Source organism: Medicago truncatula, chromosome 3, assembly GCF_003473485.1.
Source record: "Medicago truncatula cultivar Jemalong A17 chromosome 3, MtrunA17r5.0-ANR, whole genome shotgun sequence".
Classification (NCBI taxonomy): Eukaryota; Viridiplantae; Streptophyta; class Magnoliopsida; order Fabales; family Fabaceae; genus Medicago; species Medicago truncatula.
Window position 1 is genome coordinate 49,878,984 of NC_053044.1, and position 140,830 is coordinate 50,019,813.

General features: G+C 32.8%; 18 protein-coding genes, 1 non-coding gene and 3 pseudogenes across 20 annotated transcripts; 16 read left to right on the forward strand and 6 right to left on the reverse strand.

The window, feature by feature from the left end:
• Positions 1-3,447: 3,447 nt before the first annotated feature.
• LOC11420887 (proline--tRNA ligase, chloroplastic/mitochondrial) lies at positions 3,448-9,293 on the reverse strand. Its single transcript, XM_003602916.4, has 11 exons — positions 8,907-9,293; positions 8,768-8,824; positions 7,858-7,968; positions 7,615-7,701; positions 7,401-7,514; positions 7,106-7,312; positions 6,108-6,245; positions 4,780-4,941; positions 4,449-4,648; positions 3,953-4,036; positions 3,448-3,832 (listed from the first exon to the last, which is right to left on the reverse strand). Exons 1-11 carry the CDS (start codon positions 9,231-9,233, stop codon positions 3,691-3,693), a joined length of 1,629 nt encoding a protein of 542 aa, XP_003602964.2. The 5' UTR covers positions 9,234-9,293; the 3' UTR covers positions 3,448-3,690.
• Positions 9,294-10,690: 1,397 nt separating this feature from the next.
• On the reverse strand, positions 10,691-16,533 carry LOC112420268 (DNA-directed RNA polymerase I subunit RPA12). The gene is made up of 4 exons (XM_024779038.2): positions 16,474-16,533; positions 11,397-11,456; positions 11,259-11,315; positions 10,691-11,165 (listed from the first exon to the last, which is right to left on the reverse strand). The coding sequence occupies exons 1-4, from the start codon at positions 16,531-16,533 to the stop codon at positions 11,091-11,093; spliced, it is 252 nt and encodes an 83-aa protein (XP_024634806.2). The 3' UTR covers positions 10,691-11,090.
• A 3,548-nt stretch (positions 16,534-20,081) lies between these two features.
• On the forward strand, positions 20,082-20,198 carry LOC112420600 (U5 spliceosomal RNA). The gene has a single exon (XR_003010771.1). It is a non-coding gene; the product is annotated as a U5 spliceosomal RNA (small nuclear RNA).
• A 1,052-nt stretch (positions 20,199-21,250) lies between these two features.
• LOC11432293 (transmembrane protein 147) lies at positions 21,251-24,628 on the forward strand. The gene is made up of 7 exons (XM_003602917.4): positions 21,251-21,445; positions 21,576-21,645; positions 21,756-21,815; positions 22,994-23,108; positions 23,280-23,395; positions 23,729-23,853; positions 24,184-24,628. Exons 1-7 carry the CDS (start codon positions 21,369-21,371, stop codon positions 24,305-24,307), a joined length of 687 nt encoding a protein of 228 aa, XP_003602965.1. The 5' UTR covers positions 21,251-21,368; the 3' UTR covers positions 24,308-24,628.
• Positions 24,629-28,162: 3,534 nt separating this feature from the next.
• On the forward strand, positions 28,163-30,412 carry LOC11420888 (pollen-specific leucine-rich repeat extensin-like protein 3). Its single transcript, XM_003602918.4, has one exon. The coding sequence runs from the start codon at positions 28,274-28,276 to the stop codon at positions 30,329-30,331; it is 2,058 nt and encodes a 685-aa protein (XP_003602966.1). The 5' UTR covers positions 28,163-28,273; the 3' UTR covers positions 30,332-30,412.
• A 2,596-nt stretch (positions 30,413-33,008) lies between these two features.
• On the forward strand, positions 33,009-35,633 carry LOC11431369 (thylakoidal processing peptidase 1, chloroplastic). Its single transcript, XM_003602919.4, has 6 exons — positions 33,009-34,120; positions 34,209-34,277; positions 34,384-34,452; positions 34,560-34,646; positions 34,745-34,812; positions 35,041-35,633. Exons 1-6 carry the CDS (start codon positions 33,413-33,415, stop codon positions 35,165-35,167), a joined length of 1,128 nt encoding a protein of 375 aa, XP_003602967.1. The 5' UTR covers positions 33,009-33,412; the 3' UTR covers positions 35,168-35,633.
• A 1,991-nt stretch (positions 35,634-37,624) lies between these two features.
• On the reverse strand, positions 37,625-40,393 carry LOC11431370 (protein NRT1/ PTR FAMILY 4.5). Its single transcript, XM_003602922.4, has 6 exons — positions 40,240-40,393; positions 40,088-40,166; positions 39,777-39,994; positions 38,894-39,340; positions 38,685-38,809; positions 37,625-38,556 (listed from the first exon to the last, which is right to left on the reverse strand). The coding sequence occupies exons 1-6, from the start codon at positions 40,240-40,242 to the stop codon at positions 37,722-37,724; spliced, it is 1,707 nt and encodes a 568-aa protein (XP_003602970.1). The 5' UTR covers positions 40,243-40,393; the 3' UTR covers positions 37,625-37,721.
• A 3,041-nt stretch (positions 40,394-43,434) lies between these two features.
• On the forward strand, positions 43,435-48,343 carry LOC25489908 (serpin-ZX). The gene is made up of 2 exons (XM_039831774.1): positions 43,435-43,845; positions 47,540-48,343. Exons 1-2 carry the CDS (start codon positions 43,458-43,460, stop codon positions 48,310-48,312), a joined length of 1,161 nt encoding a protein of 386 aa, XP_039687708.1. The 5' UTR covers positions 43,435-43,457; the 3' UTR covers positions 48,313-48,343.
• LOC112420409 (ATP-dependent DNA helicase PIF1) lies at positions 44,571-46,196 on the forward strand. The gene is made up of 2 exons (XM_024779578.2): positions 44,571-45,662; positions 45,781-46,196. Exon 1 carries the CDS (start codon positions 44,778-44,780, stop codon positions 45,657-45,659), a length of 882 nt encoding a protein of 293 aa, XP_024635346.1. The 5' UTR covers positions 44,571-44,777; the 3' UTR covers positions 45,660-45,662; positions 45,781-46,196.
• Positions 48,344-51,879: 3,536 nt separating the features above from the next.
• LOC11432294 (serpin-ZX) lies at positions 51,880-54,419 on the forward strand. The gene is made up of 2 exons (XM_003602925.4): positions 51,880-52,445; positions 53,401-54,419. The coding sequence occupies exons 1-2, from the start codon at positions 52,059-52,061 to the stop codon at positions 54,181-54,183; spliced, it is 1,170 nt and encodes a 389-aa protein (XP_003602973.1). The 5' UTR covers positions 51,880-52,058; the 3' UTR covers positions 54,184-54,419.
• A 1,087-nt stretch (positions 54,420-55,506) lies between these two features.
• Positions 55,507-58,430, forward strand: LOC11423218 (serpin-ZX). The gene is made up of 3 exons (XM_024779039.2): positions 55,507-55,561; positions 57,810-58,217; positions 58,264-58,430. Exons 1-3 carry the CDS (start codon positions 55,507-55,509, stop codon positions 58,428-58,430), a joined length of 630 nt encoding a protein of 209 aa, XP_024634807.1.
• A 5,292-nt stretch (positions 58,431-63,722) lies between these two features.
• Positions 63,723-65,205, forward strand: LOC11425722 (serpin-ZX-like; annotated as a pseudogene).
• Positions 65,206-69,906: 4,701 nt separating this feature from the next.
• On the forward strand, positions 69,907-72,552 carry LOC11435180 (serpin-ZX). Its single transcript, XM_039832103.1, has 3 exons — positions 69,907-70,026; positions 71,004-71,411; positions 71,557-72,552. Exons 1-3 carry the CDS (start codon positions 69,907-69,909, stop codon positions 72,337-72,339), a joined length of 1,311 nt encoding a protein of 436 aa, XP_039688037.1. The 3' UTR covers positions 72,340-72,552.
• A 2,976-nt stretch (positions 72,553-75,528) lies between these two features.
• Positions 75,529-77,314, forward strand: LOC112419987 (putative F-box protein At3g16210). Its single transcript, XM_024778454.2, has 2 exons — positions 75,529-75,585; positions 75,785-77,314. Exon 2 carries the CDS (start codon positions 75,791-75,793, stop codon positions 76,988-76,990), a length of 1,200 nt encoding a protein of 399 aa, XP_024634222.1. The 5' UTR covers positions 75,529-75,585; positions 75,785-75,790; the 3' UTR covers positions 76,991-77,314.
• Positions 77,315-90,581: 13,267 nt separating this feature from the next.
• LOC120579456 (histone acetyltransferase HAC12) lies at positions 90,582-98,623 on the forward strand. The gene is made up of 15 exons (XM_039831775.1): positions 90,582-92,238; positions 92,337-92,409; positions 92,696-92,975; positions 93,094-94,436; positions 94,725-95,000; positions 95,088-95,369; positions 95,579-95,707; positions 95,848-96,048; positions 96,153-96,298; positions 96,387-96,690; positions 96,899-97,038; positions 97,176-97,233; positions 97,321-97,746; positions 97,834-98,060; positions 98,214-98,623. The coding sequence occupies exons 1-15, from the start codon at positions 92,051-92,053 to the stop codon at positions 98,308-98,310; spliced, it is 4,170 nt and encodes a 1,389-aa protein (XP_039687709.1). The 5' UTR covers positions 90,582-92,050; the 3' UTR covers positions 98,311-98,623.
• A 1,306-nt stretch (positions 98,624-99,929) lies between these two features.
• LOC11432295 (serpin-ZX) lies at positions 99,930-101,783 on the reverse strand. Its single transcript, XM_039832104.1, has 3 exons — positions 101,580-101,783; positions 100,537-100,658; positions 99,930-100,458 (listed from the first exon to the last, which is right to left on the reverse strand). Exons 1-3 carry the CDS (start codon positions 101,781-101,783, stop codon positions 99,930-99,932), a joined length of 855 nt encoding a protein of 284 aa, XP_039688038.1.
• A 3,176-nt stretch (positions 101,784-104,959) lies between these two features.
• On the forward strand, positions 104,960-106,405 carry LOC11434241 (serpin-ZX). The gene is made up of 2 exons (XM_003602936.2): positions 104,960-105,428; positions 105,526-106,405. Exons 1-2 carry the CDS (start codon positions 105,033-105,035, stop codon positions 106,303-106,305), a joined length of 1,176 nt encoding a protein of 391 aa, XP_003602984.1. The 5' UTR covers positions 104,960-105,032; the 3' UTR covers positions 106,306-106,405.
• A 4,995-nt stretch (positions 106,406-111,400) lies between these two features.
• Positions 111,401-113,398, forward strand: LOC11431803 (serpin-ZX-like; annotated as a pseudogene).
• Positions 113,399-116,812: 3,414 nt separating this feature from the next.
• Positions 116,813-119,010, forward strand: LOC11432296 (serpin-ZX). The gene is made up of 2 exons (XM_003602941.3): positions 116,813-117,265; positions 118,064-119,010. Exons 1-2 carry the CDS (start codon positions 116,870-116,872, stop codon positions 118,868-118,870), a joined length of 1,203 nt encoding a protein of 400 aa, XP_003602989.1. The 5' UTR covers positions 116,813-116,869; the 3' UTR covers positions 118,871-119,010.
• A 3,387-nt stretch (positions 119,011-122,397) lies between these two features.
• Positions 122,398-124,429, reverse strand: LOC11420890 (serpin-ZX-like; annotated as a pseudogene).
• A 3,078-nt stretch (positions 124,430-127,507) lies between these two features.
• LOC11425723 (serpin-ZX) lies at positions 127,508-128,890 on the reverse strand. The gene is given in 3 exon segments (XM_024777732.2): positions 127,508-128,418; positions 128,512-128,638; positions 128,640-128,890. Coding segments are annotated over 3 exon segments (1,155 nt in total). The 3' UTR covers positions 127,508-127,641.
• Positions 128,891-133,169: 4,279 nt separating this feature from the next.
• On the forward strand, positions 133,170-139,302 carry LOC11423220 (mitogen-activated protein kinase kinase kinase 5). 2 transcript variants are annotated; one of them, XM_003602944.4, is made up of 12 exons: positions 133,171-133,612; positions 134,125-134,261; positions 134,786-135,326; positions 135,419-135,506; positions 136,225-136,287; positions 136,383-136,546; positions 137,133-137,208; positions 137,439-137,498; positions 137,580-137,705; positions 138,113-138,364; positions 138,471-138,577; positions 138,671-139,302. In XM_003602944.4, the coding sequence occupies exons 1-12, from the start codon at positions 133,311-133,313 to the stop codon at positions 138,855-138,857; spliced, it is 2,103 nt and encodes a 700-aa protein (XP_003602992.1). In that variant the 5' UTR covers positions 133,171-133,310; the 3' UTR covers positions 138,858-139,302. The 2 variants fall into 2 exon arrangements, with proteins under 2 accessions (XP_024635105.1, XP_003602992.1); XM_024779337.2 differs by lacking the exon at positions 138,671-139,302 and having other exon boundaries at positions 133,170-133,612; positions 138,459-138,577.
• Positions 139,303-140,830: the final 1,528 nt, after the last annotated feature.

A 140,830-nucleotide genomic window follows, 5' to 3' on the forward strand; every position in this document is an offset into this window, starting at 1 on the left:
TTTTCAGCAATGTTGGGAACCGTTGCTGATTCCCTTTTTAAATTTGCCAACCAGGTTTGGGTAAATCCTTCTTTTATCTCTTTTATTAATAATACTTTGCTTGTAATGATTACAAAATTAGATAAACCTAAATTTGTTTAACAATTTAGGCCTATTTCCCTTTGTAATGTTATCTATAAAATAATTTCTAAGGTGATTGTTAACAGGATTAAGCCTTTGCTTGATAGAATTATTTTTCCATACCAGTCTAGTTTTATTCCAGGTCGAAGCATTCACCACAATATTATTGTGGCTAAAGAGATGGTGCACGCCATGTCTAAAATGAAAGGGCAAAAGGGCTTCATGTCTATCAAAATTGATTTGGAAAAAGCTTATGATCGTCTGAACTGGAACTTTGTGAAGAATTGTTTGGAGGAGTGTAAATTTCCTCCGCAAATCATCCAAATAATTCATCATTGCATTTCCTCTCCGTCGTACAAAATAATGTGGAACGGTGAAAAAACTGCCACTTTTTATCCTTCTAGAGGAATTAGGCAAGGGGACCCTCTTTCCCCGTATCTTTTTGTTATTTGTATGGATAAATTGTCTCACATTATAGTTGATCAGGTTAAAGCTAATTACTGGCTTCCTATGCGCGCAGGTAGGTATGGTTCTAAAATCTCTCATTTACTTTTTGCTGATAATCTTCTTCTTTTTGCAGAAGCTTCTATTGAACAGGCTCATTGCGTCTTACACTGCCTGGATACTTTTTGTCAAGCTTCTGGTCAAAAGATTAATAGGAATAAAACCCATGTGTATTTTTCCAAAAATGTTGGTACCCAACTTCGCGCTGAAATTTTATAACACACGGGTTTTGATCAGGTAAATAGTTTAGGTAGGTACCTTGGAGCTAACCTTGCTACAGGGAGGAATTCCAGAGGACATTTTAATCATATTGTTAACAAAATTCAGAGTAAGTTGAGTGGCTGGAAACATCAATGTTCAAGTTTTGCAGGTAGGATCACTCTCACTAAGTCTATCCTAAACACAATTCCTTACTACATATGCAATATGCTAAGATCCCTAAGACCATTTGTGACGAGGTTGATAAAATTCAGCGTGGTTTCGTGTGGGGTGATTCTGATCATGGTAGGAAAGCTCATCTGATTAGCTGGGATGTTTGTTGTCTACCTAAAATTGATGGAGGTCTTGGACTTCGACAAGCTCGTAATATGAATGAGGCTTTTCTCATGAAGATTCTATGGAACCTGATTAACAATCCGGACAACCTTTGGGGTAAAGTCCTTCATAGCAAATACGGGCGTGGGAAAGATCTCACTGCCAATATTAGTGTGCAGCCTTATGATTCACCCCTTTGGAAAGCTTTAGCAGACATTTGGGATGATTTTAAGCGTCATGTGGTTTGGAAAATTGGAGATGGTCGTAGTACTAACTTTTGGTTAGATAAATGGTCTCCTAATAATGGATCACTTCTATCCATAAACAATCAGGACTACATAGATACTACTCTTACTGTTAGAGATGTTCTTACTCCTTCAGGAGATTGGGATATTGATTTCTTTATGAACAACTTGCCAGATTACATTGTTAGTAGGGTTCTTGCTCTCCCGGCTCCTACAAATGAGGATGGTCCTGATACTATTGGGTGGAGTGGAACCAATACCCACCAGTTCAAAGTTCAAAGTGCTTATTCTCTGCAGCATCAGAATTGTCCAACGGTGGAAGGTGACTGGAAGATTCTTTGGAAGTGGCACGACCCACATCACGTTCAAACTTTTATTTGGTTGGCTATTCATGGGTGAATCCTTACTAATTTGCGAAGAAGTAGATGGGGTGTTGGGATTTCTCCGACTTGCCCATGTTGTGGGAATGATGATTAAACTGTCCTTCATGTGCTTCGTGATTGCATTCATGCAACTCAGGTATGGCTTCATATTGTTCCTTCCGACTTTATAACTAACTTCTTTTCCTTTGATTGTGGGGATTGGTTTTCCAATAACCTTAAGAGAAAAATGGTTGGGACAAACACATCTAGATGGCAGACCACCTTTATGACTATGTGTTGGTATTTGTGGAAATGGAGGAACAAGACTATCTTTGAAGCGGATTTCCAAAGGCCGAATAATCCAAATATACTAATCCAAACATTCGTTAGAGATATTGAAGACTACAACTTGGAGCACTTTCATAGAGGGCCTAAGGTGACAGACACTATCTACATAGGATGGAAACGACCTCAGGAAGGTTGAATCAAGCTCAACAGCGACGGTGCCTGCAAGGATATGGGTCATATTTCCGGTTGTGGTGGTATTTTTCGTGATGCAGATGGTAAATGGATTAAAGGCTACACTAAGAAGATTGGAGCTTGTGATGCCTTACATGTTGAGATGTGGGGGTTGTATTTGGGTATAGAGATGGCTTGCAGGGAGCATTTTGATCATCTTATTGTGGAAAGTGACTCGAAGATATTGATCGACATGATTTCTGACAAGTTCAAGTTTAATGGGAATATGCCTATTTTAGTTCATCGTATCAGGAAGCTGCTGAGAATGGATTGGCATGTGCAAATCAACCATACTTGGCATGAAGGAAATAGAAGTGCCGATTGGCTTGCTAATTTTAGCATTTATGTGAATCATTTGAATTTGATTATTTTGGAGACTCCTCCTATTGAGCTTCGAAAGCTCATGTTTGATGATATTTCCGAGGCTTGCATGCCTAGGAATGTCCGTTTAATTTCGTAGTTTCTTTTCTCTTGGGCTTTGCCCTCTTTTGTACCAAAAAAAAAAAAAAACATATTTTTTAAATGGTTTACTATGGTTCTTGACTAAATTAACTATGATATCCTCAAATTTATAATTTTCGTAAGGTCTGATGTAACAAAAAAAAAATAACTTAAGTTAAGAATCATATAAAAAACATCTAAGAAAACACACCTACATTTCGTTTTATCACATACTTAAAAATTATTTAAAATAAAAATAACATGGAAGTAGAAGTAGAATTTCAGTCTTCTTTATCCTTAGCAATGAGATAAAGACCTACATTGATGTTGGTTTGACAAAAATAAGAACAAAATAAAATTGTTTTTTTTTACCAATAATAATGATCAGATCAAAGGATGTTTTCTCTTATTTTTACCTAACTAACATGCTCATATTTACGTAGTGTCATTAAATTTTAATACTCCGTAGCCTACAACATGAAGAAATATTTACTAAATATAGTTAAATTTGTATCAAAACAAATTGATGATACTTTCGTTCCTTTGCTCTTAGAGTGTGTTTGGATGGGGGAATGTTTTGAGGGAATTCAACTACTTTAAGGTGAATTCTATTGTTTGAATCCACCTCAAAATAATTGAATTCCTTCAAAACATTACATTACCTCAAAATATTCCCTCATCCAAACACACTCTAAGGGTTCAAGCAATACTGCTAAATAAGATGATAATATAATGCACATATAAATTACAGTGACAGCATCAAACTCTCAATAATCTTTACACAATGACAGCAGACAAAGAATAGAAGTTACAGAATAAATATATCACCCTTTTACAACTTTTGCCTAAGTGGTAACAAGAAATTAATTTCTCAGAATAGCACGAATGCAACGAAAAAAGTACAAATTCCAGCCCATAAATCATATTATTAGAAAGTTACAAAAAAAATAAACAAACTTGCAGAGTTAGTAAGATTTGGCAAAAATAGCCACTTCTTCAGCGGGATCTCCTGTCATCAAACATCTTTTAATCCCTTGTGGCTGTTCAAATGGAAAACACCTGATAGTTGCTCCAGTTTCCTCTTTCACTTTTAACTCATCTTCATCGCTGCGACATTGCAAATTTTGACGTTAGAGTTGTTAATCATGGTCTTTATGGTTACATGTTAGTTATTTGTCACCAGTATAACATTTATATAAAAATAAAGGATAGAATTAGAAACACAACCTAGCAGACCAAGGGCCCCTTGCCCATTTGCCTTGTGATATTGCAGATTTAAGATCTTCGTATGAGCTCACATCTACAATATTACTGCAAAAAAAAAAATGTACATCAGTGCATGTCAATTTGCCTGTTTGCTGGGGATGGCATGAACATGTGTGCAATGGGAAGTGCACAACTTGATGACCACAAGGAACTCATTCCAATTGATTTCCTTTCTAATAGAGATTGGAATTACTTTTATCACCGCTAAATCATTAGAGACAGTTCTCAGTCACATTTAGTGTATTGCATTATTTCGAAGAGTGAACTTGGTTTGGTCAGAACAGTGAGTATCTCAAAACTATTTAACTAGGCTAAACTCTAGAAGACTAGAATATATCATTCAGAAGTTATATTCACAACTAAAATTAATAAAAAAATTAGGTCCTGAACCAACAGTCAGATCAGTGGAAGATCCAAATGTCTATCACAAGGAAAAAGCATCAGAAAAGGAACAAACCTATCTCGAAATGCAATTGCCCTCTCCAAAAGAGAAGACTGTATCTCGTCCAACTTGTCTTTAACATACGCCTCCAAAATTGAAGGCTCCATAGAGATTCCAAACACTTTCCCTTGCTTCCCAGGAATATCTCTCCTGGATATCACCACACTTCCACTAGACACGTCACGGGGACCAATTTCAATTCTAAGAGGAACTCCCTGAAATAGGAAGATAAAAATAATGTAAAAATATTCAGATAGTCAAATATGGAAACATCCGGCAGCATAAACAGAATCAATGTGTATGATTTGGTCCCAAAAATGAAATCTATCCAAGTTTAAATCCAAACCTTCATTTCCCAGAAATTGAATTTCCATCCAGGGGTTCTCTGATCTGAGTCATCAAGTTTAACTTTAACGCCAGAGCTTTGAAGAGCTTCTTTTACAGACAATGCTGCATTAAGAACTTCCATTTTTTCATCATCTTTCTTCCAAATTGGTACAATTACCACCTAAACCAGGCAATGCACAGCATGATCTTGTCAAAAATGGAAGATTTATTTTATAATAAATTACAATAAGAAGAACATGTGCTGAAAACTATCCTATATTTGGATGTAGTAGAAGTTTGGAGTGGAAAAAAGAGATTTTGTTTCATTTCAAGTAAGCATTCCCTTCAAATGAGAATCATATAAAATGAGAGGAATGAAATGAAAGAGTATCATGTAACCTGCTAAGCATTCCTAATAATTTTGTAAAGATTAATAATTCTCTAAATTTAGAATTCAAAAAAATGCCTTCATCTCCTCCATTCAAATATACTCTAATTGAAGTTCAGTTATCCGATGCACGAATACATCCAGTGAGATTTTACACTAAGAATCAAGTCACATGTATAAATAAACAAATACCTATAAATTATAAGTTACAGGCAAAATGATTTCATGGAAGAAAATGAATTGAGAACTAAAAACATGACACTTAAAGAGACAGCTTACACTGTGTAGATATCAGACAGTATATCACAATATCGAGATCAGATTTTGAATTTAGTTGAGTCTTATCGGATGTTATGTATGAAATCATTCAGCAAAAGTAGCAAACTTTACATTAGAATAACAACCAAGCCTTATCCCACTAAGTGGGGTTGGCGACATGGATCAAACGACGCCTCAATGTTCCATCATATATAATATCTCTATCCAACTCATTAATCTCTAGATCTTTTTTAATAGTTTCTCTTATAGTTTTTCTAGTTCTCTGCCTCTAGTGATTTGAGTATCCTCCATCTTATCTACTCTCCTTACTACAGAATCTACAGATCCTCTCTACATGCCCAAACCACCTAAGCCGAGTTTCCATTGTCTTTTCTACAAGAAGCGCTACCCCAAGTCTATCTGATGTAGTCATTTCTAACCCTATCCTGTCTAGTCTTACCACACATCCAATGCAACATCCCCATCTCCTCCATGCTTATTTTATTCTTGTATTAGTTGTTTACCGCCCAACACTCTGTTCCATACACTTTGTCCCATATTATTGTGTAGCAAAGCTTACATTATTAACTATATTTGTCTGATTAAGGTGCAAAGTATTCAGACCTCTAAAGATCTGCATTTAACCTAACAAAGATGTCTAAACATGATTTCAACACCAATAGCATAGCATCCAACCATACCTGTATCGGTGCAATCTTTGGAGGAAGCATTAGGCCAGCATCATCTCCATGTACCATGATGATGCCTCCAACAAAACGAGTACTAACTGCCCATGATGTCTGCCAAATATATTCCCTTTGTCCATTTTCATCTGTGAACTGCACAAGCATACATTTTGAGCAGCTGCATCCTCATTGAAAGGATGTAATAAATACTTAAAAAAAAAAAACAGTAACAGCTGGAAGAAGACCCCATAAAAGAAAATGGATAATATATCACATAAATGAATAAAAACAGAAATGGGGAAAACAGAATCTGGATGCTGCAGATACGAAAAGGTTTGCTTTAGTCTTTCAGTAACCACTCATGCTTTATAGCTTGATATTTAGTAAAAATGTTGAGTTATATGATATGGCACAATCAGTATGGCTTGGATTTATCATAAGTATTAGTAGCTTACGAATTTTTGTATAAAATCATAAGTTTCAATTTAAATTGGAAAAATATAAAATGTTACGACTAATTTGGCTCAAATTAGTGTTTTTTGTACAAGTGATAGTAGGACTAGTTGGATTTCCTATTTTAGAAAGGATTGTTGTATAATTGTGAACAGAGTAATTGCAATTTGCAATAATTTTCACTTTCCTAATCCTACCTCCTCTTATTTACAGAAAAACAGCCTCCTTAATCCTACATTAGCTGTAACCGGTGAAAAAATATCATATTACTGAACTTTTGAGTTGATGGCGTAAATTTAACAGTAACAAATAAGAAGTCATGGTTGCACACCATAACTCACAGAAGGAAAAAAAATAATGAAGTATTTAAAGAGACTGAGATAACTGGAAAAATCGAGATTGCTGCTTAAAGTTCAAGGGCCTAAATAAATAACTCAAAAAACATAGCATCTCATTGGCAACTTTATTATATTGAGCCATATATGATTCTAAAAGATAAACTGAAGAAAAAAAATACTCCACAGGAATGAAGTATTTTGTGTTCTGTAACAACATCAGACCTGTGTTTCAAAGGCACGGGAAAAGTTTTGCCCAAGGTTGTGGCTGGTTCCTGCTTGCAATGCTTTTTTGTCACCCATCATTGCCTCAATCGTGTAGGTCTTACAAGCACCAGCAAATGTTTCCACTTTAGATTTTCGACCCGTAATAACAGGTATGGCAGCTTGTTCAAAAGCAAATCTGGTATAGATGTCAATCATTTGTTTAGCCTGCAATAGAGCAGAATATCGTAATCAGTTTATGCTGTCATACAAACTTCTGAATACACTATAATCTTGACGAATAGAATATGTGGACCTCATTTTCTGCCTCTTCTGGAGTTGCGTGAGCAGTATGACCTTCTTGCCAAAGAAATTCAAGAGTTCTAACAAATGGTTTAGTGCGCATCTCCCATCTTGTGACATTTGCCCACTGAAGCACGTTCATTCAACAGGTAAAAGAACAGGTTAGATTGTCAAATCATAGAAGAAAGAAAGTTTTTGCGTACAAACGAAACCAGGTCATCGCTTACCTGATTAATCAAGAGAGGAAGATCACGGTAGCTATGGATCCACTGCGTAAACATGTGATTCACAATGGTTTCACTTGTAGGTCGGACCTGCCACAGCCTCAAGAAATGGAAAAATCAAAGACAAAACCTTAGGTCACAGCTTTTCAACGAATATTGTAGATGACTAATTTCTTCAATTTAGCTTAACACCAAACAATATGTGAACGGAAACTGTCATAACAAAAGGTTGAAGAGCATGCATACCACGAGCTTCTCTTCAAGTTCCTTTCCACCCCCAATTGTCACTACTGCTAACTCCGGACTGAAACCCTCAACATGACTTGCTTCTTTCTCTATAAACGAGTAAGGAATAAACTACAGAACAGATTTGTGAGAAATCATCAAACAAATGATGGGTAATGAAAGTTGATGTTATGGCGATAATCATATACCGCATTATCAAGATATCACTTTGTACAACCCTCATTTTCTTGCACTACAAACCGTACAAAATATAAGCACGGGCTAGCTAGAAAGCACAAATACAAAAACATGACAAGCATACAATACAATATGATCGCACTAACCCAAGTACAAGCAAAATTTAAAATTTAAAGGATTCAATAAAATTATAAAACATCATATAAGATCAACAGAAACAACATAATCTTAAGTAAAAAGGAAGAATTAATACTTAGAAATAAGCATGAATCATAGTAGACATAGTAAAATGCTAAAATTTATTTAACAATACACGTCGAAAAAATTAAGCTAGGAATATCTGATCTGACACTATGGGCTGGCTTGGACTGACTTATTCGAGCTCATTTACTAGCATAAGCAATTGTGACACTGTTTGGGAGAACTTACGAAAACAGATTAAGTTATGACGTGTTCATAAACTGTTTTCAGCTTATTTCCCTAGTTCACTAGGATAGCTTATAAGTTATACAAAAATAGTTGAGTTTATTTTATTTTGTGTTATAGAAATGGCTTATAAGTTGACTTTGTTGTGCCTATATAAGCTGCAAAATAAGTTGTTTATCCAAACAAGGCCATATAATTGATTTAATAAAACTACTATCAAAATCATTAAAGTAAAACAGGTGCCTCCTATGCAAACAGATTGCAGAGATATATATAAAATTAATTAAGTATGATAATTAATCCTTACCTGTGGAAAATACATGTTACTATGTCCAGTCTCCTTGAATTTCACATTCAAATAATCCTACACAAACAAAAATAAATAAATTAAAAAGATAAGAATTGAAACAAAAAATAAACGCGAGTGAAGAGAAAAAAGAATGAACCTGAATGGCTTCCCAAATTGCGTAACCATAGGGACGAATAACCATTGTACCGCGAACCGGACCGTAATCGGCTAATTCAGCATTGGCTATGATATCGAGATACCACGCATTGAAGTCTTGTGACCTAGGTGTGATGACTCGGTCAGGGACTCGATTCTTCGAGTTGTCGACTCGGTCTTTGGTCTCTGCTGCAGTGGTTTTGGCGGAGAAGGTGGCGGTGAAAGGCTGGTGACGGCGGCGGAGAATGATTGAGGAACGGTGAGAGATTGCGGTTGTTGAGGGAGAGGAGAAGAGGTGAGTGAAAGAAGATAGCTTGAGAGACACCATTTGTGTGGTTTTTGGAGAAGAGAGTGAAAGAGGAAGTAGAGAGTGGGATGAGGTTTTGTTTTGACTAGCTTCTGTTATTTTTTATTTATTTTAAGTAAATAACATTTTTTTTCCAAGTTCAATTACTAATATTTTATAAAAAAAATTTCAAATATTGCACATGTTATACAAATTCATTTCAATACTTCTTTTATGATATTAATGAACTAATAAGAAGATATAAATTATTACTCTAATTATATATACTCTCTGTGTCCTTTAATGTAGCCACCAAATGTAAACCTTTTTTCAAATTACAAGATGCATTTATTTTTTTTCTTCTAAATATGCCCTTAATTAATACTACTAACTTGTCTTTGAAATTTGAAAAGTCAAATTTAATACATACAAACAAAGGACAATTTGGTAATATTAACACACAAAACAGACACATTAATTACACTGACAACTTTTCTTAAGAAATGTGAAAAAAGCAAAGGGGGTTTACATATTGGGACGGAGGGAGTAATACTTTAGATAAGATACAATGATATGATTTATCAAACTAAGAAAATCAAGAGAGAAGGAAGTATGATTATATGTTTAGATTTTTCAAAAATGGTGTTTTCACATAAACTAAAGTGCGGTATTTATACTACTAAATTTTTCACTATTACATGTATGAAATTATTTGTTTTACTGTTCTAAGTTGACATTTAGATAGATAATTGACTCTTACTATTATAAGTTGACATTATGGATAGATATTTCAACCTAAATAGTGAGATATCTATAATTCTAGGATAATTTAGGATTTTATTATTTCTTACAACAAATTCATTACAATGATATTTTTAGTTCTTTTCAATTGAGTATCTTCGCATGTAACTATATAGAATATTCTTTGCATTTTTAAAACTAGATTTGATTATAAGGAATATGGTTAAGTTGAAAGATTAAAAGATCATTTATCATCTCATTCAAGTGTTTTTAGAGCATATATTTCACACAAAAAGGTTAAAAACATATTATAGGATTAATCAATTCATTATAATAATGAGTAGAATAAAAAATATGTACACAAACAAAGTTTATGTCCATCTTAGGGTGCAATTCACTTTCAACTGTAAATTGAGTGGTAATATCGATTATCTCGCAAATCACGTAGTCTTAATTGGCTCCGTCAAAAAAAGTCTTAATTGATATAATATAAACTATCAAAGATTTAATTGACTAAGTTGCACATTTTAACATTAAAAAAAACATAAAATTAAAGGACTCTATTTTGGTTCAGTCCTTTCAAAACCAAATGTCACTAAGTGCACCTTTTAATTAAAATGAGGGACGAACATACTGTTTTATAAAGACTGGCAACAATCTTGAATCAAACATGCCTTCGGCCACCGTGTTCAAATTTAACAGATGGGAAATTAAGAGAAAATTTTATAGTAATTGCAAAAATCATCTAAGAAAATAAATTCAGCAGAACACTAACATGTCATAAAAGGAACCACGTACTATTCGCCCAAAAAGGCAAGGAACTAAGTACTACAAACACAGTTCTAGATAAATTAGCACACTAGGAAACACCAGGCCACAATACCTGAGTAATGCATGAAAATAAATCAAAATTTGATAGGGAAAAAAATAGTAAAAAGGTGGTTTCTGTGAATTTAGCAACAAATAGCCAGAAGCCACATGTTACTTCATATTTAACACCAAAACAACTTTTCTATGTCGATTTCAGTATACAATTTTCAGGCATTGTACAAGCTACATAGGATCAAAACTTCCAATTGCACAGACTCTCCAAATTAATGTTTGGTAGAAAATTGGAGCAGATTTCAGCCAAGTAATCTGTTCGTAGAGGGTTCAAATTTAATTCTCCTGAAACTGATGACCACAGCGAGTGCATGTGTAAAAAGTAGTCTGCCCTTCATCCGCCGATCTCATCTGAAATTAGGTAAGATTTAGATACATAAATTTTGAGTACTAAACTAGCTTCAAATTAAATTGGCAAAGCTTCATTGTGAAGTCTCATAATACCTGTCTGGTATAAAAGGCAGCTTCACCATGACCACATTTTTCACATGTCTTGTTGACCTGTAAAGAAACATAACACTAAAACATGTAAACATCCGCTTAAAGATCGATCATGTCATTTCATACTGCAGGATGCATTACCTTAGACAATTGCACCTTCTGTTCCTCAATTAGATCGATTCCAAGTTCTCTTCTGATATCCTGCCAACCACAAAGTACACAAGGATCATTTGCCAATAATCGATAATATGTGAATTTGTACGTGCTTAAAATCAAGACACAAATTTTTCTATATTGATATCAAAATCCTAACCTAGATTGATATTTCAAAAAGCCAAATTATTCATTCATACTTCTAAAACAGTGATCTTTTCACTATATCCCACCACGACAAAGTAAATCAAGGTATCGTTTACTTGGCTGGGAGCTTAGATCAGGGAAAAATGCACTATGGTGTAAAGTGATGAAAGGTAAATATAACAGAGCTAATATGGAGGAGGATATAGTAATAGCAACAACAGCTGGTTCTGCATTGTGGAAGACTATAGTGAGGGCGTGGCCGAATTTCGCTCAATATGAGTATCGTTCTGTTGGTAATGGAATGATTACAATGGCTTGGAATCTGATAGGTGTGTGTGTGAATTGATGAATAACACAGTGACAATTGATATGAGAAATAAACTGTAATTGTATTACTGGAAGAACAATTACAATTGCTGTAATATGGATAAGACAAAATAACAAACTGATAGTGTTAGCTATCAGTCCCAAGCACGCAGTGCTCCCCAAGAAATCACTAAGAAGTGACCCCACACAAATAACAGAAAATGATAGGATCCTTATTCTCTCTGACACCTTCCACTTAAGTAGGCACATTCTCATGCACCTCTTGTAGCCACGTCATGCTTCTTTCTTTTCCTTGTGTATACTTTCCAAGTCTTATGATTTAGCCCATAATCAAGGCCCACAACTTCAGTAGTCTCATTGTTAGCACCTCTTCTATCAATACCTCCTTCCTTCAAAACATCCTTGTCCTCAAGGATAAATTCTGGAAACTGGCCACGCAAGACATCATCATCTTCCCAAGTCACATCATCTACAGACTTATGCTTCCACTGAATCAAACTTTGTGGAACTGTTACCCCTTCCCTCACAGTTACTCTAGAACCCAGCACTCTTTCAGGATAGTGATCATCTTCTGCAGCCAACTCTAATTCCTTAGGAAGATCTCCCTGCACATCAAAATCTCCCACAGCCTTCTTGAGCAAAGATACGTGAAAAACTGGGTGTATCTTTGATTGATCAGGCAACTTCAATTTGTAGGCCACCTCTCCTACTTTTGCAATTATCTGAAAAGGACCATAGAAGCGAGCAGCAAGCTTCTGGTTGATTCTCTTAATCACAGAATGTTGTCTATGTGGTCTCAACTTGAGGAAAACCCATTCTCCAACTTCAAACTTAACATCCCTTCTCTTCATGTCAGCATATTTCTTCATCTGTTGTTGAGCTCTTAACAAATGCTCTTTCAGTTGTGACAAAGCTTCGTCTCTTTCATTTAGTTCTAAAGCAACAGCTGCTACTTTAGTTTCATTGCTCAAAAACCTCAGCATATTAGGAGCTTGTCGCCCATAGACCACCTCAAAAGGAGTTCTTCCAATGGAGATGTGATAGGTGGTATTATACCAGAATTCTGCCCAGGGTATCCAATGTGACCAAGACTTTGGCTGTTCAGAAGCAAAGCACCTCAAATAGCTTTCTAAACACCGATTGAGGACCTCAGTTTGTCCATCTGACTCCGGATGATAAGAAGAGCTCATATTCAGCTTAGTACCTTGTAGCTTGAACAACTCTCTCCAAAAATGGCTGATAAAAATAGGATCTCTATCACTGATGATAGATTGTGGAATTCCATTCAACCTCTATTTCTTCATCGCTTTCAGCTCCTTCCACTTCCAGCGCTACAATCTCTCCTTCTTCGTTCAAGGTTTCTCCCTCTCCCAAGATCAACACTCGCATCGCACGTTCAGGACACTTATGGAGGGTGGGATGATACTTACCCCCACATCTGAAGCACAACCCTTTTTCTCGCCTCTCAGCCATCTCTTTGTTGTGGATGCTTCGAATTCCCTTCCATTTCTCTGTAGATCCAGAATTTTCACCCTTCTTTGCAGTAGAAAACACAGAGGCCGTTGAATTTGAGTTAGATCCCGTCAAACCCGTTTTCTGAACCGGGTTGGCCCGACTCCCATTTCCAGATCGGGTCGTGTTCTGGTAAATTGACCCGCTCCGATCCCTCATCTGTGACCCAGCCCAATCATTACGGCCCACTCTCTCATTCGCTCCTTTCCTTCCATAGGATTTGTCATCGTCGTCTTCCTCCTTCAACTCATCTTCAACGTCCTTCGCCATACGCATCATTTGCATCCTGCTCTGAGGATTTAATGTACGCACCCTTCTCCGGATCTGGGGTTGTAACCCACTCATGAAGTATCCCAAATACTGTTCTTCAGGAAGCTTCCCCACCTGAGAAGAGAGTAACTCAAACGCTTCCACATACTCTTCCACGCCTCTTTTCTGACGTAAGGTGGACAATTCTTCGAACGGATTCTCTAATTGACGACCACCATAACGAGCGATCAGCGCTTTCTTCAATTTCTCCCAAGATAATTCATCCTCTGTTTCCATCAACAGATTAAACCAATGAATTGTTGTTCCTTCCATGCTAAGGCGTGCGAGTTTTACGCGCATCTCCTCCGACGTCTTCTGTACGTCAAAGTAGATCTCAGCTCTAGTAATCCATCCTACAGGATCGTCTCCTTCAAACACCGGCAACTTAACCTTCTTTCCGGAAAGTCGCGATTCCTGAAATTGGTTGGCGGAAGATTCACTCGTCTGAGTAAACTCCGGTGATGGTCGCTTCTCTAGCTGTTTGCTTAATTCACTCAACACAGCGCTCTGTTGTTGCATTGTAACACTCTGTTGTTGCATCTGTTGCGAGAGTACCAACAACGCTGACTTCATCTCACCCATCTCTGCTTCTAGGGCGTCAACTCTTTCTCCCATCTTAGGCTTTGGTGGCATCTACAATTCCGGTACGGTGGTGATTTTGATCCGGTAGGTCGGACCAATTGATAGGTGTGTGTGTGAATTGATGAATAACACAGTGACAATTGATATGAGAAATAAACTGTAATTGTATTACTGGAAGAACAATTACAATTGCTGTAATATGGATAAGACAAAATAACAAACTGATAGTGTTAGCTATCAGTCCCAAGCACGCAGTGCTCCCCAAGAAATCACTAAGAAGTGACCCCACACAAATAACAGAAAATGATAGGATCCTTATTCTCTCTGACACCTTCCACTTAAGTAGGCACATTCTCATGCACCTCTTGTAGCCACGTCATGCTTCTTTCTTTTCCTTGTGTATACTTTCCAAGTCTTATGATTTAGCCCATAATCAAGGCCCACAACTTCAGTAGTCTCATTGTTAGCACCTCTTCTATCAGAATCATAGTTGGATTGCCGTGGATTATAAAATTGCTGATATAGATATACCCCCAAATCTGCAGCAAGTTTCAGTGGCAGCAGGATTGGTGGATGAAGTGGAAATCGGAATGACCAAATGATTGATTGGTTGCCTAGTGAAATTCAAATCAAGATTAAATATATTCTGCCTCCACACCAGGAGTTAGGGGCTGATATGAATTTATGTCCGGGAGATGTGTTTGGCAATTTCACAGTTGCCAGTACTTATTCTCTATTATGTGATCATGCTTCTATGGACAGAAATGACAACTGGAAAAGAATTTGGAGGCTGGGGGTACCTGAGAGAGTTAAGAGCTTTTTGTGGCTTGTCCTTCATGGGAGCCTAATAACTAAAGAGAGAAAGAACAAAATACATTTGAGAACTCCGTATTGTATCCATTGTAGAGAGCAAATTGAAACAAAACAACATGTGTTGATAGATTGTTCTCAAGCACTTGCCATTTGGCTGAATGTGGTTCCTACAAGCATGAGGAGATTTTTTTATTTTTTTTTATAGCATTCTCTTTGACGGGGTGGGTTTAAACGTGAATTGCACAGTTGAATGGGAAAGTAATTTGCAGTGGAGAGACTATTGGGCTTTAGCTTGTCATCATGTTTGGAGTTGGAGAAATAAAGAGATACACAATGAGAATTTTTCTAGACCAATTAACACATGGAGAGAAGCACTTACCAAATTGAAGGAGTATTATATGGCTCAGGGATATTTCAAAAAAAAAATATGGCTCAGAGGGCTGAAGCTGTGATCAATGGCAGCATGCACAACAGGTTCAGATCAGTTGGAAACCTCCTTTGACGGGTTGGGTAAAATTGAATAAGGATGGAGCCAGCATAGGCGAGCTTTGGGGAGTTTTGCTTGGGCTTCAGATGGTGATTGATCGAGGATTCAAGGCGGTGGAGACTGGAGTTGTGTATTGATTCCCAAGCAGTTATCATGATTCATGAGTATTAAGAAAGGGTGTGTTAGTGCCAATGGTTGGAGACCAGTGCAGAAAATTCGGCAACTAATGGAGCGTGAGCGGGAAATAACGATAAGTCATTCTTATCGGGAAGCGAACATGTGTGCAGATGGACTTGCTAATATTGGATGTCGTAGTAGCACAAATTTAATAGTTTATGATGATTGTCCTAATCAGATTAGGCAGGTGTATCTTGATGATGTAGAGGGAGTTCCCACTCCTCTTTTAGTTTAACGGTAGTTTCTTTTTCTTTCTTTCTTTTTTCTGGGCTTAGCCCTCTTGTATCCAAAAAAAAAAAAAAAACAGTTTATCGTAGATCTGTGAATTATATGTGCCTAAGTCATAGCAGAGGTGGACATAATCAATTTCATCTAAACACACTAGCATTGAACATGGATGATATATGATAAGAGTGGTATTGTGACTCTGTTCAAGAAGAGCCAGTCTCCAGAAAATAGAGAAGAAATCTAGAATTAGAAGAAAGAAGTTTGGAGCAATTTTTCTCTGCTAGTTCATTCATCACTCGTCAATATAGTGATGATCCTTTGCAAAGTGTGCAGTGGTTTCAATATACTCTCTATCCAAACACCTAGTCACTCAGCCGTAGGAACTATAAGCCAGTTATAGAACATAGTAATATAATCATAGGATAGGGGATGGATATAACATGCTTAAATTGGTCAATAAAACTAAGATCTGCAAAAACATACCTCAGCAGAAATTGTGTAACTTATTTCCTTTCCTTTAATATCTGAAGAAGACAAGGACATTCAGTTAGGACTTATAATGGGTTTTTTAAACACAAAAAATATTAGTTCACTTGCGCACAATATGCACAACAAATTGTTTACTGCATATGCAAGGACAGTAATGATCTAAAACACACATTCTTACATCCAGAAGCACCATAGAAGCCTATTCTGACTGATGAATCATAAAATAGCTTACATATACAGTGTCTTCATTTGTAATCAGTTGAGGGAACCGTGAGCATTGTTCCACACAAGTGACAGAACAAAAAATCGCGACCACGTGAATACATTGGCACTGTTTTAGGGTTACCTCGCCGGAGAAAGGGTTGCGTCGTCGGAGACGTGGTCCGGCACAGGGAGAAGTTGCGCACAGAGATGAAGTATTGCCGCCACAGGAGAGAGAGTGGGAGGTTCGCGGCGGCGGTGCCGCTGGTCTGGGTGGCTGAGTTTCTTCTTCTCTTTTTCAGTTGTTGAGTTTTTTGGCGAGAATAAAAGGTAAGGGAATGGGTGAAAAGTATATAACAACTAAGGGGTAGAGAGATGAGGTTTTCCACTTTTGCCCTTGTCAACAAAAACGAAAATTGCTCTGTTTACCACAAATCACAGCCAGGCTTTCATGACAATTCATAACAATCAACCACCGCCGTAGTCATCACACTAGATCAGGTGGACTTGCATATTTGGAAGACTTGCGATGTGTTTTTGTTCAATGTTTTTTGATTAATTAAGATGCTAAAGATAAAAGAAGGATAATACCTTAGCGGTGGTGCTGGATAAAAGCAAATAGATTTTCTTGCACATGCTGTAAAATGCTAATTATGATGAATAAAATATACAATAGTCTCAGTTTTATCAAAGATTGTAAAAAATAAAAAATATCATTAAAAGGTAAACTCGTTGCCTCTCCCTCTTATTTTTATTTTGACGTCATTGCCTCTCTCTTTTGATCCCATTTATATTTATTTTTTTTATTATATTTATATATAATAAAATCAAATTATTGTAAATTTAATGAGTTATTTTAACGACTAAATTAAAATATTTCAAATATTTAATCAAGCAAGTAAATATAATAATTTAATTGTGTTTGAAAAATGTATTTTAATTTCTTAATGAAGTAAAATTAAAATTAAACTACATTAACTTCATTACAAAATTAAACAATTATAATAAAATTGTATAGTATTAACTTTCTTAGTATAAGGATATTTTGGTCTTTTTCAAAATTAAACACACTTCTCTCTTCTCTATTTCTCTCCTTTCTCTCTCGTAACAAACAACCTATTAAATCTACTCTATTTCTCTCTTATTTCTCTCTTCTCATACTCTCTCTTACCTATTTCTCTCTTCACAATTTCTCTTCTTAACCAAACGACCCTTTAAAAACTAATGAATAGTACATAAAACTTATTTATTTATATAAGTTCAAACGGACTTCAAGCAGTAAACTCATTTGCCCAATAATGACTTGAATGACACTTAGTAGTCAATGATTAAATAAGGTGATTTTTATTTTGTTAAATACATGAAATAACAATAGCTACTTGAAAAAGTGAAGGAGTCGGAGTTTGTAGCCCGATCATATCGTTCAGCTTAACAATTGCATCATTTTTTCCGTTTGAGTTGTCACTTATGGATAATGTGATTGTGTAATAATAACAACAGTGTCCATCAGTCACAGTTCCGTTGCCCCAATATCACCCTCCATATATTTCTTTTCTTTTCTTTTTATGGGCATTGACATACAACAACTAACCACATTAACTAATAAACCAACAACTATTTGAAATTTAATGGCAAATTGTGAAGTTTTCTGCATCTTGCAAGCCATCACCTATAATGGTATTTACCGATCTTTCTCTCTTGTGAGTTGTTAATGTTAAAGTGAGATAACTTAACTCTTGCATGTTTTTATAGTTGTTGAATGAAATCTTGTATCTTGGACTCTTCCCCAAATTTACTATTTGATGTTTATCATGTGAAATTAGAAATTGTGGGTTATTTGCCTAAACAAGATGAAATTATCATAAGAAATAAAAAATAGCCTTAATTTGACTCATAAGTAACTTTAATTAACTTGCCTATCAATATAGCCTATAGGTATGCATGTTTTCTTTTTCTTTATTTTATCCCTTATTTGTGATCAAACCGTACTTTTTGACAGCAAAGATGAACATTCATATTTAAATTGAATAAAGGTCATTACAAATGATAGAATCAATAGGGTTTGGGACAGTTCCCACCCAACTAGAACCTACATTACTAGAGATGCAAGCCAAGCCAAGCCAAGCCATGAGCTGCTTCATTCTTACATTTACTAATCTGAACTGCAATAAAATTGTTTATCAAAGAAAGTACAGTAAATCTAAACCGTCAAGGATTGCAATATCAATAATATCTGCCACTTGCAAGAAATCATGGACACATTTCAAGCATGTATATAGAATGGAACATATTCAAAGATATACTGTATTTCATCTGCCGTTTTTCTGTATATGTAATATGTTGAATAAGAGTATCCGTAAGATAGAAATGTAAAATTAGCAAGTTGATGATTTTCTTATTACCTCTACTTTTTAGTTTTGTGCATCACTGTTTCATCACCATTGAGAATGATTTTAGTGTTAAGAGATAGGTGACCATCACCCCGGTAATCTGTATAAACCTGCTTGTCTGCTTTGAAGTTTTTTGTTGAGTGACTTATTAGCTATGTAGCAAATGACACTTCAAATTAAATGTGTGTTGGAGGATCCAACATGTGTCGGTGTCCGACACTAATAGGTGTAGTACATTCGAACACTTTCATTTATCAAATTTTACCAGTATATGTCAGGGTGATATCCAATGGTTGTGTCTCGTCTCTATAAGTGCATTTATAACTTACGTTAGCCACTTAATTTTTGTAGGCTACATGGTCTATATAAATGGTAATATAAAACCCTCATAAATTTTTTTATAAAAAATAAAATGAAATTGGAAGGAAAGATGAGAAATTGAGCGATACTTAGTACTTCTGCAAGTTTCTCAGGCATGGTAAGAAACAGTCACTTGTACTACTGTTGCAGATAGGAAAAATGATTAGAGAATATTCCAGAAAAATGAAAGGTTATGAAAGATATCATACTAAGGAAGAAGGAGGATTCTACAGCTTTAGAAGAAAGAAGTGTTTTAACGTGATTTCAAATAGGAAGCAATGTTAGCAGTATTTGAAGCTTAAGTTTCGTGGAGTTATGCAATACTCCATATATATCTTGCTTTCTTTCTGTAGAAGTAGAGCTTCGATGACATGTTTAATCTTCTACCTTTGAGATATTGAAGAAATCTAAAATGATTGTAAACGTATGAGATTGAAGAGCAAAGATTTAACATGCCAAGTAGGTGTGTGGATGACTGAATAGGAGAAGATTTATGACAACAGGTTACCCTTTGTTGAGGGTGGAAAGAAAGGAGAGGGGTCAAGTGAGTGGATGTCTGTATTCTACTAATGTCCCACATCGTCTAATGTAAAAGCGAAGCTGAGCTGCTTGCATATAAAATGAAAGGAACTCTTCTCTTGTTAAGCATGGAGCCTTGTGATGATGACATAGCGAACTATTCTTTCGCCTTTTACTAAAGAATACCGTGTCAGCGTTACTATTTTTGGCATACGCTAGTTTTTGGAAGAGTCTTCTTAATTGAAGGCTCTACAATATTAGTTTGAATATTTTGTTAGGCTTAATACATGCTTTGGTCTCTTAATTTATTTTCGAATTTTATTTTGGTGCCTTAATTATAAAGTGTCTCAATTCGGTCCCTTATGTCTTTTGTTGTTATCTCTTTTGGTCCTATCCGTTACATTTTAACTGTTTGATCTATTTTTCAAATAGAAATTGTTGGATCATGTAGGTTTATTGTACAGTTTGATCTATTTTTCAAATAGAAACTGTTGGATTGTTTATTGTAGCGGTGAATGATTAACATCTGATTTTTTTGAAGCCAAAAATATAATATTCCAGATTTTTTTATAAAATCATTTCGAAATGAAAGAAATTGAAAAAATAAAATAAAATTTACGAAATTTTTAAAAAAGGTCAGATTTTTTTTTTCGAAAAAAAAAGGTTTATACAAAATTCTGGAAAATATTTTTTTTCAAATTTTAATAAAAAATCTGGAATATATTTTTTCGAAAAAAAAAAATCTGACCTTTTAAAAAAATATTTTAATACAAATAATTATATAGCAAGAAATATGTAGTCCTTTTAATACAAAGTTTTTTCTTAAAAATGATTTTAATGATGTAAAAAATGAGAGAAAAAAGTTTTAAAAATATTTTTTACTATTATAAGAAAACACAAATGAAATCTCAGTTGCATAAAATTATTTTAAAATGATCTTTAAATTATTTATATAATGACATCTTTTATTTTAATTTTAAAGAAAATGTCGTGATTAACCGATCTATATCAAACTTCAGACTTTTCAAGGTCTTATTTTCGAATTCTCTCAATGTTAATTTATGTGAGTTATTTCATTCAAACTTTTGTTGCTCTGATTTTTTTTATCCAATGCTCTGATTTTAAATTGGTCCAAATTAATTGGTTATTTGATTAAATTTCAAGTTAAAAAAAAAGTTGTTACTAAATTACTAAGCTAAAAAAAGAGAGTATATAAGGTTAAACTACATATTCGTTGGTTAATTAATTAATCCGAGTAAAACAATATAGCGAGATAAAAGAATTTGATTAGCGAAGAAGCGTAAGAAAACACATTATAAGAGCGATTTGAGTTGAGAAAGAGAAAGAGAAAGAGAAAGAGAAAGGTGAAGTGGAACTGGGCTTGTTGTGGTGTTTGTCGTCTCAAAAGATCAGAATCAGATGACGGTGTTTCACTTCTTCAACTGTGCAATTCTCACCTTCGGTCCTCACGCCGTCTACTATTCCGCCACACCTTTGTAAGTACTTTTTCATTCAACAAAATCAGATCTATTTTTTACACTCTCTTACGAAATTCGATTTCAATTTCTGTTCCCCCAATTTCGTATCATGAAAACTAAATATAATAATAGTTTGAATTTGATTCAGATCTGAGTATGATACACTCGGTACTTCTATCAAAGCCGCAGTTGTTTATCTCGCCACAGCATTAGTAAAGGTTGCTTGCTGCTAATTACACCTCTCTACTCTTTTTACATCTCCAAACCTAATTAACTCTCTAACTATATATCTATTTTTTTTTTTGTTTTGTTTTCCTTTCTCTATCAGCTTATTTGTTTGGCTACTTTTCTTAAGGTATCTGAAAGTGATAGCTTTGATCCGTACCAGGTGTGTATTATGTATATTTCTCTAAATTGATTTCTTAATGTGTGAATTATTGATTTTTTTCGTATTTTTTCCTAAATTATAATGTGTAAGGAATATGGGTAGTGAAATTGACAGCTTCCAATGAAGCTCTGATTCCTTCCTTCCATTATGGAGGGATGGGGTTCTTGTCTGTATAGGATCTGAAATGAATGACCATTTCATGCTTCACTCCTGCATAATAGAGACATGAATAGAATATGATCATCCTGCATACTACATATCCCCTACAATTGAGCTTGTGAAGTACTACTCTCGACTAAATTATTAGCATAAAAGTGCCTGTATTTGTTGGGATTAAATATAAGCAAATTTCAATTAATTTAACCACATTTAATGTTGTTACTATAATTAGGTGTAAGTTAGTAAATGTAATTCATTTTTAACATGAAATCAAAAAAATTAAATGTACAACAGCTATCCTTAATAAGCGTAAAAGTAAGTATTCTCGCTTATAGTTGAGTACTGAGAGAGCAGATGGCAATGACAGATACCCTCCAATTATTAGATCATTTGTGATGATAAATAAAGTGGCAGGAAGGGGGCTGAAGAGATGAGATACAAGAGAATATTTGTGGATGATTTTCTTATAACTATTTATAGGAGCGAGGAAGGTATATATTTCCTGCCAGAGATAATGATTTAAAGAAGGGATAGGGAGAGAAAAAATGTAGCCAATCATTTTGAGTAAGGAATTTGGGCCACAGGATGGGAGGAAGTAAATCCCTTGAAGATTCTGCAGTATCTCTACCCGTGCTATTTTTTGTTTATTTAGAGATATAACATAATCACTCACATGTAGCTTAAGCTTTTGGTATATTTTGATCCTTGCCATTCCTATTTATTATGATAAAAACTTAAATTTCAGCATAAGTAGGCGGTTATGTGCATTATCAATGCATAAAGCCCAAAGGGATCTTGTGTCATTGAGCATATTAGATATAAAATAATAGTGTCATTTCACCTAAAAGCTTAAGCTTTTGGGATAGATGGTTCATGGCAATTCTCTTTGTTTTGTGTCTGTTTTTGAGAAATTACAATGGTCTTCGTCTGCTCTTAGGAGTCAATTTTCATATATTATAGAATTCCGTATTTTATTATGTTTGCCGTCTTGAATATTAACAAATGGCTTTGTTTTTCAGGAATTTTTGAAGGCCTTAATAGGTTTTATTGATGTTGCTGGCCTTTATTTTGCCTTAACCCAGTTGACTCACAGAAATATCTCTCAAAATCATAAGTTTCAAGCAGTTGGACTTGGTATGTATATGATACACTATTTCATCTGAAGCAAAATTTAGTTTTAAATTTATGTGCATCTTGGAAATTAGAAGTGATGTTCTCCTTCCTTTATTTCATCAGCCTCTGGCGTTTCTTGTACTATTCTGCTTCTCCAATCTTCATTTGTTGGTGTCATTTCTCTTGTGGCAGGTTGGGCGTTTGCGGATTCTGTACTGCATAGGCTGGCTCCTCTTTGGGTGGGTGCTAGAGGATTAGAATTTACTTGGGAGTACATTTTGCAGGGCCTAGAGGCTAATGCAAATTTGGTACGTTCTTTAGCTACAAGCCATTTTTTTCTCTCAGATAATATTTTGTGACTGCGCAGATTCAAACTAGAGTTTTGAATTTTTTATAATCCAACATTAATTGGAATAATGCAGCAGTTTGTCAATGTTGTTTTATAATCCAACATTAATTGGAATAATGTAGCAGTTTGTCAATGTTGTTTTTATAATCCAACATTAATTGGAATAATGCAGCAGTTTGTCAATGTTGTTATGTGGTATAGGTGTAAAGACTTAACAAATAACAATTTGTGTGCAGTTTGTCTTGTATGGTATTATCTATAATATTAAAGTTTCTGCACTTAATTTGTACAGGTTTTGAGCATATCTCTCGCTGGACTGGGATCTTTGATGTGGCTCCGAAAGAATAAACCCAAGACGCTCATTCCTATTATATACTTGTGTGCTGGGATTGTAGCTACCATGCCATCTATCACAAGGTCTTTACTGAACGACTCATTACACTTACTGTTAAGTTGTTGATGTGAAAATGCACTGATGTCATTTTAATTTGAGGAATGCTAGCAACACTCACTTTTGAACACTCTCTAGCACTCACTCTTTTATTAGATGGAATCAATGTATGTCCCACCACTTTTGTGTGGGTTCTATTTGCAAAGTGTAGACCCACAATGATTTAAACCAATAAGAGAGTGAGTATTAGAGAGAGTGTTAAAATAGAGCGTTGCTAGCACTACTCTTTTCATTACACGGACTTTTTATGTGCCATTTACTGTAGTGTAGTGTTTGCTAAACTGTGTCTTCTGCAGCTATTTGAGACGTGGATTGGGGTGGCATCTTCCCAAAGTGGTCGGTTTTGAGCTCTTCACATCCTTGGTGATGGCTTTTATAAGTTGGCAACTGTTTGCTGCATGTCAGAGACCTTCAGCGTGAGAAAGCTGCTACTTAATATGATAGAATCCTACATAAGATTTGTGCTCCAGTGTCTGCTTCTTTTGGCAGCAGCCATGCAGTTTATTTAAAATTCATAAAGTTCAATGTTTTATCAATTGCAATTTTTCAATATTCTGATTTAGTTTAACACGCCTATTAATTTTTTTTGTCGTAGAATGTTGGCTGCAATTCATTACAAAATTTAGTCATCAGAGTATTTTCTATCCATTCCATATCTTTGGTTTATCTTAGCATTTTACTTTTGTTTCAAAACAATTGGTGTATTAGAAATTCAAGATATAGTTAACATTTGTTTTCTAATTGTATCATTGGATATAATTAAGATGACTGTTCTTGTAAAAAAAAAAAAAACTAAGATGACTGTTTTAGCGAGGTTGTTTATAGTAGATTATTTATACTCTTCAGATTAAAAAAATTAGAATTGTAAAACAACTAATAATAAAATCCAGGGTGTTTTGGTGTTTTTTGAAGCAGTTAATGTTAGTATGTTAACTGTAAATTTTGGTAGTATTTACTGAAGGAAGAAATCAAACTGGAGATCACCTTTATTACTCCACTCATCAACTCTTATAGGGTTTTGATGTTAATACTTAATATACATCAATTAAATCCTTATTTATTAATTTTGATACGTCTGCAACAATTTAAATTAATTTTTTTCCGCTCATTTCCTTTAAGTTTGCAATTATTTAACCTAACAAATTCTATCTAAAAAAATGCATCATATTAATTTCATTCCTATCCTCTTGTCTTTTTTTTTGAAGAAAATATTTTCTACACTTATCCTTATTTATTAATTTTGTTACGTCTCCAACAATTTAACCTAATTTTTTCTTATTTATTAATTTTGTTATCTAATTTTTCCCCGCTCATTTGCTTTATTAGATTTGCAATTATTTAACCTAACAAATTTCATCTAAAAAAAATGCATCGCACCAATTTCATTCCTATCCTCTTACCCTTTTTTTTTTTTTTTTTAAGAAAATATTTTCTATACTTATCCTTATTTATTAATTTTGTTACGTCTGCAGTAATTTAACCTAATTTTTTCCCGTTCATTTGCTTTATTAGGTTTGCAATTATTTAACCTAACAAATTCCATCTAAAATAATGCATCGCACCAATTTCATTCCTATCCTCTTACCTTTTTTTTTGAAGAAAATATTTTCTACACTTAGGCCATGTTTGGATAAACAGCTTATATAGATGCTTATGGCATTAGGGCTTATAACATCAGAGCTTACATCATAAGCTCTTATACTTGATAAGCTATTTATGTTTGGATATGTACACTAAAAAGTACTTACATAAATTGAAGTGTTTGGATCTGACATTACATAAGCAATTATCGAAATTTTAAATATTTTTAATTTAACAAAAAAATTAAAGAATCGAACCACAAAAATGAAAGATAATAGCGTACAGTTTGTTACAAAAAAAAGACAAGTTAAGTTTGTTTTATTTATTCAGTTTCATTTTGTTACGTAACAAAAAAATAATAAAAAATTTTCTTCAAAAAAAAAAAAATCTTAGTTATGTGTGTTATTTTGGTAAGATAAGTATATAACAATTTTGTTACTCATGCACGGTCAAAGATAACTAACATTATAATTAAAATATATGTTTATTTCTAAAAACAAAAAAAAAAAAAATTAAAATATATGTTTTGAAAAAGTGGATCTAGAGAGAATCGAAGGAGGTTACATAAATTCATAAGCTCCTTGTTAAGCCGGAGGGTGAGCTGAAAATTTAGGCTTATTAAAATATGGCATAAGCAACTTATGAAACTATGATAAACTATTTTTATTTATTTACCCAAACACCTTTAAAAAGGCTTATGGGAGTAGATAAGCCCATATAAGCTCAACTTAAGCCAATCCAAACGGGGCCTGATTTGCACGTTTGTTTCAGAAACTATGAGCATATCAATGATCACGTTTGATGCCTTCTATTTTATACTTTTTTTTCGGCTACCCTAATTTCTATGTAAACTTGGTTATATATACCCGACTTATTGATAGGATTACTGAATTTTCTTTTATAATATTTTCAGATTTCATACATTTTATGAAGTGTTTTATTTTGTCTACTATGTATTATCACGTGTTATTTTTTCACCATTACCGATTATATATTGCATTTTATTATTCGTATATCAATCCCTTTAAAATAAACCTTGAATGGAGCACGGTCAAAAATCTTAACCCGCCAAATTATAGAGTGGAGGGTGTATATTCTAGCTTGTATTTTTGGAATGATTTGTAGCAAAAATGCACATTATTAGAAATTACAGGATTCATCTTATCTTATAGGTAAAATAAACATGATAGCTTGATAGAGATAAATAAAAACTCATTATGGTTCATATTGATTAATTGTTGTAAATTATGTACGTAGTTTTCCTTTTGGCATAAATACTTTTTTATCGTTAAGTATTTGTTTGATACTATCACTTTGGTCCCTTAAGTAATAAAAGGTCCGTTTTGATCCCTTAACTTTATTTAAAGTAACAGTTTGGTCCCTTCTGTTAATTTAATTAAAAATACGTTAAATTTTGGTCTCTTAACTTATTTAATTAGTATTAGTTTGGTCCCTTAACTTATTTAATTAGTATTAGTTTGGTCCCTAAACTTAACGTTTTTTTGAATTAAATTAACATAAAGGACTAAACCGATACTTTAAATAAAGTTAAGGGACCTAAACGGACTTTTTATTACTTATGAGACCAAAACAATACCAAATAAATATTTAAGGGACCAAATGAGCATTTAAGCCTTTCTTTTTATAAAACTCGATTGTACTTGTATTGAAAACTAATTTCTAACCATACTAACCAATTAACTACGTGCAACAATTTCTATTTCTAATACATCCTTATGGACGTATACTTCTAGATGAAAAAAAAAAGTGTTTTTGTCTTGTCTTGATGTGTGAGGTATATATATATTTTTTTGGTAATTATGTGAGAAGTATACCTGTGAAGTGAATTTGGAGGTGGAAAAATAGGCTCCCTATTCGTAAAGAGAAATTATACTATGACATCAAAATTTTGATGTCAAATGTGAAAAAACTTGTGAAAGATAGTTTGTTCAAAGTTCCTTCAATTATTTCTTATGATTAGATATAAAAATATCAATTCTACAACCTTTTATTTCTAAACAGTGACACAACAAAATACTCCATTGAGAATGAATGATAATACAAAATGATAGTTAAAAAATTGACGCATGTAAACTAAATTTAACGACATAAATTGATTTTTTCAACAACTATTTTTTCTTTTATTTCATTTCGGAGGAAGTAATCATTATCAAAGAATAATTGCTAGTTCCAATGAGATCGACAAAATACATTCAGCAAAACAAAGACATACTTGCAAAATACAATTTCTCAAGGAAAATGAACGACCACCAGACTATTAGAAAGAAAGTCAACGGTGAAATGGAAGTGTTTGTGGACCACTCTTTCAAATATAGAAAATTAAAACTTCATGTAAATGATTATGATAATGAAACGACTAGAATAATCAAAGGTTTATTTTCCTCGTGGATATTAACCACTAACCAAACATGGTTGTTAACATTAGCGATATTGCATTGCATGAGTCGCAAATTTAGGCAAAGGAACCATTACATGCTAAATTAAGCCAAGTAAAACTATGGTTGAAAGTTGAAACCACCCTCTAAAATTAGAGACACGACAACGCGCAAAGGGTTGAGAACTTGTGACCAAAAAAAAACACCTTCTAATTTTATGTCACCAACATTCTGTATAAAAAAGGTTGTTTCCATTGTGGATTCAGAAATATTTGCATAGCTTCTCATAAATGGCTTAAAACACAATTTCCTTTCTGTCTCTATAGATAATTATAACCTTTTTCTCTTCCCCTTCTTTACCACTTTATAAGCAACCTTGAAGGATATACCAAGGTGGCGTTTTAACAAAATGCAAGTCCAGGGCTGGTTTCTCTTGTTCTCATTTTTCCTCTTTTCACCAACATCATTTTTCTCTCATGCAATTTCCAATGAAGAAGCCGCTTCCATTGCTCGTCGTCAAATGTTACATCTTCAAGAAAATGAGGATTTACCCGAAAACTATGTAGATACCTATAAAACAGATTTAAAATTTCCTAATCCTAATCTCAAAAGTGCTTACATAGCACTACAAGCATGGAAAAAAGCAATTTATTCAGACCCAACCAACTTCACATCAAATTGGGAGGGCCCTAATGTTTGTTCTTACAATGGAATTTTTTGTGCAGCTTCTCTTAATGATTCAAAAATTCAAGTTGTAGCTGGGATTGATCTTAATCAAGCAGACATTGCAGGATACATTCCTGCTGAGTTTGGTTTGTTAGCTGATATTGCTCTTTTGCATATAAACTCAAATAGGTTTTGTGGGGTTCTCCCAAAAAGTTTTTCAAAGTTAAAGCTTTTGCACGAGTTGGATATTAGTAACAACCGTTTTGTTGGAAAATTCCCTTGTCATGTTCTTTCAATTCCAGATATAAAATTCATTGATATCAGGTTCAATGAATTTGAAGGAGAAATTCCTCCAGAGCTTTTTAACAAAACACTCGACGCTATATTTATAAACAACAACAGATTCACATCAACAATACCAGAAAATATGGGAAATTCTCCAGCATCAGTCATTGTTTTTGCCAACAACGGTATTAGTGGTTGTATTCCTTCAAGCATTGGCCAAATGAAAAATTTGAATGAGTTTGTTGTAATCGGTAATAACCTTACTGGTTGTTTGCCTGAGGATATTGGAAAGCTTCAACAGTTAGCCGTTTTTGACGTGAGTGAGAACTTATTTGTTGGTGCCTTGCCAAAGACATTGCAGGGACTGAGTGAGGTTGAAGTAATCTCTATTGCACATAACAAGCTTACAGGTTCTGTTCCAAAAAGTATCTGTAGTTTGCCTAATTTGGCGAACTTTACATTCTCCTATAACTATTTTAACGTCGAGGAAGAAGGTTGTGTGCCTCCTGGAAAAGAAATTGAGTTGGAAGACATGGATAATTGTATACCTAATAGGCCAAAACAAAAGACAACAAATGATTGCAATGTGGTTATAAGCAAACCTGTGGATTGCACCAAGGGATTATGTAGTAGTAAACCATCTCAATCCAATTCTCCTTCAAATCCTCCAACTGAGAAACCAACACCTTCAGTGCCTAAGCCACAACCGCAACCTACACCTTCGCAAACCCCAACACCATCGACACCAAAGCCAACACCAAGTCCACAACCTAAACCAACACCATCCAGTCCACCACCAACCCCTTCTACACCTGAAGCAGAACCACCAATTGAGGATGATCCTCATAATGAAGCACCCAAAAGAAGAACACGATCACCGCCGCCACCAGTTCAATCCTCACCACCTCCTGTGCATTCTCCTTCACCACCAGTTCATTCACCACCTCCACCGGTTCACTCACCTCCTCCACCAGTACATTCACCACCACCACCAGTGCACTCTCCACCACCTCCCGTTCACTCACCTCCTCCACCAGTTCACTCCCCACCACCACCAGTTCATTCTCCACCACCACCTGTTCACTCACCTCCTCCGCCACCAGTACACTCTCCACCACCACCAGTTCATTCACCTCCTCCACCAGTACATTCTCCACCACCACCGGTTCATTCCCCTCCTCCTCCACCAGTACATTCTCCACCACCACCGGTTCATTCACCTCCTCCACCAGTACATTCTCCACCACCACCGGTTCATTCCCCTCCTCCACCAGTACATTCTCCACCACCACCAGTTCATTCACCTCCTCCACCAGTACACTCTCCACCACCACCCGTTCACTCACCTCCTCCACCCGTTTTCTCACCACCACCACCTGTCCACTCTCCACCTCCACCAACTGCATCACCTCCTCCTCCTGTTAATGCACCACCTCCAGAAGATGATATCATTTTACCCCCTCACTTTGGCTCTTCATATGCTTCACCTCCTCCACCAATCATTGCTGGTTACTAAATTTAAACAAGGCCCATAACTTACTTCCACCTTTATTAGATCATAGTCTCAAAGTTGAGGCATGATGACGCGACAAGATCTTTATTTATATTCTGAAATATTTTGAATTGGCTTCAATAATTGAAAGAGCAAAATGAAGATGTATTCATAAACAATGTTTTAAAATTATGATTTACCAATTCTTTTTTGTTGTTGTTGTTGTATTACATTATAGTGTAAGAATTGATAATATCAACCATATATATAATATATTGTACGGATTCACACATGACATTATACATAGAGATAGAGGTTTCATCATATAATTGTATAGATGAGATTAAGTTTTCATGAAGTCATTTTTACTTATTTATGTTTAATCGTGAATGTTACTAACTCATGATACTTCCCATGTCTCGCACGCTCACTTTAGTGGTTCTATTATATCTCTGTGTGGGAGGTATATCGACTGACAAGTTAAAAGTATAACTTCCTTTCAAAAAAAAAAAAAAAAAAGTTAAAAGAATAACTTATCTAGACACTATTATTTGGTTTCAAATTTTTTACCAAATCGACAAAAATAATAAACAATTATGGTTTCAATGAATATACATGATGGAAACTATTTGTGAAATATATATGTATGCATGTATTTTTTTTGGTAGTGCTATATATGTATGTATAATATAAATATATATAATTGTGAGAAATGAAAATAATTTTTCTATTATATTATTAGTAATACATTACATCGAACAAGCTTGTGAGCTTTGGTTTATATAATGTTGCGAGAGTTGGCTTCATTGTCAAAATTGATTTTAACATGTTAGTTGTTTTAAAAAAATGTTTAGAATAATTTATTTTTGACTCTCTAAAATTGAAATCAATCATATCCTGACAAATTCTCATAGTGCAACTATCAACTGTAAAGCAATCCAGTTTATTAAAATGAAATTGCTCTGAAATTGAAATTTGATATTTAGAAGTTGAGGTGAAAACCAAATGAAAAAACCGTGAGAAAAACATAAGCAGATGTTTAACTTTGTAGAGGTGACGCACTTCAGCCTCAACCAAAATATACTATTATTAAATTACATCACTGTACACAGGAGGAACAAGCTTGTGAGCTTCGTACTTCTCTTTTTTAAGAAAGGTAGCTTCAATGTTAAGATTATAATTTAATTTCCTTATTTATAATGTTTGACTTGCTGAGTGACGCAGGCACTTACGTCGTTCATGACATTTGCAATATTTATTGGAAGGTAGTAGACGGCTATGCATCTACACGATGATGAATAACAATTCTTCGTGTCTACCTGCGTATCGTTGTTTTCCTTTTCCGTCTTACTCCAATGTTTGTTCCTTTTCCGTCATATTTAATGATGTGGTATATAATAAAAACCACATATAAGAATGTAAAATGTAAAATTTTGTTTATAATAGTGACCGGAGGATGTACAATTTTTTTTTTAATGATTTTTACATAAAAAAACATCAATATTCTAGATTATTGGATGTAATTGCAGACTTATATAATATTTTGTTTTGATTTATGCTACCAACATCAATATGAATTTGTTTAGACAAATTCATCATTTTTACTTTTAGGGAATTTTTTTTTTTTTTTGGTCAGTCTTTTAGTGAATTTCTATTGCATTAATATAGTATTATATTGATATTTTTAAATAGATGAAATGATAAAATTATAATAATTTATATGCAAAGTTTGAATCTCGATTATGATGTCTGATCTAACAACTTTAACATTTTTATCCATTAAATTAAGACTTATGAGACAATGTTATATTGATTTAAATAATTGAAGGAAAATGCTAACCGGTGTCTCCGGAGCACTAGTTAAGCATCTCAGAAGTAATTGATTACACAACTTTAAACGTAAATGTTACCCTTTTTGGATCATTATTTAAACATTTAATATAAATAAGGTAATGCTATCCAGTGTCTCGGGAGCACCGGTTAAAGAGCATTAAATAACAAATTTCACTTATTTTACTTTAATTAAAGTGATAAATAAGACAATTAATTAAAAGAAGAAAAATGTGTATTCAATACTCTTTCAAATTTCCTATTTTGTGATGCAAGTATGAAATTTTATTTTGTTTTGAAGAATATTTTATAATTTTTACACATTTGATGATTTTGTATTTGATATATTTTTTTGTGAGGTTGTATTTGATATTTTAATTAGTTATGTTTTATATTTGGAATTGTTAATTTATTTTAGATTTTATTTTAATTGAAAATGTTGCTAATTACGTATAGGCTTCCGTGAATTGGTTTGAAAAAAAAAATATGATCAACAAAAATTTACAGAAAAAAAAATTGGTTTGAGTAAAATTCGCGAGAAAAAAAAAATGAAAATGATATAGAAATGTAAATATAAAATTGAAAAGGAAATTTGACGGACTATTAAATACAACTTTTTATTTTATTTTAATTAGTTATCTTATTTGTCACTTTAATTAAAATAAAATAAGTAAAATATGTTCATTTATTGTTCCTTAACCGAATATTTCAGATATCAGTTAGCAACATCCATATAAATATTACACAATATTTGATTTCGTAAATAATGGTTAGCATGACCATAAATGAATCAAAAATATGTATGATAATCAACCACATACCAAAATGGGTTCATGGAGGCGATATCGTAAATATGGAAAGATACATGTCGGGTAATGAAAAGAGAAGGTGAGTAGTAAGTAACTACCTACCAGTCGCAGTCTTTCCTTTTTAAATCCTAAAAATCCATTTTTTCCTGTTTTCAACCATTCCCAATTCAATTCAAAAAAAATATACGTCCTCTCTCTTCTCTCTCTATCCCTCTCTTCTCAATTCATCAAAACGACGTAGCTTTCTCTATCCTCCTCCGATTACCGGAGGAGTTACATCACCGCCGGCGGCGCTTCTCTTCCCTGATTCCCTAACTACCCTTCAATTCAACCCTACCTTGATCCGTTCAACGAATTCTTCTCACAAAATGGCTTATCTCACTTGCTAGGGTTTCACCCTTCCCAAATCTTTCACTCCGAAACCACACTGTACCTTTTCTTAATCAACCTAATCCAATTCTTCGTTATGGCTATCCGAGTTACCTTCTCCTTTTCCGGCTATGTTGCCCAAAACTTAGTTTCCTCCGCCGGCGTTCGAGTCGCGAATTCTCGTTGTGTCCAAGAGTGTTGCATCCTTTCGCGCCTCTTTGGATCCAACCCGAAACCCGATCTCGAACGTTCCGGCGGCTTTCGCAATCGGAATCTCTATTCCGATTTCACAAAACCTAGAAACTCACCTGTTTCTGTTTATTCTACCCTCGCCGGAGAAATTCTCTCCGAAAGCTGCAACAATCCAATCATCTTAGGATTAATTTCAATGATGAAGTCAACGGCGATTTCTGGGTCAACATCGGCGGCTATGGGTGCTATGGGTATTTCACCATTCAAAACTTCTTCGATTATACCATTTTTGCAGGGTTCGAAGTGGCTTCCTTGTAATGAATCTGTTCCTACAGCTACAACTTGGGAGGTTGATAAAGGTGGAACGCGAATACAATCACAACCTGTTTCTGTTTCTTCTGACAAAGAATCGCGTTTGGATTTGAATCAGAAGGAGAATACTAATGGTTGGATTTCGAAATTGTTGAATGTTTGTTCTGAAGATGCTAAAGCTGTTTTCACTGCTGTTACTGTTAGTTTGTTGTTTAAATCGTTTTTGGCTGAACCCAAATCTATTCCTTCTGCTTCTATGTATCCAACTCTTGAAGTTGGTGATCGTGTTCTAACAGAAAAGGTTATTTTTATTTTTTTATTTTTTTCAATCATTTGTTTGTTTGTTTCTGGATGTTTTGAACTAACTAAGGTTATTGATTATGTAACAGTTTTCCTTCTTCTTTAGAAAGCCTGATGTGTCTGATATTGTGATCTTCAAAGCACCATCTTGGTTGAAGGTATATTTTACTGCCACAGTTGTTCAATTATTGCAAGTTTTTAATCATATTTTATGTTGAGGTGTTGATGAATTATGATGTTTATTGTTTGATTTGGCTTATGTAGGCATATGGTTTTAGTTCTTCTGATGTTTTTATAAAAAGGGTTGTAGCTAAAGCTGGTGATGTTGTTGAAGTAAGCTTTGATTGAGTACTTATTGGTTGTGTAATTAATTGATCACATTCGAATTGCTGTATCTTGATTTCTAGTATCTTATATTGTTGTTTTGGATTTTGTCGCAGGTTCGTGATGGGAAACTTCTGGTGAATGGTGTTGCTGAAGATGAGGAATTTGTTTTAGAGCCTCTTGCTTACGAGTTGGCTCCAATGGTAATGATATTTCTGTGGTAATGGTGCTTTGTTTATTGATTGTGAATACTTGGGAACATGATTAATAGTATTTGTTTTTGTACTTTTAATGTTTGCAGGTTGTTCCAAAAGGACATGTCTTTGTGATGGGAGACAACCGTAACAAGAGTTTTGATTCTCATAACTGGTAAATTTTATGTCCTTTCTTACTGACTTTTCTCTGTTGTTTCTATCGAAGAATGGAGAATATATTGCTTTAGGTGGGTGATGATACGTTTTGGCCTATTTGTTGATGCTGTTCTCCAAACTACCAGCTTATGTAAAACATGCTCTCGGATCTTAGAAGTTCATACTTAATTATATGCACTTAATTGTGATACCTGACTAACATCTTTGTTGTTTTTGTGTCATTCAGGGGTCCGCTTCCAATCGAGAACATTGTTGGTAGGTCCATGTTTCGCTACTGGCCTCCATCCAAAGTATCCGACACCGTCATGGTTCATAAATCCTCACCTGGAAATAAATCTGTGGCAGTTTCTTGACGCGGTTTCCACTACCTTCTGAGGGTGAAGAAAGATTTTTGATACATTCATTTATTCTGAATGAATCGCCACTCCAGTTTTGGACTAGGAGTGAGCTGTTATTCAACAATTCTCCAGGACAAATCTGCTGGTCCTGATTAAAGTTTGGGATGAACGTCTTATTCATTGATGCAAATTTGTCAATGACCTAATAATAATGTTCTTTAGTGCTATCCTGAGATGCATGACCCCTGGCAAAAGTCTGGGGAAAAGAAATATTTAAGAAACATGATGTATGATTTGTGTTGTATTCTTTCATGTTTTTTTTTCTTTTTTTGAATGCTAGAAACTTGAAGAAAGTTTCGACATGGAGCTATTTGACTCCTTGTAAGTAAGTTCCATAATAAAAAGCCTCCTCATTATCTGTGGTTAATATGGCCATTTTTTTATATGAATGAAATTATCTGGGCAAGGTTTTGGTTTTGAATTTCTGAATAACTTCCCATTTCACTGTATTTTTGTAATGCGCGCTGTTATGTCCATTTATATTAACTGGGTCAGACTTCTGAGTTCGATTAAGGTGCATCTTTGCTCCATTAAGAGAGCCTCCATTTATACCATTTCATTTCATGGATGTTTGACATGTGGCAAATATAAAATCAATGGCTGAGATTAAAAGTTTAGAAAAAGCATTTGTTTACTACAAAATAAACACGCGCCTCTCTACACTTCCTCTCATCATCTTTATGGCTGCCTCTACCTTTTCCTCTCGCCACCACCGTCGCCGCTCCTATATTTCCATGACCTTTCTATCTTCTTTCTCTCTCAAAGGCTTACCTCTAATTGAAATCTGGAATAAAATCTGGAATAACATCAAGAACAGGTTGCGCAAAGTATCCTTTGGAAATTTGTATTTTTTAAATCTGGAAAACATCAAGAATGTTGTGAGTTTGTAATTTGTCTTTTCGAATTAATCATTTGGTGGAGAATCTATCGTGCTTGATTTGTAAAATCGTGATTTGGAGTGCGATAACGTCAACGAACGGTAATGCTGGGAAGGGGGCAGCTGTGTGGGTGATGGAAGAAGCAACCATGATGAAGAAGATTAGAGGAAGAAGAAGAAGGATTCATCTGGAACCGTACCTCACCTCCACAAGAGGTGGTTCCAGAGAGGTGCAACGGCGCCGGCGTTGGAAGAGGCAGCGATGAGATAATGATTAGAGGAAGAAGGCGATGGGATAATTAGAGAAGAAACTGGAACGGTTTGTACCAGAGAAGAAGATACAATTTTCTCTTTTACCCTATTTTTATTAATCATGTGCTTATTGTTTCCCTTTTAATCTCAACCTTTAGATTTATTTTTGCCATGTGTCAGTCATCTATGTATTCAAAAGGAGTAAATGGAGGGTTGCTAAATGGAGCAAAGATGCACTCGGTGGGACATCATTGTAGTTTGTTCTAAAACCTTTTTTATAATAATAAATATACTTGACTTTTTTTGTTGTTGAAGTCAAACATGCATATTAAAAATATGGAAAATTTGGGGTTTGACCAACCAAGTTCTAGATGCAATTTCATTTGATATTCCAACTAAACTGAAATCATTTGCCTCCTGGTGTAAAAGCCAGAAGCATTATCAAGCTGATTTATAGCACCATATCACCACCACATTGACATAGTACTTCAGCCATGCTGCGATCATCCCCATCAGTATATCTTCCCAAGTGTATGTTTAGTTTCATTTCATTTCTAAAGGGACTAAAATTGATTCTGGATGTGTGGAACAAATTGATTCTGATATGTGTGGGTGCGTGTTAGTTATATTGGAGGAAAAATACAAAAGCCAAAACTATTAGCACTTCTTTAAATTACTCTGAAGCATTTTTAACAGATTGAAACTACTTTTGGGAATTGGAAATCTATCGACTCTTACTTGAAATGTATTGAACATCCAAGTTTACAACAAACAACTACTGTCTATATGGACGCGTATGCCCATCCAAAGATAAACTTTTTAAATATGCAAGTTTTGTAGGAAAAATGTGTCAATAAGAGCTTACATATAAAAAAGCAGGGTTTACCTTTTATGTCATGTTTGGATGAGTGGTATAGTGAAATGGAATCAAAATTAAAATAGTCTAGTTATATTTAAAAAAAATTACATGTTATCCTATTTCATTATACTCAACTTCATTCTACCCTATGCCACCAATTCAAACACAAATTTGTCAACAAAAATCCACAAAAAAATTTGATGTTTAACATTGTTATACATCTGGTTAAGTAGTTGAATAGATGACTAATTAATATAACAAGATGTCACAACTAACTCATTAATCATTCATTTAACGTAATTAGCCACAATTTTTCACATTATCTTTTTTTGACAAATGACACTCGTTATCTTATTCACTTGGTTTGTCCCGCCATTGCTACGGCAATAAGGTTTTGTATGAAATCATTATGAGTCTATTTATGTTTACCAAATCAAGTTTATTTATAATAAATTCTTTTTATACAAGAACATAAACATATACTAAATTACATGTAGATTCAATAGTCCTAGTAATCTAACTTAAACCTTAACCATGTCAACATCATTTGAATCACCTAGTTGTTTGTCTTCCACTGTTTTGTATCTATACCAAGAAGCACAAACCAAGTAAAATACAAAGTTTATAACACTTATGATTGACAATAACCAATAAAAGTAGTTAAGCTTGTCTCTATTCAAATTATTACTAGCCAACCAACCACCACTCACTTTGTTAACAACCTCAACAACCACTGAGCTTGTAAAATAACCAAATGCAACAGAACACCAAGAAATTGCTGTACTAAGTGATTTCATTCCAGCTGAACTTTCTGCATAGAAAAACTCTAGAAGTCCAATAAGTGTAAACATGTCTGCAGCTCCAAAAATAGCATATTGAAAACCCAACCAAAAAACACTCATTGGTAAAGGCTCCGTGCTATCTACCATATTATGTTCTATGGCTACAGATTTTCGACGTGTTTCGACAAAACCAGCAACTAACATTGATATAGCTGATAGAACCAATCCAATTCCAATTCTTTGAAGGTGTCGGATTCCGGTTGGGATTCCTGTGATTCTTCGAATAAGCGGGACGAAAACTCGGTCGTATAGAGGAATTAGGACAAACATGAACAATAGAGGGATTACTGGGAGGGAGGGTCCTGGCATTTTGAATCCCAAGATGTTTGTGTCCAAGGTTGTGCTTTGTTGTATGCTGAAAGTTTGAAGCTGTGCTAAACATGTGTTCATAAATATTGTGCTTAATATGATTGGTAGCATTCGGACTAGGATTTTTGTTTCTTCTACTTGTGTCACTGTGCAAAGATTCCATGATCCTGTACTGTTTCCCCCAACTGCTGCTCTGTCTAAGAATCTGAGAATCCATTATTTTATTTTTTTTCAATAAGAAAGTAACGAATAATTAGTAAATACAATGATCATGTTGCATTAAATTTATTTAGATGAATTAAAAATCAAATATGTTTCGTTATATATTATAACCTGAATTGATCAGTCCTCTTAAGGATTTCATAACTGTCTCCTCTTTCTTTTTCATGGATCTCATGCATTTCTTCTGCATTCTCAGGAATTTCGAGTTTTCTGTTTTTGAAGGCTGCCACAAACACCTGAAAGTTCAACAAATTTAAATATGCATCATAATTAAATTTCCCTATAAAGTACAATAACATTTTGAGGATAATGTTATTTACCTGTATGATTCTAATTAGAGGACTTCCCTTTGGAGTATTGTTTCTGTAGAATGACTTACCCATGCAAATAGACAGAATTGATAGAAAGACTGCTATAGTGCATACAGTAAAACTCCAATACCATCCTTGGTTAGAACTAATCCAATTAATGAAAGTAACACCAAATATTGCTCCTGTGGTAAGGCTAAGTAAGAACCAATTAAAAAAGCTTGAAAGTTGAGCTGCTTCTTTTGGATCTTTATCATCAAATTGGTCAGCTCCTAAGGCTGGTAAAGCTGCTTTAACACCACTTGTTCCTAATGCAAAAAGGTATAGTCCTGTATAAAGTATAGCTGCTTGGCTTCCATTAGCAGGCTCACATTGGTTCATATCAATTGGTGCTATATCTTTGCAAGGAATTGGTCTTAATTGTTGGAAACGTGCTTGAATTGTTAGGATACCATATCCCTGCAATTAAAAGACCATAGGATTAATCATAGGATTGACCACGTCGTGATGCTGAAAGGACATATATAATCATCATTATTGAGCTATGCTATGTTCACACTCATTTTTCTTACACCCTAGCTATCCCTACATTACCAACCACAGGACCCCTCTTCACCTTGTTTGTTGTACCGTGAAATGCAAGTAAAGATAATAAAAATGAGAGCACTAGTTATTAATCAGTTTTTAAAATTAACAAAGAATAACAAGTCACTTTGGTCGTCAAAACATCGCCAAATGTATATTTTGAATGTCAATTTGATCCTTCGACACGTCTTTCATTAGTTAATTTGATTCTCAAATGTGTTTTCAATTATACTACTAATAAAAGATACACTCTGATGATATTTTTGCATTATCGAAAAAATTGATAGCAAGAGAAATTGATTAAACTTACCAACAATTCCATGCTTGCAAACAGAACACAAGTCTTGAACCTAGACAAATATGTATCAGAAATTAATCCACCTAGGAGTGGTAGTAAAAAAGCAGTTCCCATTAAGTTGGTTAGGGTTGTTGCTGATTTTGTTAAGCTGAAGTTCATGGACCCAGTGAAATAAGTTATTAAGCTCACTGCATTGGCAACAAAAGCCATGTTCTCTAACCCTTCCATAGCTGCATCCAAAAATTGGAATTTCAATTTAATAAATACAAACAAAACATTTTTAGCATATAAAAGTTCATACATGGGATTTTCCAAGCTCTTACCATATACAAAAAGTGCAGCTCTTTTCCCTCCTAGTCTTCTTTGTATCCTTGGTTGTGTAGCCATACTTCTGCAGATTCCCTGGCAAGTAATCAAACAAGTTCAAAAGTGTTCTAATAAGTAAGTTAATAAATAGAAAGAAAGGATTAGTTACCATAGTTAGTGTCTTCTTTGATCTGAAGGTGAGAAATTGCTTCTTTAGATACTAGTGTAGTTCATTTGCCATGAACTTATATAGGTAAATGTGCCGCAAGTTGTGGATGAAGTAAGCAATAAGAAAATCATATATTGTCAAGTTGACATTATAAAAATAAATTTGGTTACATTTTTGTAAGGGAACCTATGTTTCTGTTTTTCTCCTCCCCGCCCCTATAATGTGCATGTTTTGAATTCATTAGTTGACTTAAATAATTTTTTATGACTAGAACATATTAAGTTAATGGTATTGATTGGCATGTCTGAACTACTTTTTTTAATTTTTTGATAAAATAGAGGGCCAAAGACCCCATGTTTGAACTACTATGTTCATGAATATAAATATATTTCATGTCACCTAATGATATTCATTGCTGCCGGCATTTGAAATTCAGTTTTGTGCAGTTTGTCAACAATGCATGTGTATGTTAGTTAGAATGTATTCTGAGAGAGATGTAGGGTGGATGACTAATTCTCAAGTTTTTGTGCCGATGACATATATAAATGTGCGTTGCTAGCATTCGTCGTACACATAATTTATGAAATATTGATCCTCAAAAATTGGTTACAACTGGATTACAACCCTTGTAATTTTATTTGATATAGTAAATACTCAACTCCGTCCTCTAATCATTGTTATAAGAAAAAAAAAAAACTCAAATCTTAATCATTTATAAGCCAAAGTAACAACTTTTGAACTACTTGATGTTTGTATCTCTTATAATATATCTTTCATTTAATTAGAAAAACATTTAACGCGGATAGTTAAATGAGTTTTTGCATTAAATATCGAGAAAGATACTTTAGTACGTTTTACATGAAATTCAGCAAAAAAATAAATTGGAATCAACTAATATTGGTGTTCCCTAATTGTGCTAAAAAACAAATTGGAGTATAGGAATATGTTTTATAACATATGGTGATTGACTGTGAAATAGTTTGGTGCTGATTGTACTAAGGAGCTGAATATGGTTGGTGGAATGAATCTGATCATGTACTGGTGCGTGGGACAAGCGACATATGGTCTCCATTTTGTGGTGTCTCTGCTAGCTGCAATCATTTGTTACTGTCCTTGATTGAGTGTACTAAGGATTTGACTTGAATATTAATTATGTTCATGCATAATTATTTGGTGTCCTTGATTTTTTTAGACTTTGATCCTCCTGAGTGTTGAAGATCGTGTGATGTCCAATGCTTGGAACACATGGTCTAGGTGTTGGCAAGGCATGGTCTTGGTCATCAGTGTTGGGCTGCAGCTTTTCAGTATGATGCTAGTGTACCTGTCCTAAGATTTTTTGTGCTCTGGACGAAAAAGTGGAGTATATTTTATTTAGATGTTTATGTGAAATAAGCCAAGAGGTGTCCAACCACATCAAATTTTATGTGTTTTCTTACTTCTTTATTTGTGGCGTGTTTTTATCTAAGGTTATTGAATAGTGCTCAAATTTTAGTATAATAAGTTTTCAAGTTCTTAAAAAAAAAAAGTTGTCGAGCATTAACGTCCAATCCCGCAACGCAATAAGAAAATACCAAATCAAGATTATATCTCCTCTCACTGAAAACAAATTGCTCACAGACCTCAAATTTCTTGACCTTGTAAGCTAAGCCACCTCAATCATTTCTTCAGGTTCAAGTTTCTTGTTGCAGCAACACCAAAACTCCCAACATGTAGTCAAAACAACAAGCTATTCCAACCAAGAATAGATCTGTATAGATGCAGTCAAAACAACAACCTACCAAACATATACAGTATATGCTTTAGTGGGACATCATATGTACCACATATTTATATCAATATTTCCTCAAAGCAAGACTATATTCAATTTAAACTTGATATGATAGTTTAAGTTTACAAAATAAGCCCGTACAATCCAAAATATGGATTCGAATTCAAATAAGTTAAAACCCATTTCAACCTTTCACATCAATATCCTAAGCATGACCTTCATAAAAAACAAGCAGTGTTAAGTGTAAAATGAGTTTGTTAAGTTATCTCTACGATTTAAAAATTTGTTTAATTGTTCAACGTTTACATCAGTACAACCACTACTGGCAGTGACTCCACTAGCATCCATCGAAGCACTTTCTAAACCTTCAACTTTGTCATTAAGTTTTTTTTTTTTTTTTTAAGGAACTTTGTCATTAAGTTATCAATCTCTATTTTATTTAGTCACGGGCCATAAATGTATATTAGAAAGTCTTTGTTATATTCTGAATTTATTAAGTTTATCTCTTAGCTACGGCAAAATAAAAGAAAGTTATGTTTATAAACCAACATGATAGATCAATTAGCAGTATTAAATAACGTGGAGTTTAATGGTTTCAAGTTTTAATGAGTTACATCTAAAAATAAATTGTTCGAGAGAAGTCGAATGTAATTACTAGGTGAAATATTTCTTATCTAAACTTTACTTAACATAAGAAAGTGACAAGTAACAAATTTTTTGGTACAGAGGGTTTTTTAGGCAAAAATGAAATGTGGAGTTCAAATCAACTAACTTAAAATAATTAAGAGCGACATTAATGAATAAACAATAAGGAACTTGAATGGATAAACGAAGTTATTTTTTCTGCCGGTCAAATAACCACATAATTTAGTAATCTATAATTCATCTAAGTAGTTTTTACTTCAACAATGGTTGTATATAAAGAACACAAATTTCCTTAAAAATAAAAAATAAAGAACACAAATTTGACCTCACATGTTTATATTTTTCATTCAAATTTTATATCAATTAATAATTTGATTAAAATACATAAAAATATTAATTATTAAAGTTGAAAAAAACTATTTTAATAAATTTTATCTCAAAAAGTTGTAATTTTTTTTAATAAATTTTTTATTTTATTTTTCCCGTGAGCTTAGCTCAGTTGGTAAGGACAATGCATAATATATTCAAGGTCGGGGTTCGAATCCCGGCCACCACAAAAAATAATATACTTTTGAGTTTTACTTTTCCCATCCTATGCCTTTCCTCGTGCACCCTATTTTTTTTTTCCAATTTTACCCCTGATTCGGATTTTGTTTTCCAGATTGTATTGTTAGAATTTTGCAGATGTTTCCGGATTTTAAAATTCGGAATAATGTTTTACCAGAACTTTTGCAATTTTAAGCTTTACAAATCATAAAATAAAATGCGAATAAAATAAAAAACAGAAATAAAAATACAGAAGAGAATGGATCACCGTGAATCAATCACCAACCAAACCAAAGTTTCCCTTAACATGGCCAAACATCTCTTCTCAAAAGAATCAGACAAGAACGTTGTGTTTTCGCCGCTGTCACTCCAAGTTATGCTCAACATTGTCGCTGCTGCCTCTGAGGGTCGTACACAACAACAACTTCTCGAATTCCTCCGTTCCAAATCCATCGACCATCTCAACTCCTTCACTTCTCATCTCGTTTCCATCATCCTATCTGATGCTGCTCCTTCCGGTGGGTCGCGCCTCTCTTTCACCCAACGTGTGTGGGTTGATCAAACCCTTTCTCTTCAACCTTCCTTCAAAGAAACAATGGTTACTGATTATAAAGCCACTTTGGCTTCCGTTGATTTCCAGAACAAGGTATGTTTCTATAATATCTCCTACTTCACAAACAATTTTTTTTATTTTTTTTTATAACGTAATCTATACATCTTACAAAGGATTTGCTTCCGATTTTACTGTGCAATTCCCTTCCGGTGAGTTCCGCTCTTCTCCGCAATTGGCGCTGATTTATGTCAGTTTTCTGTGCTTGGAGGCTTTGTAGCTGTGTTCTATATTTACTGATTTATGTCAGTTTTATGTGCTTCGAGGTTTTTTCCTCTTTTGCAGGTCTTGCGCCGTATCCTGTAAGGAAATTTGAATTTGAATTTACTTCCAATTGCTCAGAGATTCTGAATTAACTTGTCCTTTTACTTAATTTACCCTTTCGTACTTGGGTTAGGTAATTCCAAAATATTTGTGGTGATTTGTTCTATAAATTCATCTTTGTTTTGTTCATTTCTTCTCACATTCATATCTGCAGTCCATTTTACAGCTTATGTGATAATGGAAAATTCTTTTAACTCTGTTTCTGAAATTGTCCCTGGTTTGAAAGATGGTTGGAAAATTAAGGTTCGTATTCTCAGGCTTTGGGAGGTTCCTGCTTTTTTGAAACCAAATCAAGCAAACTCGATTGAAATGGTCCTCATTGATGAAAGGTTAATTTTTTTTTTTTGTGATTTATTATTTTTTATTTTCATGGTTGTTTTTTTCATTTTTCGTTCTCATTTTTTAGGGTTACAAGATTCATGCCAGTGTAAGGAATCAGCTGTTGTATGTTTTTAAGTCAAGGCTGACTGAAGGTAAGGTGTACAAGCTGTCCTGTTTTTCGGTGGAAAGACTATTGTATTTGGAGGAGATTTTCGTCAAATTTTGCCCGTTGTTCCTAAAGGGGGGCGTGCTGATGTTGTGCATGCCACCATTAATTCATCTCCTTTATGGTCTGTTTGTAATGTATTGGAGTTGACACAGAACATGAGGTTGCAGGCATCTTCGGATGTGCATGAAAATGAGATGTTGAATCAATTTGCACAATGGATCTTAAGTATTGGTGATGGTAAGGTTGGTGATGACACTGATGGCGAGGCTGTTGTAGAAATTCCGAGTGATCTGTTGGTGGATCATTCCGGTGATCCTATTGGCGATATTGTTGCGGCAACATACCCTGGTGTTGTTGAAAATCTGGTTGATGCAACATTTTTTCAAGATCGTGCCATTCTCGCACCAACTCTTGAGTTGGTTGAAAAGGTTAATGATTATGTGATGGCAATGATACCTGGAGATGAAAAGGAATATTTGAGTTGTGATTCGGTTTGCAAATGCGACGATGATATAGGTGTTGATCATCGATGGATTACAACTGATTTCTTGAATGACATCAAGTGTTCGGGAATGCCAAACCATAGGTTATGTTTGAAGGTTGGAGTTCCTGTCATGTTGCTTCGCAACGTTGATCAAGCATCTGGTCTCTGCAATGGAACACGTTTGATTATTGTCTCCTTGGGGAAAAATGTGATTTGTGCACGTGTTATTGGTGGTACACATGCTGGTGAGGTTTCCTACATTCCTCGGATGAATCTGATTCCTTCTGGTGCTAATGTTTCCATTACTTTTGAGAGGTGTCAGTTTCCATTGGTTCTTTCATTTGCTATGACCATAAACAAGAGCCAAGGTCAAACTTTAACCTCTGTTGGACTTTATTTGCCAAGGCCAGTATTTACTCATGGCCAACTTTACGTTGCTGTATCGAGGGTGAAGAGTAGGAGTGGATTGAAGATCTTGATAACCGATGAAAATGGTTCACCATCGTCGTCCACCGTCAATGTAGTCTACCAGGAGGTTTTTCAGAAAATTTGAAATGTGAGTCTTGCAATATGCATCTTTTTCAATCCCCAATCTTTCTTTTTCCTGTTTGATTTTTTCTCATGAACTATAATTTATATTGATTATGATGTGCTGTTGTTTTTTTTTCCTGCAGTAATTGCATTCAAATTGAGGACTGGGATACTGCATTGATGCTGTTTCTGGATTTCTTGGTGTAATTTGTATTTCTCCGTTTTGGATCTGTGGTCTGACCTGAAGTGTGTCTGCTATATGGTTTATTTCCTTAGGTTTATCCAAATGTTGCTTCATCTTATTATGACCATTGTTTATGTGTTCTATAGATGCCCCTGCGTTTCTTTTAGTTATATAAATAGGTAAAGCAGTGCTGCTGTGTTGTTGGACCTACGTTGCTGACCAATCTTTTATGTATAAGAGACTTTGTAGTGGCAATATTGCTCAATTTCTATTCCTGTTTGTACTTTGGTATCTTTATTAATTTCTCATGTATGTTGAAGGCACCGTGAATTATGAAAATTAATATATTTCCAGTTATGTTGCATCGATAAGAAATTTGGTTTGTTTTGTTTTTCCACTGTGATTTTTTAAAAATCATTCCGTTTGAGAAGCAATATTGGTTGAATGGTTCAAAAGATAGATGATGCATTGCATCAGTAATGTTGCAGCGCCTAAACAATGGTGAGCAACTTTCTGTTTCTATCTTTCCTCGAAAGAAAAAAAAAATATTGTTTCTATCCATTTCCAACAAAATCATAGACTTATTTGGTGATTATATTTATTTGGTAGATGAAATTGAATAATTAATTTTGTTGATTTAATTATTTCTTATATGTGCGATATGTGCGATACCCTTCTGGGGAAATCCGCCCTTCTCCTCATTTTGCTGGTCCTTTCAATGGCTTTGTTTGTTAAAAAAAAAAGAAGGTGTTTTCTCTTGGTTTTTATCTGAATCTATTGTATAATATTTGTTTATCAACCTGAAGACTTTGAATTCATGTTTGTATGATAGAATGAGATTGAATTGATGATGATCGAGCGTTTAATATGTGGAACGTTTGAATTTGAATAATAGTCCGTCTTTTATGATTCACATCATTTATGTATTTTGTCAAAACTATTTGTTTCAATTCGATTTGGGATGCAAATCTTAGTTTTTTTAGGTATGACGTTGTTGTGATTAGCCAATGTGAATTTTTTTGAAATTGTTAATCCGTGCATCGGCACGGGTCACACACTAGTTTAGAACAAATGTTGTTTTACATTTGAAGCACATAGATAACCTAGTTCTTCACTAAAAAGGCACCTGTGGGCAGTTTGAATGTTTCTCCATCTTTTTAAATTAAGAGAAATGATATTTGTACAACCACTTTGCGACAACTTTTTAACAATTTTCTCTCTCATACTCACATTATTATCTTATTCTCTCTCTTCCTTTTTCTCTCTCCATTGTTTTTGACCAATGAAAAGAGAGAAAAAAGAAGTTGTCATAAAAGTTGTATCAAATGGTTGTTCAAATATCATTACTCTTAAATTAAATCGAAAGTTGTATTATATATTTGGAGGTATGAATTGCTTTCTATTCTGTCTGTACTCTGTACAACTTCATGACTCTAAATTTACCAAATCAATTTCCAAGTACGTGACGAGCCTTGGTATTCAAATGTGCATCAAGAAAAAAGAGTGTAAACAATATGATATTGGCTTTTCAAAGTTTTGAGTAGAAAGCCACTTCAAATTTTCTAGTACTAACATAGCAACTTTCCTGATCCTCTGGCATACAAGTATACAACTGTTTGACTCGCAAAAATTTAATTTCTTCTATTGCATTGCTTGTGAACGGAATTCAAATCATATATTTGCATAATTAATTTTAAAATTTGATATCTTTTTATTGTTTGTTGAAGTGACCAATGAAGTGAACATATGGGCTGAAAAAGAGACAAATGGTCTTATTAAAGAAATTCTTCCTCAAGGGTCAATCAACAACTTATCCAGACTCGTCTTTGCTAATGCATTGTATTTTAAAGGATCATGGAATCAGAAGATTGATGCTTCAACAACAAAAGACTATGATTTTTACCTTCTCAATGGCAGCTCAGTTAAGGTTTCCTTTATGACTAGCAAGAAGAAGCAGTTTATTAGAGCTTTTGATGGTTTTAAAGTTCTTGGTCTTCCTTATAAGCAAGGCGAAGATAAGCGTCGTTTCACTATGTACTTTTTTCTTCCAAATGCAAAAGATGGGCTTCCAAGTTTGGTTGAAAAGGTGGCTTCTGAATCTGATTTACTACAACACAAGCTTCCTTTTGATAAAGTGGAAGTAGGTGACTTTAGGATTCCAAAGTTCAATATTTCATTTGGACTTGAAACTTCCGATATGCTAAAGGAGCTAGGTGTGGTTTTACCTTTCTCTGGTGAAGGGCTGACAAAAATGGTGGACTCTAATCAAAAACTTTTTATGTCCAATATATTGCACAAATATTTCATTGAAGTAAATGAAGAAGGCACTGAAGCTGCTGCAATAAGTGTTTTATTTATGCAGGCACAATGTATGCGTCGTCCAACTCGAATGGATTTTGTAGTTGATCACCCATTCTTATATCTAATTAGAGATGATTTGGCCGGAACAATCATCTTTGTTGGACAGGTGCTTAATCCTCTTGATGGGTGATCTTAGCAAGTCACAATGGATTGGATTGCCAATAAATAAATAGGGAACATGTTTTATGATTGAAATGTATTATTTATGATAAGAATAGTATTAAATTGTGATGTACATGATCCTTGTGTGAGTGACATGTAGAGGAGTTTATTTGAATATATTTTATAACCAAGTACTTTTCTAAATATTCGCAAGAGTATAAGAATAGTTTGTGATATTTTCAACTTAATGTTATCTATCTGCATACATCCTACTTTACTTTGACATTATTATGATACCAATAGAGTATATGCTAAGTCATCAAAGTGGGTCAGCAAATTAATTAATTCGAGAAAATGGTGTTGTGTAATATGATCCAATAGTTGAGAAAAGGTTTAAATATGTATTTCATCTTTGCAATTAGGGGTCGTTTAAAAATTGGTCTCTGTAATCGCTAATCTTGGCAATTTACCATTGCATTGTTTAATCATTTAAAATTTTGTCCCTCTCCCCACTTAATCACTGCCATACATGAAATTCCAATTTTACCCCTGAGTTTCCAATTATTTCTTCAATATTTTGTCCTCTTCTTAAGGGCAAAATTGGAATTTCATGTGTGGTAGTGATTGCCACGTCATCGAATTAGTGACGTGGCAGTGATTAAGTTGGTCAAAGGACGAAATTTTAAATGATTAATGATTGCAAGGCTAGTTTGCAAGGATTAGCGAATACAGTATCAATTTTTAAACGACCCCTAATTGTAAGGATGAAATACATATTTAAATTTTGAGAGAATAATACAGTAAACAAAAAATATGCCAAAAGAAGGATCAATTAAGAGAGGGGCATAAAAATGATGATTGGAATTGGTTCTACTCTCTCCCTATATTTCTTTCCTCTATCTGGCCTTTTTCTCTATCACTTCAATGCATTTTCTCTAAATGGCTTAGTGCCAAGTTTTCCGTCTGCCATCTATTTTTCCTTAATTGTAATCACATCTCCCAGGTGTACTACGTTACTGTATTTGATTGTTGGAGAGTAAAATTGATAACCGATTATAGTATTTTTCCATGCGAAATTTTGTTATAGAAGCGACTAAACACCGTTACATCCACAAAAAAATATCATCAATGACAATAGATAAAGAAATCGGATATTTTTCAATTGATATGGATGAAAATCACATTTTTAGTACAAATTTTAAACATTTACGTATTATTATCTCCTTTAGGCTCTTTCTCTAGTTTAGAGCTTCAAATCTATTTCTAATTTAAGAGTTATTTAAATTATAATACATTATTTAAGAGTTTTGCAATGTTGTGAATAATCACGTTGTGACAACGGCAATACGTAAATTATTATAACGCAACATATGTAACAACCAAAAACACGAAATCCTACATACGACCTTGACCGGGAATGTTGTTTAATACCTTGTTCCTAGTTGTAATGTGTTATTACTTGGCTATTTGAGAATAATATTTTAAACCTTTGTCCAATTGTTCTTATCTTAATTACCATCATTACATAACTCCACTCATTCCGAAGACTACATCTCGTGCCCATTCAGTGATACATCTCGTGTGTTCATACAAGAATCAGAGTTAGCATATTGATTTCATGAACATCTACAATATTTTTTTTCGTAAAATTCATGCAATATAAGAGTGACCATTCAAGCCAATCAAACTAGTTTAAATCAAAATCATACGCTTGCTGACACATGATTGTCCTCTTTATTTTTTTTTTCTTCAAATGTTTTGTACTCTTATCTCTATGATTAGAACAATCTGCAGTGCACTTAATACACATATTTCACATCCATGACTTCTAAAGAAATCACGAAAAGATGCATCTGAGAAACATCTTCCAAAGTTAGGCACTAGATTGAAATATTTATGTTCTTAAGAATCAAACTTGATTAGAGTGTCTTTCAAATTTAGAGACCATTTTAGTTGCCAACTTGTAATTGAATAGTTTTAATTTGTTTTAAGGGTCTTGTTGTGTCTCCAGGGTATTGGTTAAAAAACTAAAAGTAAAAAGATAAGTCAAATTTTACATTAAAAAGAACACTTTTTTTACTTTCAAAAAAGTAGAATACATAATTTTCAAGAGAATATTTTAATCCTTGTTTCAATCCTCTAATTTTTTGGAATTTTTTATAACTTTTTTTCATTTTCGAAAACTAAAATCTGAGTTATTAAAATAATTCATTTTTTTTATGGAATACATAAAGTTTATACAACAAAAAGTATGTCTGCAACATCTTAAATTTGTTCTAGAGATTTTTAAAAACAAAAGCAAAATGAATTCGCTACAGAAAGCTTATAATTTTTGAAAAATAAAAATTTGACTTTCTAGACCAAAAATTATTTTTATTTTTATAAATATTTTGGACAACTCGCATCTTAGACTAAACTATACTAGAGATCCTTTAAGTTATTTAATTGTAACAAATTAGTCTTTTAATTGGAACAAGTATGAAGGAAAGTAACAATATTTCTTTCTTTTTTGAGTTGTTCTGCCTTTTCGGCCAGCTCAAAACCTTTGGTTTCTACCCAAACCTAATGAAAAAAAATGATGGCATCATTTCTTATAGGTTTCTTGAGAATGATTATGATCTTGTTCATGACCTATTAGAAATAGAAAGTGGTCTACTAGGAACCTCAAAAACAAATCGATTGACATTGCTAAAGAATCCCTTAAATGTGATTCAAAATGGATCTTGTTCTATCATATACGAGATTGGAAATGCATATTTCTAGTTGGAAAAAAGTAAAAAATTGGTTTTCGGGCGATAATGTTAGTTTCCTTCGAAACTTGCCTAAAAAATCAGAAAACAATATCAAGAAATAAGACTTCCATAGAACGGACTTCTTACGACCCCTCATATTTTCAGAAAAATAAAAAAATTGCATGAACTTTATTCAATTTTCAGAATTTTTTAGTGATATTTTTATATATTTTTGATATTATTTGATAGGTTTGTCAATTTTCACTTTGTTTTATTTATTTATTTTATCATTTTTTAAGGCAAAATCCGCTATTACATAAATGGAAGGATATTTTCATCTTTTCTCATTTATAGTTATGTTTTAAGTTCTTATAAAAAAAAAAGTTATGTTTTAAGTTATATAATCAAATTCGTGTTTTTTGTGTGGAAAAATGAGAATTTCAAAAGGCACGTGAAGAATGAATAGGGTGTGAAAAGAAAATCTTATAAGAGATTTCTTAACTAGGCCATTAGTGAGAACAATTATTTAGGCCCAAATGGGAAACTAGAGTCTATAACATATGGGCTTTCATTCATTATTGACAAGCTTGAATGTTTCTCATCAACATCCAATATCTCTAAAACCACTTAAATACAGATATGATAATTATCTGCTTTTTTCGAAAAATATAGATTTGATGGATAATTATCAGATATATATTTATGGGGTCTTAGATAGATATATTGGAGATCCTAACAAGAAATACATATCCGATAATAATAATTTTTTTTATTTTGAAAAATATACATTCGGTATGGATTTTGCAGGTGGTTTTGAAAGCCTAGAAAATGAGCAGAATCTAATTCCAAACTTAATCCGTAAGTAAAGCACATTTAGCGGAAGTAACAAAGTAGTAGCAGGTCAACACGCCTATACTATACCGACATGGTTGCGACACATACACTACGGCATAGCACTATTTAATAACCAACTTCAACTTCAAACTAGATAGATAGATATCACTCAAAACTCAGAAATATTTTTCGAAACAAACAAAAAACAATGGATCTTCGTGAATCAATAGCCAACCAAACCAACGTATCACTCAGCGTTGCAAAACATCTCTTCTCCAAAGAATCAGACAACAACATCGTGTTTTCTCCACTTTCACTCCAAGTTGTGCTAAGTATAATCGCTTCTGGTTCTGAGGGTCCCACTCAACAACAACTTTTCAACTTCCTTCAATCCAAATCCACCGATCATCTCAACTACTTCGCTTCACAGCTCGTTTCCGTCATCCTCTCCGACGCTTCTCCCGCCGGTGGTCCTCTCCTCTCTTTCGTCGACGGTGTTTGGGTTGATCAAACCCTTTCTCTTCAACCTTCCTTCCAACAAATCGTGTCCACTCATTTTAAAGCAGCTTTGTCTTCCGTTGATTTCCAGAACAAGGTATGTTTCTATCAAATCACATCTAAATATGTTTATTTTCTTTTTTCAATTAAGATAACATGTGTAGATTTGAGCCAAACAATTGTTTTTTGTATATGCTGCTATAAGTTGGTTTTATAAGCTATATATTGGAGAACTTATGAAAATAAGTTGAAAAAAGCTTATGAAAACTGTCATAAGCTGCTCTCACAAAACTTACGTTAGTAGATATGCTCAAATAAGTCAATCCAAACACGTAAGCTAAAAAGAACCTGAATTAGCTTATAGAAAAACACTACGAGCTATAAGCCCATGAGAAGATGACAGTTACCAAATGAGTCCCTTTCATTCATATAAGCTCATAAGCTATCATCTATAAGCTGGCTTACTCTGCTTGACGAACAGACCATTAGAATGTTTTTCCATCTTAATGAAAACTGTGGTATATATTTGGAGCTATCAATTGCTTTGAATTCTAATAGTACAACTTCATGACTCTAAATTGATCAAAAGCAATTTCATCAATGTGGCAAATCTTTATGTATACAAATAAATCAGCCTATACCTGTTTGTCTTTCCTTCGTAAATGTGCATCAAACAAAAAGGAGTGTAAACAATATGTCAAGCAAGTTCTGCAATTCCCTGCTACAATGGCTCTTCAGAGATTGAATAGAAAGCCACGTCAATTTTTGTAGTATTAAAGAGGGAGCAACTTACATGATCCTTTAGCATACGACTATCTGACTAAAATGATTTATTTTAGAACAGCTATTATATCAAATTCTATGAAAACATTTGATCAAAGCAACTTTACTGAGTTTACTCCTTTGTCGTTTTCTAGCATCCAACTAATTTAGCATGTAATGCATGAAAAATACACCATCAAAATGTTAAATTCTTCTATTGCAATACTTGTGAAAAGTACTCAACTTATTTATATGCATAATTGATTTTTAAATTTGATATGGTTTTAAAGGCTGTTGAAGTGACCAATGAAGTGAATTCATGGGCTGAAAAAGAGACAAATGGCCTTATTAAAGAACTTCTTCCTCTTGGGTCGGTCAACAATGCAACCCGGCTCATCTTTGCCAATGCACTATACTTCAAAGGAGCGTGGAATGATAAGTTTGATGCTTCAAAAACGGAAGACTACGAGTTTCACCTTTTGAATGGTAGCCCAGTCAAGGTTCCCTTCATGACCAGCAAGAAGAAGCAGTTTATTAGAGCTTTTGATGGTTTTAAAGTTCTCGGTCTTCCTTATAAGCAAGGCGAAGATAAGCGTCAATTCACCATGTACTTTTTTCTTCCAAATGCAAAAGATGGGTTGGCAGCTTTGGTCGAAAAGGTGGCTTCTGAATCTGAGCTACTGCAACACAAGCTTCCATTTGGTAAAGTGGAAGTAGGTGACTTTAGGATTCCAAAGTTCAATATTTCATTTGGACTTGAAACTTCTGATATGCTAAAGGAGCTAGGTGTGGTTTTACCTTTCTCTGGTGGAGGTCTGACAAAGATGGTGAACTCTTCAGTTAGTCAAAACCTTTGTGTTTCCAATATATTTCACAAGTCTTTCATTGAAGTAAATGAAGAAGGCACTGAAGCTGCTGCGGCAACTGCTGCAACTATATTGTTAAGGAGCGCCATGAGTATTCCACCTCGGCTAGACTTTGTAGCTGACCACCCTTTCTTATTTATGATTAGAGAAGACTTGACCGGAACAATCATCTTTGTTGGACAGGTGCTCAATCCTCTTGCTGGGTGATTTGAGGGAACTACACTATATTGGTTCACCCATAGATAAATAGGGAACTTATTTTCTAATAGATTAAATGTGTTTATGATGAAGATAGTACTATATTTGGACATGATCCACGTGTGAGTTACATTACATGTATTAAGGGAAGAGTCTAGATGAGTTTATTTGATAGTAATTTTGTTTATGTTTGTAAGACTATAAGAATAAGTATGATATTTTATAACATATAATTACTTCTGTTATTGTAAGCGTATGTAAATAGGTTATGACATTTTCAGCTTATTTTTCCTGATACCATAATGTTAATGAAATGGTAATGTGAAGAGAGGATTAACCTACGTTTCGTTATAAAAAGTTTCTTTTTGAAGATTTCATATTGTATACGCTACAATATTTTTGACAGATTTCAATTTTGTCAACAACTCATGATGCCTTACACTTGCTAAGTTTTTTTTTTTTTTGGAGGGAATACCATCTGAAAAGATAATATGAAGGATAGAGATTCAATAGGATAATAGTGGTAACATGAAAACTGGTTGAGGACACTATACTTCTATCGCACCCACTACTACTACATTTACATTTTTTCTTTTAGTAGTGTGTGTTAAGTTACATATATAAAAAAAATAATTGCTAAAGAAGCATTACCAAGGCATTTATAAAAAATGTTACGCTCTATTTATTTATCTTCATTCAACGCTCTTGACTAAGTTTTTGTTGCACAATTTTTCATTGCTATCACATTTGGAGTGAGAACCTTCATGTCTTCAATATTTGTTAAGTTTTGGTGAAATATTTTCAGGATCTAGATTTTGTTTATATTTATACAATGACATTCATGAAACTTTTAAGATCATGTTACTTCAATGCCCGTGCCTTTCAAATGATTATAATTCTGACCAAATGATTGAAATTTGTTGTTACTTCATTACTGGAATGAGTCAATCTTTGAGGGCGTGGAGCAAAACATTTCATATAGAATGTTTAGAAGACATGAAAGACATCATGTTGTAATGAATAAGGTTGGTTTTCGGCAGTTGTATGTGATTAGTGTTTCGGAATGTACTGTTATCCTTATTTTAAGCTACATATTTAGATTGTTTTTCAATCACAATTGCATGAAACAATGGTATATTTTGAATTTAAACAGGTTTTGTTCCAGGAATGGCAAGGAAATCCCCTGATTATCCATATCTTCAAACCCAGTCTCGTATCATTTTTGAGACAATGCACAATCTTGCAGCAATATATTTTCTCCATCTATAAAGGTTGCCTAAGAGGACCTTAGCAATCATCCTTCCTTGTTTTTTTTTTTTAATTTACAGGAACATGTTGAGCATTATTCCTCAAGAAAATTCCAAAGCCAAGTACAGTGGAAAAAGCTGTACATCTTTAAGAAAGAGCCTTATTTTGTTCAGTCCAAATAACTAATATCTATCTAATGTAAACCAAACTCAAATTCAAACTTATACCTGAAAGGTTTGATCTCATTTCTTTTATTGCGTATTTTCAACAAAGGTAAGTTTATGTTTTCTTCTCCTTATGAAGCTGTACCGTATATTTATGTGAAATGCACCGTGCAAGTTATGTTGGTTTTTTGGATGAAATTCGGTTGATAGTTTTCCTCACTTTAGATTTTGAAGATAAAGCCAAATAAGAAAGATATAGATTTTGTGCTGCTGCTGATTTCAAGCTCATAGACTATGGTCGTCACCAGAGATTAGATGAAGATGAGAGTTTGTAATGATCTTTTTGAATCATAACAGAGTTTCAAATACGGAAGATCTTAGTCCCTTGTTACGGTTTTTTCTAATTTTTGAAATGAGTCAAGTGCGCAATTTAGTATTGTTAGGTATTCTTTTACCCTTGAAGAGATTTACTGATTGTGGATTGGTGCTTTCCTATAGTCCATGAGCCGTAGAGTTATGTTTTGCATGCATGCTGAAGTGCTATATGACAGGTCCAGAGCTTTTTGGATTTAATAGCTAGTTTTATAATTCTATATAAATTTTAATGGATTTAAAATTTAGATCACAGTGCGAGCGAAAATGAATGCCTTTGATTCTAATAGATTTGTGAGCGAAAATTAATGTCTTTAGTTCTAATAGATTTTTTTTGCATACATGTTTTGGATTCTAGATTTGCTCCACCACTTGTTTACGCCGTTCTTCGAGTCTCAAGGGATCTTATAGTGGGAGCCATGCTCTTAGGAAGCGTCTCCCACAACACAACCTGATCTCTTTACTCAGCCTGTTTTTACTTCAAAATTCTCTGCTGATCTCTTTCAAGCAGCTCTTGGAATTCTAAGGTAATCACTACCACTACATTTTGTTTTACTTTTCATTAATTTTGAAAGTGAAAAATAAAAAGTCTCATATTAAATGATTACGTTGCATTCTAGGATTTAAGGCAATCCTTCAACAGATTAAGAGCCTGCTTGGAATCACACATTTCACTTAAGAGATGACCCTCATTCCTGTCATCTGTTCTGTTTTTCACAACACCGACGAGGCTTGCAATTTCATCCTATAACAATAGTCTTGAACTGTGGAATTTGTGCTTCAAACTTTGCTTCGTAATCTAGTAATAACTGTCTGCTAGTAATATTTCACAATTCACGTGGTCATTTTCTGCAATGCCACCACTGATTTTACATTCATTTCTCAAAAAACTTTAGTCCCAAAGAGGGACAATTGAAATAGTTTCTCATTAAAGTGAAACATAACTATGCCACATATCACTTCCACGTTTATTCTCAATATTTTTATTATTTAAAACCAATATTTTAATTGACATAAATATTTCAACAAACTTTTGATCTTATCTATTAAATATTTTATTTAATTTTTTATTGAATTCATAATATTTTATGTAGCAGAAATATCTCAACAAGCCACATACAATACTTTCAATCATATCCATTAGTCATCGCGAGCTTAGCTTAGTTGGTATGGACAATGCATAATATATGCAAAGTCCGGAGTTCGAACCCCAGCCACCACCAAAAAAGAAAATCCTATCCGTTAAATATTTCACTTTATTTTTTAAATAATCTTTTGTTTAATTAATTAATCCCTATTTCAATTTTAGCATTATTTGTTTCAATAAATGTAATTTTTTATAAATTATTGAATTTTCAAATATTTCTTTGAATTTTCGTCTTACTCCAATTGGAGTATAATTTAGTTGATTTTTTTTAATTTAATACATACTACAATTGATTTTAAAAAATTATACTCCATCCGTCCCTCAATAGATGACCTAGTTGACTCTGACACACGTACCAATGCATATGTTTTATCTTTGATATCTTCAATTCTCTACTAAAAAAATTATAAAATTTTAATATTTTAAAAATATTCATCGAGACGAATCCAACAAAATCTTACATAATATTATTTATCTTTGTGAATTAGTAGAAAAGTATGGTCAGTATGTCAAATCAATAATGTATATTGTCAACTAGATCATCTATTAAGGGACAGAGGGAGTACCAAATTTATAACATAAGTTGATTGTTTAAACTTAAATTTGTTCAACTAGTATATAATTCCAAACTTAATCTGTAAGCATTTGAGAGAAAATGGTCAAAGTAAGCCAACATCGACACGATTATACACACGCTACATAAGTTGATGCTTACAAAACAAAAGACTATGATTTTCACCTTCTCAATGGCAGCTCAGTCAAGGTTCCCTTTATGACTAGCAAGAAGAAGCAGTTTATTAGAGCTTTTGATGGTTTTAAAGTTCTTGGTCTTCCTTATAAGCAAGGCGAAGATAAGCGTCGTTTCACTATGTACTTTTTTCTTCCAAATGCAAAAGATGGGCTTCCAAGTTTGGTTGAAAAGGTGGCTTCTGAATTTGATTTACTACAACACAAGCTTCCTTTTGATAAAGTGGAAGTAGGTGACTTTAGGATTCCAAAGTTCAATATTTCATTTGGACTTGAAACTTCTGTTATGCTAAAGGAGCTAGGTGTGGTTTTACCTTTCTCTGGTGGAGGTCTGACAAAGATGGTGAACTCTAATCAAAAACTTTGTGTCCAATATATTGCACAAATCTTTCATTGAAGTAAATGAAGAAGGCACTGAAGCTGCTGCGATAAGTGTTTTATTTATGCAGGCACAATGTATGCGTCGTCCAGCTCGAATGGATTTTGTAGCTGATCACCCATTCTTATATCTAATTAGAGATGATTTGGCTGGAACAATCATCTTTGTTGGACATGTGCTTAATCATCTTGATGGGTGATCTTAGCAACTCACAATGGATTGAATTGCCAATAAATAAATAGGGAACATGTTTTATGATTGAAATATATTATTTATGATAAGAATAGTATTAAATTGTGATGTACATGATCCTTGTGTGAGTGACATGTAGAGGAGTTTATTTTAATATATTTTATAACCAAGTACTTTTTTAAATATTCGCAAGAGTATAAGAATAGTTTGTGATATTTTCAACTTAGGGTCCGTTTGGTTCGGGGGTTTTGATGGGGAGGGGAGGGAATATTTTAAATTTGTTGTGTTTGGTTTAATTTTTAGAAGGGGAGGGGAGGGAGAGGAAGGGGAGCAAAATCCCTTATAAGTTCATTTATTGCTCCCCCTCAAATTGGAGTTTTTTGGAGAGGAGTGGAGGGAAAGATAAATGATTTAATGCAATTTTAATTATATTGACATAATTATCCTCATATTCATTTTTAAATGACAAAATCTCCTTATTAAAAATTTAAGTGTTTTCAATATATTGCTTATTACCCTTTTTTCTTAACATGCCTATATCATCTTTTTTTTTTTTTTTTTTTTTTTTTTTTTTTAAGTAGAACCACATACTCTTTTCTTCTAATATTTTTTTTTTTACGAGAATTCTTTTTTTTTTTGTGTACTAACATTGTTCTCATTTTTTTATTTAATATTTTTTAATTGTATTATATATTAAAACATTATCAACAAATTTTGTGCGGGATTTTTTATAAAAATATTATAAATAAGTTCTAACAATAATTTTTTTTTAAATATTTTTATATTTTCGTAGATTATTTTATAAATATATTTTATAAATCAGTGCTCTAATATTTATGAATACCCAATATCTTGTCAGAAGTTTTGTGTATGATTATTTATGGTGTTTACGGTTATCAAGTTTTCATGTTTAATTTTTTATGAAGTGAATAATTTAAAAATTGTGTTACTGTTTTAATATTAGAGGGATAAAAAAGTAATTTAGTTTTAAAATCCCTGCCCTCCCCTTGTGAACCAAACATGTATTTGATTAAAATCCCTCCCTTCCCCTTCCCTCCCATCATTTGAACCAAACATATATTTAATTAAAATATCTCCCCTTCCCTTCCCTCCCTTTCCCTCCCCTCCATTAAAACCCCTCCCCTCCCCTCCCCTTGGTTGAACCAAACAGACCCTTAATATTATCTATCTGCATACATCCTACCTTACTTTGACATTATTATGATACCAATAGAGTATATGCTAAGTCATCAAAGTGGGTCATCAAATTAATTAATTAATTAGAGAAAATGGTTATGTGTAATCTGATCCAATAGTTGAGAGAATAATAAAGTGAACAGAAAATATGCCAAAAGAAGGATCAATTAAGAGAGGGGCATAAAATTGATGATTGGAATTGGTTCTACTCTCTCCCTATAATTCTTTCCTCTATCTGGCCTTTTTGCTCTATCACTTCAATGCATTTTCTCTAAATGGCTTAGTGCCAAGTTTTCCGTCTGCCATCTATTTTTCCTTAATTGTAATCACATCTCCTAGGTGTACTATGTTACTGTATTTGATTGTTTGAGAGTAAAATTGATAATCGATTATAGTTTTTTTCCTTGCGAAATGTTGTTATAGCAGCGACTAAACACCGTTACAGCTACAACAAAATACCGTAAAAATATATTAACTTTTCCTTTTAATCCCTCTAAATTTTTTCTTTGACTTTTAGTCTCCAAAAGTTTTCCATATTAACTTTTGGTCCCTATTTTTAAGTCAACTTATATGTAGAATTTATATTTTTGAACAAAACTTCACTTAAGTTTATAATATTATAAGAAACTCTCAAAATAAAAATAAAAATTAGATTTTTTTTAACAAAACATGTATTAAATGTGAATTTTTAACCGTCAAACGTATACAAATTCATATTTAATTCATGTTTTGTTAAAAATTCTAATTTTCTTTTAGAGTTTCTTATAATATTATAAACTATTCTGCAAAATTTTGTTCAGAAATATAAATTCTACATGAGTCTACTTAGAAGGAATGACCAAAAGTGAAGATGAAAACTTTTTGGAGATTAAAAATCAAAGAAATTGTTTAGAGACTAAAACGTAAAGTTGATATATTTTTATAAGGATAAAAAATATATTTAACCCTTTATAGTATCGACCGTGACATGGCTTCATATATGTCGAAGAATATATGTTTTTTATTTTTGTTATTTTTAGGAAAATGTTGGTTATTGTTGAAGTTGGACTTATTGTATCTCATAATTTTGAGTAAGCTATGACTACATAATTGTTATGCTTGACAAACTAGAAAAGAATTTGTGGGTACTAAAGCCTTGTCAATCAGCCTCATTAGTCTTTTTCCACCTTCGAACAAGAAACATGTCTTCTACTTCAACTACAACGTCATTATCAAAAAGCTTACTATCATAACATACAGTGCCTTTGTCATTATCCTCTTTCAATGAGATGTAAGGATCACTATATATGCAATACATACCACCTTTCAAGTATCATCATGAGCTAAATAAAAAAAAAAAGCTAGTTGAGTTGTTCTTCAACTCTGATAAATAACCTCTTCGTTGGAGTTGATAACATTTCAAATGACTTCTTTATATTCTAAAATTTAAATTTGGTGGGTACAAGAGTAGGCATATGTAGATGAGAGAAAATGATATGAGAGAAATCGTAAGAAGAGGAGAGTAAATAGCCTGTTTGAAATAGTTTTTTTTTCAGTTTTTGAAATATATAAGTCTTCTTCTCACAATAGTTATCATTTTATATGTTTTAGTTTTAGTCCCTAAAATTAAAAAATTCAAAACAGTTTCTAAAATTGTAATTTTAAAAAATAATTTAGCAAAAAAGTTTTTAATTTTCAAGTTTTTAAAAACTAAAAGAGTTTCTGGAAAGTGTTTCAAACATGCTCTAAGAATTGTAAGAGATAAACATTAAATGCAAAAGTGTGAGGGAAAATTAGGTTAAAATTAAGTTAAGTATAGCGAGACGGAGTAACATCTATAAGTAACGTAACATAATAGGTTAAGTATAGCGAGACATGTTTACATTTATAAGTAAGAGGTTAGGTTAAGTACAACGAAACGGGTTAACGGTTATTCCTTTCCAAAAAAACAGCTTATAATTAGAAACATAATTTTATTTTACTATAGATAAATATTAAATGCAAAAGTGTGAAGGGAAAAATTAGGTTAAAATTAAAGATGACATTTTGCATAACTTAAATTTAGGGTTAATATAGTAAAGTCATGCGAAAAAATTAGGTTCAATCTAGGGTTAATATTGCGTCACGGGTTAACGTTTAGAAATAAGAGAACATAAATTAAATCTAAGGTTAATATAGTAAAGTCACGCGAAAAAAATTAGGTTAAATCTAAAGTTAATATTACGTCACGGGTTAACATTTAGAAATAAGAGATGACATTTTGCATAAATTAAATATAGGGTTAATATAGTAAAGTCACGCAAAAAATTAGGTTAAATCTAGAGTTAATATTGCGTCACAGGTTAATATTCAGAAATAAGAGATGACATTTTGCATAAATTAAATCTACGGTTAATATAGTAAAGTCACACGAAAAAATGTTAATATTGCGTCACAGATTAACTTTTAGAAATAAGAGATAGGGGACGACTTCCTTTTGTTTTTAATAAAAAAAATAGGTTAATTTTGTTTTTCATTTATAATTTTGTTTACATTTATAAGTAAGAGGTTAGGTTAAGTACAACGAAACGGGTTAACGGTTATTCCTTTCCAAAAAAACAGCTTATAATTAGAAACATAATTTAATTTTACTATAGATAAATATTAAATGCAAAAGTGTGAAGGAAAAAATTAGGTTAAAATTAAAGATAACATTTTGCATAACTTATATTTATGATTAATATAGTAAAGTCAGGCGAAAAAATTAGGTTCAATCTAGGGTTAATATCGCGTCACGGGTTAATGTTTAGAAATAAGAGAACATAAATTAAATCTAAGGTTAATATAGTAAAGTCACGCGAAAAAATTAGGTTAAATCTAAAGTTAATATTACATCACGGATTAACATTTAGAAATAAGAGATGACATTTTGCATAAATTAAATATAGGGTTAATATAGTAAAGTCACACAAAAAATTAGGTTAAATCTAGAGTTAATATTGCGTCACAGGTTAATATTCAGAAATAAGAGATGACATTTTGCATAAATTAAATCTACGGTTAATATAGTAAAGTCACACGAAAAAATGTTAATATTGCATCACAGATTAACTTTTAGAAATAAGAGATAGGGGACGACTTCCTTTTGTTTTTAATAAAAAAAATAGGTTAATTTTGTTTTTCATAAAAAAAAAGGGTAATTAGCTTAGTTTAGGTTTAATAAAAAAGTAGGGGTCGATTTTCTTTTGTTTTGAATAAAAAATAGGTTTGTTTTGTTTTCATAAAAAATAGTGTAATTAGTTTAGTTTAGGTTTCATAAAAAAATTAGGGGTAGATTTTCTTTTGTTTTTAATAAAACATAGGTTTATTTTGTTTTTCATAAAAAAAAGGATCAATTTTCTTTTGTTTTAAATAAAAAGTACGTTTGTTTTGTTTTTCATAAAAAAGGGGATGATTTTATTTTGTTTTTAATAAAATAATAGGTTTGTTTTGTTTTTTAATAAACTGAAATAATATGAGTGATCTGCTGTTTTTTTGTTATGGATAAGAATAGGAGGATTTGTTTATTTGTTTAGTAAAATTAAGGAGAAAAATTAGGAGCTACTTAGTTCATTTTAATTTCCCTAACAATTAACATTAACATTTTGATTAAATTAAATAGGGTTAATATAGTAAATTTAAGCAAATAAATTAGTTCAATTGAGGGTTAAAAATTTTGAGTTCGGTTAACTAAGAGATATTTGAAAATAAAATATAAAAAAAAAAAAAAACATTATATATACAAGCAAAGCTCCTCAAATTAGGTCAATTGAGATCTTCCATAGTTTCTTCTGCCGTGCCGTAAAAAGAAAGAATGAAGTTTTCTCGGAAACCAATCGACCTTGCCTGCTACTTGACGCTTTTCGTGTGCAACATCATGCTCTGTTTAGGTAAGGGACACCACTTGTGTACCATTGGGATACCAATGTTATATAACATTGACCAATGAAGATGTGCCATATAACACTTCACATGCATATCTTTTCTCTTTCCTCTTTAGACCTTCCTATGTGGCACACTTTCATTGACCAATGTTATATAACATTGGTATCCCAATGGTACACAAGTGGTGTCCCTCTGTTTAGTCATGCTCGCTCCAAAAGTCATGATACCGAATACTCAGAGCGATATCCAAATCGATCCCACTCAACATCAGCAGCTTCTCGACTTCCTCCGATCAGAATCCGCCCTCGCCAACAACCAACATAGCAGCGTTTCCCTCACCATCGCCAAACATCTTTTCTCCAAAGAATCTCACCGGAACAAGAACATTGTGTTATCGCCACTTTCGCTCCAAGTTGTACTCAGCATCATCGCTGCTGGCTCTGACGGCTCCACACAACAACAGCTTCTTGACTTCCTCCAATCTAACTCCACCGATCAACTCAACTCATTCGCCTCTAAGCTCGTTTCCGTCATTCTCAAAGACGGTGCTCCCGCTGGCGGACCTCGTCTCTCTTTTGTCGACGGTGTGTGGGTGGAAAAAACCCTTTCTCTTCAACCTTCCTTCAAACAAATTGTGTCTAATGATTATAAAGCAAATTTGTCTTCTGTTGATTTCAAGAATAAGATATGTTTCTATATCTGCTCTCTTTTCACTACAAAATTCAAATGCATAAATTTTGTATTGCAATACTTGTGAAAAGAACTCAACTTATTATCTATTTGAATAATTGATTTTGAATTTTGATATGGTTTTAAAGGCAAGTGAAGTGGCCAAAGAAGTGAATTTATGGGCTGCAAAAAGACAAATGGTATTATTAAACAACTTCTTCCTTCCAGGTCGGTTAATAGCTTAACCAGGCTAATCATTGCTAATGCACTATACTTCAAAGGAGTGTGGAATGATAAGTTTGATGCTTCAAAAACGAAAGACTATGATTTTCACCTTTTGAATGGCAGCTCAATTAAGGTTCCCTTCATGACTAGCAAGGAAGAACAATATATTAGAGCTTTCGATGATTTTAAAGTTCTTGGCCTTCCTTATAAGCAAGGCGAAGATAAGCGTGAATTTACTATGTACTTTTTTCTTCCAAATGCAAAAGATGGGCTGCCAACTTTGCTTGAGAAGTTGGCTTCTGAATCGGAGTCACTAAAACACAAGCTTCCATATGATAGAGTGGAGGTAGGTGACTTTAGGATCCCAAGGTTCAATATTTCATTTGGACTTGAAACTTCTGATATGCTGAAGGAGCTGGGCGTGGTTTTACCTTTCACCAATGGAGGTCTTACTAAAATGGTGAACTCTAGTCAAAACCTATGTATTTCTAAAATATTTCACAAGTCTTTTATTGATGTAAATGAAGAAGGCACCGAAGCTGTTGCAGCCACCGCAACTGAAGTATTCACTAGCAGTGGCATGGGTTTTCCAACTCGACTAGACTTTGTGGCTGGCCACCCTTTCTTGTTTATGATTAGAGAAGAATTGACTGGAACAATCATCTTTGTTGGACAGGTGTTCAATCCTCTTGCTGGGTGATTTTAGCGTGCCACACTCGCCAATAGATAAATAGGGAATTTATTTTTCCTGACAATATGATGTTAGTAAAATGAGAATGTAGGTAGATGATTTACCTGCCTTTCCATATGTTTCCTCATAGATGTTTTTTTTTTTTTTTCCCTTTCTTTCCGATGAGTTCATACTTGTGTATTTTAATAAATTTTGGTAGACTTCCTTTAATTTCTTTAACAACTCATGATATCTAACACCTGCCAAGGTAATTGGAAGGATATATATAGAATCAGAAGGAATATAGTGGTAAACATTAAATCTGGTTGGGCACACGAACATTTAATGCCACACTACTACTGCATAGCTCTCTTCGGTCTTCACTTTGTGTTCCTCCATTGACTCAAATATTCTTTTTTTTTGTGTAATTTTTTGTGAAATTAAATTAGGATCTGTATTTTTTTTTGGTACTTGCATGGTAACATTATGCTTAGAAATTATAGACGATGATTAAATTGTAGATGTTAGTTTTATCATGAAACTTTTGATATTATGTTACTTCGAAGGCCTAATACCTTCCAAATGATTCTGACCAAGTGATTGAAATTTGTTACTTCAAATGAATGGTCAATCTTTGGGCTACATTTTTAGACAGTTTTCTCAATCACAAATTCACAATTGGAAGAGACAATTCTATATTTTGATTTGGGTTAATTAAGTAAATGGTTTCTATAAATATTCATAATTTTGATTTTAGTCCTTCCTAAAAAACACACTTTTCATTCCATGTAAGATTTTCCTTTAACACTTTTAGGGATTATAAATGTTGATGGAAATTTTAGAAGGACTAGAAAATGTGATTTTTGTTTTGAAGGAACTAAAAATGTAATTCTGAATATTTATATGTATCTTTACTTAATTGACTCTTTTGATTTTAACCTTGATTATCCATTTTTCAAAACCAGTCCCACTTCATTTTATGAACGATGCACAATCTTGCAACGATTTATTTTCTACCGTATGTAATTTTGCACATGTTAAAAAGTTTAAAGTACTTTGCATTAAAATTTGTACATTTTGTATTAAATATATAACTTTTTAATAAATAATTAAATGTATGTGAATATAATTTTCTAGAGTTTTTCTATCATGTGCAAATTTTCACACGTTAAGAAATTTAAAGTAGTAACTTTGCATTGAAACTTGTACATTTTGTATTAAATATATAACTCGTTAATAAATAATTGTTGTTTTTCAATAAAAACTTACCACTTTTAGTTGCTTTAACATGTGCAATATTGCACATTTTAAACAACCCCAATTTTCTAATCCATGATATATTATATCGAAGAATACTAGCAACACATTTTTTAACACTACTATATATCTCTTTGATTGATTAAAATTCACATAGATCCCACCAAATTATGTGGGCCTATATAAATTTGATAGAACTAATATAAATTTTAACCAATCAATACAAGAGTTTTGGCGAATTGCTACGAATTTTTATTGCAGCTAATTTTCATAGTAAATTTGTCTTCTATAGGCAACACAAGTATTTAACACTTCACAAGTCTTCTGTTGAGTTTGTTTCACGTGCACTCATCATTGGCCCTTCTTCAAAAAATTCTCTCACTCAAATTTAGGGTTTAATCATTACGTTTGATGTTCAAATTTTTATTTTTTTTATTTATTTAATTTAAAAAATGATTATGTGGCATTTTAATTTTTAAAAAAATTAGTAATTATACACGTGGTCTGCCACGCATGCGTTGACTAGGTCAAAATTGACCAAAAGGATCAAAGTTGCAGGGGGGCTAAAACTTAGGGGTTAAAATTGTCATTTTTATTCATATGGAGTCAAAGTCGCAACTTTTTCAAACTTCGGGGGTGAAAGTGCACTTTAACCTAAAATTTAATTGTGGTGGCATGGAACAAAATTTCCACCTTTTCCATCAAGAATCAACATATTTGATGGAAATCACCATTCACATTCATGATTGCTTTGCAAGAAATTATGAAATCAAACACACTTCACTCGTGTTTTCAGAGACAGTTACCCTCCATAATCTCGTGTTTCCCAGAATCACAACTAGGATCTCGATGCCAATTGTTAGTGCAACACATATTTCTTGCATATCCAACAACAATCAAATAGAAATAGAGAATCTTTATAGAATGATGACTCATTTAGAGAGATGATCAATATAAGTGAGAGAGAGAGAGGGGGGAGAGTTTGTTGTAACTATACTTTTCATTAGTTACTGAATGGTGAATTTTACAACTTATTTCTAGAAGTAACTTGTTAGTTAAGAATTAGTTTAACAAACCAACTAATTTTCTAAACAAACCTTATCCTATTCTTACTAAATTTTATTCACTTAATGGATTAACAACTCAATAAAATGTTGGTTAACTTTGATATTATACAGATTAACTTCCGCTCTCAATTAATAGTTGAGAGGTTTGGTCCAAGCATAATGTTATGTCTAAGACATGTTCGCTTTTCATAGTTATTTGTTGGGATTGAGGAACAAAAATGAAGAGATATTTTAAAAATATTAAGAAGGATAATTGAACTTCAGTTAATAGTATTTTACCAAATCATTCTTATATGATAAATACTCTTGCTCGACATGAGGATCGTCATGTCCTTCATCATGTTTGTTGGCACCCACCCTCTGATGGTTATATCAAAGTCAGTGTGGATGGTTATTCCTTTGACAACCCATGTAATGTGGATTTTGGTGACCTCTTGAGAGACTCTAATGAGATTTGGATTTTTGTTTTTGTGATACATTTATCGAATATGTTTGCTGAACTCTGACCATTTGGCGAGGCATTCAATTGGCATGAGACTTGGTCATAAGTATCTTATTTGAAAATTTGACTCTAAAGCGGCTCTATTTGATTGAAGATGTTCATAACTCCGATTTTCATCCTCATGAGTCTATTCTTTTGCTCATTAAGAAGCTCTTCTCTCATCCTTGGACGGTCTCCTTTATCCATACTTTGAGATAAGACAATGAATGTGTTGATTAGCTAACTAAGTTTGGGGCTATGAATGTTGACCCATGGACTACATGGACTTCTCCTCCTCCCCCAATCAGTTCTCGCTCTATTAACTGATTTCTTTGAGGTCTTTAGGCAAAAAAAAAGATTAATTTACTTGTCTTTCCTTTCCCGCTGATAAAAAATGCTTTTGTTCTCGATTGTCATTATTAAGCTAATTGCATAACTATATGGTAACTAGTAGCGACACCCTCTTATTAACCTTTAACAATGATCTAAAGTATTCATCGAGTTGAGGATATGCTACTTTTATAACATGTTGACACAAATTTCATACGTTATTATGTCTCTATAATTGATTATTCTTTATAATTTTAGAGGCACTTAGTCATGTTAATGAATGTCACGGCTCTCCACTTGTTGCAATCACAAATTCTATTCATGAATTATTTGGTTATGGTTTTGCATAAACTGAACCAAGTTGTACATGAGATCATTTGTTCATATTGTCGGTAGTGGGGTGCAACCACCTGTCAGGGGTGGTGATAAGTGGTGGCGAAGCGGTTCTTCCGTCCATCAGATTAGGGCAACAAATGATATTGCTGGGACAAGGTTGTTGTTCTTTGGCCATTTTTAAGTGTTCGTATTTTTAGGGAGGGAGATTTTTACCTAGGTGAAAAAATGGTGGGAAATTGCTCTGGTGGTCGTAGTTGTTTGTGCATTAAAAGTCATAGGAAATCCGAGACGGGAGAATAATTACATTGGATAAGAAGGACTTTGGAGAGGAACAATGAGAATCGATTGCATGATCTTTTGCTTAGTTGGCTCTTGCATTTACCTATCATTTCTAACCAGGCCATATATCCTAATCAAATTGGAGGCCCAACTCTTATAGGAAAAATTGGTCTCTAATTAAATATGAACATACTTTATTATAAAGAGAAATCTTCTATTTAAATTGTGAATATCGTCCGTAAATCTAAAAAATAGTCATCATTGTGACAACATATAAAAAACATCAATATTTTAATCAATAACATCAAAATTTATTAATGTTGTTGTTTAATTTCGCAGCGTTGAAGTTGAAGCAATGAATAATATTATGAGATAATTAGCAATTAACAAATAAAATTCTAAATTAACAAATTAGAAAAGAAGAATTAATTAGCAATTATTCCAAAAAAAAAGAATTAATTAGCATGTCATCAACCGTAAAAGACGTCATCAACCGTATGGCTGGTTGCATTCCGTAAAAGACGACAATGATAATTTGGGCTTAATTACATAAATTGTCCCTCAACTTATTTGTTGTTTTCGATTTGGTCCCTTAACTTTAAATTTTTTTAATTTGGTCCCTCATGTACATCCCGTTAGTTAATTTGATCCATGTCAGTTAACTTTAAACCCAAATGTATTAGGTGAACCAACATTGTAGGTGGTCCATCATAGACCTTATTAATTTTTTTAATTTCAGCCTTTGATCTTTTCTTTTCAAAAAGGGGACGGCTAGATCATATAGGTATATCGTATGTTACAGTGAATCATCAACACATAATTTTTTCTCCTTTTCTTCGTCTTCTACCCTCCTTTCTTCAACATTTTCATCATTATCTTCATACACCTCCATCAAATAAACTCGGAAAAATCAACAAACAAAATTTAAAATGATGTCCAAAGCACTCACACACGTACCGTCCACTCAATAACAACTTTCTCACAATCTGGAGCTTCCAAAGCACTAACCAACACCACATTTTAAAAACTCAAAACCATTCTCTTCATTTCATTTCCTCTGGCTTCTTCCATTTTCTCTTTCAAAACAGTAATGGTTTCTCTTACTGGATCCAATTGTGTTTCTCTCCGTTCCGCCACTTTTGCCGCTGTCGGTAATTGTAAAATCACTCAGATCCGCCATTACTCTCCGCTTCTCAATCATCTCCGTCCCGTTTCCAGTCTTCACTGTAGATCTAACACAACAACAACAACTTCAATTGCTTTTTTCGAATTTGGGTCTCAAAAACTCAAACTTTTTTCTCAGATTGGAATTCAAAAAAACAGGATGAGGGAGTTGATTTTTTTTCTCGAATTCGAATTTCACATTTGTGTTGTTGTTGTTGCTAATTTGATTCTCGAAGGAGGAGGGAACAGTGTGCTGATTTTGTCGAATTTGAGTTGTGTTGATTTTTGTCAATGAGTTTAAGGACCATTGTATCTACGTTACCTCTTTACAAACTTCAATTGAAGCATGTGATGTGTTGAATCTTCTCTTCATTTGTTGCTGCCGTTCTGTAAAGCTTGATTCCATAAATGGTAAATTTGGGATATATTTTGTTTGTGTTGAATCAATTTGGGAAATATTTTGTTTTTCTTCTTCTGTGTATAATGAATTAGGGGAAAATTGTGTGAGTAAAAAACTGGATTATTTACCGCTCAAGATGGTGGAGGCGATTGTGGCTATGGCGGTGGTTGTGAGCCTGTCGATTTGATGAGGGAAGATGATGAAGAAAAATAAAAATTTTTGGTGTTGGTGGTTTACTGTTACATACAATAGTCCTGCAATCTAATGGTTGAAATCATATCTAAGATATTAGGCATTAAAAAGTTAACGGAGTGGACCAAATTAACTAACGGGATGTACATGAGGGACCAAATTGAAATTTTTTAAAGTTAAGGGACCAAATCGAAAACAACAAATAAGTTGAGGGACCATTTATGTAATTAAGCCTTATTTCTAGTATGATGTCATCAACCACCATGTCAACATATAATTGGCTGGCTATTATCCTTGCCATTTTTGGAGTTGGGAGCATAATTTTCACCAAATTGCTGACAAAAATTGATAGCACCGACCTATACTATTAATATTATGGCGAGATCTATTTTTATTTTTTTGAATTAAATACTAGAAGCTCCTAAAATTAGGTCTTGGGTAGTTTCGTCTTCTTTTTTTCTTGCAAGAATGAGGTTCTCTCGCAAAACAATCGCCATTGCCAAAGTTGTTCTCTGCTTCTTCGTGCTCGACTTCCTCCTCCGATCAGAATCCGCCCTCGCCAACAACCAAAACAACGTTTCCCTCACCATCGCCAAACATCTTTTCTCCAAAGAATCTCATCAAGACAAGAATATGGTGTTATCTCCACTTTCACTACAAGTTGTGCTAAGCATCATCGCTACTGGCTCCGAGGGCCCCACACAACAACAACTTCTCAACTTCCTCCAATCCAAATCCACCTATCAACTCAACTCCTTCGCCTCTACCCTCGTCTCCGTCATTCTAAAAGACGCTGCTCCCGCTTCAAACGAATTGTGTCTAATGATTTCAAGAACAAGGTATGTTTCTATATCTCCCCTCTTTTCACTACAAAATACATATGCATGTCCTGATTTTGTTAATATTTTTGTATTGCAATACTCGTGCAAAGAACTCAACTATATATTTGGATAATTGATTTTAATTTTTGATATGGTTTTAAAGGCTGTTGAAGTGAACAATGAAGTGAATTTATGGGCTGAAAGAGAGACAAATGGTCTTATTAAAGAACTTCTTCCTTTAGGGTCGGTCGACTACTTTACTCAGCTAATATTTGCTAATGCACTATACTTTAAAGGAGAGTGGAATGATAATTTTGATGCTTCGGAAACGAATGTCTATGATTTTCACCTTTTGAATGGAAACTCAGTTAAGGTTGACTTCATGACTAGTGATGAGAAGAAGCAGTTTATTAGAGATTTCGATGATTTTAAAGTTCTTGGCCTTCCTTATAAGCAAGGCGAAGACAAGCGTCAATTTACGATGTACTTTTTTCTTCCAAATGCAAAAGATGGGCTGCCAACTTTGCTTGAGAAGCTTGCTTCCGAATCTGAGTTACTGCAACACAAGCTTCCTCTTGACAAAGTGGAAGTAGGTGACTTTAGGATTCCAAGGTTCAATATTTCATTTGAACTTGAAACTTCTGATATGTTAAAGGAGCTTGGCGTGGTTTTGCCTTTCACTAATGGAGGTTTGACTAAAATGGTGAACTCTGCTGTGAGTCAAAACCTTTATGTTTCCAAAATATTCCACAAGTCTTTCATTGAAGTAAATGAAGAAGGCACCAAAGCTGCTGCGGCCACCGCAGGTTTACTATGTGGAAGCTCCTTGAGTCTTCCAACAGACATAAACTTTGTAGCTGACCACCCATTCTTATTTATTATCAGAGAAGATTTGACCGGAACTATCGTCTTTGTTGGGCAGGTGCTCAATCCTCTTGCTAGATGATCTTAGTGAGTCACATTATATTCGATTGCTAATAGATAAATAGGGAACTTATTTTCTAATATTTCATGTGTTTATAATGAAGATAGTCCTATATTTGGATATGATTCATGTGCGGGTGATATTTTTAGCATATTTTTTCTGACATATGATGTTAGTAAAATGGGAATGTTAGAGAGATATTTACCTACGTTTTCACATGTTCATAAATATTTTTTTTCCCCAAAGAGTTCATAATTGTGTATGTTAATAATTTTTGACAGACTTCCTCTAATTTCTTTAACAATCGTATATTTTGATTTTGAACAGATTCAGTTTTAGGCATGTCAAGGACATCCCTGATTATCCATTTTTCCAAACCAATCCCAATTCATATTAGGAATAATGCACAAACTTGCAACAATTTATTTTCTTAGGATCTTTAATAAATCCAATATTCACCTATATAAAGGTTGCTAAGTTGATCCCGTAAACTCATATGGTAGAAAGGATATGTTGGAACACATATTCAAACATTCATCCTTGTTTTTGAATTTTACAGAACATGCAGAGCATTAATCGTCAAGAATATTCTAAAGGCAAGTATTGGGGAAAACAAAGTAGTACATCTTAAGAGTTTTATTTTGTTCAGTCCAAACCTAATGTCTAATGTAAACCAAATTTGCTTTCATATATAAGAGTTTTATTTGAATTGATTTCTTTTATCCACAACTTTTCAATTTGTGTATCTTTTTAACTTTATAGAAGCTTAGACTAATTCTTTGATGAAACATCGACAAATTCTATTATATCATCTGTTGCCAATGATATAAATTTAGAAAGGAAATCAACATGTAAGTTTTCCTCTTCCCTCAAAAAAAAAAAAAAATGTAAGTTTTCCTCTGTAAGCAATATATCATTATTTGGTTTGATGCACACAATATTATGAATATAAATGGAGTTCATGAATATTAACAATATAAAATGTGGATATGAACTATGGATATAATTTTCTAATCCATGGATATGAAAAAGCATATATTATAATCGGTGAATTTACAAGAGTCGAAGGGGTTGATCCTAACAATTAGACTTAAAAGATTACCATTTTAGTTTTTCTTCTTTAACTTTGAAGTATCATGTGACACTAGGAACTGGTTTACGATTTTTAATTTATTTTTAGGAATAACTAATTTTTCTCCGACCTCTCTAGATCTCCAACATTGCCCTCCTCCCTTCCAACCCAAATATCTCTAGTTGCTGGGTGGTTTTTGGTACGACAACTGGTTTTTGGTCGTCTGCATCATTCACTCACCAGGTTTGTGGTGGTGCCGGTGCGCAGCGACTCGTGGTGGTTTTCGGGGACCCTCTTGGATGGATGGTTCACAGGGGTAGATCTAGATTCAGATCTCTCAGTGGCTGGTTCTCCGTCCTCCATCACTGTTCGGGTTTTGCTTTTTCGGTGGTGTTGGTAAATTATGTCTGATTCGTATGCATGCATGCTTTATAACGATGTTTCAAAATGGTTCATGCCTGAACTTGTATTTTCTTGTTGAATGATGTGGTAATGATATCAAGCTTCGAGACAAAAATCCTTCTCTCCATGCGCAAATGAAAGGGAAAGTTAATATTAAACGAAAATGAGTATTTTTTGGGGAATAATTGCGATTAATATCCAACATTTTTTTTAATAATGTTGACAAAAAAAGGTTCAACCCTTGACAAAAAAAAAAAAAATCAACCGTTAATTATATGGGATCCATTTGATACAAGAGTAATTAATGCATTGATAAAAAAAGAAGTCAATTTTCCTCGAGTTGATATGAACAATGATAACATATTTAAGGGTTAAGTTTAATCCTCGATTCTTCCCTTTTTCATGTGAATTTCTAACAAAAAAAATATTATTCCCTTCGTTATATAATTCATTCATTGATTTTTTTTCCTCTGATTTTTTTTCCTTTTTAAATTAATTACTTTCCAAGCTAAAAGATTTGTGTTGTTCATTCGAAATTGTTTCCTCGTAACTAGGAATGACAACAGAGCACGGAAGGGTCCGTTTTAAACATCCCCCCACCCTTGCATCTTTGTACTGCCCCAAAGCCCTATTGAAAATGATTATTGAACATTCACACCCCTCCCTTAACAGGGGACGAAGTTCCCAGCCCCATCCCCAACTCAGAAACGTTGATTTTTTCAATAAAATAAAGTGTGTCTATGAATCTCCGCATTTTATATCTTCATTGCATCAAAGATTAAATCCTTAAAAAAAACATCATAGACTAATAATTAAATTCTACAATTTGACTAAAATCAATCAAAACTTATATAAAAAAAATAACACGGTAATATTGTACCATTTAAAAGGTAAACCCTCTGGTTCTTAGAGGAATTATGTCTTGATAATTCAGAGTTAAATTGAAAGATAAGTAAAGTCTGATTAAGAATTGTTTCTATCAAGAATCGAATTTATACTCTTATAAACGATTCATCCTAAAAGACACATCAACCACTTGATCCCAATCACATGGTTCTTTAATCTTTTATTTTAAGTTGTGTTGATATATCATTGTATATAAAATCAAATAATTATATCATTATGATTATCATTGTGTTGATTCATAAATGGATCAATTTTCTTTAGGGGAATATACATTTATGAAATAATGTATTGTATATTCATAATCATAATCAATCAAATAATTATAAATTAAATAATTATATCATTATGATTATTTTAAATTGTATTGTATAGTCATAAATGTTAATTGTATTGTATAGTCTTATGTATATACCCCCTCTAGGTGATGTCCTTTGGTTTTGGGAGAAAAGGTGCAGCAACTTTTTCAGTGTGGTAAAACATTTGATTTACTTCGATTGTTTTTAAAAGTTGTTTGATTTAATAAAGTTTAAAATAGTTTAAAATAAAAATAAATGAGTGTGATAGTGTGGAACTCAAAGTTATGGTGGAAATGATTTTTAAAACTTAAAACAAATTTGAAATATTGAATTCCAAATATCGCATTTCCATGAATGACATTTGAATCCTTAAAACAAATACACCATAAAAATTCATTTAATAATTAGTACTAAACTCCATAAATTAAATCACGAAAAACAAAATTCCAGCTGGTGCAACTTAGAAATACAGCTGTAACCAAAAAAAAACTTAGAAATACAGCTGTTCTCTTCACTTTTGGTATTGTAGAATGAATTAAATTGGCATTTAATCAGAGTAAATGCACTGCTTAATGTGCAAAACTTATTTCGGTATGAAATTTGATTTTTATTTCCTTTTATAATTTTTCTATGCTGATCACCATATTAAATATCTTTTTTATACGCTCTCAATTTTTTATCAACAATTGTGCTCTCAAATTTTGATATTTATTTCCCTTTTCTTCTATTGTAACATAACATATACTTGATTGGTTTTCAATTGATGGCATCTGCTCGTACGCAACTAAAGGAATCAATGGCACTCACTAAAAAAGAGGTTAGCAATCATATACCTCGTGATATTTCTTTTCTTATTCTATCCAAATTGCCTGTGAAATCTCTCAAGCGATTTACATGTGTGTGTAAATTTTGGGCTAATTTTTTTGAAAAACCTCAATTCATGAGCATGTACCTGTCTAAATATGATGATCATCATAATTCAAGACTCCTCCTTAAGCAGACTCCTTCTTTCTTCGACTATGATGATCATGATTATTTATTTTTGCTTCTTGGTGAGACGTTTGAGAATAGTGTCAAGTTAGATTGGCCACCTCCAATTGATGTGGATCGCGAAGGTATTTTAATTGCTGGTTCTATTGTTAATGGCATACTTTGTCTCTGTCAAGGCAATGGAAGAGGTGACACCACTTGGATTGCACAAAAAGTTGTATTGTGGAACCCATCTACAGAGGAATTCAAAGTCATTCCTAATGGTTCTTTTGAACATGCAATTCTGAAAGCCTTTCCTCCTGGCACTGTTTTTGAGGATCTTCCTGTTATTAATACTATTGTTAACATTCATGGTTTTGGTTATGACCCAGTGTCCGATGACTACAAGCTGATTCGATGTTTTTGTTTTTTCGACAATCCCGAGAAGCGTGATCCAAATGATGAGATCTTATGGCAGATATATGACCTAAGAAGCAACTGTTGGAGGGATCTTCAAGTAGAAATGCCAAGTCATCTTTGGACTGACATGTGGCAAGAGACTGGTTATGCGGTGTACTTGCAAGGGATGTGCCACTGGTGGGGCTATGAAGATTATTTTGGGGATGAGGTGTTGGTATCATTTAACCTGAGTAATGAGGTCTTCATTACAACACCCTTCAACCATAATTATGGTAGATTTGCTAAACACATGGTGGTGTTGAAAGAGTCCATTGCTATGATCGAGTATCAAGATTCTTCTTGTCTTTACATATCAATTTTGGGTGAATTTGGTGTGGCGGATTCATGGACGAGACTTTTGAAAATTGGACCCCTACCCGGTGTGTTGGAACCTATTGGAGTTGGAAAGAATGGCGATATATTCTACATAAATTATGATGAAGAAGTTGCAAGGTTTGATTTAAATGCTGAAGTGATTGAAGATATGGGGGTTAATGGAAGGCATAGATGTAGTCAAATGGTTATTTATAATGAAAGTCTTCTTCCAATTGGAGGAATGCGTGGTTGATTGTTTTCCTTAGCATGCATTAGAGGTTATGGTTATTAGAAATGGATTAGTGTGTTATTTTTTTTTAATTTTAAATTCTATTAAATGGATTGTAAACTATACATGTTATATTTTGAAAGGATAATGATGTATGGTGCGATTTGTATCACCCATGATGTCAACATCTCTCCATGAATTCCACCAAAAATGGAAATTTAAGTTTGAACATCCAATATATGCTATGTATGTGTTGTTTTGTTGGTTTTCGTCGCTGCTAGATTGTTTGCTCTTCTTTATCCAATTGTAATACTCATTATAATATGAATAAAATGTCTTCTGTTATCATGTTCATATGTAATCCAGATGGTTCTATCTATAAATACAAGGCAAGACTTCTTGCAAAAGTATTGCATCAACAAGGAGGCATAGATTTCTCTGAAACATTAAGTCCTCTGGTCAAACCTACTACAATATGTGTGGTTCTCACTACTCCACTCTCATAAAACTTGCCTTTCAAGAAAATTGACATCAACGATGCCTTTTAAATGGTGACTTATCGGAACCCATCTACATTTGTCAAAGGTCAATCTGGTTCTCTACTTTGTAAACTCAATTAATCTCTCTATGGTCTTAAACAAGCTACCGGATCTTGGTTCCAAAAACTCAATTCATATCTCACTCAACCAGGTTTCCAAACCACTAAAAATGACATTTCACTCTGTACCGAAATCACTCATACTGTCCACCCTTCTTATGCCTGTCTATGTTGATGATGTGATCATCACATGACATTCTTTCCAAGACAGAAATAATTTCATTTTGTCCCAAAATAATCACTTTCCTTTGAAAGACCTAGGAAATTTACACTATTTTCTTGGTATCCAAGTTAACAGAAATTCCTCAACTAGCATATATGTCTTACTCAAACAAAGTATATTCATGGCATACTCCTCAAATCCAATTATATGCTCACTGTAAACTCAATACCTACACCAATGGTTTCCTCTTCAAAACTTTCAACATATGAAACTCCCGACTTCGATGATTCATCACTATATATTTCCATTGTAGGTTGCCTTCAGTACATATAACTATTACCATACCTGACTTAGCCTTTGTTGTAAATAAGGTTTGTCAAGATATGCATTGTACAAAAGAACCACACTTAATGGCAGTAAATTGAATCTTCATATACCTTCAAGGAGCTGCACATTACGGCCTCACTTTCATATCATCTAAGTCTCTTAATCTTTCAACACTTTGTGATGCTAGTGATTAAGGATCTGATCCTGATGAAAGACGATCCACCACATGTTCCTGTGTTTACTTAGGCAAAAAATCTTGTCTCATGGTCATCTAATAAAAATTTTGTAGCGTAAAGGTCTCATAGTTTGGCATTTTTTTTCCCAGTAAAATCTTATGGCTGCAATCACTTCTTCATGAGTTTAAATTCCGTCAATCTTGGCACCAAAATATTTTGTGTATACTCTTAGTGAAGTTCTTCTTGCCTCTAATCCTATCCTCCACTCTTGCACAAAACACTTTGAGTTGGACGTGACTACTTGATACGAGAAAAAATTCAAGCTAAATCTCTACAAATTTTTCATATTGCTTCTTCTGAACAAAGGTTTATGTAAGTATACCTTTCATGTAAGGTGGGTTCTAAGGTGAGGGGGAAATAAGTCCCTCACCAGTGTATACCATCAATTATATATCATTAAGCTAAGGGCTCAGATTTATTGAGAACAAAAGGTAACACCTACGCCCTCTCCCATCCTTTCATTTCAAGACGTGACACTTCCTCAACGCACTAATCACTTCTACAAGGTCCTCTGGCTCCATCACTGAGCCAAGTCGCTGCCGCCCAATCAACTTGCCGACACGAGCTTCATCTTAACCATAATGATAAGTGGTCAGCGCGCTCTTCCTGGGGAGAAACTTCCTCACTAACAGAGATATATAGTGAAGTTGAGTGATCTAATGGCAGCGGTGAGCCGGTGAGCCATGATGTAAAGGGTTCGGGTCCGAAAGATTTTAGATGCAGTTATTTCTTACTATCAAAGTTATTGTTGTTATGAGTTGCAATTTCCCTGGTTTTCTGCTGATCAATAACGTCTTAACAAAAAATAAAGAGCCATTAGTGAACTTAAATGGCTGGATAGATTTATCAGATAACATAAAAATTATGACTTTTTTTTTATTCAATGGAAAGTTGAATCAATTGATTCTGGAAATTCTGGTAGTTAAAAAATTGTCATAGATTTCATAAAAGGTTCGAATAAGTTGAGTTAACTGTATTAAATCTGCAAGTACGCATAGCAGATAACAAATGGGTCAAATCAGAATGACAAGAAGCAATTTATGAAATGAGATAAAAATAAAAGAGTATGGATCAATATGCATTAATATTCTTCAGCTTTAATAGCACAATCTTTGATGATGAATTCTAAAAGCCATTATGTACCCAAAAAATATATTGAAATGTACCAAAAAAGAATTCTAAGAGCCCTTTACACTAAAAATAATTCTGTGTGGTACAATCTTGTGACATTCATTTGCTCAATCTTGCACGTGAAGAAGACAATAGAAATATTAGATGCAAATGCACATGTTAGAGTAAACTTGATTTTCATGCAGTAGGTTATTATTAGTACATTAAATGTATAGTGCCTTGTTATGCTCACTGCAAGCTCAGGAAACAATGTTATAAGTTATAACACATAAACCAAACAAAACAGTTCCTTCAGAATGAATTGAAGGAAAGTTGATCAAATATAGTGTTATGATTCAATATAGCATTTGAGGAAACACACTTGGCATAATATTATTAGTTGAAATTGAATGGACACATGTCTGGTGATCCTAAAATAAAGGAACCTTGGATGTGCATAAATAGTGAAAGGAGGATCAATAGTGGGTGTGAAGAATATTGATGAAGTCTCTCCTCTCTTCCTTGGGTACTCCCTAGTAGAGTAATGACTTAGTCTTCTTGTATCTTTCCTTTCTCTTTCATGTACTTAGAACATAAGTTTTAATTGATTTCTAATCTATCAATTTTATCTTTGATTGAATAATTAATTTCCAACTATCCATTTATTACACTATCAATTGTGCAAACCCTTACATAGAGCTCAAGAAGTTGGATTGTGAACTCCTCCAGAGGCATGTTTCAAAGTAAGTTCTACAATGTTTTCCCTCTTTGCTTATAATTTTCAAGCTGATAATGAAGACAATGCAATCAATTCAAAAATAAAGTCATTCTAGGACAGGATACTACAGCTAAAGTGAATGGCTTCTAGTGGCAAACTTGTTTTAGACATCAAAGGCTTCAAATTGAAAGCAAAATGAAGACAGTAGCAACATTGGTACTCCAATTACCTTTATATTCATCAAAGGCTCTGTGGAAGGGAATTTACTTATTCTATGTAATCATTTTACTATCTAATTCTTCTATACTGCTATTCTTTCTATAATTCTTGTCTATCAACAAAAGTGGGATATAAAGTAAAGAGCAAAGCAACAATTGAACTGTTGTTTGATGAAAATGTAATCAATCCACCACCAAGATATAAGAAACCATTAGCTAAGCTCAACTAAAACAGCATGTTTAAACAACATAAAATTAGAATATGATTGAAGAAAACTAATTAACAACATTATTTGATTAAAAAAATATCATTTGATTCAAAAAAGAAAAAAGCTGAAATAGTTATAGCCTATTGTCTATTATTGGTAACCCAGCAAGAGGATTGAGCACCTGTCCAACAAATTAAAGAGGATTGTTCCGGTCCAATCTTCTTTAATTAGAAATAAGAATGGGTGGTCAGCTACAAAGTCTAGTCGAGGACGAGGAGGACCAAAGGATTCGCAAAAGGCATTATGTGGCATGGATTGGGTGAAAATCAACAACGGAAGCCAAGAAGAGGAAGTGTTTGTTCAATCCAAACACTATCGGGCAAAATTAGAGAGGCGAGGCCGCCGGTGAGATAAGGGTCCGTGAGTACGCGAATGAGTTGAGATGATGGATAGATTTGGAGCAGAGGAAGTCAAGAATCTGTTGTTGAGTGGGACCCTCAGAGCCGGCAGCGATTATGATGCTGAGAATAACTTGAATCGAGAGTGGTGAAAACATAATGTTGGCTATTTTGAGTGAAACGTTGGTTAGTTTCAGTGATCATTGAATCACTCAAGACCTTATATATATACTTCAAAAGAGATAAAGCGTTGCTCTCACGCTTTGAATATAATATTAGGAGAACTTCTACGGTACACTCACAAAATGAGGTGTATCGGTACTCTGTTTTTTAATTTTATAAATGAACGATCATTTTTTATGTAGTAAATAACTATTTGTCAATATTCATTTATATTTTAGAGAACAACATTTCGTAAGAAAAAACATCATTTAATTGTTTATAAGAATCATTTATTATCGTAAAAAATAATGAATGTTCTCAATTATGAGTGATAAAAATCTAAAAAAATAAAAAATTATTTCGTTGACACTTTTGATGAATAAGATTTAATTATTGTAATTATAAATGATAAAAAAATAATATTTTTTTTAAAAAAAAATAACTCATTTAACTATGAATTTAAAGAGTGAGTTTACCGGTACACTCAAATATAGTGGGTGTACCATAGAATTTGCTTAATATTAGGGCTTCTGGTTGAAATATAAATAATCTTTGCGAATTGCTTTTCAAACATGTGTTTTTTCCTAAAAACAAATGGAAAATACATTTTCTCCTACCGCTGACTCGTTAACTACAATCGGCTTTGTTGCATTAAGTGCACTTTCTGGCTGAGAATCAATTGTGATTATACTTGTTTAGGTCGAAAAAATCAAAATAAATTGAGACTTATTCGGAATGCTATGAAACTTTACATATCCTCTATATATATTTTTATAGAGGTGTCTGCAAAAAAAAATCAGCTCAAAATTCGATTTCTAGGTCGATGTTTTAATGTTTTGGTTTCTTGAGTTTTTGACGCATTAAAAATTCATATTTAATATGTAGTAATATTTTTGATAGAATTCATTTATCACTTGAGTCTAATTTATTGAACAGTATGTTTGATACCTCATTTTTTTTTGTCAAGATACCTCATAATTTTTTCATGGCTCAATATTTTTTTTTTGTCAAACAGCCTAAAAACCAAAATTTTATATACTAAAGTGAATAAGTAAAAATTTGGAGTTCAAATTTCGACACCTTTGTATATAATACAAAATCTCTACCACATGAGTTATATTCACAGGACCATTACTCAATTTTTTTTAATAATACTCAAATTAATTTTTAACCTATTCATATAAAATTCATACAAAAATTAATCTCTTTTTTGTTGTTGTCAAGATACACAAATATTCACGAACCCTTAATTTCCTATGTTTCATGCATTAAATAAAAATTTAGGGTATTGTCGAAATAAGAAGGGTTTTATAGGTTTTGTCAAAATAAGAAGTAAAATAAGGAGTACGTTCTTGGATCGGATACTAAAAAATTTTCGAGGGTATCTTAGTGCATATATATATGAACTTTTCAAAAATCCCACACTATTGTTTGCTTTGTACGAAACCCAAATGCGTGAAACAAAAAGCGAAGAGTTCCATTTTCATTGGGGAAAGTACTTGGATAACATACTTGGGTAACTTTGAGTTTTGGTGCCTTTAATGTATTTTGACGAGAGAGAATGATTCGTTATAAAGTAAATATAGAGACAAAGTCACCAATATCACCGGATCTTTACCACTTTAATCTCATGAATCCCAAATGCTTGTTGATTCCATCATTCACAAAGGTATATTCAACTATCATCTTATGTTCAATTCAGATTTTGCTTAATGTAATCTTAAGTGAAATTAGACAAGGTGTGCATTGCTTTAAAAACTTTGAACGTCAAGTTTACGTACCATATATCTTGTTCAAAAAAAAATAAAAAATTACGTACCACATATATAATCTAAGTTCACATAACTTATTTATTTACCTAGGCTATGTAGACCGAGTTCGCGAACTAACTCTGCGTGAAGGAAGATAACTTGATACATAAGTTGGTTGACATAACTTACGGGTTTATGAAGGGTTTTTGGTACATTTGGAAATAACTTGATAGTGACTTATTTGATCATTTCACGTGAATTAAAAAAGTGTATAAATTAAAGAGAGAGAAAAATGTTTTCTAAACTACTCTTGTAAAATAAAAGATATTGAATTGAAAATGATGCAAATAATATTAATTAGAGGGTATATTTGAAAAAAACGTAGTTAATATTGCATTAAAAAGTGAAATCAGTGGTTTATTTTGAAACATCTTTTTACAAATAGGTCAATCATAACGGATGGAGTACTTTTTTTGACAATCGGATAGAGTATTGTTTAAGGGTATATTTGTCCTTTGAGAGTGTAACCAGATCAGACTTGTTAGGGTTTTACTAGAAAAAATCTTAAATTTTTTAGTGTTTTTCTTATAAGTTTGTTGAAATTTGGGGTCTAACTCATCCTCGGCTTGCAAACTGGCTTGCAAGGTGAGGATTGCCTCTTCTATATAAACTTTTATCAAGAGTCTTCTCTATCCGACGTGGGACTTATGTTTTTCCCCAATAAAGTTAATTTTTTCATCTTTATTATGTGTCGTTTTAATCCCTTTTTACTTTCTTTTGTAGTGATTTTTGACAAAACTTGGGTTTATGGCCTGGTCTGATTTTGTCTAATTGTGTGAAATTGATCAAGTTATTTGCTTGTAGTTTGGTTTGATATAAGGTGAGTTCCAAGTACAGCAGTCCTGCAACTCCAGCAAACTAAGTAATTTGTTCCATTTGGAAGCTTTTCGACGCAAATCAATATGAACTACTATCCGAAATTGAACATTCGCCAAAACTAGTTTCTTCATGGTATATTTTAATAGAGGATTGCTATTTTCCACGAATAGCACGATGGTGTGCAAATTTACTAACACAATTTTGTTTTTAATATAAAAATAGCACGATGGTGTGCAAATTTACTAACACAATTTTGTTTTTAATATAAAAATGAAATACACAAAAAGCGGATTTGGTGGAAAACATGGGTGGGTAGTGCTATTCGCAGGTTTCGTGTTTTGCCATTCGTAGTAAAAAGTATTTCCCATTTTAATATGTAAATCTATGTGAGCTTTTTTACCTTTATTTTCATATATATTAATGTTTAAATTCACAGAAAAGTTTACGTTTGGTAGATATATCATTAGCAAAATCAAAAGCTTTCCCTTTTGAGCTGGTATTTCTAATAATCTATTTATAGAAGCCATGAAGCCTGGATTGTAGATACAAATATAGTATGACATGGGTACAATATAACACGGCTACAAAGATTTTTTTGAAATTCAGGATACTATATAGCCTAGATATCTTAACAAAACTTTATAAAACAAAAAGCTTATACAGATGAGTATGCTTGTAAAGAAGGAGACATTGATCACTCCTATTTATAAAAATGTACTTGTGATTATTTGAAGAAAAAAAACAGAGAATATCTGCTATATATAAACCATATGTATGGATATTAACAAAAGTACATTTAGTAGAACTGAGAAGATGTTTCAGGAAGTGCCCGGGGGAGTATCCATAAACAATGACTTGGTCCGATACAACACATGTACGTACATACCTTAACAAATTTTATAGAACAAACAATTCGTACAGATGTGAAATATTTGTAAAGGAACAGACATTGATCATTCGTTATTAATATATAACTGTGATGATCACAATTTATAAGATACTTGTGATTATAACAAAAATAATAGAATTTCCGCTTATATCATACTATATTCTAAACCCTACGTTTGGATATCAACAAAATCATATTTATAGAACTCAACAAGTTTTAAGAACTACTTAGGAAGCATCCTAAAACAAAGTTTCTAAGAAATATAAAACATGAGTATGGCGCTCGATACAGGTACAACACTGATACTTTTCCTTTTCTTTTTTGGAGTATCTAGGCTTCATAGTCTTTAAGCTATCATGCCTTCATGTTTGTAAAGATCTCCAAATTTTTTGTCTGATTTCTGTATTTATTGACATCAAGGATTCAAGGTAGAAAATTAACTTGAATGGATCTGGGGTCATAGCAAGACACCTCGCCCTATTTCTGAATTACGCATAGACTTCGTTACTATGTCGTCTGTGATTATTGCTTGTTCTGACATCAAAGAAAGCTAATGTTGTAAAACTAATTAGGCATAGGAATAAAATCCAGAATCAGCTATCTATGTGGTAGATTTAGCACCATTCTTTGTCCTTTTAATTTAGTATGCATTACCTGCACGCATAATATTGGTTGGTATATGCTTACACATTTGTTGACCACTTCTTTTCAGATTGGTCCTTTACTTGGATCTCAAGGTAGTATGGCAAGAATTAAAGTTCGAGTTCAACTAAATTTGCACGGCATTTTCAGTATTGAATCAGATACAGTAAGTACGAAGTTTCATTTTTCCATTGTAGTATGAATTATGTGTTTTTCTGAGAGACCTTGTTATGCACAAACTTTGTGTGGCTTCTGTTGGTCTAGGATCATGAGGATGATCATATTTCAAATTTTTGTTTTCATAATCACCATAATGTACTTGGTTTTTTTAGTAAATAACAGCTTTGCTATCGTACAATTTTGCAGGCTGATTGTTCAAGTAAAGATAAAGCTAATAGATTTCTGAAGTGAATGACAATGGCAGATTTTTGAAGCCCAACAGGACAGAGCTGTGAAGCTAACAGGAGGAAAGAATAGTTTGGAGTCCTATGTCTATGAGACGAGGAATAAGGTAAGGTGCAAAATCTAAATGAGATGCAATCATGACTGGTTTCTGTGATTTGTGATACTTGTTCTATGCAGTCAGACACATAGTTAGATTGATTGTGTTTTTTCATTTTGTAACTTTTAAAAGCACTTTCGAAAAACTGTGTTTTAGATCAAGTATTGGCAATTTTGGTTTTTAAGTTTTAAAAACTAGAAATGAGAAAATGTTTTTTTAACACTTTCAGAAAATATATCAATCAAACAACTATTTTACTTTTCAAAAATAGTAATTAAAAAGACATGTATTTTTACTACAAATACTGTTACCCTTTGGATTCTCATTTTAAAGGGAAAAAAAATGCTAGATGCTCCTTTGAAAAGAACTCAAGCTATAACTTCATTGTTTCAGATCATCAATGAGAGCAATAAATTAGAACTTTGGCAAGAAGAGAAGGCGCAATAACAAGATTCTTTTCCTTAGAATATTGACCCGATATTATAGTCAAGTGATATTAAAAGCATGGCAGAGGATCTAAAACTGTATGATGTTTGCCCTTTCTGTTTTTCTTTATATTAATAGTTTATACTTGTAATTTTCTAGTTATATTCTTTGATTTGGTTAGTATATTGAAGGGGGTTGCTATACATCGTGAGAAAATCGGTCGGAAAATTCCACAAGGACGACGTGTCGCTATTTAGAGTTGTGCATAGACTACATGAGGCAATTTTAACTAGGACTTGGGTGGAAAACATGGAAACATGCCAATGGGAATGACTTTGGGATAATTTCCCTATAATGTTTTTGCTGAAACCAGCATTATCCTATATTTATCATTAAAACAGGATACGAAAAGTGCACTTCCCATAAATAGATCTATCAATCTCTAAAATATAGAAATTTAGAGGTTATCTCCCTAGTAAATCGAAACATTATAGTAGGGAATCTATTCTCTTTGGTTGCGAATCACTGACATACAACGTGTAATCATATCCTTGATTTCAAAAAAAAATATTTACCTGCATATCGGTGTCTAATTGTGCCCGCACCCATACTACGTATCCGGGATTCATAGGGCACAAGTTTAAAAAATGGTGTTATTAAGAGCAGTCTTGCGCATACAAAATTAGCTATGTTTTGTTAACTCGGACGTTATGTGTCAGAGTGACATATTTGAGGATAAAAGGAGTATTAGTTAAACAAAATCAGATACTTTATAATCAGAGAACGACACAACAAAGCAACTCATTGCAATCTGGACAAACAATCAATTGATATTTAAAATTCTATTAAGCTATGTGTTAGCTTGTTCGTGTCTGCGATCAACTCAGTTGAGATAATTTTTAATGTGGACTTGGCGTTGAATGTTCATCCACAATCTTCCACCTATGTCGTCAATATTATTGGAGATTGTATTAGTTTTAACGTTTATTTTCGTAGTTTAATTTTTTTGCATGTTAGGCGTGAAGCCAACCAAGCTGCTCATTATTTAGCTAAATACGTTCTTCATAATTCAGATTGCATATAGATCGAAAGAGACTTTGCTTTGTATTTCTGCAGTCTTGACATTTGATTTAGTGTAGACTTTTATTAATAAAATTGTCTTTAATAAAAAAACATAAATAAAAAAAATGGTATAAACTAATTAACAGGTGCAAATGTTGAATTTAAGAGCATCACAATTTCGGTGGGTACTGACATTTGATGTGCGTGTATAATATATATTTGCACTAATTTTAAGTTCAAGCCTATGATGTTTTTGACGGTACAAGCAATTGGATAGTTTAATGGAACATCTATTGTTGACTCACATTTACATCTGAAGCAATTTACCGAAGTTGTAAGCAATTTCAAGATTTATGATGTGGAGGGTGATGCCTTTTAAGCTAAGGTTATTCCCATAATCAGCAAGAGATAGAGGAATGATTTGGCTTAATTCTCTAAACATTTGGCAAGAACTTGCTAAGAAGTTCTCGAAGGAAAATCATTATCAAGCAATTTACTTTTATTTTGAAAAAAAAAATAACTTTAAGAAGTTTCCGTCTGTTTGTTGGACATTAAAAAAATATATATAATTTAAATAAATGAGTAAAGGATATTTTTGTTACCGACTCTGCACATCACTGTCATAAAAATCTCTAACTCAGAATTAAATATAAAATAATTTTTGATTGTGTACTTCAATTATCAGTTTAGTCACCGACTTTAAATTTTATGTTAACTAATGAGATGACAAATATTTTAAACTGAATAGACAAATAACTTGACATATAAACTAAAGTGAAAGTAACCACAAATAACTATTTAATACTATCTCTCTTTTTCCTCCAAACACAAAATTGTGTTCTCTCTTCTCTTTGTATCCACAAGTTATCAAGTCCATGACAAGAATGATTTTCCAAACAAACCCATTATCCATTTCCTTTTAAAAAAATTAAGGTGAATCTGGTAACACTCTGTAGTATTGTTGGGTATGTATCCACCAGCATCTAATTGTTTAATGCCATGTCATATAGGCACTCGTATCCAACCAAACATTTAGGTACTTAAGAATTTACAAAAAATTAAACATAAGTGTTTTTACTAAGTGCAAAAAAACCATTGAGAAGAGTGGAACTTTGGATCAACTCGACTGTAAAGAATTGAATCAGTTTGAAATTTGACTTGAGTTCGTCGTACTGCCTTTCAATACCCAAATTTGTTCATGCTACTTTTACGTGGTAGCAGCTTAAACCTGAAATTGGATCAATAATGGTTCTCTATATATTTTCCATGTTTATATCATTTCATTTGATTGTCTTCCTACATTACATACTTGTATTTTGTAGTTTTGTTTTTGCTTGATGGCCATAAGCGGCTATGCTTTCATTTTCACCTCTATTGACGCATCACATGAAACTCTCTCCACCGTCACATAACTACACTACACCTCTATTAGAATTAGCCTTTTCTAAAATCTATTTTTTTTTCAAAAACAAGGAGGTTAAAAGCCCGTCTATTACGGATTAAAATAAAAATGATTTTGACATAAAATAATAATTTAAAGATTTTATAAAAAATCAGAATTTATTCTGCGTTTGTTTACCGTAATAAAAAACACTTTTTTTAAACAAAAACTTTAGTTTTTTTTTTTTGACAAGAAAAAATTTAGTTTGTTCAGATACAACAATATAAAAGAGATTTTTTGATACAAAATTAGTTCAATATTTTAAACCATATTTTCTCTCTCCTCTAAAAAAATATCTATTTTTTGAGAAGCTGTTCTTAACAACTTCTCATTTGAAGCGGTTTTTAGATTGATTTTTTTAAAAAGTTGTAAGAAACAGATGCAACACTCTTAAAAGTGATTATTTTTTCTTAAAAAAGCTATAAAAAACGGACTCAAATTATTTTAAAATCAAAATAGATTTTTTTTTATAAAATATTTTTTCTAAAAATCTTAAACAAACACTTAAATATGACAAAAGTGATTATTTTTTAAACTAGAAACATAAATTTTTTCTTAAAAAAATCTTAAACAAACCAAATGGTCTAACAGTACCAAAATATTTTAAAAAATAGCTAAGCAAATTTGACAAAGAGTATATATTTGTTTAAGAAAAATATTAGTAATTAGTTGTTAAATTAATATTTATTAATTCGTTTTGATTTGAACTCAGATTCAACTCCTTTATCCTTTAACTCAAATTATTTGAACTACCAACCCTAAATTTGAATAAGAATATGATTAATCATATTTTGTTGTCTTATAGGCAAACAAGTCGAACTTCACATAACTTATTAAGTTCCATTAATTTGTTTAACGAATTTAATTTTTAACTTAACTTCGACTCACTTAGATTATTAATCAAGTTAATTGAATTAATTTCAAATTATTTTTTTAAGGGAAAATGTGAACTTGTGTCCTTAAGACATATGTTAATGATTTCACTAATAAAAATATTGTATCGAAAATTGTGTTAATTTATTTCTCAAAAAATTTAATATTATTTTTTTTCAATTTAATACTTACCATTAATTTTATTTTATTTTTCAAAAAAAAAAAACATGACCCTTTTTTTAATTAATTGATTTGGTTTATTTCGAGCAAGTTTAGTTATTGGAACCATTATATCAAACTTAATCAACGAATAAAATTGAGGATCACATTAATTTTCAAGTTAATTCTCTCAAACAAAAAAATTAATTTTCAAGTTAAATTAAACCTTCCTTCAAAAAAAAAGTTAAATTAAACCTAATTATCGTAATGCCGAATATATAAATACTCCTTTGGCTGTACGAAGAGGAATAAAGAAGGACTAAAGGGACCACAAGTTCACGTAACCCTAGGAGAAGAAAACAACACAACTGCGTCAACGAAAGAGACAGAGACAGAGACCAACGTCCACGTTGTATTGTATGTCGTCTCTCTCTCTCTCTCTCTCTCTCTCTCTCAATATTATTCCCAATTCTTAAACCCTAACCCTAATTTTATCGATTCGAATTGGGGCTTTTGTTTTAAACTTCGTGATTAATCAATTCATCATTTTGCAATGTTGCTATGATTATGAATTGTTGATAATAACTTTAATCTTTTCGTTAATTTCTGTTTTCATTCATTCGTATTTTTAATCTGAATTGACGAGCTTTTTATTTTTATTTTTGTTTCTTTCTTTCTTTGAATTAATGAATTTGAGCTTTTGAATCTTGATTTAAATTAATGATGATCTGATGAATTTAAATGGAATTAAAGTCAATGGTTCCAAGAATCTTTGAGACTTTGTGAATTTTGCATGATCCTGTTTGTATCTGTTCTTTTAAAAAAAAAATTGGAAAAAGAGGAAAAAGAAAAAAGAAAGAATTAGAAAGAGGAAGATTGTGGAGTGTTGTTAAATAGCAGCTATAACAGTGCTAGAATTTGAATAAATTGATATTGTTCGGTGATACACTGTTTGGTACAAAATATTGTGAAATAGCGCTGCTATAATGTAAGTCGAATTTGAACAAATCGCTTTTATCCGCTATTCATAATTGACAACATAGTAGTGAGCTTAAATTGAAACATAGATAAGATGCGTAACTATAACTATTTAGTTGTTTATTGAACATTTTTACTATGGGGTCACTTTATTTGTTACCAATGTTGTCAATCACAGATATCGGAAAATAGCGGACTAATAAAATTTGCTGGTGTGTGCGCTTTGTCCTAACTCGGCTACAATATAGTGGTATAGTGCCGCTATAGTTGTTATTTAAAAACACTGTTTGTTACTTTTTAATGTTCAAAGATTTTCTTTTGATGTTTTGATCAAATTTTTAGCATTAATAAGCCGCGGTTTAAGTTGGCCAAGTCTTTTTTCTAAGTGAATTTGAATAGGGAGGGGCTCTGTTATTTTGTTTAGAGTAAATTATGTAACATCTGATAAGCTCATAGGATTGATAACAGTGTCTTACAGTGACACTTACACATTGATCTTGTTACGCTATTAAGGATTTCAGGAAACTATTTAGGATTTCAGGAAATACCACATTGTGCTTGTGACATTTGCTTCAAATACTAAATATTGTGGTGAGAAAAAAAGAGAAGTTAAAATATTGCATCCAGGTTGGGGAAGGTATTATTTGAAAGAAGTATGATAGTTAATAAGAAATGAGAAAAAATGAAAATGGAAAAACAAATCCTTTTACAATTAAATGTTTGTATAAAAGTTATTGAATATTTTTGTACTACTATACACTGTCTGTAGGAAGGATCCATCTCCTCTGAAACAGACAATTCACTTGAAACAATTAAGGAAATAATCTCAACAATTGATCATGGGTGTTAAACTTAACATTTCTTATTTTGCCATCAGAAATAAGAGTTCAATGTAGAGGAATTAAGGGAGGGGTTACTGAATTATTTTAAAGAAGTTAGAAAAATGTTTATTAGTGTCACCCTGTAGAGGTGTCAGGATGATTTTCTTTTCTAAATGCTAAATAAATTTTCGATATCTATTTAGTAGGAAAATGGTGGTCTATGGTTAATGAATATTTGATGCTTAAATGATGCATTTTAGATTAGTCTTCTTTGATTTTTTTTTTTCTCGAGTTCATCCTGAATCATGGACTTTTCTATTTAAACATCTGATCTTTGATCATCAATTTTTGTGTCTATTAGGTTGTGTTACCACTTTTAGATGATTTCTGATTGCAAGCTTATTTAAATTTATTATAATTATGTTTTCCTCTTTACGAGTTTATGGCACATCAAGAACATTGTTGGAATTTTCTCTAACATATAGTTGTTGATTATTTCTTGTGGCTTGATAAAGCAAGAAGATGTTTGCCAAGGGTTTTCATCATGGTGGGAGTACTTGGAGAGATATACCAAGAAATTCTTCATCAGTTTTCTCGAACATTCCGCCAAAGAGATGTTTTGATGAATTAAGCAATCAAATAGGATTCTCCTCAGACTGGCGGTATCATCCTGAAATGGTATACAACCGTAATTGGATAAGAAGAAAAATGTAAGTGAAAGTTATTTAATTTTCAAAGAAATGTGGTTGCACTTACTTTAACATATGATTGCAATTGAATTGAGACTACTAACTATAAATTTATTCAGTTTTGAAATCATTCAGAATGAGCAACTTGGGCCTGCGCTGGAAATATTGCTACTTACCAATGCTGCTTCAAAGGTTTGCTTCCTGACCTGTGTCTGAGCATTAAAGTACTTTTTTTTTTTTTTTTTTGCTTATAACATAAGCCAATAAGAAACCCACTTGGGTTGGCATAGTGGTATTGGCTTGGGATCTGGGAGTGTGCTCCTCCTCAAGGTTTCAGGTTTGATTCTCTCTGATGCCAATTTGAGGGGGTTAGTTTAGCTTCTTCAAAAAAAAAAAAAAAAGCCAATAAGAGTATTAAATGCAAGCTTTACCTTTATGTTGTTAATTAAGCACAATTGTTTTTCTACAAATTTGGCAGGAGGAATATATGAACCTGGAGACATTGAATCAGCGTGTGCAAGCTCTACTGGGTGTTCCTAAGTCCTATAATACTGGTTACTATGGTGTGCAAGAAGCGGGAATATCTCATCCTTCTATTGCTCATAACCTGCCTTGTTTTCCTGGTGATGGTTCATCTATCCCTCCAGTTGCTGATATGGATGTGCTTTCTAACTTACCTGTTTCTTATGGTGGATTCAATCTGGATGCCAACACCAGATCAACTAGCAACTATTTTTCTCAGCAACACTCAAATAATTGTATGTTGAAATTAGTTTGTGATTTCTCCTCAATTTCGAATCTTTCTTTGTACAATATTGATTTTGTCTTTGCAGCTATATATATTATTGACTGTTTTTCCTCCTCTGCTTTTTGCAGTGGAGATGGATCTGACAAAATACAAAGATTGTTTTCCTACTACAATGGGAAGATCCCTCCAATCTGAAGATTCAAGTTTTATGTTCTCTCAATCTGCCTCAGTGAATACTTCGGAAGATACAATGCAATATCAACCACAGAAGTTGGATTTTCAGAAGAATTCCACTGTAAGACATGTTGTTAATGATGTCCCTTCTGATAATACTGAATACATACTACGACCTGCCAAAATACCGAAAATGATGGATTCAGGTTTTGGTGTATCTTCGACTAACCATCCAAGTTTTGATCAATGGAATAATGGGATGGTTCAACCTTATTCTTTTCAACCACATCCAGAAGTGCAGCAACATTCAGAATTTCCCCTCTCTTCTCTCCATTATGAGAGTAATGTGGAACAAATTACAAATCCAATTTTTCATTTTGCGGGAGTTAAGGGGATAAACAACAATGTAATGGTTGATACATTTGGACAGCCCGGGCTTGAAAGCTATGATGTGATGGATAGCAACAACTTAAAGAATATTGTCACGGGTATAAAGTCCAGGATGCAATATCTCGACATGGATCCTATTCCTACTAATGGAGAGGATATACAAGGCAGAACTGAATTTGACCACGGCATCAGATTAAATTCCAGTATGCCTACTCTCACCAAGGAGCCTATTCCTACTGCATTCTGGACAAATGCCAAAAAGAAAGCCGATGAGGTAACATTTGATCAAGAGAAGCTAACAAAGTCCTCAGTTACAACTGTTAGTGGGAAAACGAACTACGTGATTTATGATTTGACTTCTGAGCCTAAAATGATTCCCTCGAAAGGCTTAGAAGCTGGTCGAATATCATATGAGCCAGATTCCCTAATCTATGGCATGATAGACTGCCGAAAATCAGTGGAAGTCGACCGTGTCCCAGAACTTATTACAATTGATGGTGATGATGATGAAGAGGACATACAAGGAAGAATTGGATTCAACCACGAGGGGACAGACGCTAAAGAGAAAGTGAGTGAACCAAAAGTTGATCAAGAGAAGAAAGATCTTGAAAGCCATGTCGTGATAGACAGTTGCAAATCAATGGAAATTGACATTGGGTCGAATTCGAATATACCTGCTCTCATAAGCAAGGTTGCTATTCCTATTGATGTAGATGACAAACAAAATAAAATTGGATTCAACCAAGAGGGGACAGATGCTAAAGAGAAAGTCAGTGAACCAACACCTGATCAAGAGAAGCAAACAAAATTGTCAAACACAATTGTTGATGCTGTTTCCTTGATTGATTTGTTCACACGTGATCAAATTACAGAACATATTAATAGTCTCAGAAAGGAATCTGTTCTGGTTAGTACATCACCTTCCAGCGTTTTCAATTACCGTGATCTGTTTAGGTATTACTGTTATGAGTTATGTCATGAACCAACTATCCCAGAGAGTTAAGCTTTTTGGTTAAAGCTCATGAATGGTTCTTCTTTTAATCTTTGGATGTTCTGTTATCGTGATACTTTGAATTTCAATTTCTGCATTTTTTTTAAAAATTATTTTTAGTTTGTGATTTTTATTAAAATTACATTTTTATTTTAGCAATTTACGTATATGCATAATTCTATTTTAACAATTATTTTAACATAGATTACTTCTGAGGAGGAAGCAGGGACTGAAGCAAACACATGCCAATTATGTGAAAGGAAAAAGCTTTACTTTGCACCAGTACCAATTGTTTGTTCATGTTGTGGCATACGCGTCAAGAGAATATATTTCTGTAGAAAAGAAGAATTGGATGTACAGGGTTGCATTTGCTCCATGTGTTACAAGACTTCTAAAGGTGGGAAAATCACATTCAATGGGACATCTATTTCTAAGAAAAATCTCGAAAAAAGGACTAACGATGAAGTACTTGAAGAACCGGTAAGTTTTAAAATCGATTACTTTATAATTCAGCTTGATATACAGAGAACTATGTACCAACTCTTTACGACTGTTGTGTTTTTCTAGTGGGTTGAATGCAATAAATGCAAAAGATGGCAACATCAAATATGTGCACTCTACAACAACAGAAGAGATTTGGATTGCAGAGCTGAGTATATATGTCCTATATGCCGCTCAAAAGAAATTGAAAATGGAAAGCATGCTCACTTACTGAAGGCTGCTAATTTTGGTGCTAAGGACTTGCCAAGAACCGTGCTAAGTGACCACTTAGAAAAAAGACTTATTGAGTGTCTCATCCAAGAGAGAGCAAAGTGGGAAAATGTTGAAGGGAACGAGAATCTTGATAAGGTAATACCGAGAAATCCGCATGTATGCACATAAACTTCAAATATCCTATCATTTTCTTATTCTTATCCTAGCATGTAAACTGAAAATAGTAGAAAATTAGTCTTATGTCGTGTTATTGAAGTTATTGATCTTTTTCATCCATATATATATATATATTTGGAAATTCTATATTATTTACTTATGTACCATCAATTATTGCAAAATTGTAGGTTATAGCTGCAAAAGGTCTTTCTATTAGAGAAGTGTTATCCGTCGACAAACAATTGAAAGTGAATAAGCAGTTTCTGGATATCATTCCAGAGGAGAATTACCCTGCTGAATTCTCTTATAGATCAAGAGTAAGTTCAGTGGATTATCAATAAATAAATAAATATACCATTACCACCTATTGCTTCTTCTGAACTAAATGTCTCTTGATGTTTATTCTAATATGTCTGGATTATTCAAGAAGATTTAATAGAAGTTTGCTTGGTTTCAGGTTATTCTTCTGTTTCAGCAGATTGAAGGAGCAGATATATGCATTTTTGGAATGTATGTCCAGGAGTTTGGCTCTGAATGCGGAAATCCGAATCAGCGTTGTGTATACATTTCATATCTTGATTCTGTCAAGTATTTTATGCCTGAAAGAAGGACAAAGAGTGGAGAAGCCCTTCGTACCTTCGTTTACCATGAGATATTGGTATTTTTCTTTTAAACTATTTCAATGCCAATAGAACTAATAAAATGAGCACTCAATCCTTACATTCTTTCTATTTATGTTTTTTTTTTCTTTCTTATCATCAGATTGGATACCTTGATTTTTGTAAAAAAAGGGGTTTCCTGACTTGCTACATATGGGCCTGTGCTCCTTCAAGAAAAGGGGATGATTATATACTATATTGCCACCCCAAAGAGCAAAAGACTCCGAAGAATGATAAGCTACGCCGGTGGTCAGTTTCTTTCTCTTTTATGTGTCTGTGTGTTGGATTTTCATTAGCCCTGCCAACCACTGAATATTTATAATGTTTGTTTATGCAGGTATCTTTCAATGTTAAAAAAGGCTACTGAAGAAAATATCGTTGTTGGTTTAACCAACGTATATGATCATTTTTTTGTTGCTGCTGAGAAAGGGGACTCCAAGGTGACAGCTTCTCGTTTGCCATACTTTGATGGAGACTGCTGGTCTGGTAATGCTATGGAAGCAGCCAAGACCATTGAAAAAGAGTGTGGAGGAGACTATGAAAAGATGTTGAAGGAACAAGTGCCAAATAGAGCTTTAAAGACCATGGGACATGCCAATCCTTCCAAAGACACTGCCAAAGACATTTTAGTGATGCGAAAAGTATGTCTACCTTGTCTTACTTTCATCCACGTTTTTTCTATTTGTAGTGTTGTACATTTAGATAAATTATACAATGTCATTCGATGGGATATATCCTTTTATAATTGAGTGAATGAAACGTTGCAATGTTCTAGTTATAAACCAGTTTAAGTTATTTACATAATCTGATCTTTCTTCCTTTTCTTTTATTTTCCCCAATTTCTATTAGGTTGGCCAAAATATATGGCCTACCAGGGAAAGCTTCCTTATAGCTCACTTGCAATATGCATGCATACACTGCCGTGAAGTGATAGTGTCTGGGAAGCGATGGTTTTGCACTGAATGCAAGGAAATTCAGGAGTGCGAAAGGTATGATATCATAAATAAATTTGAACTGTTTGTTTTTCACCTCCCTTTAAAATGAATACATATACTTGAACTAGTTTTGTATTCAGTGCACAATAATTAAGGCTTTTTGGATTGACTTTCATATCAACATATTTCAGATGCCATAGTTCTGATGCACACCCTTCAAAGAATGGTGACTTGCATACACTTTGTCAGGTAACAGCCTAAACCTGAAGTTTTTCATGTGATTCTCTCATCATTTGTAATTTCATGTAAAAACATTGAATTGTGTTCCATTTTCAGGCCGTTGTTGATGATATCCCCTCCAACACTAAACATAATGATATTGTCCTTGAGAGTAGATTATTTGAAAATAGGGATAACTTTTTGAGCTTCTGCCAGAAGTCTCAGTTTCAGTTTGACACACTCCGTCGTGCCAAGTATTCCTCGATGATGGTCCTTTACCATCTACACAATCCTACTCTGATGACTGTTGTAAAATGTTGTAGCATCTGTAGTGCACGCAATGTATTCCAAAAGAGCTGGAAATGTGAGATTTGTCCAGAGTGTACCATTTGCTCTGCATGCTATAAGGATAGAGGTGCTGACTGCCATGAACACAAGTTGACTCAAAATGAACACAAGCTCACTCAAAATGAACTCAAGTTGACTCAAAATTATTCAAGACCAATATATCAATCTGGGAATCAGGAGTCAAATGAGAAAATGGTATATGTTTAATTCCCAGATTTGTTGTTTTCATTACTCATTTGTTCTAGACTAGATTGTTGATCATACTTGCCGACTTACACACAGATGGTGAAACTGCTGAACGTTTTAAAGCATGCATCTCAATGCCGTGCAGATAATGCTGAACCTTGCTCTCATCCAAACTGTTCTCAAATCAAGAAGCTGTTCTCTCATGCCAGTAGGTGCGAAATTCGAGTGAATCGGGGCTGCCAGCAGTGTAAAAAGATATGGTTTATACTTGCTGCTCACTCTAGGAATTGCAAAGACTCGGAGTGTAGCATTCCACGGTGCAGGTGTGTTGTTTTTAGAATTATACACTACCTAGAGAATTTGAGAGATTTTGGATATTCTACTTTCTGACTTGTTCTTTGGGACAACCAAGTCATTTTTTATGGTTAAACTATACATGAATTACTTATTTCTTTATATTTATGTTGATTTTGCAGGGATCTAAAGAAGCATCTAGAATCGAAAGCAATGCATTCCGAATCTTGGCGTGGAACTGCAGTTTTTGAAAGTGACAAAGCAGTCGTTGATCAATGAATCTTTGTGAATATATAGAAGCGTTTTAAATTTCGTTGAATAAGTGTATATGAAAAAAACAGTTCAACGTAAGTGTTGAGATTTTCAAGTTTCCTTTTATGGGTATATAATTTTGATTATGTATATACATAGATTAGGATTGCAATAGCCTTATATTTAATCTCTTAAAACAAGAGAATCAATTTTGTATTGCTGTGAATATATACATTCAATGGTTGAGAGCCTAAGCTCCAACTACTCTATTTATGTCTCCCATTTTTAAGAGACTTGAAATTAGAGATTCAATTTTGTATTGTTGTGAATGCAAATTCAATGGTGGAGAGCTAAGCTCTAACTCTTCAATTGAAGTTTCATTTTTTTTTTTGGTTGAAATTTTAATCATAGATTATGATTTTTTTAAGATCTCCCTTGTCTTGTTTCCTCTTTTTTTTTTTTTTTTTTTCTATTGCTTCTACTGTCCTTCATTTTAAATGTTTGAAGTGCCACATTGATGGCTTTGCATTAATGAACAATTAGGCCCCTCTGCCATTATATAATCTTTTTCAAAGTTTTGAAAACTAGAGAGATCAGTTTGATTGAATTAGGAACTAACAGGGTGTTCATTCTGTTTAACAAAAAAATATAACAGATATGGTTTTAGACAATGTTAAAAATGAGGTGAACCAAATAAAAATTGGTACAACGGTCAAAAACTTGTCAACAGATATAGTTTTGAACCATAGTTTTGAACCATTGATTCATAAACCCTACCTCAGCCAGTTTTATATCCAATTTTATTTATAAAAAAGTGAAATGCACGCTTGCTTATCCAAACATTGAATTTTTACCCCTGTAAGTTAACTATTCATAACTTGTTCATTATTAGCTAAATATACATTTCAGTCCTGTCTTATTTTTAACATGTTTTGGTCCTTTATCTTTTAAAAAATATTCATGTTTGTCCTTTTTGCTATCCAAACGTTAGAGAAAGTTGAAAAATAAATCTACACAGCATCCTGCTTATCAAAGTCAGTCACATCAAATGTTATCCTTTAGAGACATCACAACAAAATCTCCTTCAAACGCTTATGAAACCACCGCCAATACTTTCATTTCTCCACGATCTATTATCACATACATTTATTATTTACATTAAAATAATTAGTATACTACTTAGTTAATTAATCGTTCAGTTCTATAACGGTTCAACTGATTAAACTGGTTGAACCATGAACCGGAGATCTTACCGGTTTGATCTTTGGTCCGATTTTCAAAACATTGATTTGTAGTGATAAGACAAAATCCACACAATGCAGCTCAAACAACATGGTAAAATGTTTTGTTTATTACTAATTACTGATCTAAATAACAAAAAATAACGTCAATTAAAATCCTATAAAAACTTAAATTAGTCTCTAAAGAATAACAACAACTAAGCCAATTTTCAGCCACTCGATCCACACACATATCATTTCAAAAATAGTAAACAATCTTCACAAATAATGCTTCCTTGTTAAAAAAGTTTCCCTTATTATCTAGGAGTGATCAAATGATTCCGATATGAGAAGTTAACATCTCCCATTAAGAGGATTGGGTACTTGTCCAACAAAGAGGATTTGTTCCAGTCAAATCTTCTCTAATTAGAAACAAGAAAGGTGGTCTGCTACAAAGTTTATTCGGGTAATTGGAACAAGTGGCTTACACGCGGCTGTTGCTCTCCTAGCCCAGACCGTGACTGCAGCAGCTTCGGTGCCTCCCTCATTTACTTCAATGAGAGACTTGTGAAATATTTTGGAAACGTAAAGGTTTTGACTTGCGTGTTGAGAGTCCACAATATTTGTCAAACCCCCACAAGAGAAAGGTAAAATCACTTCTAACTCTTTCAACATTTGAGAAGTGTCAAGCTCAAATGAAAATTTGAATTTTGGAATTCTGAAATCACCTACTTCAACTTTTGTGAAAGGAAGGTTGTGGTGTAGTAACTCAGGTTCAGAAGCTACCTTCTCGATTAAAGTTGGCAAACCATCTCTTGCTCTTGGAAGAAAAATGTACATAGAGAATTGACGCTTATCTTCTCCTTGCTTATAAGGAAGACGGAGTACTTTGAAACCATCGAAAACACTGATAAATTGTCTATTCTCGCTGGTCATGAAGGGAACCTTGACTGAGCTGCCATTTAAAGGTGAAAATCATAGTTTTTTGTTCTCGAAGCAGGAAACTTCTTTTTCCATGCTCCTTTAAAAATACAGTGCGTTTGCAAAGATGAGTCTGGTTAATTTATTGACTGAATCTTGAGAAAGAAGTTCTCTAATAAGGCCATTTGTCTCTTTTTCAGCCCATAAATTCACTTCTTTAATCACTTCAACAACCTTTATAAAATCATATCAAATATAAAATCAGTTAAGCAAATAGATCAGTTGAAACACTTTTCACAAGTATTTCACAATTTCCCCTCTTTGTGTATGTATATTTGAGTATGTGGTTGTCACTTGGCCAATAACCAACAAAATATACATACTATTAGTTCTACTTCTTTTCTTTTTTCCGTAAAAATACTATTTTGGTTTATGTTCTTGTAAAAAAAAAAAAATTGATTTAATTTTATATATCCTTCGTTTATTGTTAGAAAAAAAACTCTAGCCCCCGTCAGTTAGCTGATTTCAGTTCAATCTTTTTGAACAACCATAGCAGCAGGCAGAACTTTACTACACTATTTTTTATTGATGCTACATAAGAAGGAAAGGCTGATGCATTTGAATGACATAATGGTTGGTCAAATACATGGAATTGTTTTAATCAATTTAACATTGATAATGACTAGAGTCATGAAGTTGGACAATCAAAATGCAAAGCAATGCATACCTCCAAATATATTCTAACCGTTAGGATTTCAAGATCCTACTTTTTGTTGAAATAAACAATTACTATTTTACTACCTTCTGGAGTGACTGGGTTAAGTTTCCTTGTCTATTTCGTTTTCCAAGGCTCTTTCATGTCTTAGATCAGCTAGGGTTTTTGGTTTGTGATATAGGAACTTTAGTGGGAAGCGAGTGAGTGTGAAATTTTATCTGGAGGAGATATTTGTTTGTTTGAGAGCTATAGTTTGCGGATGACTTGTTTTCGGTTTCAGAGGACATTTCTCTCTTTCTAAAAGGAGGATTTTTGGCCATGGAATCATGACTAATAAAATAGTAACTATAAAAACATCTTATTTTAATCTTATTTTCCAAACATTTGTTATCATAGTACAAGAGACTCATTAGCAAATATTGAACATTAAGGAGTATAACTTGGAGCGAGAGTGGAGAAAACACGATGTTCTTGTTGGATTGTTCCAACTTGGAGAACAGATGTTTGGCAACAAGTAAGGAAACATTTGTTTGTTTGGTGCTTGATTCACGGATGAAAGTCATTGCTGTTACGAGAGAATCATCCTCAGTTTTGTTGCTGCTTGATTTATCACGAACAGAATCGTTTCTTTTCGGTTTGAACATTCGCGGTGATCGAATGAAGTGCGATCGCAAAATACAACAAACTTTGAAAGACGGTGCAATAAAGAAGACCACGGGAGACAGAATAAGAGAACCTCTTGATGTTGTTTGAATTTATAATCGATCCAATTTTATTTGACTGGTGCTAGTCACACCAAAAAAAAAACAAGTTACACCTAAATTTATTTAAAATTTTACAATAATACCAAAATTGTCCTCTTCATGTAAATTTTTAAAAACCCATCTTTTATGATCATTCTGAACCCTTACCCCCTTACCTCCTTTCATCCACAAATCACCATAGATGTGCAACCAATATCTGAATCAACATCTTTGTTATTGATCTGTACTATATTCATAAAGGTTAGTGAATTTCATAAATTTCATTTTCGATGAGTTTCTATTTGTTTATTGTTTGTTTTGGTATGAGATATGCCTGTCAATTTGATTTTAAGTGAGAGGTTAGTGTAAATTAAGTTTACATGTATGTATATAAAAGGGGTTAGTGTAGTTTACGTACGTAGGTTAATGTAAATTCAAGTTTACGTATGTTCAATTTAGGTTAGTGTAAATTCAGTTTACTTACATTCAATCTAGGTTAATGTAAATTAAGTTTACTTATGTTCAATTTATGTTAATGTAAATTTAGTTTACGTATGTATATAAGAGGTTAGTGTAAATTCAGTTTACTTACGTTCAATCTAGGTTAATGTAAATTAAGTTTACTTACCTTCAATCTAGGTTAATGTAAATTCAACGTTCAATCTAAGTTAATGTAAATTAAGTTTACTTACATTCAATCTAGGTTAATGTAAATTAAGTTTACTTACGTTCAATCTTAATGTAAATTAAGTTTACTTACCTTCAATCTAGGTTAATGTAAATTCAGTTTACTTACGTTCAATCTAGGTTAATGTAAATTCAGTTTATTTACGTTCAATCTAGGTTAATGTAAATTAAGTTTACTTACGTTCAATCTAGGTTAATGTAAATTAAGTTTACTTATGTTCAATCAATCTAGGTTAATGTAAATTCAGTTTACTTACGTTCAATCTAGATTAATGTAAATTAAGTTTACTTATGTTCAATTTATGTTAATGTAAATTTAGTTTACGTATGTATATAAGAGGTTAGTGTAAATTAAGTTTACTTATGTTCAATCTAGGTTAATATAAATTAAGTTTGTAAATTCAGTTTACTTACATTCAATCTAGGTTAATATAAATTAAGTTTACTTATGTTCAATTTAGGTTAATGTAAATTAAGTTTACTTATGTTTAATTTACGTTGATGTAAATTTAGTTGATTTGAAATTTTTATTTTAGTTAAAGGGTATATTAGTCATTCTGGAGTGTAACTTGTTTTTTTTTTTTGTGTGACTAGCACCAGTCATTTTATTTTTGTGAACAATCAATGCAATATTTTACTTTTATATAAAAAAAATATCTCCCTTTTATCAAAACAAAAAATATTATTTTATTTTACTTCGTTCCTAATGTTTTGATAAGTAAAGATCTCCCAAATATGTTTTTTATTCCAAAAAAGTTATGATTTTTTGTTGGTTAAATATACCTTTTAAGTTTAATCCTTACTTTCCTTCAAAAAAAAAAAAGTTCAGTCCTTACTTAATTTTACTAGTTTTTTGGTATTTATAAAAAATTTCTGCACTCAATCTTAGTCCTATCTAATTTCAAATTCATTTAATTATGCTTAAACTCTTAAGTTTTTTAATAATTTTTTGTAGACATGTGTTAAGAACATTACTAAAAAGTTCCTTTGCAAAAATTAACTCAAAGTTTGATTTGAACTTTCATATTTTTCTACTTTTATCTTGAACTTTTGTTGTTAAAAAAAAATTCATATTTAATTCATCTCATGTTCACTACAAGAAATCTTTGATTTTCCTAGGATTTTTTTCCTCAGAAAACATCCCAAATTCGTCAGAAACATTGATTTCCGAGGAAATTACCGAGGAAAGTAGACATAGGAAATATTGTGTATAGAGGCATGCACACTGGCGAAGCATTGTTTCCTCTGAGAATCGAACCCGGTATTCCCCAGGTACGTCCTTGAAAGGAGCTCCTTGCCACTGGAGCCCAAACAACTTGGTTGCAAATTGTTCATCTTTCTTTAAATAAGATATTGTTCCTCTTTTTTAGCATATTTATAACCTCAAATTAAGCTAGGATTAAACAAAGACATTTATAGAAACTGATTCATCTATACTATATATATAAAGAAAGAAAATAGGGGGTTTTGGAAAGATTTTGGAGTGACTTTTTTGTTATTAATTAATACATTTAAACAAATATTTTATATAATGTTATATTGTTGGTGTTATTAAAAAAGTTAAGAACTTTTATTATATTTATTACATTATTGTTGTCATTGGAAAAGATAAATATGGTTTGTTAACTTTGTTATATTTGAAAGTCACAAATATCTATACTTATAATTTTAATCTATATCAAAAATTTATATAAAATATCATTTTTAATTTACATGAAAATTTATATAAAATATCGTTGATAATCTACACATGTGTTAACGTAATAAAAAGAGCGGAAAGATGGGCACATGAGTGCCAATCTTTTCGCCGGTCATAATAAATATATTTAAGAATAAAATCATTTTAGGATTCTCATCCAAACCAAATTATATATCTCTTTATTAGTACTAGCAAAAAATACTGACCGTAACATGTTTGTCTATCTGTATTTTTTAAAGGACTTATCCACATTTTCTATACATATTTATTCATTTATTTAATTAATCTGTTTTTTTTTTTTATATTGTCTAATTTGAAGAGAAAAAATTTGGGGTAAAATGTTTAACTAAATTTCCTACAATTACAGTGAAGATTTTAGTTTAAATTTGAGAATAAAATTGTACTTTTTTTTTTTTTTTTGAGACATTGCCGGCTTCTTCTTGCTAGTCATGAAGGGAACCTTTATAGAAGTAACAACTAAACTCCCCTAAACAAGCTCTCAAAAAAAAAAACTCCCCTAAATAAAAGTAACTAAACTATTCACACAAAAAACACCAAAAAATAGCAATTGTCCCTAAAGAAAAATAAACTTAAAATGTTATTAACAAAAAAATAAAAAATAAAAACTAACCCTAGAAGTTTAAAACACCTCTCTCTCACAATTTTTAGGTCTTCAATAGTCTCAATCGTTTCTCCTTGACGGCACAGAGGATTTCAACCGCAGCACTCTTCTACTTTCACAATTGAAAAAAACCAGAAGAAGAATGAGTTACCACCGCGAATCAATCGCTAATTTAACCAAGAATGCTATGAACATCACCAAACATTTGGTATCAAAAACAGAATTCAAGAAGAAGAATGTCGTGCTTTCACCGTTGTCACTCCAAACTGTGCTCAGCATAGTAGCTGCCGGTTCCGAGGGTCCGACGCAATGTCAGCTTCTCTCCTTCCTTGGTTCAAAATCCATTGATCATCTCAACTCCTTATCCACTCACCTCTTTACCTCTGTGCTTGATGACGCTGCTCCCTTTGGTGGACCACAGTTGTCTTTTGTCAACTCTGTGTGGTTTGAAAAATCCCTTTCTCTTTACCCTTCCTTCAAAGAAATTGTTGATACTAATTATTTTGCCACTCTCAGATCACTTGATTTCATAAACAAGGTACCTATGTATATTTTCCTTTTCTCTAGAACAATAAAATCTTTTTTTTTTTTTTTTTTTTTCCTAATATATTTTTATATTTGATGCTGTCGTAAAGGCTGATGAAGCCGTCAAAAAAGTGAATGCATGGGCTAAAAAAGAGACAAACGGACGTATTGGTGATGTTCTTTCACCTGGGTCAATTGATAGCTTAACTGGACTCATTTTTGCTAATGCACTCTACTTTAATGGAGCATGGCATCAACCATTTGATGCTTCAAAAACAAAAGACCATGATTTTCACCTTCTCGGTGGCAGCTCAATTAAGGTTCCCTTCATGACTAGCAAGAAGAAGCAGTTTATAAATGCTTTTGATGGTTTTAAGATCCTTCGTCTTCCTTATAAGCAAGGCAACGATATTCGTCAATTCTCTATGTACTTTTTTCTTCCCGATGCACAAGATGGATTGTTAGCTTTGATTGAGAAAGTGGCTTCCAAACCTGAGATTTTGAAACACAAACTTCCACGTAAGGAAGTGATAGTGGGTGACTTCAGAATTCCACGTTTCAAAATTTATTCTGGACTTGAACTTTCTAATGTGTCAAAGGAGTTAGGAGTTGTTTTACCTTTCTCTGGTGGAGGTTTGACAAAAATGGCGGACTCTCCGATTTGGGTTTCTAACATATTTCAAAATTCTTTCATTGAAGTAAATGAAAAAGGCACTGAAGCTGCTGCAGTCACTAGAACTGGACTATTGGGATGTGCTCGTCCTACTTCAATTCCGACCCCAATAGACTTTGTAGCTGACCACCCTTTCATGTTTTTGATAAGAGACGATTTGTCTGGTACAATACTCTTTGTTGGCCAAGTGCTCAATCCTCTTGTTGGTAGATCATAATTACCATACAAGAATTGCAATGGATTACGCATCAATAAGATATGATCTACTTGTGGATCAATTGGATTAAGATTGTCTCGTAGACTGTTATGCTTTTGACTTTTGAGACTAATTTATTTAGATAATGATAAGTTCTAAGGTTATTAGAATTCTTTTGTTAATTTTGATTTTGATTAAATTATATATCTAGTGAGTTTTAGATTTATATTATTTTTTTATTTGTAATAGACTCCTTAGATGCATGGTTTAATCACACATTGGAAGATTATTTAAAACTGAAATGGATCAATATGTTGATTAATTTGTGGTAAGTTTTGTTGAATTGGTTAGTTTTGTTGAATTTAAAATTATTTATAAGTTACTGGGAATTCTAATACAATGGTATGTCTTAAGCTGCTTTTGTTTTAATAGGAGATTACTCTTTTCTTTTTTTTATTCAATGACAAATATTAGTAGATAGTTGTTAGATCAATATTTAATCATTTGTCTGGATTTAAACTCAGTACCTCCAACTCCTTAATCTCTGGCTCAAACCAGCTGATCTACCAAACCCCTCCTCTGATTTGATGAAACATAACGTTAAGAGGAGCAAATCTTCAAAAAGTTTCACATCACAAACAAAGATTTTTATGGAACAGCCAATAATGTAAGAGCCATCACAGGAATGCCCATTCTCTATGGAACAGCAAACATAGTATAATTCACAAATAGTTTCAAAATTGTAACAGAGTTTAGATAGAGAATGTACCATAAACCTCCTACTTTGCACTTATTTAATTATTCATCTCTAATGAATAATTGAGCTATGAACCAAGACTTTTGATCAAAGGCATGCCCGGTTTCCGAAACTGACACAATACGGAGACATGTGATTACATATTGAGATTTTTTTTTTCAAATTATTATCGGTGTCGGCGTGTCAATGTCCGGAATTTGTGTGTGTCTACTCTTGCTTCATATTATTTGAGTAATATGTGAAACATTTTGTCACTATCTTCAAATTATAGCATATGAAACAAAGAATATATTGTTTGTGCAAATCAGACACACAACATTAAACAGCTGGGGAAAATAATATACACCTAATTAGTAAGGTATATCATTTGGTAAATTGCAATAGTGTCATTAGGAATGTTAATTATTATCGATTATTGATGCTTAACCACTGCAATGTTGATGAAAATAAACAATAGCAAAATTGAAAGCTATTTAATGAGCTTTTCTTACAGATTTTCAACCACTATACATCAGTAAATCAGCATCAAACTATATTCCTTATGCTCCTTTTGCCTTTAAAACTGGCTTGGACCAACTTTTTTGTGTCCTTAACAATAACAAATAAAACAATGTAAAAGAAATAAAACTTTCACATAAAGAATAGTTAAAATAAAAGTCGCTTCCTTTTCTCATCAACGTGAAATTTTATTGTAAACATCATCCCTCACAGTCTATGATTTATTCAATTAGTATTCAATAACATTCACTTTAATAACTTAATAATGACTTTAACTAAACAAAGATGTTGTTATCGAAAAAGTGTTGGAAGAAATAAAAATAACATGTAACTGGTTGAAGTTGAAAGCAAAAAATGATGACTATTCAATTTTCAGTGGTTTGTTAATCCATTACATTGGGTTGTCTAGGAATTTCATGGTAATCCATAAGAGATATTGCACTGGTGTAGTGTACAAGCCGTGCAATAATGAAAATTTGATGCAAGTGGAGCAAATGGAAGAGGAGGGATGCAGATGTTGATGAGTACCAAGACAATTGTGCAATTGTGTTGTGGTGTACATTAAAGAGTTCATAGAAGAGGCTGCTAAAAAATTGTGTTGTCACTATCTATGATTAACAGTTGCATGTGTTGGCAGCAGCATAATTAAGTTGCTGGAGTGTGGTTAATTTGTGCCATTTTAATGTATGTGCGCAGCTTTCTACAATTGGTTTTATAATAACAACAAATTTTGGTTTGTATTTTTTGGGATTAACTCTCCAGTTTTCAGGAAAAAGGGAAAATTAGAGCTATGGTAATCCGGAGTTTCGACATGAAGGTCCTTTGGGCCAATTAGCTAGCATCATAGTATACAACTAAGATGATTTTCAGTTATAGTAAGTCAACCCCTAGCTCTTTTCCAAGTTTGAATTTGAATAGAAAACAACTTACCTCATCCTTTAGCTATCGTACAAACTAAAATGATTTAATAAGCTGGATGGTTTGTTTTGCAACTCAGTCTCTCCCCTAATTGTGGTATGGTATAAGATATATTTTATCTTGATGTATCCAAACGATTAAGCAACATAATACGTGACAGTAAATTTTTTTCTATTAAAAATTGAAATGCTCTTGAAAATAATTAAATTGGTGTCTTTACTCTATAAATTTTATATTTCATATTGTTTTAAAGGGTGATGAAGTGGCCAAAGAGATGAATTTATGGGCCGAACAAGAGATAAATAACCTTGTTAAACATCTTCTACCACCTGAGCCAGATGACAGTTTAACCATACTCATGTTTCTAAATGCACTCAGCCACGGCTCTACTTATAATAGATAGATTGGCGGCAATTGTCCCCACTACTATTCTCATTATATTTGCTAATTATTTGATATTTTTATTATTGCTCCTTCTTAAAATAATAGATTGTCTCTATTAAATAAAAATTTATATCTTAAAAAGAATTTTCTCATAAATGTTATGAAATTAAATGTGCAAATATATTTGAGATGAAATTTAGAATTTTTTTTTTCACAGCGAATCAATCACCAACCTAAACAAGGTTTCTGTGACCATCTCCAATTGGTGTTTCTACATTATTGCAAAAGTCCGTCATTGAAGTAAATGAAAAAGGCACGGAAGCTGCCGCAGTTACTTTTGAAAAAATGGCTGGATCTTCTCGACACACTTCGACTCCGATCCCGATAGACTTTGTAGCTGACCATCCTTTCTTGTTTTTGATAAGAGAAGATTTATCTGGTACAATACACTTTGTTGGGCAAGTGCATAATCCTCTTGCTGGATGATCTTAACTACTCAAGCAAGAATTAATTAATCCAATGGGTATCCCATCAATTAGATATGATCTATATATGTGTTAGTTTTGCTTCATGTTTTGAACGGTTACTGGCTGTATGCTTTATGCATATAGTTTTGATTTTAAATGGTTATTGGTTGTATACTTCATGTTTATGTTTTGATTCTTCGTCCATGACGCTGAAATATTAGTGAAACTGAAAGTTATCTCTAATGTTTAGTCATGTTATCATTGCAATTTGCAACAGTTGGATATAGTGTCAAGAATAAATATTGGTGTTTAAGTTGGTAGCCTTTTTTTTTCCTATAAAATACTGCTGCAGATTTTGGGGTTGTAGATAAAGAGGGCGTGTAGATATAGCTTTGGAGTTTTGATGTCTTATTGCATGGCGTTAAGCTAGTTTGGTTATAAATTCTCTTTGATGCAGTAGTGATCGAATTTGACTATACCAGTTTTTTTTTTCTTTCCAACAACACATTCCAAGCATAAATATGTGCTGAATGCTTTAAATTTGATTTTGAAAATTCCATTACTATTCGAATTCATGGTGTTTATTGCATTATCAGATACTAGCTTTGTTATCCCTTGATTCTCGTTCAATTTGTTAATATCCTTATAAACTTTCCCCTGCATCCACTACCATTTTTTGTTGATAATATTCCTACTTACTCTTTCATATTTTTACCGCCTTTGTATGATGTTGCATTGACTTGATTAGCTAGTTAGAGATAATTTCATATATAAATAAAAAATATTCATAGGAAATTTTTACAGCCTTTTTATGATTTTGCATTGAGTTGATCTGCTAGCTAGAGATAATTTCATATATAAAATAAAAAATATGCAGAATTATGAGCAAGAGTTAAGGAAACTGAGAAACATGGTTAGAATATCAAATGGATTTACAAACAACTCAGGGTCACAACTTTGGGATTCGTGTACGAAACAATTAATCATTCAGCAACTACCATTGTCATGAATTTACAAATAGAACCATAGGAAATAATCAAAAGGTTCATGCACATTATTCCCATATTGATGATTTCTAAGAAATGTAAGTTTCAGATGGCTTTAGACAGTCTTAGTTTGCAATTAGCTCTGTATCAATGGAGAATTTTATTAAAATAAGGCAGTAAACAAGAAGAACCAATAAAACAAACAGACAAAGGATACAAGTCATAAAACCAACCTTTCTCGTAACAAGTGAATGTAATAAAACAGCTGCTTAACAACTTCTGAACTAGAGGAGCAGAACCAGAGAATTCAAATGGGCTAAAATTTATAAATTAAAACCTTGTACGTCGACAAGGAAAACCAGGCGTAACTTTCATGAGTGAGCCACTGTTAGGTTCTGGCTCTCCTTACCACTGCATCGACGGATCAACCTCATGAGTGAAGACTTTATAACTGAGTTGATTTGATTTCTTAACAAAATCTAAACTGAAAAATGAATTAGGTGTCGTCAAAATCTAAGTTGAAAACGTATAATATATCAAATTTGCAAATAAATAGAAATTAACTTGTCAAACAAAACAGATTCTATAACATAAGCAAAGAAGTAAGAGACTTTGCCTTTGGAATGGATGTAGAGTGATTAATAGTCTTCTCGATCTCATTTTGAGACGCCATTAAACTGGAACCCCAAAAATTACATTCAGGGGTAGAATTCAACTATTAATAAGAGCGATGTGATGCAATTGTCAATCTCAAATGTAAACTGCAGATTGAAGAAGAATTTAGAACCTGTTTTATAGATTGAATGAAGCCATTTATTAATATTTACATATGTAACTATGACAGAACAACAGATAACAGAGTAAAAAAAAAAGAAAAACAGATAACAATAGATGTACATGGTTGATAATTTATTTAGATAAAGTACACCATCCAAATCCTTCAAGATGCTTGTAGATAAAGTCATTCTAGAAATTAAAATAACAAAAGCAATGACAATTTTATTCACCAATTCAGTGAATTCAATTTAATTTTAATCTTGGTTTGCAATTCAATGCATTTTAACTTTAAACTCACAGACACAAATTCCATAAAGATGAATAAAGCAATGGCCATGACACGAACTATTTTCATTCATGTATGTATGATTGAGACAAGGTTCCATACACGAAACACACTTACTATTTTCATTCATGACTTAAGGAATTTATTTCAAATTATTGTTTTTTTTTTTTTTTACCAGTGTACATGTTAAGTCGGGTTAACAAGGAACCGACCTAACAATGTTCAAGATAATTTCAAAACTCCCACGGCATCCTTTTCTAAGTAAGGTGGCAAGTCATCCAATTTAAGAACCAGTAAATGTTATCTAATGTGAAGGCATGGGAAGTAAGTGAAAAATCCAAAGCAGAAAATAAGTAAAAATTTATTTGCAAAACTATGCCTGATTTTAAATATTTAGGTTTCACTTCAAGCATTCACAATTGTCTGCGATTGTTTGGTTTGCCATATTCTGTAAGATGAAAGAATCAGATCTATGAGTTTCATTTTGATAGATATTTATTATACTCAGATTCATAATAACATCAGTATAATAAATAAATGTGAAAAGGCATTGCTAACAGAGAAGCTTCTTTATGTAACGTGTTTAAATATGAGCAGTGTTGGTTGCTATTGCAGCGAACTTGGAATGCACTGTTTAGAGCTCTGCTTCATCTTATATTATATATAGGGTTAAAAAAATCATCCCTATAAATATAACAAATGTTGATTTTAGTTCATAAAAAAATAAAACGAGACAGGGGCACATATGTTGGTAATTATTTTTGTAAGTTTTATATATTTAATTTGGTGTGATGAAATGGTTCGTATTCTGATCATACAAACTTGATACACAAAAGAACTCTCAAACTTGATTCATAAAAAGATTTTCTGTAACACAGAACCTTAGGTTTTTCCAAGTTTAATTGGATTTGAATAGAAAATTATGTCCATATTTACCTGCACTAAAGACAAAACAACTCACCTGATCCTTTAGCATTTATGTCCAGTAGCAAATATCAACTTCTATGTAAACAATCAATGTTTTGCTAATTAAATGAATGTCTGTTTTGCAATTCAGTCTCGCCTATTTGTTGTAAGGTATTAATTCATCTTTGATGTATCAAACCAATTTAGCAGCAGAATATGTGACAATCATATCATGAAAAAGTTAAATTCTTCTATTGAAATGCTCACTAAAAGAATTCAATTGATCTTTTTTCAATTATTAATTAATATTTGATATTGTTTTAAAGGCACTTGAAGTGAGAAAAGAAGTGAATTTGTGGGCTGAAAAAAAAGACAAATGGCCTTATAACAAATCTACTTTCCATTCCACTCGGATAAAAGTTTAACCAACTTCATCTTTGCAAATGCACTATACTTCAAAGGAGTATGGTTACAGGAGGTTGATACTTCAAAAACAAAAGACTATGATTTTAACCTTCTTAATGGCAGCTCAGTCAAGGTTCCCTTCATGACAAGCCGGGAGTGACAACTTATTAGTGTTTTTGATGGTTTTAAAGTCCTCCGTCTTTTTTATAAGCATGATGCTTTTAGGCAAAGTGATAAGCGTTATTTCTCTATGTACTTTTTTCTTCCTGATGCAAAAGATGGGTTGTTAGCTTTGACCGAAAAGGTAGCTTCTGAATCTGAATTTCTGGAACGTACGTGTCCTAAACAAACAGTGCGAGTAGGTGACTTCAGAATTCCAAGATTCAAAATTTCTTTTGAGCTTGAAACTTCTAATATGCTTAAGGAGCTAGGAATGGTTTTACCTTTCTCTCAAGGAGGTTTGACAAAAATGGTGGACTCTCCTACAAGTCAAAACCTTTATGTTTCCGATGTATTCCACAAGTCTTTTATTGAAGTAAATGAACAAGGAACCAAAGCTGCTGCGTTGCTCGCGCTGTATACGCCTATGACTTGTGGTAGTGGCCTTATTAGCCCTCCGCCGATTCCGATTGACTTTGTAGCTGACCACCCTTTCTTGTTTTTGATCAGAGAAGATTTGTCTGGAACGGTACTCTCTATTGGACAAGTTCTAAATCCTCTTGTGATGTGATCTTAACGTCCCATTCTCGAATCAATTGGATTACCCCTTGACACGGAACTACTAGTGAAAGTTAACTCTAATATGGAATAATGTTATCATTGTAATTTGCAACTGTTGGATAGTGTCAACAATAAATACTATTTGGGAGGAGAAACTAGCCTCAGGTCTGTGATATATATAGTCTATCCAAGATAATAAATTAGTTTTTTCTTTTCTTTCAAGATGATAATAAATTAGATATTTAGTGAGTTTTAGTATTCTTTTTTATTTCTAATAGACTCGTTAATTAGATGGATGGTTTAAACATATACCGTATGATGATTTAAAATTAGCATATCTTGCTGCTTTTGTTATATGGAGTATATGAATTTGAAATTGCTCTGATTTGATGAAACAGAATGTAACAGAGGCAAATCTACAAAAATATAGTTTCAGGTCACCTACAAGATTCTAATGGATTGCTTATCCCGTAACAAATGCTTTGGTTTTTAAATTGACTTGCCATTTTTCCAACAATGGAATAGCCATCACGGCAACGTCCACTCTTCATTTAAAACATTGGAAACAAACTAGTTTACTACTTAGTACAATTCAACAAAGTTGTAGCATAATTTAGATAGGCAATGTGCCATCATAAACCTGCTACTTGCACTTATTTAGTTATTCATCTCAGATGAATATTTGAGTAACATGTGAAACTTTTATTTAGTCATTATTTTCAAATTGTATGATAGAAATCATGTGGTTTGACAAATCAGACACGCACATTAAACAACCACTATACACAAAATCTCAATTTGGTGGAATCCTAATCCACTTTTCTGTGAAACAATTCCACAATTATTTTCGCGGTGGTGGAACTACAAAAAACAATTTTAGTTGTTGTTTTGACTTTTGATTGAGACTTATGATTTTGATTTAATGTGTATTAATTAGGGTTAATATATGTTTACACCCCTAAGCGACTTTTGGTTTACCAAAGTTTAGATTTCAACTTGTAATATAAAGATTCTTTGGTTTTGAACCATATATATTGTGATATGACTGGACAAAAACGAACAATTACATTTTAAGGTTCTTTTATAATTCTTCTTCAATACTCTCTATGAAGCGTTTTCTACTTCTGAAACCATGAAAAGATGTAGAATTTCATCATGGTATCATAAGCCGTTTTTTCCTTCTTCTATGCAGACGATGTGTTTCTCATTGCGAAATTGCTTCCGCTTCAAACCCTGATTTCAAATTAATTCAAGGTTTTCATTCCAATTCAATGGAAGATCAAATCACTTCTGAATCTTTTGTGCAAATATCACAGAGTGAGAGTGATACACCACGATTGCAAGTGAATCAAATTCAAAGGCGTGCAAAAATTATCTCAAAAATTTGCATCTGAAGGAGATCTTGCAATTGTTCAGGATCAGGTTCAAACTCAGCATTCAAACCCTTGAACTACATGGAACATCAATCCTTACGAAATTCACTATCATAAATCTCGTTAATTTTTTTACAAAAGTTGAGTTTTTTGTTGTTTTAATTTCTCGGTTTTGGTCATAGGGAGAGAAGGGAGAGGAAGAGAAGAGAGAGGAAGAGAAATCCAACTTTTTTTTTAAGAAAGAAGAGAGAGGTGATGAAGATGAATGTTCAGGTGATGAAGAGGAATGGTATGGTGATGAAAAATAGTTAAAATAATTTTTTTTTGAAGAAAAGGTATAGTTAAAATAATTGTTAATGAATGAAAAAACAGTTTAAAAAAGAATTATAAAAACCAAATCAGCATGTCACATCATCAGAATTACACAGTCAGCGTGCCATGTCAGTGTTTTTGTCCAGTCATGTGAGACCAGGGCCCAAAACCAAAGAATCTTCATATTATATCATTGGTTGGTAAGCTGTTATGTTACTGTTATTTTCTCATTTACAAGTAGATTCTTTGAGGACAGGGATTGATGCAAGTTTGGGGTTGTGATGACACTAGGTCATACTCATGTTTTTAGTTTGTTTTTATTTTGTATATCTATATGTAGTGAGCAAGTTTTGTACAGTTTGGATGAGACTGGGGGAGCTTTCAGCAATTGGAAATATTGTGCTACGATGGACATGTATCGTGGTACATCTAAAGGGGCATCAGGATCTGGAGTTTGTTATTTTTTGCAGCATCGTGGCACGTTGGGAAGCAACCATGGCACGATGGGAATTTGTTACAAAAATATTATTTTGTTAATGAAGCCATCATACCACGTGGCATGTTGGACCTATAACGTGGCATGTTGGCCCTGTAACGTGGCATGTTGGAGGCTGTTACAAAAATTTCTCAATAAAGCCAGATGCGAATTCATAATAAGGGTTCGATTTTTATGAGACTTCAGAGCATAGGAGGCAGTCAGAGATATAGAAACATGTCGTGGATCTTACACCAACTCATAGTTGGTTCTGATTTATATGTTTCATTATTCCTTTGTTATTGATTGTCTAGTTATGAGTAGCTAAGCCTTCTGTTGATTAAGTCATGAGATAAACCTATTGTAAGTTGTAATCATGTAATTTGTTATGAACTCTCTTTGACATTAATGGAATCCTAGTATTATTTAGTTTTATTTGTGTTTAATGTTTTTTATATGATTATGTATGACTGCTAGCCCTAACTTCTTAATTATATGAATTGATTTTAGAATTTAATTGACTAAAACCTGACCTAATAAGTTTGTTTGACTTAACATATTAAGCTAGAGATAGAAAATTGTTGAGTAATGACATAGGAATTAACGAACTAGTAATACTTCCAAAGGTTATGAGTCGACTTAAGAGATTAAGGGATTATAATTTAGGAAAGGATTTTGACTCAAGAGATTAATCAAAACTATTGTGCCAATTCGTCGTAAAACTAGGTAAACATTAAGAGAGAAGAGGGGCAAATTATTTTACAGTGAGCAATAGAGGATTCAAAGGATTGATCGCTCGTTAAACTTAGTTTTCAAACCAAATTTAATCACACTTCTTTTTACTTTTATGCAAACAAACCAACTGCCTAGGGCAACCCCAATTTAATACATCTTTTACATTAATGAAATTGCTAAATAGAAATTAATAACAGTCCTCGTAGATACGAATTTAATTTTATTACTTTGATAATTTTTCTGCACTTACCAAATATTTAACAACACCGATAGAATTTATTTTAATGTTATTTGTTAAGAAAAAAAAAACTGATATCTTTTTGTTTTGCAAATAAATTTTATGATTCGGTCCTTCATTATTTTGGATAACTTGATTCGCAAGACATCTTTTTTTATTTATGCATAATAAAATAAAAATATGCAAACGGAAAAAGATTGCTAACCCTACTATTATTATAAAAGAAAAACAAAAACAAAAAAAAAAGGACCAATCACTTTCTGCTTCTGCCTATTTAGGTTTTCAAGCAACTCTTTGTTTCTGCGTTTGCAACTTTCAAAGTTGGTTTCGATTTCAATTGCAAGAACAATGAATCTCCAAAGCGAATCAATCTCTAACCTAAACAAGTTTTCTGTGACCATCGCCAAACATTTGTTCTCCAAAGAAGAATTTAAAGAAAAGAACGTTGTGTTTTCACCTTTGTCACTCCACGTTGTGCTCAGCATAATTGCGGCCGGCGCTGAGGGTCCCACACAAGATCAACTCCTCACCTTCCTCCAATCCAGATCCACTGATGAACTCAAATCCTTGTCCTCTCAACTCGTTTCTTACTTGCTTGCCGATGCCACTCCAGCCGGCGGACCTCTGCTATCTTTTGTCAATGGTGTATGGGTTGAACAATCACTTACTTTTCAACATTCCTTCAAAGAAACTGTTGCTACTGATTTCAAATCAAACACTGCCTCTGTTGATTTCGTGAACAAGGTATAATAATATGCAATCCCTCTTTTTTAAGCTTGAATTGATGCAATGTTCTTATTGCTATTAACTAATTCATTAAAAAGGGAAAGAAAAAATAAAGTCAACATTACAAGCAACATTTTTTCAAGTTAATTTCAAAAAGTAAAATACACAATTTTCGAAAAAAACATTTCCTTCTCTACTTCCTTAACTGGTGCCCGGGGGCACTGGTTAACATTTCCCTTCTTTATTATATTACTCTTTTGACTTCATTATTTGATGAAATCATGGAATACTTAGGGTACCATGTGTGACCTAAATATTCATCTTTATTCTTGTCTTTTTCTATTAATAGAATTTTTTAGTATTTTTAACACAAAGGAGGCAGGGGCACATACAGTGTGTATATTTAATTTGGTGTTATGAATGTTTGTATTCTTCTGATCATACAAACTTTCTAAACAAAGGATTTCTTGTGACACTGAAACCCAAGGATGATAATTGAATTTGAATAGGAAATTTTGTTCATATTTACTAGCACTAAGAGAATAGAATTTTCCTGATCCTTTAGCATTTTTCCAAATATCAACTTCTTTGTAAACAATCAGTGTTATGTTAATTTGATGAATGGTCTGTTTTGCAATTCAGTCTCACCGATCTGTTGTAAGGTATTAATTCATCTGTGATGTACCAAACCAATTTAGCAACAGAATATATGACAAAAACATAATGAAAAGGTTTAATTCTACAATTGAAATGCTCACTAGAATAATTTAATCGATTTTTTTGTACTATTAATTTATATTTGATGTTGTTTTAAAGGCTTTTGAAGGGAGAAAAGAAGTGAATTTATGGGCTGAAAAAGAGACAAATGGTCTTATAAAAGATTTACTTCCACCTGACTCGGTTGATAGCTTAACCAACCTCATCTTTGCAAACGCACTATACTTCAAAGGAGCATGGTCGGAGGAGTTTGATACTTCAAAAACAAAAGACTATGATTTTAACCTTCTCAATGGCAGCCAAGTCAAGGTTCCTTTCATGACAAGCATGAAGAGACAATTTATCAGTGTTTTTGATGGTTTTAAAGTCCTTCGTCTTTTTTATAAGCATGAGTATTCGTATAAGCAAAGTGATAAGCGTTATTTCTCTATTTACTTTTTTCTTCCTGATGCAAAAGATGGGTTGTTAGCTTTGACTGAAAAGGTAGCTTCTGAATCTGAGTTTCTAGAACATACACGTCCTAGAGAAACAGTGATAGTAGGTGACTTAAGAATTCCGAAATTCAATATTGCTTTTGGGCTTGAAACTTCTGGCGTGCTGAAGGAGCTAGGAGTGGTTTTACCTTTCTCTACAGGAGGTTTGACAAATATGGTGGACTCTCCTATGGATCAAAACCTTCATATTTCCAACATATTCCACAAGTCTTTTATTGAAGTAAATGAAAAGGGAACTGAAGCTGCTGCGGTGACCTCTATGGGACAAAAGGTCACATGTGGTAGGCGTACTGGCCCTCCACCGACTCCGATAGACTTTGTAGCTGACCACCCTTTCTTGTTTTTGATCAGAGAAGATTTGTCTGGAACGGTACTCTTTATTGGACAAGTTCTCAATCCTCTTCTGAAGTGATGATATTAATTTCCATTCTAGATTCTAGAATCATTTGGATTAGCCCTAGATTAATAGGAAGGATTGCTTTATTAATAAGAATGCATTTTTTTATGAAGATAGTTTACTATTTTTATATGACTTAAGTTATTTGGACAACTGCAAACACTTTGGTTGATGTCATTTGTTTCAAATTCCCTTTAATTTCATTTGCTTCATTTGTTTCACAGTTATTTTTTGAATCCCCACTCAAAACCATTATATTGTGGATCAATACTAGCTAATTGCATGTTGCATCTCAAACTCTATGATATTGTTCACAACACCTCTATAAAAAAAATGTTAACAAGTCTCTTGTTTGGTTTCTCATTCTAAGCCGCTTTCATTCACAGGTTTCACCAACCCAATTATTACTTTGAACTTTGTAACGTTCTTTTGCTACATCAAGCCAAAGCAATTAATAGAAGAATTAGTAAGTCACTCACTTAGTAGCATACCCGTAGTTTAATGTAGATCAACATAGAACAGGGAAAAACCAACCAAACTTCAGTGCATTATCAGTCCTGCATATTGGAAACAATTATAAGCAACAATCCATCATGTTGCATTAAATTGACACCTCTAATCATGCACGATCAATTTACGAGGGAATAATCCATAATGTATCCTTACCTCGTAGCACGATAGAGGGGACTGCACCAAACATGAAAAGGTAACACCAAGCAACACACAACATAAAACGAGAGAGTTGGCAATAACATGAAAGTAATAGATTAAAAACTAATCAGACTATGATTCCTTCAAATACATCAAAATAGGAAGAAAAAATAATTACTTGGATTACCTTTTAGGGATGCTTCCTTCCTTTCAATGTAATATAATCTTTATAAGTTTTCAAAGTCTTTTGAATTTCAGGTTCTAAGTGCATATACTTCTCTTTTGTGAAATTAAACAAAAATTGAAATGACTTTGAGAGGTTTATCTTCCTAATTCTTGATTTTATAAATAGATAGTAATGAAAGTTTGAATGAATAGGAAAAAGAAAACCTTGCATTAGCCACAACTCAAGTATTAGTTAAAATCATTTGTCCTCTTTGCCATTTTACTTCCCATGCATTAGCCACCATCACCAATAGCAATCAAATCAAGTGTCCATGCATGGAGTTTGAAATCAAATATTAATGATTACAAACAATAAATTAGTTACGCAAAGCCACCATTGAGTAAGACATTGACAGAATTTGCAAATTCATATTGAACTAATATGAGAGACGTCACACTCTTACCCAAAACCTTGTCAGGGGGACCGCCCACCACCAGCGGGTAAGACATTGACAGAATTTGCAAATTCATATCGAACTAATCTGAGAGCTTAGAAACATCACACTCTTACACAAAACCTTAAGGCAATGGGTTTATGGATTCTCTAACTTATAAAGTGTTCAACCTCCACATTTCAATCCAATGTAGGACATATAACTCACACTTACACACAACATTAACAATTGTTATGTAAGCATTTTCTCCTTCGTTAGGATTCAAACTCTAAACTTCTAACTCATCAACTCCTTTAAGCGCCCAACTCTCTTTAACAGTTTCGACTTCTATCTCTGGCGACTACCTATATGTCAAAGCCTGGATAACATAAGTAAATTATGTTTAAGACTTCTATATGCGGTCACTGCTTGTCGGTAAACAAAATATTGGATAAAGGAGTAAAATATTTTTCGCTGCAATCAACGGTCATTGCCTGTAACTAAAAATATATTATTTTGAGGAATGATAAATGAACAAACATAGTTTTTTTTTTTTTTTTTTTGAAATAAGTGGACAACCATAGGTTGTCAATCACCATATCTTAATATATGGTTTAAGAGTATTAGTTGAATTTTTTTGATCATTTTGGAATCCATGTCAGCCTAGAATTTCTTTATGGAGGAGCTACAATGTGGGAAAGTTTGTTGATTTTTTATTGTATATGTAAACATTGCTGTATTATTTTTTATTAAATTTCATTTACCTAGTTTTTATCTACAGACGAGCCGTAGCTAGAAGTCGATAAATATTATTGGAGATATTCTCGTCCTTTATATCTACATACATCTAACCTCTAGTGATGGATTATTTAGAAGAAGTCAAACTAATCATTTGAAATTGACACAAAAGAGTATCGAACTTGAGAGGAACCAAGGTCATAAATTAATACCATCGGATCAACCTAAATGAATTGTGATGGATTTTGTCAATTAATGTCCTTTGATTTTTTGTGAACAAAGATTAAATAGACAAAGCAAAGTCGTGTCTGCCATCTGCGACATTGCTTTTGAAAAATAAGAATTAGTTGATGGTGTACTAATTTGCTAAAAAGAAAATCGAATGATCGATATGCCCACCTTCAAAGAGAGAGTGGAGATATATGGCGAGAACAAAATAAATGATTGAGAGAAGAAGATCAATGTCAGAAAAGGAGAGAACGATGGAGCATGGCATGTTCATGCAGATGATAAATGAAAAAAAAAAAAAAAAAAAAAATCAAATTAAGTGATTATAAATTAAGAGAATCCTAACTTCCAGCTGTTCATAACAACTGCCACAATTTTTACTTAAACTAACGAGGACGAATTTCAATCAACTTAATTACTCCATTATAATAATTATTATTATTTCATAAATGACACTAATTTAATCATTAAAATCAATCAAACTAATCATTTCATTAAGCACTTTGTATTGTTCAAATGTGAATATTAAATGGGAAATGTTAACGAGTGTTCCCGGACACTCTTTAAGGGTCTTATATAGTAATTTTTTATGAAAAATTATGTATTCAATGCATTGGAAATTGAATTATTTGACTTTTTTAAAATAAAAAAAAAAATAATTTGGTATACTTAAAGAGTGTCTCAGAGGCACCCGTTAACAAGACTCATATTAAATTGATACGGGTGGAGTATAAATTTTGATGTGGTGTTAATCAATGTTTTGTTTAGTGTTAATCAATTACCTCTGCAAATTTCCACCTTATAATTTGAAGATTCTTTAACTTTTGACCTTCAAACAGCTGACTATGCAAAATTTGAAGATTATGTGGTGGTGCACTGATTTGGATCTCACCGTATAAAATTACTTACATGGTGTGCTGATTTGGCTTTTCATATGTGGCATTATTTTTTAAAACAGAAAAATAAAAGACTAAAAAACTAAAAACTTCCCCTCTCTCTCTTTTCTCTTCTCTAATCTCTTTGTTCCCTTATCTTCTCTCTTCTTTTTTCAAACCCATAAATCTCTTCTTTTTCCAAACCCACACAAATATATATATATATATATATATAAAAGATAAATCCATAAAATATTTGTTGTTGTTAGATTCTTCTTATACTCTTTATCTCATTACCCTCATGGAGCTTCTTATATGTAATAAACATTTAAGAGAATAAACTGTTAACAAAAAACTAAAAATAGAAATATGGACTAATATAAATTTTGTAAAACAAAATATATTTTATAAAGTCTGAGCATTAGCTTGGATTTTATTTTATCATACGTGTCAATCTATTTATTATTTTGCAATCCATGAAGACTATAGTTTTCATAACCACCCCCAATATGATCACCCAACAAAAGGATTGAGCACTTGTCCAATAAAGAGTATAGTTCCAGAAGAATCTTCTTTGATCATAAACATGAAAGGATGGTCAGCTACAAAGTTTATTGGAGGTGGAATGAAACCCCCCGCCCTTGCTTCAAAAGGACATATGCAGCAGCTTCATTACCTTCTTCTTTTACTTCAATGAAAGACTTGTGAAATATTTTAGAAACATAAAGGTATTTATCAATAGGAGAGTTCACCATTTTTGTCAAACCACCAGGATAGAAAGGTAGATCAACTCCTAGTTCCTTGAGCACATTTGAAGTTTCAAGCTCAAATAATATTTTGAATCTTGGAATCCTGAAGTATTTTACTTCCACTTTTTCATTAGGAAGCTTGTGTTCCAAGAACTTTCTCGATCAAAAGATGAGAGTCCATCTTTTGTATTTGGAAGAAAAAAGTACATAGAGAATTGTCGTTTATCTTTTCCTTATTTATAAGGAAGATAAAGAACTTTGAAACCATCAAAAACACTGATAAACTGATCATTCCTGCTGGTTATGAAGGGAACCTTGACCGAGCTGCCATTGAGAAGGTGAAAATCATATCCTTCCATGTCCATAGTATTAAACTTCTCATCCCATGCTCCTTTGAAGTATAATGCATTTGCAAAGATGAGACAAGTTGAGCCATCTATCGACCCGGCTGGAAGAATTGTTTTAATAAGACCATTTGTCTCTTTTTCAGCCCATAAATTCACTTCTTTGGCCACTTCACTTGCCTTTAAAAATATCAAATATAAGTGCAAAAAATATTGATTTAATGAGCATTTCCATAGAATAGTTTAACTTTCCGCTCATCAATTTGTTGAATACAATACATATCAAATATTCTTATCATTATACCCGACAACAGAGAAGGTAAGCATATAGTTGCAAGACATTCTTTCAGGAAAAAAAAATATAGTTGCAACATACCATCTATTTTGGCAAAACATCAATTGACTACATAGAAGTTGTAAGCATTTTTGTTGTATGTTAAAGAATCGAGTGTTACTATCTATTTAATTAGTACTAGAGAGTTTGAAGAACCAAAGGTTCTGTGCAGTAGGAAATTGCAATACAAACTCCTCCTCTTTTTTGCTTGATAACACATCAAATAAGAAAACACTAACAGGTCTTGTCTAATTCACTTGATGAACACACATTTGTGTACATCTTATTTTACTTTAAAGGAACGTCTAATATGTATCTGACCCAAAGGTGAATCTTAGATGGACCCTTATTTTAAATATTTTCTAAGCAGAGTAAGGTTTTATGATAAAAAAAAAGTTGGAAATAAACACAAAGCATCTCATATGTCCAAAGAATTTTTCTTAACGGTTATTTACACATAACAATAAAATCAATCATTTTTTGACATCAAGGACATTGTTAATAAATTATTTACTCAATTAAAAAAATTATTATTTTATTGGAAATAGACCAGGATTGGTTTATGGGAAAAGTAATGCATACCTTAGTTTTGAAATCAACTGAAGCCAAAGTGGCCTTATAATCAGTAGCCATAGTTTTTTCAAAGGAAGGTTGAAGAGAAAGGGTTTGTTCAATCCACGCACCATTGACGAAAGAGAGGCAAGGCCTGCCAAGGGGAGCAGCATCAGAGAACACAGAAGAAACAAGTTGAGAGGCTAAGGAATTAAGATGATCCGTGGATTTGGATCGGAGGAAAGACAGAAGTTGTTGTTTTGTAGGACCGTCGGAGCCAGCAGCTATGATGTTGAGCACAACTTGAAGGGACAAGGGAGAAAATATGATGTTCTTGTCCTAAAATTCTTGTTTGGAGAACAAATATTTTGTGATTTTGAGGGAAACATCCGTTTGATAGTTGATTGATTCATGAAGATCCATTCTTGTTGTTAAAGGATGTTAAGTGGTTAACAACGCCCTTGAATCCTTAAGATAAACTTAAACGCAGTAATCTTATAGACTAAAAAAGATTGGCAGATAGATATATTTAGAGATTGTTTTGGATAATTTATTTCTACTTTTTTTGGTGGTGGTCGGGATTTGAACCCCGAACCAACATGTAAAGTATATGCAAGTCCATACCAACTAAGCTAAGCTTACAGAGACGATTTTTTTCTTCTTTAATGTACTATGTCAGATTATAATCTATGAATTAAACTATATAAAAGAAAATACTATCTTATTAGTTTTAGGGTTGTTAATGGTGCTTTACCCCTGTAATATAGGTCATTTTTTATTTTTCCCTTGTAAATTTTTTTTTTTTATTTACCCCTGTAAATTTTTTTTTTTATTACCCCCCTTATAGGTCATAAAAAAACGACTTTATTTTTTTTTTTGCAGAATTTTTCGTTTTTTTATGACCTATTAGGGGGTAAATAAAAAAAAATATATTTTACAAGGGGGAAAACAAAAAATAACCTATATTACAGGGGGGTAAAGCACCATTAACGCTTAGTTTTATTAATTGAGTCCGTGACATTTTATTTTTTACTTGATAAAGCAAGTCAATGACATTAAATTCATCATTTTCTTCCTATACCTCAAAATACAAAATCATTTTCTTCCTAAATTAATTTCCATTTACTTTTTATTAGATGGAATTGATTTTGGTTAAAAGTACTTCCGACTTAAAAGTAATTTTTGTTTGAATACATTCATATAAAAGTGAGTTGAGCTATAAATTTTCTTCCTAAATTAATTTCCATTTATTTTTTGCTTGATAGAATTCCTTCCTAAATTGATTTTGGTTAGATCAATACTGCTTGATCTAGTTGCCCTTCAATTTTGTGATGTCACCCTTCCTTAACTTCTCTTTTGATAAGGTAATAAATAATAAAGAGATATGGTCACGTACATTATACTACTATATTTCATTGATAACAAACATAGTCATAGAGCACTATGCATTCTCATATGGTATGGCTGACACTGTTTGCAATAAACATATTGCTCAACACAGGTGTGACCGATGTGGTCCTTTATGTTTGGATTAGATTATATATCATCGTTTTTATTATGTTGTTTAAGTTGGAATGACCTTAATTTGAAGAAATGGAGAGGACCACAAAGGGGTGTTCATGGGTTGGGTCAATCCAGAAAACTCGGTCAAATCCACCTAAAAAATCCAAAAAAATGAGTTGGATTGGGTAATTGGATGGATATGGTTTCTAAAAATGGAAAACCCATAAAAATAAATGAGTTTCGGGTAAAATCAGACCCAAATCCAAAAAATCAATTTACCCAATAATGTTAATATTTTTCTTTATTTTCATAGGATAGAAGAAAGATATATTTTCAAAACATACACATTGTACCCAATATATTGAAAATCAAAACATATTATAGTTACAAATTAAGATGTTACATTTTTTTGTTATTTTGATACTAATGCAATTTTATGTCATGCAACTTTAGTTTGTTGCAAGTATTTTATGATGGAGTTTTTTATTTGATATTATATGATACATAAAATTAAGTAAAAATAAGTTAACATTTTTTTTAAGAAAATTAAAAAGTAGAGTAATATTTTAAAAAAATTATGAGGAATTGTCATTTAGTCATTTAATATTTAAAAAATAGAAAAAATAAGTTGGGTATCCCATTACCCAATCCAACCCAACCCAAAAATTAGTTGGTTTGTCCAAACCCACCCAATGGTATAATGGATGGTTATTTTACCTTACCCAAACCAGAGTACCTTATTTGATTTGGTTTTGGGTTTGACCAAACCCACCCACGTACACCCCGTACCACAAACCATTCCATTTTAAGAGATGGGGCACATTTTTTGGAAAAGTGAATCACCAAACCGTTTCCATCCACAATGTGACTTAAAATTATGTTTAATGTACTTCTGACTTAAAAGTACTTCTATAGAATTGATTTTACAGAATCAATTGCCCGTTTGTTTTAGATTGAATTTTCCTTTGTATTTTTAAAAATGGATTTTTTTAAAAATTTATTCAAAAATAGTAAAAGTTTTTTCAAACTCATTTGATATAAGTTAAAAAAGAGATTTTAACATTCATTAACTTAAATATTCATTATTCGAGATTTTATATAGTAAAAATCACATATTTTTTCAAAATGACATCTTTCAAAAATGATTTTTATGAAAAGCTATTTGAAATAGCTTTTTTTTTAGAGATTTTTTCAAAATTTTAGTATCCAAAAATTTTTTTTAACCAAATGATGAAATACTTAGAATGACATTTTAAGATAAACTATTCAAACATTTGAAGCTTTACTTGAAAATTTCTTTGTTAAAAATTTTATAACAAAAACACATTACACTACCAAAATCTATTTAAAAAAAAAAAAAAAAAAAACTATAGCCTAGTGATATTGGCTTGGGACATGGGAGTATATGTTCATTCTCAAGGTCTCAGATTCGATTCTCTCTAGTGCCAATTTGGGTGGGTTAGTTTAGTTTCTTCAAAAAAAAAAAAAAACTATAACAAACGGACCCTCTATAAAATTTCCATTTATTTTTTTATGTGAATGTTTAATGTGATTTTTGTCAATGCATTAAATTTATCATTTTCTTCATATACCTCAAAAACGAGGTAATTTTTTTACACACCAAACAAATCATGTCAAATAAAAAAATTTGTTAAATCTAACAAAACACAAAAAGAAACAACGAAACAAATAACTCCCGTCCTCCAAATAACCACACAGATTATGTCACCTTGTAGTAACCGTTCGATGATATCATTTTAAACGTCAATTGCATTTTCGACATACAAGACTCCTTCAGCAATACTAGGAGCCAAAGAATTGGTTATCCACGAATGGACCAAATTGTTACAATGATCCCAAACCAAGAAATTGACATCATGTTCTTTGGGAATTTTGATGGGTTAAATCACACATCTTTCTTTGGGGATTGTGACCATTAATTTATATTCTTGACAGTTTACACTAAATCCAGTAGTTGCAAATTGCAAAGATAATATGATTCAATATTAGAGTTAACTTTCACTAGTAGTATAGTGTCAAGGATGAAGAATCAAAACATGAGGCAGCAACCATTCAAAATCAAAATTCAAAACTATAATCAATAATCTTAAATCTTATCATCATATATTAGTCTCAAAAGCAGAAAAGCAAATACGACAAACTCAATCCATTTGATCCACACATCCATTTGATGTTTGTATGGGTAATTAATATCACTTCAGAAGAGGATTGAGAACTTGGCCAACAAAGAGTATTGTACCAGACAAATCTTCTCTAATAAAAAACAAGAAAGGGTGGTCAGCTACAAAGTCTATCGGGGTTGGAATAGAAGTAAACTGACTACATCCCGCTATCCCAGTAACAGTGACTGCGGCAGCTTCTGTGCCCACTTCATTTACTTTAATGATAGACTTTTGAGTTATATTGGAAATCCATAATGGAGAGTCTACTATTTTTGTTAAACCTCCATTAGAGAAAGGTAAAATCACTCCCAACTCCTTCAGCATATTAGAAAGTTCAAACCCAAAAGAAATTTCGAAACTTGGAATCCTAAAGTCACCCACATCAACTATACTATCAGGAAGTATGTGTTCCAGGGTCTCATATTCCGAAGCCACTTTCTCAATCAAAGCTGACAACCCATCTTTTGCATCGGGAAGTAAAAAGTACATAGAGAAATGACGGTCATCTATAGTACCATGCTCATAAGGAAGACGAAGGACCTTAAAACCATCAAAAACACTGATAAACTGACTCTCCCTGCTGGTCTTGAAGGGAACCTTGAATGAGCTACCATCAAGAAGGTGAAAATCATAGTCTTTTGTTTCTGAAGCGTCAAACGGTTGATGCCATGCACCTTTAAAATATAGTGCATTAGCAAAAATGAGTCTGGTTAAACTATCAATTGACCCGCACGAAAGAACATCAGTAATAAGTCCGTTTGTCTTTTCTGTAGCCCATAAATTCACTTTTTTGACAGCTTCATCAGGCTTTAGACAACATCAAATATAAAATTAATACTGCAAAAGCAAAAATAAAAGATTTTATAGTTCTAGAGAAGAAATAAAAATAAAACAACTTACCTTGTTAATGAAATCATGTGATTGGAGAGTGGCCTTATAATTAATAGCAATAGTTTCTTTGAAGGAAGGGTAAAGAGAAAGCGTTTTTTCAACCCAAATAGCGTATGCAGAAGACAAGGAAAGACCACGCGTCTTTAAGCACATGGGAAACGAGGTGAGAGGACAAGGAGTTAAGATGGTGGATGGATTCTGATCCGAGGAAGGAGAGAAGCTGACGTTGAGTGGGACCCTCGGAACCAGCAGTGACCATACTGAGCGTAGTTTGGAGTGACAAGGGCGAAAACACTACGTTCCGTTCTTTGAATTCTGGATTGGATAACAGATCGATGTTCATAGAACTCTTGGTTAGGTTTGCGATTGATTTGCTAAGGATATTCATTATTCTTCTGATTGAATCGCTCTTGAGAAGGCAACAGAGAGAGTCTAGGGTTAATATATTGTTATCTATTCCCATTGCATTTTTTTTATTTTATATTTATATTATGTCTTGCTAATCAAGTCAATGCAAGGTCCCTCTAAAAAAAAAAGACAATGCAAGATCAAGCGTGAAAAAATAAGGTTATTACCTTTTCCACCTTGTCAATTTCTCACGCACCATATTTTATTTATGAAAATGTTTGTGATCAATTTTGGGATTTTAGAATATGAATTGAGTTTTTCCTTTGAAATCCAATTCGGATTATATAATCCGAAAACCTAAAAAAAAATAGGGCTTGTTTCTTACTTTTTTGGATTATAGAATCTGAACACCCCCTTAAACACATTTTTCTCAAGGAAAAAACAGTTCAGATATAATCTGAATTGTATAAGCACAAATTTTGAGTATGTTTATAACATAGATAACCATTTTAAGGACCATATTAATCTTCATAACTCTCATCCTTCTGTTTTAGGTCATTTTAAATACTCACCAAAATTATATGGGACACACGTGAATTTTAATCAATCAAAGAGAGTGTGTTAAAAAGTGTGTGTTCCTAGCATTCCTTTTTTTTATTACATGAGAGAAGAAAAAAATAGAAAAAGAAAAACTACATCCTAATAAAGGACACTTCCATAGAATCGGCTAGTAAGGCTAAAGATAGACACGGTAATGGTTGATGTACCATCACAAGAATTATTTTGAAGAAGCAATTGTTCCAGGAATTATTTCATCAAATAATTAAAATTAACGGTGGTGGATTGACAGTCTAAAACAACTTTGCAGACAAAACCAATCGAATCATTAAACTCTTTTTTTAATTTATATTTGCACATATTTGTCTGAATTATTATTATTTGTATTCACAAATTTTTATGTACCAAATTTCTAGTGATCTTTTATTTTGTACTTATACAATGATTTGAAATTTAAAATTAAAAACTTCCATATACATATAAATAATGTTACATTTAGGTTGTGATGAATGTGGTGAGAGTTAAAAGTTGAGAAAGATTGTGGTGTGTGGATCCTTGTGAGAAGGAATATGGAGCAATCAAAACATTTGTTTTATATTAAGGGTACGTTTGGATTGAGGGTTTAGGAGGGGAGAGTTTAATTTTCTTTTTTAAATTACAGACTATATAATATGTTTTTCCAAAATAAATTGAGTGTGATTGAAGTATTATATATGACCGTTTGTCATGTTAATATCTTAACTTTTTAAAAAATATGTCATAGTGTCCGTAATTGAAAAATGAAAAGTAAACCTCCCCTCCATTCCTCTCCTAAACTCTTCTTCATCCAAACGCATCCTTAAAAAATAGATATATAGATAGAGGAATGTTAGGATCACACCCTCTAACACACTCCAATCACAATTTGCCACATCATTTACACCATGACGCTACCCGTTTTTACCTTCCTTTCATTATATTTATTACTCTTTTTTTTTTTTTTTTACAAAGTAACCCTAAACAAAGGTTTTCATCTTCGTGTACTTCAACTACCACCCACGGACACTTCAATTTCAAGATCCAACCATGAAACCTAAAAACATTACCATGGAAAAACATAATCCATACAAACATTTTCATTTTTTTTGGATAAAATTCATAACCCATTTTTACGGTTGAAATTTCAATTCCCACAATCTTTATTCATCAAATTTCAATCCCTACAATCTTTGTTCACTTTTTATCTCTCTCATGCCAGAAGCTTCTTGTTCGTTTCACGTTTTTCATCTATCCCTTTTCTATGTTAGCACTCATGGCAAATCTACAGAGATCAAGGGAATCTCGAAGAAGATGAAGCCACATTCAGAGTCTAAATAAAAGAAAATATTAAAAAAATAGAAAGTGTTGTTGTTTCTCAACCTGTGATAGAATACGTTAACCGGTAAAAGAATAAAATTTGGAGGTGATGTGGCCTCATGCTATTGGAGAGTGTTAAAAGAGTGTGTTGTGAGCTTAGCATTTCTCATATAGATATATTCCGTAAAAATAGGTACTCCCTCCGTTCCAAATTATAAGAAAAAAAATAAAAATCACATTTATTAAGAAAACTAAAGCATAAGAATTTTATCATAGTTTTTTTGTGTTTTCTTTAGAATAAGTTTCATGGGAAGATGTAAAAATAATTTTCTTTTTTTTTGACCAACATAAAAATAATTTTCATTGGCTATTAGTTATGGAAAAAATGAAAGAGAGAGAAAATTAAATGTAATTTACATTTAATTTCATGAGAATAAGCAAAAGTTTTTATTGGAAAATATGATTTTTTTTAAAAACAAAGTTAAATAGAATAAAAATTTGTCTTTTTTACTTATATTTTAAGACAAAGAAAATGAGTTTTTTTTACGGAAGTATCTTTTTATTACTTTTTTAAAGGAGAGTTGTTTTATGGATCGAAATTTTTGTTTTCCTGAATTTATCCCTGACACTGTGTCATAGAAGTAAATACGTAAGTTCCGTCTTTTGTGGAATAAAGATTGGGTAGTGGTTTAATTAACCAATAACATTCTTTCGCTACCCATTCTAGATGTTTTGTTCGTTGTGTTTATCGTTTTTCTTTTTAAATATTATCTCCGTCCCTAATTACAAGATTCTTTTGGAAAAATAACGGGAATTAAAATAATGGATATATGTATTAAATATGTTTGTAATTACTAGGTTGGTTTATGTTTTCAACATTATATTTATTGCTGATTGAAGAAAAAGATGTATAATAAATAGGAGCATGTATGTAAAGAAATAATTAATGTAGTTGGAAATAGAAAAGGGATCTTATAAAGAAAGAGACAAATTTTTTTTCTCAAAATGGTCTTATAGGGACGGAGGTAGTATATCTCTTACTAATATTATCATTTATTTATTTTTTACAATACTACCAATATATGTTGAAAATATGAAAAATTAACATTGAATATATTTATTCAATAATATTGATTTAGCAATAGTCTAACATATTTGAAACAAATTTACCATTCCAACAATTTATTGTAATTTTTGCTACACGGTATTATAAAAAAAAATGGATAGCGTACACATATATAAGATATTTAGAGAAAACTTTTTCATCCAAAAGATTTTTATAAGAGAAAGGTTAAAAGACACTTTTTTTTTTCCGACACTCTCTTCCAAATTCATTTTTCTTATTATATAAAATCAACATGACTCACTATTTTAAATAGAATTAATTTATAAAGTGTGAGATTCACCTTAATTTAAATCAATAAAAAAAATATTAAAAAGATAATGTCGAAAAACTAAGCTCACGAGTACATAAAGATATACTTTAACCCATACTTCCTCCGATCTTATTTATATAAAACAATTGACTATTTACCAAATTAGTGCCATGACTAGAGCTGTCAAATGGACCGGCCCGGCCCAGCCCGGCTCGGGCCCGAGAGACCCGACTATAGAAATGGGCAAGCCCGTTTATGATTGGACCGTGAATTCTAGAGCCCGGTCCGGCTCGGGTGGGCCATGGGTCAGCCCGGCCTGACCCGTTTATGTTTTATTTTTAAAATTTATTCACTTTTTTTTATGTATTTTCTTATGTATTAGTTACTCACCATTATTTTTTTGCTAAAATATGTTTGAATGGATATAAAAATATAAATAATTTTTACATTAACATTGAATAATAATTAAACTCTAGATTATTCTTTCAATTAAATTAAATTAATAATTTATAAACTTTAAAATTTTAAAACTGTAAGCTAAATTCATCCATATTTATTAAGTTTATTTATTTAAATACTTTTTTGTTAATAAATTTTAAATTAGTTGATAATTTTTTTAAAAAATATGTTGTTTTTTAACAAAAGTAAAATGAAATATGGGCTAATGGGCCGGCCCAAAGCCCGATGGGCCAGCCTGGCCCGGCCCAACTTTTATATGGCCCAAATGGACTTGGGTCGAAAAAACCCGAGTGCATTTTTGTTAGTTTTTTAGGCCCGACCCGACTCAAAAACATGGGCCAATAAACCGGCTCATGAGCCCGACTCATCATTTTTGACAGCTCTAGCCATGACTATCACAATCAAACTATATACTATCATCATCGAGATAAGGTTAATGGGTGGAATTAGGCATGAGTTTATACACAAAACCCCAAGTCAATGTTAATTTCCTTACACAAAGTTTAATTAAAACCAAAAGTCAAAGTAAGAACATTTGACCACGTAAACAAAAAAATCTGAAGGAAAAAAAAAAGTATTCTTTATTCAACACAGAAGAACAAATGGTAGAGTTTGAATTGGAAAATTGATGTTAATGTTTCCTTCGTGGGAGTTTCTCTAAACTCTCTCTACCAAATAATCAATACAACAACAAAACACTCTGAATGAGGACTTCAACAAAAACAAACACCAATGACTCCTACTACTACTAACAAATCTTGTTCTTCTTCTTCAAGCCAAGGTAGTAAAGGACAATCGATTCAACAACGTAGGCTTACTAGACAGAAAAGGTTATGTTACCCTAACGACCAAGACGTTGGTGAATCTTTTCATTCAACTGACGTTGCTGTTTCTTTTTCTTTACCTACTTCTCCTTATCGGACTAGCTCTGATCATTGGTCTACGTCCGCTGTTCCTCAACCGCTTCCACTTCCTGAGTCACCGTTGACCACCCGACGACCCGATCATCATGCTGCCGCCTTACCTTTTTCCAGGTGATCATTTAATTTCTTCTATTTAATTATTTGTTTAGTTAATTTAGTTATTTCAGTTAAGGTGCTAATTAACTAGGATTATGTATGTAATCTCCTTATGAAACTAGTGTATCCCGTGAAAGATTTCACGGTGTAGAGAAATAAATGATTAGGTGTGAAATTCTGACACGGCACTTGCTACTAATTAGGATTGTGTTCAACTACCTTTTTTTAATATGCGTAATTTGATCATTTTTTCTTAGAGAAATGCTAGGAACACTCACTTTCTAGCACAAACGCTTTTATTTGATGTAGATCTCGCACTTTAGAAATAGTTTTTATATAGAGTGGTGAGACTCACTGGAGTTTCATCAAATAAAAGACTGTGTTAAAAAGAGTGTGTTCCTACTTACTAACATTCCTCTTTTGCTTACCATTCGTTCATGATTGATTATTTATATAAACTATGAGTTAGTTGTGTTGCATAGGATGTAGTTTTGTTGTGTTAATTTTGTTTTTCACTCAAATATCAGAAAGTCGGCGGATCATGATACTGTGAGAAGTTTAAGGTCTTCCAGCAATTTGGGCAGACATTTTTTTAACACAGTGACTGGAAATGCAAAGAGTGATTTGAGAGTGAATATTCCGCCTACCAGAGGCTTGGTGTCAAGTGAGTTCTTCTCCTCCAAATTTGCTGCATGATCTCATGAATTATGTATATGAGATATTTCTTATTGAGAAATATTATTTTGATATCAAAATCAACAAATGGTTACCACACTTCAAATATGTGGTTAATTATGTTAAGTGGATGGTTAATGAATATAAGAGGTGTTGCAACTTGTTAACGATCCTCAACATAATTAACCACAATTTTAAATGCTGTTAAAAACGTTTTTCAAGTGTATATTTGAACACAATTTGGATGGTTAATGAATATATATGTATATTTGAACACCTGCAAGTAGTAGTCAATGAAGTTCAAGATCGTGGTTAATTGTTTTCAGTGAATGATTAATGAGTTGTGACACCTTGTTATATTGATTAACCATCTGTGTAACATAATTAACCACTTTTTATGCTAACCATTTAAGTTGTCGAATTTTGATGTCAAATTTGTGCGTCAAATGTTTTACCTTTTACACATTTGAGCTGTCCACTGTTTTACCTTTCTCCTGTTGTTAATTTATACAGGCAATAGTTCTTGTAAAGATACTAGAAAACACTCTCATGATAATGACTGTGAAGGTATTTCCAACTCAAAATTGCAATTTGCTGCCAAGAGTGCCCCAAACAGCATATTCTCCAGTCCTGTTACCAGTCCGCGCCGATTAAGCAGTGTTGATTTACTTGATCCTTCTATCATTCTTCCTCAAGATTTTAATGACATGTTCAGAGTGTTGCCTGCTAAAACTGCTCATAGTCCAGACTTGTCTCCTCGTCGTAGCTTTGGGAACCACAGTCCTGCTAACCACCACCGCCACACTATTCAAGGGGGTTCTCAGCAGCACTCTAAATTTTGCACCAGAGTGTGGCCTGAAAATAACCATTTAGATGCACATCCATTACCCCTTCCACCTAGAGCTTCACCACAGCCACAACAATCACCTGCACATCAGTCAAGTGTCACGATGAATCACTCAACAGAAAACATCCATTCGATGAAGGGTCATTGGCAGAAAGGAAAACTTATTGGACGGGGATCGTTTGGAAGTGTTTATCATGCAACAAACCTGTATGCAGACATTTTTCTGTTCATTGAGTCTAGTCTACTTTAAAGTTTTTCCTTTCTGCAGTTACTCATGTAGATTCCTGTTTTTCTAACAGAGAGACCGGAGCCTCATGTGCACTAAAAGAGGTGGATCTGGTTCCTGATGATCCTAAATCTACTGACTGCATAAAGCAACTCGATCAGGTTCTTCTTCCAAAATCCTAATATTCTGATTTTACTTTGTTCAAAACTAGAGACAGCAATATTATGCTGATATTAAAAGTATTACATCATGGTCAACTCCAGTCTCCATAGCACTGTTTAATTTGCCATGACTATTTCTCTTCAATGAAATATTGATTTAGCCAAGTTACCACTTCAGGTTAACTGCCAATATGAAAGGAATACTTTCTTTTCTTTTTTAAAACTTTGTATTTATAGTACTTTCATCAAGCTTATGATTTGTTTCCATCCTCCACCTCTATCATAAGTGAATCCATGTCAGTGTGTTGTGTTTTCCAGTTCAATGTTGTGATAATTACAACAGATAATCCTAGATTTGTTTAATAAAGAAAAAGCAAAGTAATTGAGTAGAAAACACACTTAGACAGATAGAGGTGTTACAATAAAACTATACAAACAAACAAAAAATCTTTCAATTACACTGTTGGTACTTAGTTAGTACAGTTCACACAAACACATACACAACAAGTAATAACCTCAGTAATAAGATTATTTTTCTACCTAACATAGAAGCCAAATTATTGTGCATTACATGTCGGTACAATTTCTTAAGTTCTTTGAGTTACAGCTCATTTTTTCGTAGAATCTTGTCTCCTTTTCTCACTGAAATACAATCTTTGTACACATTTTCAAATTGAGTGACATATAGTACGTTATTCTGAATTGTCCCTACTTTCAGGAAATCAGAATTCTTGGCCAACTACACCACCCCAACATCGTGGAATATTATGGCAGTGAAGTAGTGAGTTCTTATTGGTTTTTCCCCCCAAGTATGCTTACACAACAATCATTATGATTGTAAATAAGATTGAATTTGTGAATCATCTTTGTTTTCAGGTTGGTGATCGATTGTGCATATATATGGAATATGTCCATCCTGGATCACTTCAGAAGTTTATGCAAGACCATTGTGGGGTTATGACAGAATCTGTGGTTCGCAATTTTACGAGGCATATTCTCTCTGGACTGGCGTACTTACACAGTACCAAGACTATCCACAGGTAACAATTATATCTGCTAAATTGTGCCAATATACCTCATTTTATTTCTTTGAATGATGACAAGTTGATACTAGTTAAAGTCATGTCATACAACCATATAAACCGACAAAGTATGTTCAAATTAGGTGGGTCGGTTACATAGATCAAATAACACCATAACATCCTATAATGAATAATTCCTAATACCTAACCATTTGAAATCAAATTTCTCGGACTATGCTTCAGCTGATCTACCCTCATTGCTGTTGCATTTGTGGGTCTCCTCCACACATTACCAAACCACCAAATTGAAATTTTACTTTCTTTTTTAAATAATAGCTGCTACCTCAACATTCTTCTGTTGATTGTATTCTTAATCTTATCTTTTAACTTGTCTTGTTTTATCCCTTATCTGTCATAACATTCTCATCTTTACAAAAATGAGCTTACTTTCTTGTTAATTCTTTACCCTAAACCCTTGAATCATAACCCTTAAATAAATGATAAGATCATATGAAATTTGTTCCTCATCTGGTAAAAAATCATCTTTTTGGTCAGATTTTTCGGAAATGAAGTCTGATCGTCTTTTCTGTATATGATTCTTAAGGGACATTAAAGGTGCAAACTTGCTGGTTGATGCATCAGGCATTGTCAAGCTTGCAGATTTTGGGGTGTCGAAAATTGTGAGTTTCAAATTCTGTTTTTCTATTTACATTTTAATTATGCTTGGACATATATAAATTGTCTTTTTTTTAGAGGACATATATAAATTGTCTTCTAGTGTCTCAACTTACACGTGTTAATTGGTCGACATAGTTGTAATAATTAGATTACCATTGAATCCAGGGTCTTTTTGTTTTGTTTTCCTGACTTTTCTGGTAATCTTACTATTTGAACATTGTGCTCCTTTTAGCTGACAGAGAAATCATATGAACTTTCGCTGAAAGGAAGTCCCTACTGGATGGCTCCAGAGGTATTGTGTTACTCCTATTGCCTACAGGTTTTAGATGTGTAATGAGTAATGACCATTTTAACTTTAATTTGTTGATTGAAGCTCATGATGGCTGCCATGAAGAATGAAACCAATCCCACTGTTGCCATGGCTGTTGATATATGGAGCTTAGGATGCACCATCATTGAAATGCTGACTGGAAAACCCCCTTGGAGCGAGTTTCCAGGGGTGAGCACATTTTCTATGCTTGTTAACTATTTTAGTCCAGGATTGTACATATTAATTCGTTAGTAATATTTAAGATCAATAGCTCCTCCACCTTTGGTTGCAAGGCAGGGTAGACATGCAACATCTTCTCTGTGGCTATTATCCTTTTCCGTTGTTTTGGCGTGTATTTTCATAAGAAAAAAGATCAGAAGGAAAACTACTTGTGTTATACATCATATTATGCATGGGTTTCTCCCATTATATTGAATTGTTTGCTGGTCTTCCTTTTTTTTTAAAATGTTAATGTACATCTTAAGTTGATTATCCTTTCACGTGTCTAAGAAGGCATTTGATTGAATTCCTTGTGTCCCTTAAATGAACTTTTGCTACTTGATAATTTAATGGCTTGTTTGTATTCTGTTTATCAGCATCAAGCCATGTTCAAGGTACTGCACAGATCCCCGGACATACCCAAAACATTATCTCCAGAAGGACAAGATTTCCTTGAGCAGTGTTTTCAAAGGAATCCTGCAGATCGACCATCCGCAGCGGTGCTTCTAACACATCCATTTGTACAAAATTTGCATGAACAAGATGTTATAGTTCATTCACACGGCTGTCATAAGGAAGACACCGTAGTTTATTCACAAGGCTGCCCTAAGGAAGACACCGGCCCCAGAGTAAGTGCTAGTTATATTTAAACACATTGATCGTGGACTAATGACAATCATTATGAATAAATTGATGATTAGCCGATGAGACATTGTCTTATAGTTTCTTTTGTAGGATGAATCGCGTAAACACAGTCCAGGGCACGGTTCAAAACATAGCCGTGGTGTGGTGCCATCCTCCTTTCGTGCACGAATTTTTTGCAAATTTCAAAACTTAATCGGGTAACGTTTTGGTCACTTTGCTGTTAGTATTTCACGAAATGATATCTGGGTACTGTATTGACATCATTCTCTTTGTTACTTTGTTTATGACAGTGACACTTCCAAAAAAGCTGATACCGAGGAATCCAAACACATTAGATCTTCTCCTGTATCTCCTTGCTCGCTGACCGATGATAACAGTCCTCAATCTCCCTTTAAATCTAGTAACCGCAATTGTATGACCGTTACCAAATCCTCCAACATACCCTTCGCCATTATGAGAATCGTGAAGCACCTATGAAGCATGACATCAGCTGAGATTTCACTTACAGTGAGACAGGGACCAGTCCATAAACCTCAGTAGTATCATAGTCTTGCTGGTTATATTGGTACTTCCCATTGCAGGATTGTAGAAGCTAGAAATTCACAAAAATAAATAGAAGAGGCGACTCGCATTCATTTGAAGTTATTGTTATGTATGTACATGAGAAGGCTAGGTTAGAGACCTATTAGTTGAACCTACTCCACGAAAGAAAATCACATGTAAAATTTAATTTAGGGTTAATATGTTTTTACCCCTTATAATTTGGGTGAGTTCCGATTTACCCCTGTAAAAAAAAATTAGATTCCAACCCTGTAATTTAAGATTCTTCGTTTTAGACCATGAGGCCACAAAAAGCTGACGTGGCATGTTGAGTGGCACGCTGTCTGTGCATATATGATTATGTGGCACGTTGACTGTATAATTAATTTTATTTTTTATTTTTTTAAGGGCACACGTGGCATCTTGCCTATTTTTTAAAAATAAAAAATGAAGTTATATTAATTTAAAAATAAAAATTAATTTTTGAAAATAAAATAATCGTAAAAAACAATATATTTTCTTAAAAAATAAAATTCTGGAATTTAATTTAAGAAAAAATTAAAAATAAGAAAAAAAATCAGGAATTTTGATTTTACGAAGAAAAAAAAAATTAAAAATTCAGGAATTTTTTTAAATAAGGAAAATATTTTCCAAACTTTTTAATTTCGAAAGAAAAATCTGAACTTTTTCTAATTATTTTTGAAATACATGAAGTTTCAGAATTTTTCATTTTCGTAAAAAATAATTATTTTTTTCTAATATTTTAATTTCGGAAAAGATTTTATAAATATTCTGGAATAAAACTTTCGAAAAAAAATATATGATTTTTTTTTATTTTTTGAAAAAAAATCTAAATTTGTTTCTGATTTTTCCAATTTTTAAAATTTCAAAAAAAATCAGATTTTTTTCTTCTGAATTTTTTTCTATTTTTAAAATTAATTTACAGTTTTTTTATTTTTAAATTAATATAAATGAAAATAAAAAAATTAAAAAACAAAATTAATTATACAGTCATCGCGCCATATCATCCAAAAATGCTGACTCAGGGTCTAAAACGAAATAATCTTCAAATTACAAGGTCTATTTCAAAAGAATCTTCAAATTACAAGGTTTGAATCTAATTTTTTTTTTACAGTGTAAACCGGAACTCGCCTAAATTACAGGGGGCATACAATTTGCATTTGCACCTTTAACACTATATGGTTTGGGAGGAAAAAATTAAAGGAAGTTGGTTGTCTAAAATCTAAGAGAAATTCTGTCATGAGTTTAAAACCACTTTGTTCCCTGGGAAGTTTAATTACTAAGCCTCATTCCATGCACGAATTACAAAGATAACGGAACTCCCTATCTTTGATAAGTTTTTAGAAGCATTCCTTTGCCTCAATCAAATTTTATTCGTACTAGGTCATCTACAATCAGATCCATCTTCTCCCTTCAATGTGATGCTAGTTTGATCCCAATAACTTGTCTCCAATAGAGCAAGGTTGTTCAAGGGTAATTGAGGATCTCCAATTAGAGATTCATATGTGGTACATAAGTATGAGAACCTACTTTTTCAGTTCTTCACCAATACCAATGGAGTTTGTCACCGTTGAAACCAAGTTCTTCCACAAGCATCAGTACACCGAGATAAATTTTGCGATCCATTTTATAACAACATATGAGATAAATGCTTAATATATTTGTGAACAGAAACCTTCTTAGTGATTTCTGGAGTTAGTATGAACGGTCAAAGCAGAATGTCCCACAGCAACTTGTATTTCAAATCACTTTTAAATTTGATATTGTTCATATCAATCTCGACCTTTTGCTTTATCATCCCATATTTGCGTGAGGGTCATCAAGAGGGATGACAAACCTTCTCCCTTCATCCATCTCCATCTTCTTGTTCTTTAGATTTAATTTTTTGT

Excerpts from the sequence above, each read along its gene's own strand:
- LOC11420888 (XM_003602918.4), top strand. The coding sequence starts at position 28,274 with ATGCAAGTCCAGGGCTGGTTTCTCTTGTTCTCATTTTTCCTCTTTTCA.
- LOC11432293 (XM_003602917.4), top strand. The coding sequence starts at position 21,369 with ATGACGGTGTTTCACTTCTTCAACTGTGCAATTCTCACCTTCGGTCCT. Across the intron at positions 23,109-23,279 it reads GTTTCAAGCAGTTGGACTTG|GTTGGGCGTTTGCGGATTCT; the intron begins GTATGTATATGA and ends CTCTTGTGGCAG. Across the intron at positions 23,396-23,728 it reads TAGAGGCTAATGCAAATTTG|GTTTTGAGCATATCTCTCGC; the intron begins GTACGTTCTTTA and ends TAATTTGTACAG.
- LOC11432295 (XM_039832104.1), bottom strand. The coding sequence starts at position 101,783 with ATGTTCAAACCGAAAAGAAACGATTCTGTTCGTGATAAATCAAGCAGC. Across the intron at positions 100,659-101,579 it reads TTTCTCCACTCTCGCTCCAA|GTTGTTGAAGTGATTAAAGA; the intron begins GTTATACTCCTT and ends GATTTTATAAAG. Across the intron at positions 100,459-100,536 it reads CTCATCTTTGCAAACGCACT|CTCAGTCAAGGTTCCCTTCA; the intron begins GTATTTTTAAAG and ends TTTAAATGGCAG.
- LOC11431370 (XM_003602922.4), bottom strand. Across the intron at positions 39,995-40,087 it reads AGCTGCACTTTTTGTATATG|CTATGGAAGGGTTAGAGAAC; the intron begins GTAAGAGCTTGG and ends TTTTGGATGCAG. Across the intron at positions 39,341-39,776 it reads TTGCAAGCATGGAATTGTTG|GGATATGGTATCCTAACAAT; the intron begins GTAAGTTTAATC and ends TTTTAATTGCAG.
- LOC11423220 (XM_003602944.4), top strand. The coding sequence starts at position 133,311 with ATGACTCCTACTACTACTAACAAATCTTGTTCTTCTTCTTCAAGCCAA. Across the intron at positions 135,327-135,418 it reads GTTTATCATGCAACAAACCT|AGAGACCGGAGCCTCATGTG; the intron begins GTATGCAGACAT and ends TTTTTCTAACAG. Across the intron at positions 137,499-137,579 it reads CCTACTGGATGGCTCCAGAG|CTCATGATGGCTGCCATGAA; the intron begins GTATTGTGTTAC and ends TGTTGATTGAAG.
- LOC112419987 (XM_024778454.2), top strand. The coding sequence starts at position 75,791 with ATGGCACTCACTAAAAAAGAGGTTAGCAATCATATACCTCGTGATATT.
- LOC11431369 (XM_003602919.4), top strand. The coding sequence starts at position 33,413 with ATGGCTATCCGAGTTACCTTCTCCTTTTCCGGCTATGTTGCCCAAAAC. Across the intron at positions 34,453-34,559 it reads AAGCTGGTGATGTTGTTGAA|GTTCGTGATGGGAAACTTCT; the intron begins GTAAGCTTTGAT and ends ATTTTGTCGCAG. Across the intron at positions 34,813-35,040 it reads AGTTTTGATTCTCATAACTG|GGGTCCGCTTCCAATCGAGA; the intron begins GTAAATTTTATG and ends TGTGTCATTCAG.
- LOC25489908 (XM_039831774.1), top strand. The coding sequence starts at position 43,458 with ATGGATCACCGTGAATCAATCACCAACCAAACCAAAGTTTCCCTTAAC. Across the intron at positions 43,846-47,539 it reads CGTTGATTTCCAGAACAAGG|TTGTTGAAGTGACCAATGAA; the intron begins TATGTTTCTATA and ends TCTTTTTATTGT.
- LOC11434241 (XM_003602936.2), top strand. The coding sequence starts at position 105,033 with ATGAGTTACCACCGCGAATCAATCGCTAATTTAACCAAGAATGCTATG. Across the intron at positions 105,429-105,525 it reads CACTTGATTTCATAAACAAG|GCTGATGAAGCCGTCAAAAA; the intron begins GTACCTATGTAT and ends GCTGTCGTAAAG.
- LOC11432296 (XM_003602941.3), top strand. The coding sequence starts at position 116,870 with ATGAATCTCCAAAGCGAATCAATCTCTAACCTAAACAAGTTTTCTGTG. Across the intron at positions 117,266-118,063 it reads CTGTTGATTTCGTGAACAAG|GCTTTTGAAGGGAGAAAAGA; the intron begins GTATAATAATAT and ends GTTGTTTTAAAG.
- LOC11423218 (XM_024779039.2), top strand. The coding sequence starts at position 55,507 with ATGTTGAGCATTATTCCTCAAGAAAATTCCAAAGCCAAGTACAGTGGA. Across the intron at positions 55,562-57,809 it reads CAAGTACAGTGGAAAAAGCT|TTGATGCTTACAAAACAAAA; the intron begins GTACATCTTTAA and ends ACGCTACATAAG. Across the intron at positions 58,218-58,263 it reads GAACTCTAATCAAAAACTTT|GCACTGAAGCTGCTGCGATA; the intron begins GTGTCCAATATA and ends TAAATGAAGAAG.
- LOC120579456 (XM_039831775.1), top strand. The coding sequence starts at position 92,051 with ATGTTTGCCAAGGGTTTTCATCATGGTGGGAGTACTTGGAGAGATATA. Across the intron at positions 94,437-94,724 it reads TCAGAAAGGAATCTGTTCTG|ATTACTTCTGAGGAGGAAGC; the intron begins GTTAGTACATCA and ends ATTTTAACATAG. Across the intron at positions 95,370-95,578 it reads GGAACGAGAATCTTGATAAG|GTTATAGCTGCAAAAGGTCT; the intron begins GTAATACCGAGA and ends GCAAAATTGTAG.
- LOC11432294 (XM_003602925.4), top strand. The coding sequence starts at position 52,059 with ATGGATCTTCGTGAATCAATAGCCAACCAAACCAACGTATCACTCAGC. Across the intron at positions 52,446-53,400 it reads CCGTTGATTTCCAGAACAAG|GCTGTTGAAGTGACCAATGA; the intron begins GTATGTTTCTAT and ends ATGGTTTTAAAG.
- LOC11435180 (XM_039832103.1), top strand. The coding sequence starts at position 69,907 with ATGGTTTCTCTTACTGGATCCAATTGTGTTTCTCTCCGTTCCGCCACT. Across the intron at positions 70,027-71,003 it reads TTCTCAATCATCTCCGTCCC|GTCTTGGGTAGTTTCGTCTT; the intron begins GTTTCCAGTCTT and ends TCCTAAAATTAG. Across the intron at positions 71,412-71,556 it reads CTAATGATTTCAAGAACAAG|GCTGTTGAAGTGAACAATGA; the intron begins GTATGTTTCTAT and ends ATGGTTTTAAAG.
- LOC112420268 (XM_024779038.2), bottom strand. The coding sequence starts at position 16,533 with ATGTCCTTGTCTTCTTCAGATATTAAAGGAAAGGAAATAAGTTACACA. Across the intron at positions 11,457-16,473 it reads GTTACACAATTTCTGCTGAG|GATATCAGAAGAGAACTTGG; the intron begins GTATGTTTTTGC and ends TGTGGTTGGCAG. Across the intron at positions 11,166-11,258 it reads CTGCCTTTTATACCAGACAG|ATGAGATCGGCGGATGAAGG; the intron begins GTATTATGAGAC and ends ACCTAATTTCAG.
- LOC11420887 (XM_003602916.4), bottom strand. The coding sequence starts at position 9,233 with ATGGTGTCTCTCAAGCTATCTTCTTTCACTCACCTCTTCTCCTCTCCC. Across the intron at positions 8,825-8,906 it reads CAATTTGGGAAGCCATTCAG|GATTATTTGAATGTGAAATT; the intron begins GTTCATTCTTTT and ends TTGTTTGTGTAG. Across the intron at positions 7,313-7,400 it reads CAGAAGAGGCAGAAAATGAG|GCTAAACAAATGATTGACAT; the intron begins GTCCACATATTC and ends GCTCTATTGCAG.
- LOC112420409 (XM_024779578.2), top strand. The coding sequence starts at position 44,778 with ATGAGGTTGCAGGCATCTTCGGATGTGCATGAAAATGAGATGTTGAAT.